We start from the raw sequence: 131,314 nt of genomic DNA, 5'->3' as shown, positions 1-131,314 counted from the left end.
AGCAGAGCAGCAGCTCCCCCAGCTCCCCCAGCTCCCGTACCAGCATGCCCAGTGCTCAGCTCCAGATCCATGTGTTCCTGTGGCCAGACTCAGGAGCCTCTCCCCTGTGCTCTCTCCCTGGCCCCAGCCTCTACCTCTGGCTGTGCCAGCTGGTGAAAGCAGCTGCAACCAAGCTGGTTGAGGGCTGCCCTGCATCTCTCAGGAAGCAGGCTCCAATGCACCCCCTCTTGGCGCTCCCCAAGGTGCTGCGGCCTCCTGGCAAAAGCATTCCCTGGACCCACTAGCCCAGGATCTGAAGTTGAGCTACCAAAACCCAGGGAGCTCAGGGGTGCTCTGGAAGCCATGCAAGTCCCTGGTATGCGCCTCTCTGTCCCTGCTGCTTGCCGGTAGTCAAGGAGCCCTCGCCTTCTATCTCCAATTAAACACCCAAAGACTGGAAGTGGCACTGTGGATCAAGAGTTGGAGGGCTCTCCTTGAACTGAAGAGCTCAGGGACAGTGCCCAGGCCCAGAGATCAAGCCACAGGACCGACAAACAAACAAACAAAAATGGCTGGATTTGAACCACAATCCTCAGATCTCAGCCTCCTGAGTAGCTAGGATTACAGGTGTGCTTTTTATGGTAGTGAACTGGAGATAAGAGTCTCAGGGCCTTTCCTGCTCAGGCTAGCTTCAAACTGGGATCCTTGGATCTCAGCCTCCTGAGTAGCTAGGATTACAGTATGAGTCAACAGAGCCCAGTAAGATGCTGATATTTAAATATGGGTTAAAAATGAAATAGGGGGCTCTAAGCTCCCCCGTCCAGGCCACCCGGAGCCGCCACAGGAGGGCGCCGCCGCAGCCGGCCCGGTGAAGCCGGGGGCCGGAGGGGCTCGGCACCGCCGGGGCAGCAATAAACGAGTAAAACCGCCAAAAAAAAAAAAAAAAAATGAAATAGGGGCTGGGAATGTGTCTTAGTGGTACAGTGCTAGCCTAGCATGCATGAAGCCCTGGGTTTCATTCCTCAATACCACATACACAGAAAAGGCCAGAAGTGATGTTGTGGCTCCATTGGTGGAATGCTAGCCTTGACTGAAAGAAGCTCAGGGGCAGTGCCAGGTCTCTGGGTTCAAGCCCCAGAACTGCTTTAAAGAGAGGGGGGGAAGGAGAAAGGGGGAGAGAAGATGTGAGGTGGGGAGCGAGAGAGAGGGGGAGAGAGAAGGGAAGAAAGAGAGGCAGAGAGAGGGGGAGGAAAGAAAGAAGAAACAGAAAAGAAATTGAAATAGTTCAAGTATGTCTCCTTCGGGTCACCTGACCCCACCTATCAGTTTGACTGACAATCAGGTGGCTTTTTCAGTGGTTTTCTAAGAAAGGACATTTTTAGCCAGCAGGTAGTTTGGCCTGGAGTCAGGCCTGGAGTCACCCCTGGAGGGTGTGGTCCTGGCCCATGTACTCCAGCTGTGGAGTGAGGCTGCCTCCTGGCAGCTGCAATGCTGGATGAGGTGGACAGTGAACCTCCTGTCAGCTCCTGTTGAGGGTGCGGGAACACTCCCAAATCTGGGGATTGGCTCTCAGCCTAGGTCACAGGCCAGCAGCTTGAGACATAAGAGAAATAGGCAGCCTAAGTCAGGCCACCCCAAGAACTAAAAGATGGGGCCTCACCAGGTCTAAGACCACAGCCCTGTGGTCATTCTATGAAATCTTCTCACAGGGAGACCCTTGGAGCCAAGAGTCTCCCTGGTCTTAAGCAGGCCCTCTGGGTAGGCCTAAGCCAGACTTCCACAGCTGAATTCCATGCACAGCAAAGGCAGTGGCAACAGGATTCCAACCTGGGGAGTAGTGATTTTAGCATCAAATTGAAGCCTCTCAACAACTCCTGGTTAGTAGTTTCAGTTGAAAAAACAGAAGGAAGCCAGGTGCCAGTGGCTCACGATTGTAATCCTAGCTACTGAGGAGGCTGAGACCTGAATATAGTGGTTCAAAGCCAGCCTGGGCAAGAAAATCATGAAACGTTTATCTGCAATAAACCACCAGAACACAATTTGGCTCTGTGGGTCAAGTGGTAGAGTACTAGCTTTGAGTGAAGAGCTGAGGGAGAGCACTCAGAGTTCAAGCCCCATGAACAACAACAACAACAGCCAAAAAAAAAAAACTAGAATGCAGGGCTGAGAAGGTGAAGTCGTAGAGCGCTTGCCTTGCATGCATGAGGCCCTGGGTTCGATTCCTCAGCACCACATAAGCAGAAAAAAAAAGCCAGAAGTGGCGCTGTGGCTCAAGTGGTAGAGCACTAGCCTTGAGCTGAAGAGCTGAGGGACAGCGCCGAGGCCTAGAGTTCAGGCCCCACGACTGGACCCAAACAACAACAACAAAAACAAAAAAAACAGAAGGCAAAAACCCACAAAGATTCAGAAAGGTTAAGCAACTTGCCTAAAGTCATGCAGCTGATCATGTGGGAATCATAATTCAAACCTAAGCATGTGGCACTTCCAATCCCAAATGCTTCAGTGAACTGCTCTGCCCCCAAAGTGGGTTGGAGAAAGCCCTGGCACGTGGCGCTCTACAGGCTATGGGACTGTCCCCATGTTATGGGGGACATCTGTCTCATCTGTAATGCTGGGATGGAATTGGAAGAAATCTGCTGAGATTCTCAGATTTCCCTCCTGAGCTCACCACCAAACCATGATGGTAGAACAGAGCAAAAGCCCACCCACTGTTCAGGAGATTTGGGGGTATAAGCATACCTGGGCATTGATGATGTGGGGTCCCTGGCTCTGCAGCATTGTGGCCCTAGGGAAGTCACTCCCAGGTGTGGTGCTCCTGCTTTGCTCATGGCTTGTGTAGCAGGCCTGACACCTGTACACTCAAAGAGCACATGCGTGAAAAAGAGGAAAACAAGACTGACTTCTCCATCACCACTCCATCTCCCTCGAGCTTGGTTAGCAATTGTTAAAATGAAGGGACTGCCTGGTGGCATTGATGGGATTATATTTGAGTGGGAGACACTGGTTTGCAAAGCAAGCTTGAAAAAGGAAAAGCAGCAGAAACTGAGTGCAGGCCTTGGTTTCTCTTAACTAACAGGGAAGCTAAATATTCAAATTTCTTTGTTACTGTACATATATACCATCAGAATATGAAATGTATATATTGTAAAATCCATGTGCACAACTGTGTAATGTAGAAAACAGCTTTCTGTATCCAAGAAATAGGTATCATTGTTGTCAATCAAACCCAAAATCAAGCTGGGCACTTGTGGCTTACACCTGTAATCCAGTTACTCAGGAGGCTAAGATCTGAGGATCACAATTTGAAGCCAGCCCAAGCAGGGAAATCTGTGAGACTCCTCTCTTTCATTGACCACCAAAAAGCAGGAAGTACAGCTTTAGCCTTCAACAAAAAAGCTCAGGGACATTTCCAAGCCCTGAGTTCAAGCACAAGACCACACCGGCACACACACACACACACACACACACACACACACATATACTACACACACACACACAAAATCACCTCCAATAACACCAGCAACAGCCACCACCACCACCACAACTAAGGAAACATTAAGACATCCAGAAAATCAAGTGGACCATTCTTAGCCATTCCCCAAATCCTGAAGCTATTGTGTACAGACAATCCTGGCTGATGGCCCTCCACTGGCCATAGACTCTGGAGACTTGGGAACAGTAGGTCTCAATATGGAGACAGTAGAATAGTAATATTAGTGCCACCTGGGAACCAAGCATGTTGGGAGGCAAATCCTCCAATTCTAGCCCAGGCCTACTGAATCCAGGACTCTGGGGATGGGGCCCAGAGGGTGTGTTTTAATAAGCTCTCCAAGTGATTCTAATGCAGGCTGCAGGGTTGAGATCAGCTGATCTAGAAGAATGAGCCCAAGCGGGTCTATAAAAACCTCCTTCCCAGCAAGCCCTCAGCTCCGCTTTGTACCGGTGGTTCTAGCCAGCCATGCTGTAGGCCAAAACAGGTCTCTAGTGGAAGCTAAAGTTATCTTTGTCTGACAGAGCAGAGGGTCTCTTGGGCTTCTGTCCATGGACTAGAAGGAGTGATTGCACTGGGAAGTAGACCGACCTGGCTGAGTCTGGAGGGGATTCGTGGCTTTTAGGGAAGCCAGGAACAAATGCATGCTGAGGATGAATAGGGACTTTCTCTTCCATAGGGTCTGGGCCTGCTTCTCCAGAAGATGGACTTTGTCTAGGCAGGGAGAAGACAAGTGGCTAGATGAGCCCTTTTGCACTAGGAATGCTCACCCTGGCTTCAGCATGGAGTTCTGGGCACAGGCCTGAAGCCCGGACGGGGTGGTGGGGGACGGTTAATCCTGCCAGTCCTCAGTTAAGCAGCAGCTTGAGAAGAAAGAACTGTGGGTGGGGGTCAAGAAATTTGCAGAGTGTGAGGTAGAGTGTAGGCTCCCACTGGTAAAAGGTGAAAGAAGAGGAGGGAGAAGGAAGTTGGAATTCTAGCAGCTTCTGGTCTGAAGAAAAGTAATGTTGGCTACTGGGTTGGCTGGAAAGGGAGCCAGGGAGGTGCTGCTACCACTGGTTCTGTTCAGATCTGACACCGGGCAATGGGACAAGGGGCTTTCTGAGGCTGCCTGGTCTGCCTGGTGAAATTTAGGGGTTGGGAGTTTGGATGGGAAAAACCATGTTGGCCTCAGTTACTGAAGAGTGGTCCTTTAACCCTGTCTAGCTCCCAGAAGGGCTGAATGCAACCCCAGTTACGGAGGGAATATCATAGGCAGGACCCCGGGAAAGGGCTCTCCTAGCCCATGCTGGGGTACTTTGGGCCTGGAATCAGGAGGTTTTTGCTTTGTTTTCTAAAAGGGCTGGGCTCAAAACCAGAGGTTTTTGCTTTGTTTTCTAAAAGGGCTGGGCTCAAAACCAGAGGCTTCACTCATCAGGAAGTTGGCTGTTAGATGCCAGGAATAACCTTGTTTGCTTCTAAAGCCTTGTGGCCATCCAGCTCTGGTGCTGGAGTCTGACTTGCCTGGTAGCTCAGGGATGTACTCTGAGCCCAAGGCTTGAGTGTGGACAACCGGAGCTGTCTTTGACTCCTATCTTATCTGCCATGTGTGAGCCACTGCCCAGCAATGACAGGAAGAGGGCCAGAACCCAGAACTTGAAGGGTTCCCTGGATAGGGAGCAAGAGGGGGGGAGAATGCACCCAAGCTGGACCTCAGAAGTGGACTAACTGGAGCTAATGACAGGTCTCTTGATACAAGCATGGGCAGGGCCACTTTGGCTTGAGGTCTCTACTGTAGCATGACAGGTTTCTAGCTCTTAGGGGAGACCTTATACTGGCTGTGATCTCAGGGAAGGAAGGCACAAATGGCTTCAGATGTTGGACCAAGGAGAGGGAAGAACCAGAAGGGCCTAACCCTAGCTCAGGTGGAAGATGTTGATGCCTCCCTCTTCAGTGAGGCCGTGGTGTGGAGATGACTGAAAATGGTGACGAGGCTTCTCTCAAACAAGAAACCAAGGGCAGGGAGAATGGGCGAGGCCCCTTTCCCAAGAGGTTTGAGTAAGGCTAGCAGCAAGCTAAGTGTAGGCAGCTGGGTAAATGAAATCAGGTGTTTGCAAAGTGCCTGCTCTCGGTGGGGGTGGAGAGTCCAGGTGGGCTGCCCTGGGGCTTGTGGCTAGGCTGCGCTGCTCCAGGGAGCTAGGGGATTTGTCCCAGTCCACTCTTTTCTCTATGGTCTCAGGAAGTAACATTCCCGGACTGGGGCAACTTCCTGTATGTTTTTGACAGCAAGGAATTGGTAGTTCTCTGGAAAGGGGACGTCTCCAAAGAGCCTGGTGTCCCACTCTCCAAGCGCCTGCTGATGTCAGTCACCTGCTTTCCCTGCTCTGATCTTCTTTTTAGTGAAGTACATGCCAGAGCCAACTAGCTGGGCCTGAGCTGTGCACCCTTGTGCTCTCTACACTCTCAAACTTAGAATATTCCCTTCCGCCATACCTCCGTCTCTTCCCCTCCTCTCATTTCAAGTATCTGGAGATGATTTTATTTTTGGTCAATCCAGATTTCAGTGAAGCTCACTTATTTTTCAGTTGAAACAATTCTGCTTGCAGAGCCTTTACATACCATATTTGAATGGTTTTTCAGGCCTCATTTAGTATTGGCTTATAGCCTTGAGCCCCTTGGCCTATCTTAAATGCTTAACCTCTGGCAGGTGATCTCGTAGCTATTGTGAAGGAGTCTGTTTCACTTTGGATTGAGTTCTTTTCTCATGGAAAGCTTTTGTCTGGTCCAACCACATCTATGAGGAGGGCCAGACCTCAGCCCTTGAAGCATTCAATATCCATCCCCAGGGAACAGAAATAGAGAAGGATGAGTCTTGGGACAGAGCATCCTGAAAACAGGTCAAATGTCTTCTTGTGCAGAATCTGCATTGTTAGCAGGCAGAGGGTCACAGGAGACGAGCATGACGATTATAAGAACTCACTGGTTTTGGATGTGGTGGTAACAGGGATGGTGAAGTGGGTAAAGGAGCCTCCTTGTCAAGGATTGATGTGGGGATTTTTCACCTGTTTTTCCTTGGCTCAGAGATTTCTGAATTCATTATCTTAAAGGAAAAAAAGTCACTGGAGGTAGTGGTTTCTGCCAGTATGAAGCAAGCTAGGGCCTAATCTATTTGGGGAGGAGCAGGAGTTGAATTCGTCTTGGTTCTTTCTCCTCTGCTGTACCAAGCTACCTCCAGCTTGGGCTAGAGACAGCCACCCTCTTGTACCAGGTCAAAGTAGTGCCTTTCCTGGAGGCCTTTTCTTTTCCCTTCAGTTTCTTTGGTTGTATCTCTGGGAGGGGGAGCTTGGCAACTGTGCCAAAAATCTTCAGGGCTGGAACCAGGTCTAATCTTGGACTGAAGAATTTAGTGAGGAAAGTACTGACTTACTGAGCAATGACTTTGCCCTGCTTTGTTGAGTCCCAGTAAATAGAAGCAAATCAAATACTTAGTAATGTGGACGAAAAGTCCTGTTGAAAAGTGCACAAACCTCTGCAGCTGCTCTGTACTGACTTCTAGCTGTGTTCCCAAGAAAGTTTCCTTTGCCTTCATGGCAGGGTCAAAGTTTCCAAACTTTGGTTTTGTTTCCTTCCTGGGACTCTCATCTGAGCTATGATGTTGGTAATCCTAAAAGTCCTTGCTCAATTCCGGACGAAGCCCTTTGGATCCTGCTCCTGACCTTGACTCTTCCCCCTTTCACTCTGAGGATGAGGCGATTTGCCTCTTGCTGAGGTTGATGGCTGGATGTAGGGGCAGAAGGGAAGCTCAGTCTTGAGCTCAGGGAGATGCCAGTTACCTGACCGGGGCCACAGACAGTTTGCGTATTCTATTTGGTGGTCCTGAAGGTAAAGGACACAAGGTTTAAATCCAGGCTCTCATTGCTTTGGTGACCACAGAGCATGGGTTCTGTGTATGCCAGTCTTCATGCTTTTTGAATAATCAGGAGAACAGAATAGAAATGTGTGTCTGGTGACATAGCATGTTAATGAGGAGAAAAGGATCCAGTCCAGATGGAACCAAATCCTCAGGATTGCATATTTCCTAAGGATTTGGGGAATGAGACATCCAAAGATTGGAAAAGGACATCTTAGATCAGCCCACAGCTTACCATTATTAAGCAAAAGGAAGTGCTGAGAGCCCCTGTCTTGGAATCCATTCCAAGCACAACAGATGACTTTTCTCTAGTTTCCTTTGGGACTCCAGTTATGCTGGGGGAAGCCCTGCTCAGACAGCATGCACACACTTTCCTTTGGTTTCCATTCTTGTAGAGAAGAAAAAGTAGTGAATAGTCTTCGGTAAAAATTTTAGTTCAGCACTTACAAAACAAGAAAAGCTAGAGGTTTTTTTATTGTTTGAGTCTTCCACCTAGAATCTCTAACTCTGAAAGAGTCAGATGTCAGGTAAATCTAAGATTCTGCTCTCCTCACTAGGACAGATGACTGTTCCTTGGTTATAGAAGCCAGGTTTGCAGTCCACCAGATGAGATTCTTGGCAATGGGTTTTTGGACTCCTTGACTGACTAGACCAGCTGTGGACCATGGGAAGTGAAAAGTATAATGTGTGTCTAAGGCCAGCATGGGCAGGTGAGGCTAGAGATCATTCTGGCAGAAGGATAGCAGGGTTACTGGGGTAACACTGAGGTAACTGGCCATGGAAGATGGAGTTGTTCAGCCTTCTGCAGTCCTTGGTTGGTCTGACCTCGGTTTTCTCTTAGGCTTGCTTTTGGACTTGAGCAAATTTTCTCCATCTCCATTGTGTCCTGGCTTTGATCATTCCATTCATTCCTTCCTGATCTCTTCCCTCTCTCCCCTCCCCACTTCCTCCCCACCCACCATTTCTAGCTCAGTAGCTGTGAGTCTGTTGGTGTCTCACAGCTTTACAACCTTAACATGTAAAGATCATCATGGAGAAGAACTCTGGCTTCATTTCCTTTCCTTGCACAAGGATGATGATATTCTGTCTTCTGGCTGCTTACTTCTTGGAGATAGTTAATGGCACTGAAGTGTATCAACATATGGAGGATGAACAAATACTGGGGTCTTGAATTCTTGGTGGCTCTTGACCACCTAGGCCTACTGAGCTTTGACAAACTATGAAGGTAGTGTCTTGGGTGTCTTGGGCTGAAGGCACCACCCATAATACCAAGTTTACTTGAGAACCTGCTTCTCCTTGGAGAAGCCAGCTGAGCCTTTCCTATTTCCCTTTGTAGAGAGGAAGCCTCCCTAGGGAATGGTATAGGGGCCATTCTCTTGGAATATGCTAATATATATTATATATCTTATATGGACATATATATGAATTGCTCTGATGTCCTAATAGCTAATGTCTGCCTAAGAGCTAATACTCCAGGATGTCAGGAACTTGGGGTACCAGGACATGCTAGAAATCTGAAAGTATCTCTAAGATTCTGGGAGACTACTTTCTTATCTACCAAAATTACTATTGAAGGGGCTAGAAACATAGCTGAACTGACTGACTACACGCCTAGCAAGCAAGAGGCCCTGAGTTCAAACACCAGTACTGCCAAGAAATATTGTTCTGCGCAGTGCATTGGCCAGGTATCCAAACTCTTAATTTTCCTACCAGACATCAAACAAAGGCCAGCCAAAAAGACAACTCTGACTCAAGTTGAATGGCAAAGTTTTAGAAGGAAAACACAAGTGCAGCACAAAAGGTAGGGGTGTGTAGAAAATGGGAATGCTCTAGAGCTCTGCCTTTTGGCCACATTCAGAATTTGGGGATTCCTCTGGGAGGGAAAACCTACCTCAAGGCAGTCCAGGCACCTCTTCTTCACTCTGGGAATGATTATATCTGAGTGTTAAGATGCTGAATCCTGTAGTCAGATGTCCTGAGCAGCTGTGCGGTCTTCCTGTGGGACTAGTCTATTAACATAGTTTCAAGCTCAATTATTCTGGTCCACTGTTATTAAGACACGGAGTTGTTTTCAAAACTCCACCGTTTCCCCTTATATCAACCATTCGTTCTCATGGTATCTAAGTACTAGAGATTTACACATGTCTTCTCTTTTATATTCTGTCTGAGTCTGAAGATCTGACATCTGATTATAATACTGAGTGATTCTCTTTGGAATGATCCTCCTTCTGGCATTCACTACCAATTTTTGGAGAAAGCTAGACATCACCAGTTAGACAGAGTAGGAATGGATGGTGTTCGACTTTTGGTGTTTGAGTTTTGTGAAAAGATATTTGCTTCTTTGGCTAGGAACGTGTCACATACAGTGGTAGCTGCAAGGGACAGGGGCTCTGGTGGCCTTTCTCTGGGTTTCCCTAAGAACTCTCAATACCATTGTCCTGGAGCTTCTATTTAGCAATCTATTATTCCCACTTTCTCTGGGAAAGGTTGTGAAGCCTTATGATTGGATCTCAGGCTTTTAGTGCCTGAAGCATATCTTAGCCTTTCTGGTCCCATCACTGAAGACAGGAGGGCCAGGGTAGGTTGAAGCCAGCTAGTTGTTCTTATGCAGGACAAGGGATCTAGCAATGAGATCTTCAAAGACAGACCCTTGTTAGGGAGGCTGCTAAGCATAGTTCAAGATGACATTCTCCTCCACATTGCCTGAGATAAGCTCCCTCCAGGCCTCAGTGTTCACAGGAGTAAACGCTAGAATATACAGCCATTGGCTTTCTAGCTACTTTTCAGAATTAATGATTATTGCCAGCTTATTCTTTCTCAGGCTAGTGGTTCTAGCAGGTTCTGCATGTGAGCTTCTCTTGGCTGATTCTGTACTTTCCTCAATGTTGAGGTGACCATTTTCTCTAGATCTTAAGTAGAAGTCTAAGAGATAGTTGTTCACCTTTTACCAGTAGGCAGGGAAGGAAATGGTAGCTTCAAACTCCATGCACAAGAGTTAATATCCTTTAAATACCTCCAATAGCAGGAAGACCCTAAACTCTCCAAACTGACCTAGGACCTCTCAGGAATGTGGACTCATTTAAGCATCTGTTATGGAGGCAGACTCCAATAGAGGAACTGAACCCAGCTCCTCAAAATAGAGCTTCTATCGTGATCATGGGATGCTGAGAAATCTGGGACCATGCTAGCTCTTAGTGCCTTGGCCCTCTTCATTCAAAGGGAACTTTGAATGGGTTTTCAATTTTTATTTATGATGTAGATTCTAGACTTCTCAGGTAAAGGAGGGGAAGAACCTGTTCTGAATTGGCTTCCTTTATTCAAAGACTGGGGTTTCCCTTACATCAACCTCTTGAGCACTAGGTGAGGCACCAAGTGAAGGGAGTTAAGCTCCAGTCACTGAGACAACATGGATCTAAAAAGCAGGTGCGTTTATCACTAGGTCTAAGGCCATGCAAGTTGTTGCATGGACTTCTTGATTCAAGGATCTCTAATTGTTATTGCTAGGTGAATTTGGCTATTTCATCAGAAAGGCTTTAATATATATATATATATATATATTTGTATATATATATATTTGTGTGTATGTGTATGTATATATATATTTGTGTGTATGTGTTTGTCGGTGTTGGGGCCTGAACTCTGCACCCGGGCACTGTCCCTCACCTTTTTTAGCTCAAGACTAATGCTCTACCACTTGAGCCAAGTTCCAGTTGTGATTTTTTTCTACTTATGTAGTGCTGAGGAATCAAACCAGGGCCTCATGCATAGGAGGCAGGCACTCTACCGCGGAGCCAGCTTCCCAGCCCCTCTCCTACTATATTTTAACCCTTACTGAGCTTCAGGCATATGCAACCACTATGAAACCTCAAATACCAAATGGCCGATTTGGACAGCATGTGTCCTAGGAAGGTGGGTCTTAGCTCTGTGGAATTGGGCTGAGCCTGGAGGAAAATAAACTTGAAGTCAATGAAGGGGTTCTTGGAAGAGCCTTTATTGGCTATGAGCTACCCTAACAGCTATAGGTTACCCTAGCAGCAGGCTTCAGGACCATGGTGTCATTGACATTGGGGACTGCCAGGGATATTTTGCCTTTCTGGTGTCAGGGGAGGGAAGGATTGGGCAGTAAGAACACTGCTGCCCCACTGGTGTCTGTGGCTTGGCTTGATCAGCTCTGTGGGGCTGAGCACAGCTTGACTAGGTGCTAATCTCACAGGGTTTATTTTGAGGCATTTTAAGAAGTACTGTGGACCAATGTCTGGGAAAGGGGTGGGGACTAGGCAGAGAGATGAGCTGCTGGATTGTAGTTTCCATTAAAGCTTGTCAGATTAATGGAAGGGTTTGGAAACTAACCAGCTCTAAAGCTTTTCAAGTTGGGACAGAAAGACAGGTCAGTCTGGAAGTGAGTGGCTTTTCTTCAGAGGCATTGCCCTGTAGGGCTGGGCTCTGAAATTTCTGGAGGCCAGGAGTAGCACCATTCCTGCAGAGGGATCTGGAAGCCTGTGGTTGCCTGCCTACTACACTTTTGGTCTCTGCCCTGCTATAGTGGAGTGAAGGCTTCAGAAATAGGTGTGCTGTCATGAGATCCTTTACAGATCTTTGGGGCAACTCTTTCTAAGGACATAACACGTCCTTGTTGTGTACATCTGACCTTAGGCTCCTGTCTCCTGTGTATTGGGTGGACTAAGGATTTGCACTTCTAAGCCTGATATGCCACAGATCAAGTTCAATAAGTACTGCATCCAAGTTCAAGCTCACTAAGTACAGCTCCAAGTTGAAGTTGGTGCCTAGCTATTCCCACTGTACCTCTCTCCACTAGAATGCAGACTTGTATCTTGTAGGTGAGAAATAACCACCATGAACCAGTGGGCAGACTGATATATACTGTGCCTGTCATTGTACAATTCATTGGCATATCCTTCCTCACTGTTCTAAACTCATCAATCCCCTTCCAATATTGCTGTTATTTTCCTACTGTGGAGATTCTACTTGTCTAGGAACCTTCTTTCATATTGCTGAAAAATCTATCATTGGTCTAATTCTGACCTGAATTTTAGACAATAAGAATAAATTGATGCTCCTCATTGTCTCTGGTCTTCCAACTTGATTTTTAATTAATTTAATTAATTAATTTAATTAATTAATACTGTAATTCCTTCACTGTGAAGACTATTCTAGAAACTTCAAACATAAGCAAAGCAGAATATTTTGGTTTTGAAGTTTCTGGTTTGTGGAGGTCCACTGTTCCGGAAATAAAGCTAACTTTCAAACTTAGTAGGGGGAAGGTCAGATTCTGTTCAAAATGCTCTGGGTTTTAGAAGCCTTTTTTAACACTATCAGGGACAATGGGAATGTCTCTGGCAGGAAGGCAAAAAATTGGATGACTTGGAGATAAGAAAAGGAGAGAGGTAGACAGGGACAGAGAGGAGAGCAGTCAGCCCAGTGTTACTCTCATCTTCAGAGATGGATGATAGCTTGATGTTAGTTGGTCTGAGGATGGGGCCCAGCAAGTGTGTTTTAATAAGCTCTCCCAGTGATTCTAATGCAGGCTGCAGTATTGAGAACAGCTGATCTAGAAGAATGAGCCCAAGCGCAGTACAGAATGGTATAAGACTATAGGCATTCACACAGAGTGAGACCAAAGGAGGATATTTTTAGGAGATGAACGCAAAGGTGCAATGCCTACGTAGTCTGATCATACAAAATAATTATTTATTAACATGAACTCCAGGTAATAGCAACAAGAAACAAAACAGATGCATTAAACGTTTTGAGAAAACCTGAGAGTGGTTTTGGCCCCTAATGATCAGCAGAGGATATCATCTGGATTCTTCTTAGATATTCATAACAGAGGCCAGGAAAAACTTGGGAGCATATTTCATTTGCTACCATGTCCTAGTATTAAATGAGCAGACAGAAGCTTGTCTAATTTTCAGAAATGTCCTATGTATGTGTGTATTTACATATATACATTTGTAGGTATTTGTGTCTTTCTATAATGTGTATATATACATATGTAAGTATTTTTAGGTCTAGATTCTGCAAATTGGAAAGCATGCAATATATCTCAACTGAATACAATGAATTTAAAAGCCAGTATAAATGGCAAAACAAATTTGAGGCTCATACATTCTCGACCCATGACTCAGGTTCAAAGTGAGTAGTTTTTATGTAATGATGCAGCCTATGGAACACTGTGTTCACCTTGGTCAGCTAAGCACACAGCAGATGTCTTGGAGGCAGCAATTCTGCAACAATGACCATACCTGCAGCTGCTTAACTGACTTGACTGTCAAGGGACACTTGAATGCTACCAGAGGAACTTATACAGTGAGTCAGTATTAGCTTGTCTTGCTCATGGTCATCGGAGTGTTTTTAGTAGTCTTTAGTAAGAGTGGTTGCAACTCTGAGGCCTGTTCACAAAGAATGATGTCAGACATTAAATTAAAAAAAGTAAAACCATAGCTACTGCAATTCCAGTAAGATGACAATCGTAGGGGAAGAGATGTACATAAATGGTTCTTTGGAGCCCCAGGAAGATGCTGGTCCTGGACCCTCAAGTATTCTCACTTTGGTCACAAGCTAGACTGAATTCTAGCTCTTCTCCCATGGTGATATGCCACATGCTAAGCAGTAGACCAGGACATGAAGTGCGTACATGTCATCTTTTGCATTTACAATAAAACTGGAAGTGTTGATGACAATAGATTAGCAAGAATAATGCCAAACACACACACAATGCTTACTCTCCTTGGAGTTTGTCTTCTACTCACATCTTAAATGTTTTGCCAGTATCTTAACTAGTTTGCCAACTATTCCAGTCTTAAATATTATCAGACATCAATGAGCCATCTTGAAACTTCCAGCTAGTTGATTTGACTTTGAAGTCGAGTTGTAAAGCACATTAGTAGGATAGGCACCCCCTGGGAGATGCTCCTCTGTCTGTAGTGGAGCTAGCTATGTGACTATGTTAAAACTGGTTAGAGTAACAAGGACTGATTTATGAAAACATGCTTGCCCTATCTCTAATCTTAAGTGAGAGACTGTTCCTGAGCTGTTCCTAGAAGGGAATTTTTCAAGGATGGAAATGAAAAGGAAGCTTCTAGTAGTAAATCATGGATGATGACTAGCTATAGGTCCCCTCTTGAACCTGGTCTTGGTTCACCTTTCAGAGGAGCTGTTAAGAGTAGTTATGATAACTAGTCCATGGGACTGAACAAGTGCAGTTAGAGTTGTCTATTTTAACCCCTCCTATATTCCAGCTCACAAAGCAGTGCTCCCTATTGAGGCCCTGAAAGTCTTGAGCCCAGACCTCATGCATCGGCTGCCCACCAGTGTGCCCATGTCAGCAGGGAAACAAAGAACTACTGGGAGGTTTATTGAGGGTTGGTTCTTCAGTTTTGGACAACTTGTCTTTTTTTCATGGTGCCTTGTGTCTTAAACTTTCAGGTCTTGTAACCTGAAGGTATTAAGGGAACATTTTGTCCCCCAAGGAAGGGATTGGAACTAAGCACATGTTCCCTTTCTGGGGACTCCCTGGGACTGTCCAGGCAGTCAAAGTGTGCATTAACATTGCTATTGCCAGTGTGGACAGCACCCACACTTAAATGGACAAGCCAGTGTCTAAGAACTGCTTGTTTCAGATCATTAACTGAAGATGGTAGCCATATTTCTTCATTTCCCCTTCAAGGCTAGCACCACAGCCTATGATACTTAAGAGGCAGAGCAGACAAGGCTGCCCTTGCTTTGTAAGTCTCCTATTCCTGCTTCTGAGGTTAAGCCATTGGGGGTGAAGCAGATATCAAAGCTGCATTAGCTTCTTTGTGAGCCTTGCTGTCTCAGATGCTGCTGTATTTTGCTGTCCTTTTGGAAGAGTGCAATGGCACGAAATCTGCAGAATCATGTTAGATATGTTTAAATATTTGCAAGATATAAAAGAAAATTCCTGTTTTTCTTATGCTAGATATAATGGAGTTCTTCCCATCCAAATACCCTTGAGGCTATTATCTGTTGAATAGTTGTGGGGATGATGTTTTCTTATAGAATAATTGTAGAATCTGGCACTAGATAGCTGGTGTGAAAGAAATTGTGGCAGTGTTTGCCTGTTTGTTCTGGCAACTAGAGCATAGCAGAACTGTCTGCCTGTTCTCTGAGGAACTAACTATATGGAGAGACTGACAAATAAGATCAGAAGCTAGCCTGAAGTGTATTCTTCAGGTATTTGCATTCCAAGAATCCTTTTTCCTATTTCGGCTTTATGCCTAGATTATTTTGTATTTTTCTTCAGCCCTACCATCCCGTTAGGAGTTGAGAGTTCTGTGGGGAAATACATAGTCATTACAATGAGTGGAACATTATGCTTCTGGAAGGTTACTGGAGAAGAATAGATGAAGGTGTGTGTGGGTTGAGTAGGGCTAAGTATATGTTCAGAAGCCTTTTGGTGTAGGTGACTAGAAATGGAGCCTGGGGAAATAAATAGGTTTAAGGCTTGGTACAGCAATGACAGTAATAAGAAAGTAAAGTAGGCAACAATCCTCAGTGTGATGTCTGTGCTCAGCTACTTGAGGAAGGAAAAGCTACGGGAATTCCAATCAGAGATCCATGCGAAAGGCACCAATTTGGTCCTGAGAACTTGGTCTGTCACCTCTGGGACACTGAGTATGAATACCTGCAGGTGACAGGACAGTTGAACCTAGAGTTAGGACTAAAATCAGGAAGCTTAAGATGGAAATCCAGGCCTGGGAATGTGGCTCAGTAGTAGAGTGCTTGCCTTGCATGCATGAAGCCCTGGGTTTGATTCCTCATCACCACATAAGCAGAAAAACCCGAAGTGGTGCTGTTTCTCAACTGGTACACTGCTAGCTTTAAGCTGCAGAGCAGAGGAAGAGCAGAGGGAAAGCATTGAGGCCCTAAGTTCAGGGCCAACATCGCTCCCAACCCCCCTAAAAAAGATGGAAATCTAACAGGGCGGATGGTTAGCTAAGCAACCTGAGACAATGCCAATGTCCCCTCTGGGAGTGTGCTGAGGACACCCAAATGTTTGGTGGAAGCAAAGGGCCCTTGAGAGTCTGGGGATTGGTGGTAACAGTCAAGGGAGAGTTCACGCTCTGCCTCTGTTGAAAGTTTAGTATAAAATGAGCACTTCACTTCCACTTTAAAATGGGAAACTTGGTGACTTCATCGGTTCCAATGGTGGTAAAAGGAGCTTGATTAAAGGAATGGGCTGGGGAAGGGGTGGAAGGGATTAAATCTGACAATGTAATGCTGCTTTTATGTGGGAAGGTGGATACTTGCTAGTCTCCCAACCTTCTCCTAAGTTTCCTCACTATATAGAGAGAAACCTAAACCTCTGGGCCCGATGAAATATCCCAGCTTCCTGGGACCGGTGGGACTCAAACCCCCAATCTGCAAAGAGTCACCAGCACTCACCAGCCACCTGGCATCGGTCTCCAGCTCTGAGATTCAGAGAACAGCCCCATTTGCTTTTCATGGGAGAATTTTATAGGAAGGGTTTCACCTAGGTGATGTTTGCTAAAGCATCAAGCAAGCAAGGTTACAGAGCAAAACATAGCCTTTGAGTCACAAGAACATAGGCAACACATAATCTTCACTTGGTCAGCATGATCAATGCTATCAATTTATTGACTCTTGATTACAAAAAACAAACAATATCCTTGGATTACAGAAATCAAAATACAATCTCGGGTGGCGATAGTCTATTGAACAGAAATTATTGTTATTATAAGGTCCGGACTAATACAGTAAGTCAGTACAGCCGATGACAAGCCTCAAGGTTGTCAGTGGCCATCAGCAGAGTTGGTAATCAACTGCAAAGCTGCCTGGCTTGGAAGCTTGAGAGACGGAGAGATGTTCTTTGACTTTGTAGCAAGGATGTTAAGGGGCTATGGCTGACAGCTGGCTATCGCCTTAGCCTGGGGGTTTCTTTACCAAGAGGTTTTCCCCTTGATCAATAATTTTGTTCTGTTTTGATCTCACATGTTTGTTCTCATGGATATCCTTTCTTTACTGTCTCGGGGAGACAGTAAATTTCCTGCAGCAGGAGGGACTGAGGCCAGACAATAGAAGGAAATTTCTGCCAGTGATTAGTAACTCATATGCCTTGAATTTTTAGTGGGGATTGTCACACCAGGTAGTTGGGTTCCCTTGTGTGAGATTCTCAAACAAGAGACCACTACTTGTTTCAGGCAGGAAAGAGTTAATTTTTTTTTCTTCCAAAAGGAAATAGTCATTAAATTATACAAATTTACAAATCAGGGCTGGGAAATTTGCTCCTTGGTAGAGCGCTTGCCTTGCAAGTATAAGGCCCTGGGATCAATTCCCAGCACCACATATTCAAAAAGAAAAAAGCCAGAAGTAGCGCTGTGGCTCAAGTGGAAGAGCGTTAGCTTGAGCTGAAGAGTTGAGGGACAGTGCCCAGGCCCAGAGTTCAGGCCCCACGAACTGACCATAAAAAAAAATGTACAAGTCAAAATACAAAACAAGTGGAGAGGTTTAGGAGCAGTGTTTACAGGCAGGTGTCCTGGCTAAGGAAGGCTCTGGATGGAAGAGCAGCACTGGGTGAGGCAGGGTGGCTCCAACTTCAGAACTTGAGGCTGAAGCCTGGCCCCACGGCGGAGGCCCCCTGGTTGGTGGTGGTGAGGTGGAAGCCTGTCTCCATCACCTCCTCCTTCTCACCCAGCCTGTTGAAGCCTAGACCACCGCTGGGGGGCTGGGGGCTGGTGCCACACTTCACCCTCTGCTGCTGCTGCTCACTCTTGGCAGGCCAGGTGGGGAACATGGAAGGGTATATAGAGAGGGGGTTCTCATGGAAATACTCATGCTTGAGGCCATCTTCTGCTGTCATCCGTCTCCCAGGGAAATAGGTCAGGAACTTGTTCATGAGATCAAAGCCTTGGTCTGAGAGCAGAATCCCGAAGCGCTTCCGGAGGTGGTTGTAGGGTTGTTGGCTGAAGGTCATCTTCTTGACCACCGGGAGCTCATTGTAGCCAGGCCAGATTTTCTCACTTGGAGTCCCCAGATCCTTGAATATCTTGTGGATCTGATCCATCTCTGACTTCCCAGGGAACAGGGGCTTATGTGTCAGCAGCTCTGCGAAGATGCAGCCCACCAACCACATGTCCACGGGTGTGGAGTACTCCTTGGCGCCCAGCAGCAACTCGGGGCTCGGTACCAGAGGGTCACCACGACGGGGGGTGTAGGCCTTCAGGGGCATCCCGTACTCTCGAGCCAGCCCAAAGTCAGCGATCTTGAGGATGCCTTCGTGGCTCAGCAGCAGGTTGGAGGTCTTGAGGTCCCGGTGCAGAATCCAGTTGTCATGCAGGTGATTCACCCCCTGCAGCAGCTGAAGCATCAGCGTCTTCACTTCCCCTGGCAGAAAGGGCTGCTGCATGGTCTGCATGAGGCTCTTGAGGTCATGCTCCACGTAGTTCATCACTATGTAGATCTGGTCCATGTGGCTGCCCACCACCACCTCCCGGATGGTGACAATGTTGGGGTGCTGGGCCTTGAGGAGGGTGTTGATTTCTCTCAGGGATGTGATTGGGAACCCTTCTCTCCCCTCCACTTTCCACCATTTCAGAGCCACAATGGCGTCTGTCTTCTTTTCCCTGGCTCTGTACACGACCCCGTAGGTGCCTTCCTGAATCCTGTTCAGGCACTGGAACTCCTCCACGCTGCAGCAGCCCTGCAGTGCTGGCAAGTATTTGGGCAGTTCCTGCTTGGGCTCAGTGGGCGACAGGGCTGGGGAGTCAGGAGAGTAGTCCCCTGCGGTGGACATGCTGCTCTGCGGGGTCCCCTCGCCCACTTCCTCCTCCTCTTCTTCACTGTCCCTGGAATCTCCGTCAGATCGCGACTCTGGAACAGCCAAGATGAGGTCTTCGTGGCCGGGCTCTTCACCCTCACTCAGTTCTTCCTCATTTTCTAGGTCTGCAGACTGCTCTGAGGCCTCCTCCCAGTGGCTCCGTGGATCTTCCGAGCCCGAGCCTGATTCCACTGTGACCTGGCAGAGCTGCTTTTGCTCTCCCTGTCACTGACACTGTCCTGTCGGTTAGACAGCAGATCTCTTGCCTCGGTTTTCTCTCCTTTGACTGGCTTCGGTCTGGCTCCCAGTGCAAAGCTCTCGCTGGGCGGCCACACCGGGCTGCGACTGCAGGGAGTGGCCCTGCCCTTGTCGCTGTAGGCCTCCCTGGTCCTCCAGTGGTGTGCCAAGCCCTCCCTGCGGGCCTCAGGCTCCTGGCGCCATCCCTGTCCCTTCTGGTCCCGCGTCTCCTTCTGGTGCTTGCTCCTCCTGCGCTCCCATCCTCGCTTCCCTTTGACCTGCTCCAGGCGGTCCCCCTCTCTCCAGGGACATTCTCTTGCCAGTTTCCTCCTTTTCTGTCTTAGCCATTCGAGGTGGTCTTGCTCCTGCTCTTCTCGGTGTCGCTTCCAACATCCGTGCTTGCTTTCTCCTTTCACTCAAGCATGCTGCCCCCCTTCCGCTGAGTGGCTGCCATGTCTGTGCTTCTCTTCTCTTGTGTCTTCGCTGCGATGGGCCTTTGCTCGCCGAGACATCTGCTGTGAGGGATGGATGGCCAGAGGCTCCGCGCTTCCTCTCCCCTGTCTTCCATTGAGTCCTCTCTTCTGTAGGGCGAGTTCCTGGTTGTGATCTCCGTTCGGGGATATCTCTGCTCCCCTTGTTCAGCAGAGTCCTGCTTGGAATCCCTGTCATCAGAACATTTTAAGCGTTCCATCTCTGCTTTCTCCTCTTGTTTTCTCGTTCTCTTCTTTTCTTGGAGAATTTCTTCTAAAGTTTTCACTCTCCACGAGTCCTGTCCACCACTCATTTGAATTAAAACCGCCGTGGTGTACTTCTTCTGAAAGAGATTATTCAGGAGAAAGACCAGTTTACTGGCCTGCCAGAGATGGAGATGGGCAGAGAATGAAGGTTTAGGACTGGGGAGAGGGATTATATAGGGAAGGGCAAGGAGGAGGTGTGGCCACAGCAATGCAGAAATGACCACAGAACCTAGGGAGCCTCTCAGTGTTGGAAGGAGGGGAGACTGAGCACATGAGGGTGTGGCTGGGCAGCTGAAGACAAGACAAGGAGGGTTGAGGGCGTGGCTGGTCGAATGAGGGTGTGGCTGGGAGGATCAGGGCCAGGTTGGGAGGCTTGTGGGGGCCATCAGATGAGGGCATGGCTGGACCACTGAGGAGATTTTGGGTCAGGCTGTGGTGGGGTCTTTTTGAGGAAGAGAAGCTAAGGGCAGGGTAGGGACTGTTTTCCTGGGCAGATCTATCATTCCTGCCTTGTTACAGTTCTGAAGGGCACCCATGCTGCCTAATTGTGCTGATTTCTCAAGGCGGAGACCAGTAGTAATAGTTCCTAGGTTGTGACTAGGCTTATGCATCTAAGGAAAGTGGTCTTGGGAGGCAGGGGCTGAACATTAAGAACAAAGCCATTAAAGAAGTTATTAGAGGCCACACAAAGGTCACACAGAAGGGCAACTATCCATTCCCACTAGAAATGAATAAAATGACTTGGAGATGACAAAAGAAATGGAAAGGATTACAGAAGAGGGCAGTCAGCTCGGTGTTAATCTCATCTTCAGGGATGGAAGTCAGCTTTACCTTAGTAGGCCTGAGAGGAGCAGGTGTACCTTGTAGTCAGTGTCAGTCTAGGAGGAACCGGAGCATAAGCCTTTTTCACACTTGACAGATGAAACCACTGTGGCTGTCCACTGAGCTACACTGGGGTGGGAGTGGTCAGCAGGACCTGGTGAGACCATGTCCAGCTAGCATGTAAATCAGATGCATTAAGGGTTTTGAGAAAGACTTGCTCCCCAGAAAAAACTGTGGGAGAAGGGAAAAGGCCTTGATGAGACTGGGGGAGGCACTTGTCAGCTTGTTGGCATAGCATATGTCTAAGAAGAATTAGGACAGGAAGATAATCCATTTTGAGAAAAAAAATGTTTGAGTTATCTATGACCAGGAGAGCTGATCCTTCCCTCTGGTCTCTATGTTAGGCTTCTCTGATTCCCAACCTTGTGTAGCTAGTGGGAATCATCAGAAAACTGTATACCTGAGATCTCCATACCTTCAGAAGCTCTTCTCAATTGAAGCCAATCAAGAATGCTCCACTTTTCATGTACTCTTGAGTATTTTTAGAAACGGAAATAGAAATTTATGTATGAAGTATGAAGATACTGTGATGTGAAGAAGACATGGGAATAGAGAACAGATGGCTTGTTAACACTGTGAGGAGAATGGAAGGATGTGTTTTGTCCAGGCAGGAGCACTTGAACTGACATGACACAGGTGATAGATGAGCCAGCACAGCTATCATAAAGGTAGGATATGATCTTCCTTTAAGATCTCCCCCCCCCTTGGAATTGGGGGTGGAAAATGCCAGTTGAACTACATTCCTGGCCATGTTTTGAACTCGTGACCCTTCTTTCTCAGCCTCATGAGTTCCTGATATTGAAGGAATGCACCACCTTTTAGTAAAAGATCCATGACAAGTGGATAATTGGCTTTTCTGTTTCCTCAACATTGTTTTGTGTATAGGCGTAGTGATGGCAGTTCTACAGCTGCCTTAGAAAAACTGGGGATCTCTGAAAAAAAAACATATGCAGACATGAGAAGTTCTCGCCTGCTTGCCTTCCCCTGCTGTCTGTTGGCTATAAATACCAAATGGGTGCTAAGGATGGGAGAAAATTAAGATGGACCCAATTCTAATGCTGCTGGATCCATGAAGCCCTGTGATCCATCTTCTTGAAGCTGTGAACCCATGTGTTGACTTGCTATTCCTGAGCATTTCCTGTTTCTGAACAGTTATTATTTGGTTACCAGAGAGAAAACCCTGGATCTTATTATTGGAGGTAGACTTGACAGTTAGAATTCTCCCTTGAGCTAATCCTGATTTAAGCCCAACTAGTATTGGCTTGACCTTGACCTGAGGGTTGTCTTGGCCTTCAGTTGATCAGGGGAGGATAGGATCTTCTGGATTCTTCTTTGACCTTTCATAAGGGACCTCAGAAAAAGATATGAGAGGAGGTCTCAGTGGTATTGAGAGGATGTTTCAGTGGCTATCATGTTCTAGTGTTCAATGAGAGAGAATTAGTTCTAATTTTTAGAAATATTTCATGCATAAGTATCTGGCTTTATGGGTAATGTGTGTATACATGTATATATATGTATATGTATTTTAAAGACTACATTCTACAAATTGAAAATCATGCAATATATCTCACTTAATGTATTTATAAGCCATGATAACTGGCAAAAATATTTAGGCTTATAGTTTTGCCACACACGGTATAGTTTCAGTGACTAGGTTTTACATAATGATACAGCCTATGAAACACTGTATTTACCTTGGTCACCTATGCATACAGCAGATGTCTTGGAGACAGCAATTCTGTAACAATGATCATTCCTGTGAATGCTTTTGTGACTTCAAAGGATACTTGAGTGCTAATACAAGAACCTGCAGAGTGAGTTAGTCTTACCTTGTCTGGGTCATCTGGGAGTGTCATTAGGAGCCATTAATAAGAGTACTTGCAACACTGAAACCACTTCAGACATTTTAAAAAGTCAAAAATATAACTTCTGCAATGCCAGTAAGATGATGATCCTAAGGAAAGGGATGCAGCAAAGTGGTTCTTCTCATCCTCAGGAAGATGCTGGTCCTCCCAAGACTGCAAGTCTTCTCACTTTAGTCACAGGCTAGACTGTTGTGGTATACCGTGTTCTAAGCAGTAGACCAGGACCTGAAATGCTTACCTGTCTCCCTTTGGATCTATAACAAAACTGGAGGACCAAGAAATCAAAGCCCCAATGTGGAAGGAAGGTGGCTGATCTCTGAACCATAGAAGGGAATGATTGTATTCTGTGAGGTGAGAGTAACCTCTCAGCCACTGAGGTTGGTCTTTCAAATTGCTAGTGTTGATAACAATAGGTTATATTAGCAAGAATGATGTCAAACACACAATGCTTATCCTCCTTGGAGTTTGTCTTCTAAGCCAATTACTCAAATCTTAAATATTATCAACTGTAAATGTGTAATTTTGAAAACTCCAGAGACTTGATTTGACTTTAAAGTTGAATTGCAAATCACATTAATAGGGTATGCATGACCTGGGAGACAATCCCCTGTCTCAATCCTAAATCTAGCCAGTATGTGACTGTTAATACTCAGTAGCAAGCACTGAGAGATGAATACATATACTTGCCCTATTTCTCATTTTAAACTGGAATCCATCCCCTGAACAGCCCCTGGAAGGGAATTTTCCAAGGATGGAAATGAAAGGAAACTTATTCTGCTAAAGCATGGATGATGACAAGCGTCTATTGAGGAACCTGGTCTTGGTTCCTGTTTCAGAGGAGCATTAAGGTGTAGCTATTTTAATTAGTCCTCGGGACAGAATGGGTAAGTGCAGTTTGAGAGTTCTCTATTGAACCTCTCCTACATTGCAGCTCACAAAGCAGTGCTCCCTCTTGAGGCCCTTGAAATCTCAGTCCCAGAGACCATGCCACCTGCTGCTCACCTGTGTGCCATGGCAGCAGATAAACAAGTCACCAGTAGGAGGTTTCTTGAAGGTTGTTTTTTCCATGCTGACTTGTGCCTTTAACTTTCAAGTTCTTGAAACATGTGTTAAAGGAACTTCTTTTCTAGTAGTGACGGGGTTAAAACTGAACACATGTTCCCTTTCTAGTGACTCCCTGGGACTCTCAGGCAGCCACAAGTGTGCATTAGCTAATGCACAAGTATGCGTTAATATTGTGGTATGGACAGAACCCACACATAAACTGGAAACCTGGCATGTGGGGAATGCATGTTTCAGACCATTAATTGAAACTAGGTAGATCATATTTCTTTGTTTCCCACTGAAGACTGGTACCCCAGCCAGTGGTGCTTAGTGGAAGCAGAGCAAACAAGACTGCCCTTGTCTTTGTATGTCCCCAATTCCTGCCCATGTGGGCAATAGCATTTTGGAGTGAAGCAGACATCAAAGCTGCACTAGTTTCTTTGTGACCCTAACTGTCTCCGATGATAATTGAGAATTTTTCAGACACATACTCTTTGTTTACAATATTATTACTATTATTATCATTATCTTTAAGTAGTTATAGAAAGAAGTTTCCATTCTACAAAACAGTATATGAATATAAGGTGCATAGACATACTCTTGAATTTCTTTTCCTCCCACTATGTTGTCTTGGTCTAGGTAGGAATGGCTTGGCCATTAGGAAGTTGAGTTGGTTGTTGCTTAGATATCTGCCTTTAACACCTGGATGTTCAGTTTGAATCCCTGCAAAGGCTCTGTCCACGTCTTGTGGAACAAACAGCAGAGGCATTGGTGTCTGTACAATGGATGGCCTCTGAACCATCCAGCCTGTCCGGAGGATGTGAATTGATTGTTGTGCCCAGGTCACAGGACCCCCACCAAGAAGACCACCGAGAGTCAGACTTTACAGCGGTACTAAAGTTTTATTTAGTCAGGCTGCAGCTCAGGCCTCGTCCTGCACACCGACACAGCACAGCCTAGGAGGAGAGCCCCAAACTAAAGATTTTCAGGGCTTATGAAGGCCACACAACCAACCAGGTGTTTGGATTACCACCACGTATTTCTCTGCTAGACAGAATTTGCTGATCTTAGGTTTAAACAAGCAAAAAGTGGTCACTGCCTCAAGTACTTTAAGCCTTCATTGATCTCATGGGTCTACCTGACCTGCTGAGAAGCTGAGCTGCTGAAGATGTTGATGTACATGATTGGCTGAAAGTCCATTGTTCCCTTCAGGTTCTGTTATGGCAGGTGTTGTTCATGAGGACAGAAAAATTCTAAGTTTCCTGTGGGCAGAAGATGCAAGAATTATTTTCCAAGTACAGGTCTTGCCTATTTTGTGTATATCATGAATTCCTTTGGATTCTTTGCTGGAGGCTCCCAGTACATGTTCCTGGGAGGTAGTGGCCAGAATGGGGTAGAGTCTTCCAGAAGCTTGAGCAAGAGCAGGTATGAGGTGATTCTCAAGAGCCCTCCCCCTGTGTTTTTCTTCTGGCCTCATGCAGCATCTTCCTCTGATTCTTGTTCTTAATGAAAAGGCAGGTAACGTCATCTTGCTATGGACATTTTCTCTTATGGTTGGTCATGCAGCTTAGCCCCTTGTTCCTTGCTGGGTCTTGGTTGCTGGAGTTTTTTCTTCTAGGACCCCTCTCTTATCATGAAATTGCTATTGTCCTTGGTATTGGCATGGAATGGTATGGCCTGGGGTGGGGCTGTCAGCTGTTGGCCTCAGCATCAGTCTCCTTCCAGGGAGGGTTTTTGCCTGCCTGGGACAGTTTGAGCTCTGTCCCTGGAGTGGTCTCTGTCTACTGTTTGCATAGTAAATATGGGAATTGTCTATCATATGTGGGCTCAGAGTTAGTTCAGGACCCATACTTCCCCTGTGGGCAGGTGTTCTTCACCTGAAAGCTTCATGACCATGAGATAGTAATGGTCCTTCTCTCTCCTCCTTGGACTTCATTCTTTCCTAAAAATGCTTAGCTTCATTTTGAAGAGGAAATGGCCTTTAACCTTCACTCAGACGAGGATAGCTTTGAGTAAGACCCACTTCTGCCAACTCCTGGGTAGCCAAAGTTCTCTCTGGAATGAAAATATTTTTGTAGCCTCTGCAAGACAAGACTCCTGAGGAGCCTGCATGTTCTGGGTCATTGGCCAGGCCCATGCCCACTCTTCAGGGTTCTGGTGTTTGGTAATATATATCAAGTATACAAACTGTGGTCTTGCTGAATGAGTGAGCATGTTTGCTCCACATTGTCTATGGCCTGGAGTTTCTCTTGCTTCAGTGTCTAGTCTACTTTCCTTATGCATCATCCTTCAGGCTTCCCTTTGACTATGAAATCACCATGAATATGGGCCTTGGGTTTCCAGGCCACCTGTTTCTCTCTTCTATGAGGGATGGTGTCTGTGGGCAGGTGTTTTTCTAGCCTATATTTCAAAGGGTGGAGTCCTTCCCACCCTTTACCTTGAGTTTTATTTATTGGTCTCTGCCCCCATCCTTTCAGTCTAGGTGGTAGGTCCAATCCCTGATTGATTTGAATTACAACTTGGAATGGACTAATAAGTTTATATCCCTTTAGGGGCCTATAGTCACTTTCAGATATGACAGATAATCTGATTCCCTCCATCTAGCTGTTGGCTTCATTAGTCAATTTGGTCTCCACAGTCTGGGTCCAGAATACTTAGAGAAGATGATGTAAACAGCTGCTCACGTCTTGCTCACATCTTGCTTTATTCAGGCTTAATCCTGGATCTGGTTGTTAGATGGGTTATGTCCATTGGCCAGGTATATCTCTCAAAAACTTTATACACCTACATCAGAGACTTGGTGGAATAGGAATTGGAAGAATTTTCTGGTGTCTGTGATTACTATTCATGATTAGAAAGGTGATCTGGAAAGCTAGCTGGCTATGCCCCAGTCATGCTAGGTGATGTTGGGACTTGGCTCTGGAAGTGTCCCCTCTGAGGCTGGTGGTCATCTGGGAAACACAGGGTGAGCCTGTAGGGCCCCTGCTGAAAGCTAGGACCTCCATTCTGGTTACCTAGGGATCGTAGACAGTGTCAGTGTAGTCCCAATCAGCTGGATTTGATGACTTGCCAGGCTTTCTTAGTCCAGCTTCTTGGGACCTAGTGTAACTACTTTTCTCAATTACTGCTTTTTCTTATGTATTATTATACCCAGATGCTTTAACAGATCATGGTAAATCTCATTGATCTCGGGCCTTGAGTTGATTCCCTGTAAAACTTTAAGAGTGTTTCCTGCTGTGTGGCCTGTTACTGGTATCTTCAACCTTGCCCAGGTATTTCTCTTAACAGTTTTGGAGGCAGCTACCATAATAGAAGTAGAGTCATGAAGTTTGTAAGCTCCTTGCTATACTTAGGGCCCAATACCTTTTCAGTGAAGTATCCTCTGCCTTTAATCTGATGCCCCTGACCTCTGGAAATGAGCTTTTGGTAATAGCTGTGTTTCCACACATAGAAATTGTACAAGGACATCTGAGATTTGTGAGTGCTATTCTTAGGTTTGATTCCTGAGATTCTAATCAAGGGTTTGCTGCCTGACACCATGGTACCAGTTTTTGCAAGGAGTAACTGACAAAGGGACAGTAGAAACTCAAATCTGTCTGTGTAGTTGGCAGGTAGTGAAGGAATTGAAATGCCCTGGGATTAAGTGTGAGCAGCATCTGGTTGTAACTGGGAGTCTCCAGTCTGTTCTGGTCCTTCTCCAAGTCTGATGGATCCCATTTCCTTATAGGGTGGTAAAGCACTGTTCTCATGTTGCAGGTAAGACTTGCCACATTCTTTGGTTCTCCCAGGCTCTCAAGTTGCCAGTTCATGGGTCTATTTCTATTTTTATTGGAATGTACAGGCATGTTGTAGGTTCTTGGCTAATAATGGGGCCTAGGCTCGTCTGGAGGCTGAATATCCAGTGTGAAGGTCCTTCAAGGTCTCTGGACCCATTTTATAGGTGGGTTCCCCTTCCTACCCTATGAATAATTCAGAATCCCTTAGACTTGTGTTCTTTATCCTTGTACTTCTGATGGTTGTCCAGGATTAGATGGCCAGCCTTGTAGATAGCTGGCAACTCTCCTCACCTGGGGGAAAGGAAGATTCATAGAGCAGTCCTGGAGTCAGATACTGTCATGGAGGCCTCCCAGCAGAGAGGCTTAAAATGGAATGGATTAAAGTATTCATTGAAATGAACTCAGTGGCATACTGATGCAAAATGATGAAGCCTAGTTGGATGTTATTGCTGTTAAAATGTTTCCTTGAATTACTACTCTGGTCTTAGATTGTAAGACGTTCTTCAAACCTTTTCACTGACATACATGCATACCTATGGGGAAGAGTCTGATACTTACATGCATAGTATCATATATGAATGCTATCATCTCAAATACTTTACAGTTCTTTGTGTAAGAACACTGGAAATCTCCTCCTAGATTTTTGAAATATTCAATATATAATCTCTCTCCTGGGCATCAAACACTAGAATTTATCCATTCTATTGAGCTGGTACTTTTTGGCCACTCTTCCTTATCCTATCTTCCCAGCCTCTGACTACTATTCTCCCAAGGTGAGATGCTTCAACATTGAGACCATAGATTATTGTTCTGTACCTCAGCACTGCACTGTTCCAGGTTCATGCATATTGCCATAAATGATAGCATTTGATTATGCTTGAGTAGTATTCCACTGTGTAGGCAAACTATATTTATCCATTTATCTTAGGGTGAATCTATATCTTGTGAGTTATTCAAATTTCTTTGAGTAATGCTGCAGTAACACAGCAGTGCAGACAGGACTTTGATCTCTGCTATATAACCAGTAGTGGATCCCATGGTAATTGTGTCTTTAAATTTATTATTTTTTGCCTGACCTTGGGAAGTCCTCCAGGCAGTCCTGGGGACTCTCCCTGAGCTGCTTCTGCTCAAAGCTAGCACTCTACCACTTTGCACCACAGTACCACTTCTGGCTTTTTCTGTTTATGTGATACTGAGGAATGGAACCCAGGCTTTCATGCATGCTAGGCAAACACTTTACCATTAAACTGCGTTCCTAGCTCATGTCTATGAATTTTAAACATACTACCATACAGTTTTCCATAAGGGTTGTACTACTGTACCAATAGTATATAATGTTCTTCAAAACTTTAAACTTAAGCAGACTTCTAATTGGAGAGGGGTGATATCTATTGAGGCTTTGTGAGTTATATAATCCTAATTAGCAATATTTTTCATAGGCCTGGTAGGTATTTTGCAGATTTCTTGCACTATCTATTCAGGTCTTTTTTCACTTGCAATTGTATATTCTCTTGATACTGAATTTATAATTTCTGCATATTATGCCCTCATCAGCTTGTTTACACATGTCTTCTTCCACTCTCTAGGTTTCTTAGGCTGTTTCTTTTGCCTTGCATAAAAGTTTTAATTTGAGGTAGCCCCATTCATTTGTTTTTTCTCTGGAGATCTTACTTTTCAAAATCCTTGCTCAGACCTATGATATACAATATTCCCTGAGGTCTAATTCAGAAAATTCAAAATGCTCCTAAATGTTCACACAATGCCAGAAATGGAAAATTCTACTTGACCATAGGTGACAGGTTGTAGTCAAAACCAAGGCATACCAACTGTACAAATGAGTTCAGGTGTGTGTAAGGTACACATACACAAAATATAGCAATTTCATGTTTACCTCTTTAAATTTGGTCATTTCCAATACATCCCCATGATCTGTCATCCAAAACATTTCTGACCAAGGCATTTGGAGAAGGAGTCTCATTGTTTTGAGTCCAATGTTTGGATTTTGCTTTGAAGTCTTATATTTTGAGTTGATTTCGTGTATGAGTTAGAGGTCTAGCTTCCAAGAATGACTATCGAGTTTTCCCAGCCTGATTTATTGATGAGGACCTTCTCTCTGTTGTGTTGTTTGGGCTTCTGAAAATCAGTTGCCTAAAAATACTGGTTTGTTTCTGGTCTCTGTCCTGTTCTGCTGTTCTTATCCCAGCACCATGCTGTTTGGGTTCCAATAGCTTGGTAGTATATTCTGAGGTCAAACATAGCTCTAGCTTTATACTTTTTCCTCAAGATTGCTCTGGTCATGGTGAAGCCCTCTCTGGGTCTATTAGATTATACGTGATCAAAATGACCTCAATTTAACTTGAATTACTTCTGTAAATACACAGCCTTTAAAGACATCTCCTTGGGTAAAGTTGGTTAGGATTCAAAAGGTTTTTGAGGGAGATTTCCACCCTTGAAATGACAATATTCTTCATCTTAAGCTCACTGTGAGCTTAACATAAGTAACTCAGACATGCATTCACAAGTATCTCAAGATTATTGAGTTTCTTCCATTCTAGCAAATACCCACACTAAAGGTCAATGAACTGCTCTTGAGTGTAGTTTGGATATGTGGCAGGAAATTTTCATGCTTTCTCTTTTACAGGCAAGTGGGCTTTCTTCCTGTGATTGCTCAGGACAATCATGTCCCAGAATCTTCTGGTGATATCCACAATCTTTGGAGTAGATGACTATTAGGGCATTATGGGTGTTTGTAAGTTTTAGGGACTATTTAATCTGCCAGCTATTCATCAGCTAAAAGATTGATAGCCAAAGATTTTCCTCCCATTCTGTGTGTTGCCTCTTGAGTGTGACAATTGTCTCTCTGTGTGTGTCAGATTTCCCCTAGCAGTTTCAGGTCTTCACCATAAGATCTGTGATCTATTTTGAATAGCTTGTCAGGGTGAGAAGAGAGGGCTCTACCTTCAGTCTTCTACATGTTGCTATCCAGCTTTCCCAGCACCACTGCTTTTTAAAAATATTGTCAAGGTGATGTATAGAAGGGTTACAGTTACATAAGTAAGGCAATAAGTACATTTCTTGTTGAACTTCTTACCCCTTCCGTCGCTTTTCTCCTACTCTCCCTATCTCCCCAATCCCCCTCAAGTTGCATCTTGTCTTGTGTATGTCACTGTTGCATTGGTTCCCCCTTGTCCTTTGTCTCGTGACTCTGTTGTTCACTTCTCTTTCCAATTCAAATAAACATATACACAATCCAGGGTACCAAAATCAAATACAGTGACAACAGGGGATGGATATACCATCGGGGGAAGAACAGACAAGAGAAACAAGAAATCACATAGTACATTAAAAACAACAAAGAAAAACCTCTGTGTCCATATCTTGGAGTTCATTTCCCTTAGCATCATCTTATATGGTGGTATGTGCATAGCTTTTGAGCTATTCTGCTCATCTGATAAGATTACCCTAGACATATACTAATTATTGCCAATAAGGGAAACTATGGACCTGTGATTCTTTGGGTCTGGATTACTTCATTTATAATATCAAGATGTGGTCATAATTAGCTTAACTTTTTAATGCTTTGTTTACATTTTCATAATTGGAATTGGCCTGTGACTTGCCTATCCAGAACTTTCCATTGCATTCAATCATTCTGTCTCAAAGTGGCAAAGTACAGTTAAGGTTAAATTTTCTGCAATGTGTGGAAACAACCAAGCTTGGAAAGAAGGGTTTGTTTTCTTATCCCTCATGCAGACCCTGTGCAAATTATTACCAGTCATGGTGGGCTTCCTGTCAGAGAGGTGGTGTAACCAAATCTGGCCATGGAGCACCTCATCCACCACTCCTATCCCTTTGGAGACTGTTCTGACAATACATGTCTTTTCAAGCATCTCTGGTGTGGGAGACAAGCACACTTTTCCTATAGAACAGCAGAGTCTGTGGCACTGTGGCTCAAGTGGTAAAGCATTAGCCTTGAGCTGAAGAGCTGAGGGACAGGACCCAGGCCCAGAGTTCAAGCCCCATGACTGACCACATTAAAAATAACAGAGGAGGCTATACAGGGACCATTTCTAAGAGTTTCATGTCTATCAAGCCTTTGGCTTTAGTGAAATAACACATAGTGCACTTCTCTAGAGTCTTCTTTGCTTTTAGCTTTTCTCTTTGATCAGAGCAGTATACTGCCATTAAAGAAAGCAAAGTCATTCATCAATGACTTCATGGTTTCATCTCTGGAGATGGCTACAGAGACAATTTGGTACTTGTTCTAGTTCCCTCCATGTGGGAAATGAGCTCAGATTGCATATGCTGTCTTCTAACCTCTTTCCTTCGCTCTGTCTGCTCACATTGGTGAGTGTTGGTACTTTAGCTTTTGCCCTATTGACCCCAAGTATTTTTCTGGTTGAAAAATTCACAACTTAGTGGCATGTCTTGTATCTGGTTAGATCTAGTCTTAGAGTAGATGGAGAGTCTTATTTCATCTTTTAGAGATGCCTTGTTTTCTAGGATAGTTTGGCTTCCACTTCTTAATAAGCCTTTATTCTTAATATCTAGGAGCATCTAAATGATAGACCTATTCTAGCCATAAGAATCTATCATGTTCATAATGTTCCATGTGAAATAATAGCAGATGATACCATTAGTGCTGCTATTTCCACAATATTTGACTGGCAAAAGTCTGTTTCCTTTTCTCCTGATTAGGCAAGAAATTCAAAGTTCCCAATGGGAGGCCAAGGCCAAGTTTTAGGAAAGACAGGAGACCAGCAAGAACAAGTGTTTTTCCAGAAGCTTCAGTTTTAGACGTTTTCTGTTTCCATTATCAAAAATTGGGAGGGGGGAGGTTAGAAAGCCAACGTTCTCTGTGGGCATTAGCTAGTAAATGGTAGTTTAAGACTATCTCTGGAGATCGACAGTGCTTGCTGTCTACATTTGGATGCAGAGTCTCTTAGAGGGGAAGAAGGAAGAGCTAGCTCCTAGTTGTGACTCTTCTTTTTGTCTTCAACACCTCCTGAGTGAGCAGAAGCCACTTCACTTGGTGATACCCAAGTACAATGGGTGACTTTGATCAGATTGTATGTTTGCTCTCAGAGGCCTGCTCATGGGGCCCTGATTGATGCCCAGTAGCTCCCCTTCATTAAAGAGTTCTTCTATCTACTTATATTTCTATTGTAGTCTGAAGCACAGTCTTCTGGCGGAGAGGGCTACTTAGACTAGATGGAGCTCACATCTGACTGCTATGTAGCAGGTCTCCACTGACAGGGCTTCAGCAATGGACATGGCAGGAATGGAGAGGTAGGCCTTCTTACATGATGAGGCTCAGAGTATAGCAAACTTAATGGTCAGATGGGACTTAGAGGCCTAGTTCTTGGGAGATAATGTCTCAGGATCTTCTTGTAGCTTCGCAAACCTATACAACATCAGCCTGGAGAATCTCTGAGACTATTCTGACACTAGCTTTAAGCTCTGAGGTGGGGGAGAGAACCTATACCTTGGAGGTGTAAAGAGACAGAACTTCCTGCTGGATGAGGCAGGCTCAGCACCCTGAAATCCTTAACCCTGACATTATTGACTTACCTGTGTCCTAAGGAAGAACTTGCCTCTGATCAATATACAACATTGCTGGCCCCAAAGGTAGTATTTGAGGTGAAAGGAAAAGCAACCATCATGATAGACTACCTTAGCCGTTTGGCATGGCCCATGGGGGCTGTTCCCCAAGGGGCCTGGCCAAATGCTTTTCATGGGTAACATGCAGTGATTGTGAACAGGAGTCCTACTACTCAGTGACACTGTCTGTGCCTTCTCTCTTTGGTCTAGAATTCTAAAAGGAAACCCTTGACTACTCAGCTATTGAGAATTGTCTTCGTTAGAAAGCATGCATCATTAAGAATCAGTGATCTGGTAGAGCTGCTTCTAGCCTTGGTTTAGCCAGATAGGCTTTTATATTTATTCAAGAACTGTCTAGAAGATGAGAAAAGTCAACCAGAGTTGATGCCCTCTTGAATTAGTGTCTGTGTTGGCCTTATCAGAGACAAAGGTGTTGATCACTCTTCTGACTTGTCATTAGACTCCTGCTTGGCCTACATAGGTGGCTCAGAATCCTACCTGCTCCATGGACAATATCTGGGATTCTATTGTTGGAGAGTGAGGCTAGATGCAGGGGTACAAAAATCGTGGTTGCTGTTTGTCATGTGGCCCAAGGGACAGCAGCTTCCAGGAGAGCAGGAAGATGGGGTGCATGTGTCAGCATCACTAAAGGGCCTGGTTGATCCTGGACAAAGGCAGCTTGGAGATTAGGATGCCAGTGTTTGGACAGTGTCAGGAATGAGGCGAGAACCCAAGTCCAGCTCCAGCAGTGTGTGCCCGTGGCCTGCCAGAACTCTTCCTTACAATCTGTCTTATAGCTCAAGTGGAGACAAAAACAGGAGGCAGCATGCAGTGTCTAGTCTTCCTTTTACCTAGGTGCCCTGCCATGCTGTGTATCTGTATATGGGGACTTAATCTTGGTCCCCTGATCTGCTTTGGGCTTTTATTCCATGGAATTTTTTGATAGTCCCAAATTTCCTGGCTATTGTACTCATTCACCTGAGTTTTTAATGTGTGTTTATGGGCTGTCTTTCTGTAATTTCTTTCCCTACATCTGATGTGATCTTCTGTTTCAGGATACGTCATTATCCAATTCACTGAACTGGCTGAAGTAGCTTTAGCCATCTTAGGACAGAAATGGCCTGGGACTACTGAGATACTGGGACCACTTCTTATCCAGCCACAATTCGGTGTGTTGTCTAGTGATGTTTTCAGGGAGAGCTTGGATCACTACCATCATTGCCATCATCTTCTTGGCTACTCAGATACTCTTTCTATTCCTCCTCCTGAGCATTGTTTTTCCTGTTTTTAATATATTAAAAAGCAACATTGTACAAATGCTGTGACTAGTAGGAAACAGATCCACAATTTTCAGTGAATAATTTTTTTCCGTCGTGTGGCTTGAACTCTGGGCTTGGGCGCTGTTCGTGCTATCTTCAGCTCAAGGCGAGAGCTCTACCGCTTGAGGCACAGCACCACTTCCAGTTTTCTAGTGGTTTATTGGAGATAAGAATCTCAGAGTTTCCTGCCCGGGCTGGCTTTGAACCATGATCCTCAGATCTCAGCCTCCTGAGTAGCTAGGATTACAGGCGTGAGCCAGCCTCGACTGGCTTTATTGAATTTTTATAAACAATTCTGCAGTGAAACAAATGTTTTTCACAAGACTTAAAACTTTTTAAATCAGAAATGTTGACTTGCCAATAACAGCACACACACCCAAGAGCAACCTGTATGAGCTGTATAATAAACTGTGTCCTTACCCTCCGGCCTTGAGCACACTGAAAATTTACAATTTCTCAAGTCTGAGAGGAAACACATAAAAGCTTCTATGAATCTTTTTTCCCAAAAGGAGTATTTTTAGTAAAATACTATTGACTATGCATTGATATTTTTTCTCTATGGTCCCTTTGGAGGAATCTGTCAGAGACAAAGACTGGTGTAGAATCTCAGGGACCCTGTAGATTATGTGACCCTCCAAGACTAATTCCAGCCAAGCTCTTCTGCCACTTTGTGCTTCCCTATGGAGATTCCACTGGAGATTGTTCTAGTCCCTTCATTGCTGACCAAATGCTGGTGTCACACTGGGAAGGAGAGGCAAACAGCCCCCACCCACTGCCAATATTTGTAGCTCTTCTCATAACCATGGGTGCTGTCCAGAGGCTTGCCATGCCCGATGGGGCCTCCACATCGTTCTTCAGACTCTCTCCATCAAGAAGGTCCATGAAGCCATCATCCTCATCAAACAAGCTGGCTGTCACAGGTGACTGGAGTGTGAAAAGAGGAACAAAATTCCCTGGCTCACATCTCTTTCATGTGATGAAAGCATCCGAGCTGGGGCTGAGTGCTGCCTCTGTGAGAAGTCATCTTTACCCTCGTCTAGTCCATGGGCCTACAGGCAACCATGAGATGCAGGTGTTATGAGCTTCTTAAACTCAAATGCTTCTTTTTCCTTGTTTTCATCCTGGTCAATGAGCTGAAAGATATCATGTTCCAGAGAATCGGAATGGCTCCTATTCCAAGCTGGGCTATACCCCAAAATCTTCTAAGGCAAGGAATCTATCCTCATAATTTATCCTCTTGGTGAGATTTTCAAGGTGTTCTTTTCTGTGCAAGGGTCCAGGAGAATCCAGACAGAAACCTGCATCAGTGGATTTAGAAGAGCCCGTTCCCTGAAGACTGCTGTTGTTTTACATCTCCAGTGTCTGCTCACACTCACTGCTCAACCCTGGCAACTGATCCATCCTGACGGTCAGCTTGGTGACAGGGGCCATTTCCCCCAGCAGCAGACATGTCCAACAAGGCCTGGGCCAAGAACTAAGGCACGGGTTGAGGAGGGTTGCAGGCAAAAAGCTGCCTTCCCCCAATCCTCCGGATTACAGAGCTGAACCCTCCACTCTCAACCCCATGCAATTTTTTGATATTCCCTATTTCCAGGCTATTGCACTCATGACCTGGGTGTGTGTTTTTCTTTTTTAGAAAAACAAGATTTGTATTTTATTGTCAAAAACTTTACACAGACAAATACTTCTTTGTGCAGACAAAGCAGTGTTAAAGTATTCACCATCATTTAAGGAAATAAACCACTTAAACAGAACAATGTCTGCACTTATATCTGTATAAAAATAAGATACATTTTTACAGAATTCACACTCCAGTTCTTATAGCAATAAACAATACACAACTATAATAAAGTACAGTCGATCCTGACCATGGTTTGCTATGAGATACTGCTAGGGCATTTTCGTGTGTGAAAGAATTTCCACATAGCTCTTCTCGAAAGAAAATGTCCTCTGTGTTTCTAGAGACCTAGATTGAAGAACCCACATGCTAATCACTTGGGATTGAGTGCACACCCCCTAGCCGCAGGATGACGCACGGGTCGGCGTCTGTGTCTGCCGTGGCCCAAGCGGCTGCTGCCGTGGTGCTTGCCCTTGTGGACCCCTCGAAGGAGCAGACCATTGCCCAGGTCCCTGTGCTGGACCCTCTCGTGTCTGTGCTGCTTAGCAGCGTGGGAATGATCGCGGGGCTTGCTCTAAATCAAGAACAGGACTTTTTTCCTCTATGGCCACATCTGTTTGAGGGTCGTCTCTGGTGCACTGGCCTCCAGGTGAGGAGAGGCGTGGTTGTGGTGGCCCAATGGCCCTCCCTGTGGCTGAGGGACCTGCTGGGGGACCTCGAGCTGTGTGTCCCAGGCCAGCTCCGCCTGTTGCTGCAATGTCTTCTGGGAGTGTGTGATCTAGACCCGTGACCCCGTTCATGACCTCGACGGATCCACACGTCTGCTCTTGCTGTCTTGTTGCTTCTCTTGCAGTCTTTTCTTACACCATGGTAAGAGCTTTAGGAAGCCTGCTGTCTGTCTTCAGGTTCCTTTTATTAAGTTCAAGCTCCAGGGTTTATTCATTCTAGAAGATTTCATGTTCTTGCTGACTAATTTCATCCTGGGTTAGGTGTTTGTACCCTTCCCTACTGACAGCAAGTCCAACTAAATTGTGTGATGGGGTATTTTGGACAGAAGGGTCTTCCTTGATACATAAGAAAGTGTTGCTGACTGCTGTGACTGGGGACAAGACAATAATGGGAAACCAGGCCACAGAACTGAGGTCTTGGGGAGCCAGGTGACTGAAGGGGATTCCTGCTACCAAGTCCTAGTGTGCCCTAAGAAGAGTTTTATTGAGTTCAGTTCAGTGGGAGGGGCAACTACAGATCAGTGCACACATGAGGGTATCAATCTATCTTGTGGTTATAAACATTAATGAGGTATAATTTGTAAACATAGAAATAATTGACTCCTTTATCATTAGGGAGCAAAAGGGAATAATAAAACATTCCTTCCATAAAACAGACATCCACCTTATCCCCAAGGCCTTAAACTCATCGTGTTCAAGCAGCTCCCCACTCACTTGGGGTAATAACTTTTACCTCTGTCAGCCTCAGCTGTTTGGCCTTACTCAGGCTCAGCTCTGAGCATTCCGAGGGCACTTTGAGCTGGCATTCCAAGCTCTTGAACCCTTTCAGGTTCACAGCTCAGCATCAGAGGCCCTCATGGTATTAACAGACAATTGAAGCCATATGTTGGAAGAACTGGCAAATTCCGACTCAGAGGCCCAATGTACAGTGACATTTTCAGGTTCCTCTTTGACCATCTTCACACTAAGGGATGCCAGAGACTTCTCTTTGGCTTTTACTTCTCTATCTAGGTGACGACAGCTTGAAGGCCCAGGAGAAGCCACCCAAGGTAGACAGAGCTGGGGTCCCATCCAGATTCAGTCCCTTTGCTTTCAACTTGGCTTCCTAAAAGGCCACTCTTCTCTACTTCCCTTTCTAGAAATTCAGTTAGGCTATTTCCTGGTGTATAGCCAAAGCATCTCTATGCATATTTCTTAAATTTCCTATTCTGTAGTGCCAAAAATAAAGAAGAAACCTGTGGGGAGGAGTAGGCAGTTGAATCTGGAGCACCCTAGTCGCCAGGTAGATGCACACACACGATACGGTCTCTGGTTGGGAGTGAACAAAAACATTGGTCACAGACTATCGTTCATGTAATTCCATCAGGGACTACCTAGGCAGTCTGAATGAGGGTTTGATCACGTTCACACTGTAAGACTTGTAAATACATAGCAATGATCGTCTGGGATGCTTGACATGCACAGATCGCCGGCTCCTTCAGCACCCTCTGCTCTGCCCTGATAACTTGCATTTGCTGTTAATGTTGCTCTGGGCAAGGACCAGAGGGCTTGGAGTCCTTTGTTTTCTTTACTGGTGGAGGTGGTGGAATACACTTATCACATCTCTTATCCTCCTGGGAGCTTTTGCAACTTTTGATGCAAGCTAGCCTTGAAGGACCATAGCAAGGAGGTGTCTTCCTAAAGGGCTCTGGGTTGTCACTTTGTCTTTGTCTAGTAGGACAGACAAATGGTCTAAAATGAAGTCATTCTAAGTCATGGACTTAGAAGTAGCAACATTATGATTTATGATGAGACTGAGCTGGGGAATATACAAGTGGAGCACTTGGAGTGAAAACATGGTAGCCTTGAATACTCAAAGTCCTGGCCATGAGAGACTCAGGTAGTTGAACAATATGGCTGCCCTCAGATGGACCTGACCCTTTCCCTAGCATCTCTACTGCTGACTGAAAGGTCTCACAGATGAAGTGCTCTGGAGGCAAGGATCCATGGGTGGGATCCATGACTTGAATGGAACTAAGGTAGGACCTATGACTTAAATGTCTTTAAAAGGCTGAACTGATAGTGCTGCAACAGTGACCCTGATAAACTTCGTGAACCTAGGAGGCAGCCAGCCATCCAAAGGCCAATTGCTGGCATTCGACTGCTGTGATAGGATGGAGCCACTTGCCTTTAAAAGATTCTTCCTTGGATTTTTACCCTTCTTTGACAGATAGTTATTTTTTATAACACTCAGGGCTTTCAATGTAACACTTGGTGTCACTGATTCCCCATCAGTTCTGATTGTGATGGAGAAAGTGCCTTCTTTGCACTGGTGAATCCACAGGCTGGTGCCCATGGAACCTTCTGGCATGCAGAGCATCCCAGAAGCAGCTGGCCTTGTAGAACCCTGGAAAGGCTTCCAAAGCCTCCATCATGGCACCATGGGACATTCTGCTGTGGGAGACTGTGGTACTGTCCCTGGGTGAAGCATGTGTCCTGAGCATTCATATCAGGCAATTGCATTTCCCTCTACCAGGCTGTTCAAGCTCAGACACTGCAGGAGGACAATGAACATGGCATCTCCCATGGCAACACCAGAGGCCCCACCAAACAAATGACGCCCATCCCTGTGATTGCAGCTTTGCTGGTTCAGAGCTATACCACGAAGAATGCTTCTCTCTTCTTGATATAGAAGCAGTCTATGGTCTTCTGTAGCTGCAACTTTGTATAGGCAGAGGGAGCTTACAGTAATGTCTGGGTGATGTCAAAGTACATGAGATCTCTCAACAAAGCAAGATGACACTGAGGAAATGTAGAAATACAGCCTGGGGGAGAGGGGGTAAACTTCCCTCTGACTTCCCCTCCCTCAGCCCTGCAAGTAGACCTCCAAATGCTGGACACCCTGTGTTGAGAATGTTCTACCCTCTACATGCCCAATGAGCTGGAATTGTAGAGAAGAAAACATAACCCATGGCCTTCTTTTTGTTGCAATGAAAAGTCTTAAATAATCTATATTTCTCCTCCTTGTGAATAGTGTTTACCTAAACTTCTGAAGGATGCATTATGCATTCCATTAGTGTGCATCATAACAGAATTGGGATGGAGATTTAAAAAAAAAAAAAGGATCAGAAGACACATGGGATTGGATCAACCTGTCAGGAATCAGGGAATGGTTGGATCTAAGCAACTGCAATGTCATGCCTTCTCAAGTGGTGCTTGGTAGTGAGGACAGTGGACTGTGAGTAGACATCCAGTGTTTTCCTTTTAGTTGTAGACCTTAAGCATGTGTGTAGGTGTTCACCTTTCCCTGTCAATGGGAGCCTTGTCTACAAGGAGTCAATATCTTTAAATCTGATTTTCATAACTGATCTCAGGCTCAGGCTGGGACTAGAAGAGGACAGGAGTAGGATCATTGAGCAGTTCTTGACCTTGACTTTTCTGAGCAAACTTTTTTCTGTAACCCTGAAGGCTTATAAAGGGCTATGGGCTATTAAACTCCTTTCTCTTAAAGCACATGCAGCCTGTTTCTAATAGGGCCAGGGGTGAAACATTTAATACACGCTGAAAGCATGTTCTCTGGCCTTGATTAAGCCACCCTCTTATTCTCTAGATGTGCTGGACACCACCTGTCTCCTTAAGCCTGTGTGTCCCCGAACTCTCTCTGTAAAACCTGGCTTACCTAGTTAACCTTCATACCTACACATGGGCATGTGTATGCACTGATGTGCTTGTGTGTTCATGGCCATACCTTCCCTTACTTGGTCTGTCACACCTGACTATGCTCAGGAGTTGTCACTGGGATCAGCTCCCAGGCTCTCTTTCACTGTTGACACAGAGATGAGCCACCAGGAGTTAGCACTGCTGTCCTCGGTCCTCTGTCTTGTTACATCACTAGACCACCTTTGCCCCTCTCACTTCCATGTGGAAATGACTGGTTCTTAGCTCTTCAAATGTGTAGGTGAGGAGTGGTCTAGTCAGGTCCTCCTCCCCCCTCCCCAGACCAAATCTTTGGTCAAAGCCCTGTTGCTACCATGGGAACCACTAAGGGCATCAAGTCACCCAATTTAAAGTGGAACAGAGGTTCTCATTCTAAGCTATACTTTCAACTTCTTGTTCAGCCCCTGCCTCCTAAGACTTCTCTCCATAGATGAATATGCACATTCACAACCTAGGAACTGTTACTGCTGCCCTGTAGCAGTCTGGATGACATCTCAGTCTTCAATCCCTAAAAATGACCCTCTTGCGTCAGCAGGAAGTAGCCAGAGAATCAGTGGCTCTTCACAACTGTCAAAAGGCGAGAATGTTAGGTATGTCCCCTTTCCCCCTCGTCTCCTGCTTTCCTTCTCTTCTCTCCTGCAAAGTACAGCCCTACAGCCTTTCCCCAATCACCTGAGGGAAACCAGTAATCAGTCACCTCTAAGTGTCAATCCCCTGAGTTGGCAAAGACCCCTTGACTCTGAGGCCACTTCCTTATCCTTTGAGGTCACTCACTTATCCACCCTGGTCATGCCTCCTCTGGCCAGAGAGTGCCATAGGCTCTGAGATCATTTCTGCATCCCCTGTGGCCACATCCCCTCCTGGCTCTCCCCTATTAATCCCTCTCCCCTGCCCTAAACTTTCACTCTCTGCACTGTGGTTTCCAGCTCAGGCTGGCTGGCAGTGTGCTCTCCCTCTTGCTCTTGCTTTTGTGTAAATCAACTCTTGCCAAAGAAGATGGCACTCACCAGCTTTTTACCCGCACCTACTCAGCTATCCCAGGACCAACTTGAAGCTGAAGAGAAGGCAAGATCTCACAGTTCCTGGCAGACCTGCCTGGCCTCCTCACGCAGAGGACCTCCCCCGTATGGGTGCCGAAAAGGTTGGAATCCTCGCTCGCTAGAAGATTTTGGAGATGGAGGTGCTTTTCCAGAGATCCATGTGGCCCAGTATCCACTGGATATGGGAGGACAACAAACCAGGTCAAATGCGCTGGCCATTCAGGTCGATCCTGAAGGAAGAATTCGGTACAATGCAGTGGCTGGACAAGGTCAGTCAAAAGACAAGGTCATTTACAGCAAATCTACTGACCTGGTGCCACAGGAGGGGATGAATGCCGGTGATCCAGACCCACAGAGACCCAGTGAAGAAGCTATTCAAGAGATCACAGCAAAGACAAGGGTAGCCTTAGAGAAGTGTGTGCAGCAGAAGGTTGCCTCAGCCATGCCAGTTCGGGCAGCTGATCAACTGGCTCCTGCTCAGTATCTGCGATACACACCATCTCAGCAAGGAGTGGCATTGAACTCTGGAGCTACACAGAGGCTCATTCGCATGGTAGAGATGCAGACAGATCCAATGGAGCCTCCGAGGTTCCGGATCAACCAGAAGATTCCCTGGGGACCAGCTTCTCCTCCTGCACCTGTCATGCACTCTCCAAGCCAAAAGATGACTGCCAAGGAGCAACAAGAGTGGAAGATTCCTCCTTGCATCTCCAACTGGAAAAATGCAAAGGGTTATACAATTCCCTTAGACAAGCGACTGGCCGCCGATGCAAGAGGACTTCAGATGGTACACATCAATGAGAACTTTGCCAAACTCGCCGAAGCTCTCTACATTGCCAATCGGAAGGCTCGGGAGGCTGTGGAAACGCGGGCCCAAGTGGAGAGAAAAAGGGCTCAGAAAGCAAAAGAGAAGCATGAAGAGAAACTTAGAGTGATGGCCCAAAAAGCCAGGAAGAGGAGAGCTGGGATCAAAACCCATGTGGACAGAGAAGATGGGGAGGCCCGTGGGAGGGAGGAGATCCGGCATGAGAGGCAAAAAGAGACAGCATGACCGGAATCTTTCCAGGGCAGCTGCTGAGAAGAGATGGAAACTGCAGAGGAAGGAACATTGAGATATCACTGAAGTCATCACTGAAGTTCTTGGTTCCCCAATCCTTGTACCTCAAATGAAGCTCTGTATGACCAAAGGCTCTTCAACCAGTCTAAGGGTGTGGACAGTGGATTTTCAGGTAGAGAAGATGAAATTTACAATATTTATAATCACTCCTGGAGTAGTAGTAAAGCCATCGCCCATAATGTCTATTGTCCCAGTGAGAATCTGCACAAGAACAAGTCTAGTGATGACCTAGAAAAGCCAAAATAAAGACCAACAGGTTTCTACCTGACTGTTTTCCAGTTCAGACTACTGGCAGAGAGGACCAGAATGACCAGTTAAGTTTGAGAAAGATCATTTTGGTAAGGACACGTTTCTTTAAGAAGCACAGTAGCTCTAAAAGACCCTCAGATAGCAGCCTACCCAGGGAACATGAGCATGTAGGCCACAAGAGGGCCTGGGTACTGTCCCTGAGCTTGTTTTGCTCAAGGCCAGTGCCTTGATAATTAGCAAAAGGCTACAAGAGACATCCTGGAAGTAGAAAGGGAGGAGATGGCGGACAGGTGAGTCAGGGAAGAAGGGAAGACAAGATAGCACTCATTATGGGGATGAGGGCGGGGATGGGAAGGCATGGAAAGGGGAAACAAAGGAGGAGGCAACAATGCTTGATAAGAAATGTACTCATTACCTTGCCTATGTAATTGTAACCATTCTGTACGGTATTTTCACAATTTTAAAAAATCCTGGAGGGGATGTGGACAGAAGGGAACCTTACTGCATTGTTGGTGGGAGTGTAAACTTGTTCAGCTACTTTGGAAAGTAGTATAGAGGTTCCTCAAAAGACTCCACAGAGAGCTCCCCTATGACCCAGCAATCCCAATTTTGGGCATTTACCCAAATGATCACAGACAAGACCATACTAAAACTACCAGCACAACTATGTTTATTGCAGCATTATTCACCATAGCTAAGATATGGAACCAATCCAGATGCCCCTCAGTAGATGAATGGATCAAGAAAATGTGATATTTATACACAATGGAATTCTATGCCTCCATCAGAAAGAATGACATTGCCCCATTTGTTAGGAAATGGAAAGACTTGGAAAAAATTATATTAAGTGAAGTAAGCCAGGCCCAAAGAAACATAGGTCCCATGGTTTCCCTTATTCTCAATAACTAGTATATGTCTGAGACAAGCAGAAAAGGTTAGATAAATTGATGTTAGGTGAAATGAACCCTAAGAGAAGTATTCAAATGTTTTTTTCTTTCTTGAAGTTGTTTCTAACATATTTATAAGATGATTTCTTTGTTGCTTTGTATGTCCCTCCCCCACAGTATAACCCCTGCTTTCACTGTATTTGATGTTGGTATAATTTGTGGAGGGGAAGGGAAAAAACAAATTGTTTAAATAGGGATACAGGTGGACCCATTGCAACAATGAGATGTACAAGTCGTTATGTTGAAAACGAACTTCACAACTTTGGCTGGGTTGCGGGGGATGCTATGAGGGGGTGGGGTGGGGAGATGGGAAGGGATAGGAAAGGGAAACAAAGGAAGAGGCAACAATGCTTGATAAGAAATGTACTCATTATCTTGCCCATGTAATTGTAACTCCTCTATATGGTATTTTCACAATTAAAAAAAAAAAACAAAACAGAAAAATAAAAAAAAAAGAAATAAAGAAAGCAGGCATTCCTGAGCAGGTGCTTGTCAAATCCTCCTGGGGGACTCCCTAGGGATGATGCACAAAGCACCAGGATCATCCAGATTATGCCCAGTGAGTCTTTACCCCCAGCCTGTCCACCACTGTCAGAGAACAGAACATTCTGTGTCACTGTCCCCTGCAGTCCACTGAGCACCCAGACATTCTGCGGACATAGGCAGAAAAGGCAGGCAGTCAATGTCTTGAAGGTGACCTGCATTCAGCCTGAGATGGGGGTGCACAGGTGGCAATGCCAGCACTTGAGAGACAACATCCTATTTCATCTCTGCAGTCACCCTCCAAGGCCACCACTATCGTCACCTCTTTTCTCTCAGGACACCGATGCTCCAAAAGGCAACTGGCCCAAGATCCCAGACTAAGCAAGTCAGAGGCAGCAGGCACCACCTGGGACCTGAGCAGGTGCAGGGTGGGTAAGGAGGGGGTTGTGACTTTCTCCTTACACCCAGTTGTCTTGTCTTCTTTTCCTTCCTCCCTTCTTTCCTCCCTCCCTCACTTCCTCCCTCTCTTTCTTTCTTTCTTTGTTTCTTTCCTTTCTTTATTTGTTACTTTCCTTTCTTTCTTTCTTTCTTTCCTTTCTTTCTTTCTTTCTTTCTTTCTTTCTTTCTTTCTTTCTTTCCTTCTTTCCTTCTTTCTTTCTTTCTTTCTTTCTTTCTTTCTTTCTTTCTTTCTTTCTTTCTTTCTTTCTTTCTTTCTTTCTTTCTTTCTTTCTTTCTTTCTTGTTTTCTAGTACTGGGGCTTAAACACAGGGCCTTGGTGCTGATCTTCAGCTTCTTTGCTCAAGGCTGATACTCTACCACAGTCTACTTTTGTCTTTTTGCTGGTTAATCAGAGATAAGACTCTCACGGGATTTCCTGCTCAGGCTGGCATCAAACCAAAATACTCAGATTTCAGCCTCTTGAACAGCGAGGATGACAGGTGTAAGCCCATCAGTTCTTTGTCTATTTGCTTACTATGAGCATGTGTTCCTTCTACAATGAAAAGGAAACAGCATTTGGAAACCTTTCTGGATTGCTAGCCTAGGACCTCATTTGTATTCTGTATTGACCTCTACTAGGGCAATACAGTATGCCGGTAGGTAAGTATTAGAGGGCTCCGCCATGGTGTTCCCTGCCAGGGAAGGCCAGAACAGCACAGGAAGCCTTCCAGAATGGGACCCATCCAAGGACCAACCTGTCCTATAAACAAATGCAATGGGCTAAGCTCATGCCTTGTCTCACTTCTGCTCTCCCTTTTTCTCCTTCCTCCTGAGCTGTGTCACAGCAGGTAAAGGGAATCTGGCTAGAGGCCTCTTGAATTGGGGAAACATCTTTGGGTTTAAAAGTGCATGTATCTGGGGTGACATTGTCCAAAAAGAAATGTTCTTTACTCCCCTTATGTAACTGTAACCCCTCTGTACTTCACCTTTACAATAACAATGATATAAAGAAAAAATAAAGGGCATATTTCTGTGACTGTCACTGGTATGTCTAGGCAAATAACTGCCACCTGTCCTGGTCATAGGAATACCTTGCACCAATATTCTCACTCAGGGGCTGGTCCCATTCCCCCACCCCCACTCTGCAGAGAAGCACATGATGGTGGTAGAAAATCAAGCTCAGATGGACAGAGCCAGCATCTCTGGGGACTCTCCAATCAGCAAGCCTGTGATGTTTGTTTGTCAACAGGATCTTTCCTTTCCTTCCTGCCTCCCTGCCTCCCTTCCTCTCTCCCTCCCTCCCTCCCTCCCTTCCCTCCTTCCTTCCTTCTTCTTCCCTCCTTCCTTCCTTCTTCCTTCATTCCTTCCTTCCTTGCTTGCTTTGTTCTTCCTTCCTTGTGTTCTATCTTTCTTGGGCTACTACTTCTTCACCTCAAATTTATGATTCTCCTGTCTTAGCCTGCCTGAATGGTGAGAATAAAGACCTGTGCCACCATGCCTGGTTCATCAGATTTTCTTTTCTTTGTTTCCTTCTTTTTTCTTTTTTTTTATTTTGGTGGTACTGTGGTTTTTAAGTCATCGCCCTGAGCACCTGTTTTAATTTCACAAATAGGTTGCTCTTGAGGCTTTTTTTGTAATGGGGCTTGAAATAAGGGCCTGGGTGCTGTCCCTGGGCTTCTGCACTCAAGGCTACTGCTCTATCCTTTCCAGCCACAGCACCACTTCTAGTTTTCTGGTGGTTCGTTGGAGATAAGAATCTCATGGATTTTCCTTCCCAGGCTGGCTTCAGATCTCAGCTTCCTGAGTAGTTTAGATTACAGGTCTTACAAAATATCCATTCTATTGCTTCTGCCTTCTGATGCTAGGATTATAACAGTGCACAACCACACCTGGCAAGCACAAGGCTCTTGAGATTCTCCCATGGTTGAAGGTGACAGTGGCATGATCCTCTCTATTGCTGAGTGGCCTACCAGAGGATGAATGTGCCAGCCTTTGTTTATTCCTTTCCCTGTTGAGCACACTTGGGTTGTTTTAAAATGTGGTTGTGTCAACATCAGCACATAGGCTCGGGGTGGACATGTGTTCATTCCACTTGGAATGAGGATGCAGCTCCATGAATAAGTGTATATTTAGCTGCACATTGTTTTCCAAAGTGGCTAAGCCAAGTGTGTCCCTGGTGATGTCTGAGTTTTTCATTGCACATGGTGCCTGGAGGCCTTTTCTCTAGATGTTCCAAAGGTGTGCAGCAATGGCGTCTCCTGGTGATATTAATGATCATTTCCTCAGTGACCCACAGCAAGGGTGTCTCCAGTAATCCCCATACACATCCTCCCAGGTGACCTGCCCCATACCCACCCATCCCTACCTGGTGCTGGGCTAGTGATGGACGGTGAGCAGTGGGTCTGTGGCTCTGGGCAATGGAGCTTTCTCAGACCTCCTGTTCCTCATCTCTGACAGAAGCCTGTCTTCCATCTGGGCCAGTCCTGTGTGACTGCTTCCAGCTCTTCCCTTTCTAGCCTGGTCCATCCAAACCCTTGGGCAGCTGGAACAGGTTTTTATATCTACAGAGTCAACCAAGCACAGTTTGGAAATATTTGGGGAAAAGACTTGCATCAGACACTTTTCTGCTGGTTCTTTTTTTCCCTAAACACACAGCATGATCTTTATTTACATTTACTTTCTATCAGGTATTATGAATAAACTAGTGATGATTTAAAGTATCTGGGAGAATGTGATAAGTTCTATGCAAAACTACAAACTTTCGAATTCTTCCTTCATGTTCTGGTACTGGGATTTAAACTCAAGGCACTTTTGCTCAGCTTGCTCACTCATGGATGATACTTTACAACTTGAGCCATACCTCTAGTCTAACATTTTGCTGAGGGACTCTCCCTCCCTTGGACTTTCCTGCCCAGGCTGGCATTGAACCTCGGATTACAAGTATGAGCCACCAGCCTTTTGCCCACACCATTTTATAGAAAGGACTGAAGTAGTCTCGGATTCTGGTAGCCAAAGCGGTCCTGGAGCCAATCCCCTTTGGCCACCAGAGGGCAGACTTTGCTTGTTGTTACTGTGGGAATAACAATTTTCAATTTTCCACTTTGTAAGTAGAACCAGGAACCTATATTTGTTTTTTGGGTTGATTTTTTTTTTTTGTCATTGTTCCAGTCCTGGGGCTTGAACTCAAGGCCTTGGTACTGTCCCTGAGCTTCTTTTTGCTCAAAGCTAGTGCTCTACCACTGAGTCACAGCTCCATTTCTACCTTTTTCTGAGTAGTTTACTAGAGATAAGAGTCTCACAAACTCTCCTGCGCAGGCTGGCTTTGAGCCTCAATTCTCAGATCTCAGCCTCCTGAGTAGCTAGAATAACAGCCATAAGTCACCAGTGCCCAGCTACCTAGCTGGTTTAAATTTTTTCTTCTGCCTTCTCCTGCCATCCATTTAGAAATTAACACATCTCTCAGAATCAACAGGATTGCTTGATGGCTTGTTCTTATGGTTGCATCCTACTTTCTGATGGCAACCTTTGTTCCTGTTGTCTATAAAATATCCAGAATTTGGTGACTTAAAACAACAACAACCAGGCTGGGAGTTGGCTCAGTGGTAGAGTGCTTGCTTTGCATGCATGAGGCCCTGGGTTCAATTCCTCAGCACCACATATGCAGGAAAAACAAAATTGGAAGTGGTGCTGTGGCTCAAGTGGTAGGGTGCTAGCCTTGAGCTGAAGAGCTGAGGTACAACACCCAGGCCCATAGTTCAGCCCCCACGACCAAAAAAAACAAAACAAAACAAAACAAAGAAACAAACATATTTAAACAGTCTATGTAGTCCAGGCTGGCTTCAAACTCTCAATCTTGTGCTGGGAAGGTGACTCAGTCCAAGAGTGTTTGCCTTGCATGCATGAGGCCCTGGGTTCGATTCCTAGCACCACATAAGCAGAAAAAGCTGGAAGTGGTGCTATGGCTTAAGTGGTAGAGCGCTAGCCTTGAGCTGAAGAGCTGAGGGACAGTGCCTAGTCCCAGAGTTCAGGCCCCACAACCGACCAAAAAACAAAAACAAAACTCTCAATCTTCCTACCTCAGTCTCACAAGCAAGCACTACCACAGCTTAAAACAAAAATCGTTCTTCCTCATGTTTCCATGGGTTGACTGGTCTCCCTTGGGATCTACCATGGGGTGGAATTCAGGTGCCTGCTGGGGCTGGGTTAGCAGGCCTTGGGAGTGGTGAGCAGAAGCATTGTTGGTCAGACCTCCTTAATCCAGTCAACCAGGCACAGGGAAAGGATCTGTCAGATGTGACATTTCAAGAAACAAGCCTGAGAAGTGCTTACAATGAAGACCTGTGATGGAATTAACATGGTCAACATTGCCAACAGTACTTCATATGTCTTATCTCTAGTTGGGCAGTTGTTCCTTCTGATCTGCCTCTCTACCACTTGGTGAAAGCACTATGACATTTTCCTAGTAGCTTCTAAATAAATGCACATGTACCTTAGGACAATCCCTGGCAGTCCCTTCCTAGGTGTCAAACCAAGTACAAAAAAAAGCATGTGTCCATCCAAATTCTGTTAAGTGGTTGTTCCTAACAACTTTAGATGTCATAGCCCAAATGTCCATCCACAGAGAACTGGTTAAAAAACAAACAAGCATACAGGCACTAAGTAATACTATCAAACGATTGCACTTCAAAACAGGGAACTAACATATAGGCATCATGGAGTCGAACCTCTGAATCCTGTGGGTGAGTTGCTACAGGTGTTTTCATCCACATAAACATCTAGGAACTGCCGTGGGTGGAGGAGAGGCTGGGAGGAGAGGGGGCAGGAACAGAGGAGGGAGGGAAGACTTCGGGGCTGCTGGGTACCCTCCTAGTCATCTCCAGCGGGCTGAGGGTTCCACGGGAAACTTTTATCAAAGAGTGTGCTTTCAATAGGTGCAAATTCACGTCTGTGCTAGTGGATTTGGTTTAAAGAAAAGGTGGGGTGGCTTTGCACTTTGTGGCTAGTTGGCAAATGACCATAGCGGGCTCTGGAGGGGTGGGGGGCGGCGCACCTCTGTCCGCTCAGTGCTTGCTGGACTGCACAGCAGCAACAGCACCGCAAAGGGCTGATCCGGCGCCAGGCTCCATCTGCCTGCGGTTAATCATTACCCGGTGCGGAGGGAGCGCGGCTCCGCCCCGGGGCGGCCTCCCGAGCGCCCGGCCCCGCGCGCTCGTCTCCGCCGCCACCTGCTGCCTGCGTGCGTGGACATGGTGAGCGGCCGCCTGCGGGGCGCGAGCGCCTGGGCCCGGGGAGCGCGGGGTGCGGTGGAGGGGGGCAGGTGGGGATCCCCGGGAACCCCCTGAGGAGCACAGTTTGGGGGGGCCGGGCTTGCAGAGTCGGAGTCTCCGGCCGCTGGCTCTTGGAGAAGCTGGGCCCCGGAAAGGGGCGGTGGCGAACCCAGCGGGGCGGGCTGGCCTCCCAGGCCTGACTGCCAGGCTTCCGCCGCCCGGGAGGGTGGATGGGTGCGTCCTCGACGTGCCGGCTTGCTGCCTCTCCAGCCTGCACTTCGGGGTGTGGAGTTTGGAGAGACTTGGGGCTCTGTGCACACTTGGGACACATCCTGTGCCTAGTCTGCACCCCTCTGCGGGGCCCGTGGTGGCTCAAGATCGCTGCCCCCAGATTGGAGGTATTCAGGGCCTTTGCACTGCTTGTGCAGGAACCCCGAGACCCCCAGCTTTACCAATAAGCCCCTTTCTGGCCTTCTAGGCTAAAGCGGTGAGGACTTCAAGGTTATCTGGGTGGCTGCTGTGGCTTGGGGAAGGGCCCTAAGGTCTCAATGAGGCGTGCTTGTGTAATCAGTAACCCCCTCTGCACCCTTGACTGGAAGCTGACCTGATTTACTAAGCAAACAGGCACTTCCCCCTCTGACCCTAGAGCTCAGAGGTTGTCAGTCAGCTGTGAGATTTGGAGGCTCTAGAAAACTCCAAAGAGAAAGCTCCCTCCTTTCAAGCCATCTGATGCCTTGGCTGAAGTCTGGTTGCCCTGGATACAAAGCCTTATCAACCCAGGAAAGGACTAGCTCTGGAAAGGAGACCTGCTATTGAGCCTTGGATGATGCGTATCTCTGCTGTCTACTCAGCAGCCCTCCACAGCCAGGGCAGGAGAGGGACCACAGCACCGGGAGGAGAGAGGGAAAGGTTTCCAAGAGCACATACATCTGTCACACCCAGTGCTAACCTGAGTGCCCATCCCAGGCCTCCTCGCTCCAGGAAGCACTTATAACATGCAAGTGATATTTACTTGATAGTGCCCCAGTGGCCCCTCCTAATATGAGAGGTAGAGGTTCTCACCCTTCACCCATGAAAGCAGGAGATGTGGATGCCGTTTGAATGGTAAATAGCAAAACCCAGCCCTAAGCCTGACCTGCAGTCCAGCTCAGACTGTGTGGGCTGCTTACAAAAGCTCAGCTCCCTCCCTCAGACACAGGAAACTGATTTGCAGTTTGACATTCTGTCTGGGATGGGTGGATGGGGATGTGTGTCTATGTTTAGAAGCCTGGAGTCCTAGGGTCTCTTAAACTCTGAGACTGGGTGCCATTTGCTTCTGTGTCTCCTTTGCAGTCCACTTGTAGCCTGAATCTGGTGACGTGGGGGCTTCCTTGAGCACTTTCCGCACAGTAGGCAGATAGGATGGGCCACTGGGTATGCTGCCAGCCACCTCTAGACCAGCTACCCTCACGTTGGGACTGAGTACTGTGGCCTCCCTTCCTAAGCTGTGGCAGGAGAGAGAAAATCTGAGCCTGGTAGCTAGGGAACCAGAGGCTGCATGGGGGTTTGATCAGGTACCTGTGGAGGTATGCCTGTGCTATCAACTGCAGGGTGGCTAACAGTGTCCTAAAGTCCTGCTGTGAATGCCCCAGGGCTGGAGATGCACAGATCATACTTTGAGAAGCTGCCTGTGCTGTCAGAGTTTAGAGATGGAGGGAGGAACAGTATGTACAGTGTATTCCCCTCTAGGCCCATTTCTTCTACAGTACAACTGAAAGCTCTGGGTCAGTGAATGGGAGTAGACAGGACAAAGATGATAGGAAAAGGCCAGTGAGTCTTCCTGACAGGTCATCATAGAAAGCTGGATCTGGGATGGATTTGTTTTAGGCCCTCTTACCATAACAGAGCTTGCCTGGGGAGTCAGCCTGCTGGGGGTGGAGTGGGAGGGTGCTAGTATTTCTCTATCCTGGTGATTGGTATTTGGGGAGGGAGGTCTTTCCCTAGGGGAAGTGTAACACCCAAGATCTGCAGCCTCACAGTCCACTACCACCTGGGCAGGTGAGCGCCACCCTAAAGATCTCTAGATTTGTCAATGCTCCCTGTACTGTGTGAAGACCTGTTGAGGGGTCACCATGGTCAGAGCAGCTGGAAGGGGCTGATGAAATTCCCCCAAAGGTCAGGTCAGGAGTGATCTCCTTTGCTAGCCTGGACCTAATTCCCTATAAAAAGGAATGCCCTTGGGCCTCTGTTTTGCCCTCTAGGCTGGCAAAGCACACAGGCTAAGTGCTGAGGAGCGGGATCAGCTGCTGCCAAACCTGAGGGCTGTGGGGTGGAATGAGCTGGAAGGAAGAGATGCTATCTTCAAGCAGTTCCATTTCAAAGACTTCAACAGGGTATGTGAGCTAAGCCTGGGGCCACACTCCAGGCTTGTTCCTCCCTTCCTGGGAAAAGAAAATGGCTGGGGGGAGAGGGGGGTAGGGGCCGGGGAATCATTTCCCAAACCTGGCCAGGGCCATTCTCTGAGAAGTGCAGAGTAGGTAGATGGGCCCTCCCTACCGAGAACTTAGAGAAGATAAGTCAGATAGCAAATGGGTGTACCTCTGAAGGCATTTTGATCGATAGCCAAATGACTGGCCAAAACTAACTCTCTGGTGCATCTGGTGTTGTTAGCCATCCTAGCAGGAAGACCTTTTTCTGCTTCAGAGACAGCCTCTAACTCTTGCCTCAGAACCGGGTGACAACTCAGGATGTCACTCAGGAAATGACTTGAGCTCAAGGGTCCTTTGTAGGAAGCTAGGCCTTAACTGGCCATAAAAAGGTGCCAGGAGTCTTTCTCTCAGAACACTTAAAAGGGTCTCTCTTTCCTGAGATAGGCTTTTGGCTTCATGACAAGAGTGGCCCTTCAGGCTGAGAAGTTGGACCACCATCCTGAATGGTTTAACGTGTACAACAAGGTGAGTGGTCCTGTGTCCATACTGTGTTCTGCCCTGTCTGATTCTGAAAATCACAACTGATTGTGAAGGCTCTCCCTTGGACTTTGGCCCAGGCCTCTCCACCCATAGGTTGACTGTCCCCTCAATCCGTTCATCTCCTTCCTAAAACCAACATAAACATCTCTGGAAATAGTCAGTCTCTTTACAAATTAAGAAAATGCAAATTGGAACACTGAGATACTTGTGTTTGGAGCAGATCTTGATTAGACAAAAGCCCACAATACCTACGCGTATCTAACCGATCAGATTGTCTACTTAATGAATTGAAACCATCATTAAATGGCTGCCACCCACCAAGAGCTTTCTGCTGTACTCTGTTTTATAAAAACCATTAAAAAGAGGTAGGTGCAAGGGGTTTATGCCTGTAATCCTAGCCACTCAAGAAACTGAGATCTAAAGATTGCAGTTCAAAGCCAGCCTGGGCAGGAAAGTCTGTGAGACTCTTATCTCTAATTATAACCAGCAAAAATCTGGAAGTGGATTTGTGACTCGTGGCACCAGCCTTAAGTGAAAAAGCACACCCAGGACTTGCTAGTACCTATACAAAAAACAACAACAAAATGCATTAAAGAAGAAGAGGCTATTTGTAAGTGGGTAGTGTTTAGGAATCTGTGACAGGTGTGGGTCTTGCCTTTAGCACTGAGGTTGCCTTTGACACCTATGTATTAAGGTTTTAATCTCAGTAGCTGACATCATTATTTTTGGAAAACATCTAAGGGAGATGTAACGGATGAATTTTGCATTGTTGTTACAGGGAAGTAGTCCCTAAGAAGGACAGTATTGGCTGGCTACCTCCCCCAGGATGGAGCAGTGACCAGCTACTATCCCCCAAAGCAATTTTTAGTGACTGGCTGCTGTTGTCAGAGGAAATGGCAGTGACTAGCTACTGTTCCCTGAGTAGACTGAGACAGCTGGAGGCTCTGTCTTCAGAGAAGTCAGTGGGTTGCAGGCGCTGAACTTCTGGTTTTGTTTCAGGTCCACATCACCTTGAGCACCCATGAGTGTGCAGGCCTTTCAGAAAGGGACATAAACCTGGCCAGCTTCATCGAACAAGTAGCAGTGTCCATGACATAGACATGGCTCCCCTCTGCAGGCCTCAAGGGAACAGGATGATTCAACAAGGCAGCCCGTGTTCCCCAATGCTTGCTACAGTCAGAACGGCCAGGCTGACCCTGCTGCCTCTGTTTAGGAGTGTCCTTGGCTGCCAAAAGATGCCAGCATTACTGCCAGCCCCAGGAATCGAGACGTTTTCCCACCCTCCCCCTCTCTCCATCCTTGGAGCTCTGTTACTCTATGCTAATTCAACAAGCTCTTCCTTTGCTTGCAATTTCCCAGAAACAGTAGTGGTGTCCTTTCTGGGTTATGTCCTATTATCCGGCTAGTTCATTTCCATGACTGAGGGTGAAATAAAGTCCCCTTGCAGAAGCCAGGATCCTAACAAACCCCCTCCTGTGTGACAGAAATGCCTGTGCTTTCCTGCTTCCAATAAAACTACTGTATCACTTCATCTCTGGCTCTAGAATCTTCTTTCATTTCCACAGGTCAACCCAAATTTGGCAGTAGCCATTAGTTTGGTTTTCAGGTTGTTTCTTCTTGCAGTTATGAGTATTAGACTTGCTAGGTGAGTGCTGTACCCTGAGATGTACCCTAAACCAATGGGCATTGAATGGAAAGTGCTTACTGTGTGTAAGCTGTATTCAGGGCACTGAAAAAAGGGGCAGAACACCCACCTTCAGGCTCATCATCATGTAGGGCAATCAAACTGGAAAACCACTGACTCGTTAGGATTGACCAGGGCAATACCAGCTGTCATGATAACAAACGAACCAGGAGCCGGGCGCCGACGGCTCACACCTGTAACCCTAGCTACTTAGGAGGCTGAGAACTGAGGATCTCAGTTCAAAGCCACCTAGGCAGGTAAGTCCATGAGGCTCTTATCTCCAATTGATCACCTTAAAACCAGAAGTGGCACTGTGGCTCCAGTGCTAGAGTGCAAACCTTGAGCAAAAAAGATCCCAGGAATACAGCCCAGGCCCCAAGTTCAAGCCTGAGGACCAAGAAAGAAAAAAATGAACCAACAAGACATAAGAAAGTAATGGTGACAAGAGTGCATCTGAGACCCCAGGGTTCCTGAGACACAGCCAGGAGGCATGGAAGCACAGGGAAAGTCCATAGGGATCTATGTGTAGAAAGGAAGGCAGCCAGGGTCATATTTTCTTCCTACTTTAATGGCTGAATTTTACTGTCAGCATGGAAATCCCAAACATGATTCTGGGTTCTATGTGCGAGGGTATTTCTAGATGAGGCCCACGTTTGAATCAGTCCCTAGTAAGGCATACCACTTTCCCTAATATGGGTACGGGTCTCAGTCAGTTGAAGCCCTTGGTAGAGCAAAAGGACTAATCTTCCTTCAAATAGCAGAGAACTGCTGTCTACCTTGAGCTGGGTCATTCATCTTTGCTCCTAGACTCAAACAGGAACATCCAGACTTGCTGCAGGCCTTTGGACTGACAAGTCAGCTCTTCCAGGGCTCCAGCCTCTATAGACATAGGAGTTCATTCCTTTGGAAGTCTCCTTCCTTCTGTGTAAGTTGGTTGCTTCCCTGGAGAACTCTGACTGATGCACTGGCTCTAGTGTCAGAAGGGGCGATTTCTAATCCACGTGGCTCCCTGTTCTCAGATTGTCAGTGGAAGTCTCTATAGAGAGAAGACATCACAGTCCACGACACAGGCCATCTACCACCCAAGCAGCTAGACACTGTTATCAAGGTCAGGCCCCCAGCCGGGAGCAGAATATACCTAGGATGTACCAGGATGGGAGAAGGGTGTTTAGTGCGGTCTCTCACACACGTGCACAGCACACAAGCACCACGTCACTTGTGTCAGGCAGGCAGTCTTCTCCCAGCAGTCCTCACTAATGACACAAGATGTGGCCCGCTGCTTGGGCACTGTGTGGGCAGGTATCTAGCAATGAATATCACAACCGGGTTGGCCTGAGTCCAAATGGAAGCAACCTATTGTCAAACGGGTTAGCTGGACCCCTCCTAGGCATCTGCTAATCCAATCAGCAATACCCCACAGGCAACTCCATTGCAAAGCTTAACAGACATCACAACTTGGACATTGCCTCCTCTGTGCCATTTCTGACAAGGTTTCTAAGTGTGTCCTGATGAGCTGACTTGAGAGTTAAGGACAGCCACCATGGAGTTATGGGCTCTGCTGTCACATAACTTCCTCAAAACAATACCCTCAACTAACAACAAAAAGATACAGGCAGCTCTTTGGAAACAATTTTATTCAAAAGCTAATCTGAGGGCTGGGAAGATGGCTCGTGGTAGAGCGCTTGCCTTGCATGCCTGAGGCCCTGGGTTTGATTCCTCAGTACCACATAAGCAAAAAGAAAAAAGCCGGAAGTGGCAGTGTGGCTCAAGTGGTAGAGTGCTAGCCTTGAGCTGAAGAGCTGAGGGACAGTGCCCAGGCCCAGAGTTCAGGCCCACGAACGGAACCAAAAAAAAAAAAAAAAAAAGCTAATCTGAATAGCTGACATTTATAAGGGAGGATTTATGACAAGGACAAACACACAAGTGAAAACAAGGAAGGGCATTAAAATTCCAAGTCAGGAAAAGGCTGAGAAAGCCTGATTGCTGTGGCTGTCACACTAGGTCATTGCTCCTGTCACTATTGCATCTAGCCGAATCCCAGAGAAGGCAAAGAAGTGCACAGCTGCTAGGGAAGCCACCAGTATCCTCATCACTGTGTGAGGTAGGCCCCTCCTGATGCAAGCACACCCCAGCCTCTCAGGCTGTGCAGGTGCTCAGGGAAGCAGGCTATTTGGTGATAACTACAGCAAAGACAGCATTCCTTGCCTTCATTCTGGCAGTTGGAACACTCTGAGAGCCAGAACAAAAACCACTACCTACATGACAGCCTGCTGATCTGGACTTCCACAAATAGGTCTGTTCTCACTCCTGGTATAGAGAAAGAATAATTAGCTCCCTATTAAAGCATGGGTTACTGCTGTCTTAGTGGTAGTTTCAGGGGCACACACAATTTCGCCAGTAGGGGGAGATCTCATGCCAGCAGTCCATCCAAAAGCCACCAGTTTGCGATCTCATGTGTGCCCAACACATAAGAAAACAAAGAAATACACCATCCTTTTGAGGAACCTCCATGCTACTTTCCAAGTTTACACTCCCACCAACAGTGTAGTAAGGTTCCCTTTTGGCCACATCCCCTCCAGCATGTTACTAGATTGCTTGATTATAACCATTCTAACTGGGGTGAGGTAGAATCTCAAGTTGTTTTGATTTGCATTTCTTTTATAGCCAGAGATGTTGAACATTTCTTCATGTGTCTATTGGACATTCTTATTTCCTCTTCAGAGAAGTCTTTGTCTTTAGCCCACTTATTAATAAGAATTTTGTTTTGCAAATCAAAAGGTTGGACAAATGGGATTGCATAAAGTTGCAGAGCTTCTGCAGGGCAAATGACATAGCTAGCAAGATCAATAGAAAGCCCACGGATTGGGAGAAGATCTTTACTAGCCATACAACGGACAAGGGTCTCATATCTAAAATATACTTGGAACTCAAAAAATTAAACCCCCCAACAACCAATCCTCAAAGAAACAACTGCCCAATAAATAAGTGGGCGAAAGACTTAAAGAGAAACTTCTCTGAAGAAGAAAGAAGGATGGCCAATAGACACATGAAGAAATGTTTAACATCCCTAGCCATAAAAGAAATGCAAATCAAAACAACATTGAGATATCACCTCACCCCAGTTAGAACGGCAAAAATCAAGAACTCTAACAACAACAGATGCTGGAGGGGATGTGGACAGAAAGGAACCTTACTTCATTGTTGGTGGGAATGTAAACTTGTTCAACCACTTTGGAAAGCAGTATGGAGGTTCCTCAAAAGACTTCACATAGAACTCCCCTATGACCCAGCAATCCCACTTTTGGGCATTTACCCAAATGACCACAAACAAGGCCACACTAAAGCTACCAGCACAACGTTTATTGCAGCATTACTTACCATAGCTAAGATATGGAACCAACCCAGATGCCCCTCAGTAGATGAATGGATCAAGAAAATGTGGTATATATACACAATGGAATTCTATGCCTCCATCAGAAAGAATGACATTGCCCCATTTGTTAGGAAATGGAAAGGCTTGGAAAAAATATTAAGTGAAGTAAGCCAGGCCCAGAGAAACATAGGTCCCATGGTTTCCCTTATTTGCAATATATCTAGTAGATGTATGAGTCAAGCGGAAAAGGTCAGATAATGTGATGTCAGGAAAATGAACCCTTAGATATGTATTTTAATGTTTTTTTTCTTTCATGTATGTGTTTCTAATGCATTTATAAGATTATCTCTTTGTTGCTTTGTATGTCCCTCCCCCACAGTTTAACCCCTGCTTTCACTATATTTGATGTCAGTATAACTTGTGGAGGAGATGGGGAAAAACCAGTTGTTTAAGGATACAGGTGGACCTGTTGCAACAATGAGAAGTACAAGTTGTCATGTCCAAAACTAGCTTTACAACGTCGGTGGGGGGGGGGGGGGAAGGGGGGGAGGAGAAGGATTGGGATTGGGGGGGAGGGGGGAGGCTGGGAAGTGATGTGAAGGGTAAACCAAAGGAGGAGGCTGCAATGCTTGGTAAGAAATATACGCATTATCCTGCCCATGTAATTGTAACCCCTCTGTACAGTATGTTCACAAATAAAATAAAATTAAAAAAAAATTTTGTTTTGGTGGTGGTAGTAGTGTCGTGGGGATTGAACTCTGGGCCTGGACACTGTCCCTCAGCTCTTCAGCTCAAGGCAAGTGCTCTTCCACTTGAGCCACAGTGCCACTTCCAGTTTTCTGGTGGTTTATTGGACTTTACTACCCAGGCTGGCTTTGAACCGCTATCCTCAGAATTCAGCCTCCTGAGTAGGTAGGATTACAGGTATGAACCACAAGCGCCCCACAAGGCAGTTTTCTTTGAAGATTTGTTGTTGGGGGATTTAATGTTTTGAGTTCTAAATATATTTTGGATATGAGGCCCTTGTCCGTTGTATGGCTAGTGAAGATCTCCTCCCAATCTGTGGGCTATTGATCTTGCTAGTTATGACTTTTGCCATGCAGAAGCTCTGCAATTTCATGCAATCCCATTTGTTCAACCTTTCTTTGATTTGTTGTGTTTCTGGGTCTTTATTTTAAAGAAAATTTCAGCCTGTGCCAAAGAGCCCTAGAGTTTCTCCTATTCCTTCCTGTAATGTTTTTAGGGTGTCTGCTTTGACTGAGGTCTTTGATCCATTTGGAGTTGATTCTGGTGCAGGGTGATATATAAGGATCGAACTTTAATGTTCTACAAGTGTTTAGCTAATTTTGCCAGCACCATTTACTGAAGAGGCTTTCTTCCATCCTATTTTATTTTGGCTCCCTTATCAAAGACTAGGTGGCCATAGGTCTGCAGGTTAATTTCTGAGTCTTCAATTCCATTGGTCCTCAGGTCTGTTCTTGTGCCAGACCCAGCAATCCTACTTCTGGGCATTTACACAAATGACCACAAACAAGGCTATACTAAATTAGCTACCAGCACAACTATGTTTATCACAGCATTATTCACCATAGCTAAGATGTCCTGCAGTAGATGAGTGGATCAAGAAAATGTGGTACATATACACAATGGAATTCTATGCTTAGATTACAAAGAATGACATTGCCCCATTTGTTTTTGTTGTTTTTTTTTTTTTTGGGTCCAGTCGTGGGGCCTGAACTCTGGGCCTGGGCCCTGTCCCTCAGCTCTTCAGCTCAAGGCTAGTGCTCTACCACTTGAGCCACAGCGCCACTTCTGGCTTTTTTTCTTTTTGCTTATGTGGTGCTGGGGAATCGAACCCAGGGCCTCAGGCATGCAAGGCAAGCGCTCTACCACTGAGCCACCTTTCCAGCCCAACATTGTCCCATTTGTAAGGAAATGGAAGGACTTGGAAAAAAATCATATTAACTGAAGTAAGCCAGACCCAAAGAAACATAGGCCCCATGGTTTCCCTTATTGGCAATAATTAGTATATGTCTAGGATAATCTTATCAGATAAGCAGAAAAGCTCAAAAGCTATGTACATATGACCATATAAGATGATGCTAAGTGAAACAAACTCCAAGATATGGTTCCAAGAGGTTTTTCTTTTGTTGTTCTCAATGTACTAGGTGATTTCATTTTTCTTTTGTGTTTCCCCCTCTATGGTTTATCCTCTGTTCTCACTGCATTTGATTTTGGTACACTAAGTATTGTATAAATTTGTATCTGAATTAGGGAAGGAAAGGGGAACAAAAAAAATGGTGAGATAAAGGGAACCAATGCAACAGTGATACTCACAAGACACCATGTTGGAAATGATCTTTATAACTTGGGGGGAGGGTCAATTGGGGAAGGAAAGTGGGAGAAAACTGAGGGGGTAACAAGTTCAACAAGAAATGTACTCACTACCTTACTTATGTAACCAAAACCCCTATGTACATCACCTCGACAATAAAATTTAAATCAAAAAAATTAAAGAAATGCACCATCTGCAGTGGTTACAATTTGGGACATTTAATTATTTAATTGCTTCTTAAGAAATTATTGCCGTAATTAGAAATGGGCATAGGGAAGAGGTTAGAGAAGACAAAACAGATTAAAAAGAGGCAAGTACCATTTTCCAAGTATAAAACTGGTAATATTAAAAGTGACATGGTAGTACATTCACAGGACTACTATTTCGCTTTTCTGTTCTGTCTGGGGATGGTACGCAGGGTCTGGCACATGCCAGGCAACCACTCCACCAATGAGCCATCCCGCAGGAACTACTTCCTTCTAATGCAATAAAAAGACAGTATAACCTTTTACAGACTTTGCAGAAGCCAATGTGACTTCTCCTAACATGATATCACAAAGTTACTCTACTCACTTCTGCCACAGACTAGGTTTATGTGCACACATAAAATCACATATACAAAATGAAGAGCTCATAAAAGTGTTAAGTCAAACTAAGGCTCTGAATCACAATTAAAAGTGGCTATGGTAGGTCCCTTTGAAAAATACCCTCATGCCCCTACCGCTCCCTAACCCCCCCACCCACACCAATGCTGTGACAGCATAAAGGAAGCAAGTGGCTCAGGTCTGGTCCCAGGGAATCTGAAGGATCCGTAACTCTCTAGGTTAGCTGCTGATAAGCCACAGCGGTGCCTTGTGGGGTGGCTCTGGGTCCCTGGGCCTCCTCCAACATGATGCACTAGAGACTGGAGACAGCTGCCACACAGCTCTGACCACAGCTACTCTCTTGAGGCTCCCTCCTTCAAGGAAGCATGTAGCTACAGATTTCAGCTACTCCCTGACACCTGTACACAAGAACAGCCACCACTCCTGAACCCTACAGTGTACCGTAAGGCAAACAGGAGATAAGCACGCACACGCACACGCGCGCGCGCACACACACACACACACACACACACACACACACACACACACACACACACACACACACACACACACACACACACACACACACACACCATACAAAGCCATGGTCAGCTAGTCACAGTTCCTGGTGAGAAGTGCAATGCTAAAGAAAGACTGCTTCTAACAGATGTGCCAGAAGGAAAGACTGGTGTGGAACTCCCCTTGCCTGCATTCCTAGTGAGCACTCCTAGAAAACAGAAGCCAGGAGAGGATGAGCATTCAGGAGCCCTGGGAAGGGGAAGGGAACTCAGCAAAGTTCCTCCTGACTAGCCCTAAGTTCTCTTCTACCCAAACAGAAGCCTCAAGACTGGCCCATCCCCTATGGGTCAGAAACAGCTCACTGCTGAGGAAAAAGGCACATAGTATGATGTCATGAGAACAGGATAGTGACTCTACTTAGATCAAGGCCCCCAAAACAGAAAGAGTAGGAAGTGGACCCAAGGGTTTGGGCCTGTCCTGTACCATCCTGAGCAACTGTCTTACAAATCAATCCCAGGCTGTGGGATGGCCAGGTCCTCCTACAGCTGTCTGCCACCATATTCTTGTAGCCCAAAAAGGTTATCCCATTCCACAGTGCTCCATCAGCCAGGGCAGAAAAAGGAACCGTACCTGAGGTAATTGTCATAGTACCTCTGGAAGCTGAATAAAGGGTAAAGGCAGGAAGAGTACACTATTGGGGAGAAAAAAAATCTCTCCTATACCCTCCTCACTTTCACCTAAGATAAGTCAAGGCAACTTATGGAGATGCTTCAAGCCTGTCCTGCAAGCAAACATACTCTCATTACATGATGGCTTAAGGCAATAGGAGAGGGAGGCCCACCACCCACACACATGAGCCTGGGAGCTCAGCTATGCTGTTATTCAGGAAGGCACAGCAAAGACTCTGACTCTCTCACCACCATCCAGGAGAGGACCCAGCTGTGCATGACCACTGCCACTACTCATCCAGCAAATCCTTAATTCTCTGGAAACCACATTCCTTTCCCATTCCACAACAAGAACAACAAAGCAATGGGCATATCTGCCAACAAGCATCTACAAAGATGGTGGCAACCAAGGTGAAGCAGGGCCTGAAGTACTCCCAGCCATGCCATGGGAGACGGAGCCATGTGCTCAGTTGCTCATCCTGCACCACAGGCACCAACCACTTAGCCAACCTGGGTCCTGGAAAAATGAAACAAGTGGCAATGAAAGAGATTCTAAGAGACAACCGACTTACTCATAAACAGAGGGCTAAAATGGCCTCCTTCTCAGGACACATTTAATACCCACCTGGAGAAACAATAGTTACAAAAATGCCTCCCATCTGGCCACCAAACCATCTGCCTGAGGTAGCAAAGATCCCCATATGCTATCTCCTGGCTTTCCCAAGGGATCAGGACGAGTCAGAATGGCCATTAAATAGAGATGAAAGCTAGAGAAGTTAGAAAAAGAAATGGCTCAAATAATTCCTAGGGCAATGTTTATATAACAAGGGCAAATTCATTATACTATGAAGAATCCTTCTGGGTCTTCCAATTGAAAACCCACAAAGTTAACAAAAGAGGAACCCAAATCCTGAGGCTGAAACTGTTACATGATCAATCTCGTGCCCTGTGGAGCAGGACCAGATGTCAAAGTTGTGTGTGGCCTGTTGCATATCCCAAGAACCTTCTGAAGACCATAAGCCCCTTGGGACCAAAAAGGGCCCAAGCTCAGCGTGGTTTTGGAGAGCCATTCATCTGGTTGCTCTGAGTTATAGTGTCCGTACTGTACAGGCTATCCAAGTAGATTGAGGAGAGTTCTGCCACCAACTTCCTGTCAACAACTGCCTGGGCCATCCCATAGATGGCACCCTGTGAATCCAAACAAAATGAGTCATTAGTGAGGATGCTGTGGATAGGACCCCTTCTCCCACCAGTGTTAGCTTCACACCTGTAAACCACAACCCCTGTCCTGCCCATTTCCTGCATCCTTTCATCAAAAAACAGCTAGCATGATTTTTACAGGTACTTCCTAGATAAAAGCACTATTCTATGGGATTTACTCTGTGTGTGTGTGTGTGTGTGTGTGTGTGTGTGTAAATCTAGAGAAAAACTCCTTACTGCCTTTCCTGTGTCAAAATTTTCTTTGCAAATAAATGGACAAAACCACCTCCTGCTACATATATACATATATGTATGTGAGTATGTGTATGTCTCTGTATATATATGTATGTGTATGTGTGTATGTATGTGTGTGTGTGTGTATATATATATATATATATATATATCTGAGAAAAAATGCTTATTGACTTTCCTGTATGAAAATTCTTTGCAAATTGACAAAATCAGCTTCTGCTTTTGTAAAACCATTTCTAATTAACAAGGTACACCTCATCTTAGATGACAGACAACCCTGGGAAAGCCAATATTATCAACAACAATTAACTTCTATGCCAGAACCCAATTTCTATGGGAAATTTCTCCAGGAGTTCTTACCATTCCTGTGGTCTTGGCTTTAGGGTTCTTCATGATTTGAGTGACAGATTCCCGGATGTCTTTTAGGAACTGGATTGCTACTCGTTTCTGGGTATGCACTAACGTGATGCAGAAATGAATGCTGCAGGGGAAGAAACAGAGACATCATTCTAAAAGCAAGCAGACCTGGAAATGGGAGTTTGCTGGCTGCCTCTTCACATTATTTCTATTGTTCCCTATCCTGGCCATCGATGTTCTCAAATACTTTGGTTGTCAAGTCTGAGTGGTTGAGGGTTTCTCAGCATAGTCAAGAAATATCCTCTGTTCTGCCTGCCCCAACTGTCAAGCATGATTCCTTCAGCCATGACCTCTGAGACTTTTTTTTAGTGCAAGTACTGGGGCTTATCTGCCTGGACTAACTTCAAACCATGATCCTCAGCCATTACATCTTTTTTTTTTTTTGGTCGGTCGTGGGGCTTGAACTCTGGGCCTGGGCGCTGTCCCTCAGCTCTTCAGCTCAAGGTGAGCGTGCTACCACTTGAGCTACAGCGCCACTTCAAACCATGATCCTCAGATCTCAGCTAGAATTATAGGCATGAGCCACTAGCACCTGGCTTTATGAGACACTTTTACTTTTGAGGACCTGCTTTCGTAGGAAAAGGACCATATGGCTGGGGTCTCAAAGAACTGAATGAAGAAACTGTAAATCCCTGGAGGGATGAAAGGGTGTAGAAAATTGTGAAGAGAAAAAGAGTCTAAATGGAGCTGGTAATGGCAGCAACCTTTGAAGAGTAAGCTGTACATAAAGGACACAGGACAGACCTGTTTGGTCTGAGGGGAGGATTTCATGGCATCATGGAAGATTAGGTTAGAAAAGCATAGTGAAAAACACAGAAGCATGTCTGAGTGATCAGACACCTCCAACAGAATTTTAGCAAAACATTGCTCAGGTAGCATGTATCTTACATGCACAACTTCATGACTGTGTACATGAAGAATGAGAGTATGAGGTTGAGGAGAGAGGGAAGCCCACATGACCAACTACTTGCCTCAAGATGCTAGCACCCCATTCTACCAGCCTAAGGCTAGGGTCTTTCTTGTTCCTTATGTCTAATAACACCAGGTGGCATGACGGCAATCCTACACATCATATTGCTGCTCATAGAAGTGCTACTGAAGTGCTAGAGCCGAGCAGCTGAACTGTGTGTGTCGGATCTTCTCACTCCTCAAATCGCCAAATGATGGGGAGCAAATGGGGAGGACAAGAGTCTTACTCATGCATACCTGGGGGGGAACTGCAACTGGTTCAGGTTCCACCCCTTAGCAGTCATCAAGTTAGACAGTCGGTAGATATCAAAGTCCCGGGAGCCCAGTGCAATGACTGACAGTTGGGGATTCCCGAAAACAAAGATGCCTTTGATATTTTCTAGCCTGAAAACAAACATAAAGGAAATTCAGCCACACAGATTCCTCTGACCATATCTTTTAATCACCTAGTCTTCCCTGTAACACAATCTGACCTTCTGGGGCTTAACCTTCTCATCTTCTACACTAAAGAGAGACAGGCTGGGATCAGTGGAACTTAGAGATCACAGTCACACACAGAACCTTAGAACCCATGGCCAAAACTCATCAAGACCTAATGAATCAGAACCACTGGCTCACATATCTCTACATCCCTCCCAAGTTATAGCAGAGAAAAAAAGCCCCTCTCCTCCCCCCAGCACTCACTCCTGCACTGCTGCCCTCAGCCCTGGTCCTTCAGAAGGTGATCAATAGACTAGGGCTGGATGCACAGTTAAGCACACACCCTGAACTGACTAGCAGAAAAAGCAAGAGACAAGACAGGATCCCGTTCTCCACACATACTCTGACTTGAGGAAGCGAGTGGTTTTGATGATCTGTTTGGTAGCTTCAACATAGCCGTTCTCACCGAAGTACATCAAGGCAGCCCAACAGGCTGCAACAATGCCACCAGGTCGAGAGCCTGCAATGGTTGGGGAAGCGTAGATGCCACCCTGCCAATCTGTGCCAACGAAGAACTGGTAGCTCCTATACTTCTTGTCACTGTACAACAGCACTGATGAGCCTTTGGGGGCATAGCCATACTGAGGGGAGAAGTACATGGGTGAGAACGTAGCTCTGCCTGGAAGACCCAGTCACCCTCCCTTCATGTGTGCACACATGTACACACATACACATACCCAAATATGACAGAGTCTCCAAGATGCTTCCCACTCAGCGAAAAGTTCAAACTACAGTGTTGAGGGGGAGAAGGAAACTGAGGAACAAAGCTCAGACCCTCTGTGTTGGGGCTGGGAATCTGATGTCAGGGAAGAGCAGTCTGTGCAGTGAATGGAATTCTGCCCAGTGTGTGGCTCTCCTTGTTTAAAATCTTTCTCTGAGGTGATGGGTTAGGGTAGAAATAAGGACAGATTTCTACTGCAAGCCAAGAGGAATGGGAACCAAATCACATGGAACAACTAAAATCATAATCTGGCTTACATCCCATCTTTTTTGGCTTAATATTGCTCTGTGTGTGTGTGTGTGTGCACACGCGTGCGTGCGTGAGTGCGTGTGTGTGTGTATGTGTGTGTGTGTGTGTGTGTGTGTGTGTGTGTGTGTGTGTGTGTGTGTGTGTGTGTGTGTGAGGAAAGAGTAGTGGTGCCTGAACTGTGGGCCTGGATGCTGTCCCTTAGCTCTTGAGCTCAAGGCTAGCACTCTATCACTTGAGCCACAGTGCCACTTCCATCTTTTTCTTCTTACGTGGTACTCAGTAATCAAACCTAGGGCTTCATGCATGCAAGGCAAGCACTCTACCACTGAGCCACCTTCCCAGCCCCTGCACTTTCTTTTAAGAACAAAATGGTACTAGAATCTAGAGTTGACCCAGAAATCAACACTGTGTAGCAAATGTGGACTCCTAGGTAACTCTTGCTGAGCTAACAACATGGAGCTAATCTGCTCCCAGACCCATACAGAACTAGATGGTTAAGGAAAAGGGCACTAAAGCTGATTGGGAAGGACAGATTCTGTTTACAAGTTTATTGTAAATAACTTCAGATTTTGAAGAGCAATCTTCACTATGTTCTAGTTCAGAACAGTTATGAAAATATAATCTGAACCAGGTACATAGTCTGAGCCCACTGACACTTTTTCCATCTCTGAATATTTGCAAGAATTGCCAAATGACCCAAACTTCACCTCACAACATCAAGGGTTGTGAACACAGGCATTTCAAACTTTGTAAGCCAACCATTCTAAGTGTATGGGGGTCCTCTTCCCAAGGAAAAGGACCTATATCACCTATATCCTGTTATCTGAATGCCTTGCCTACTATAAACTAAGACCCTGATTTAATTTTATACTTGTCAATTTATTTTGTGGTTAATAATCAAAATAAACACCCACAAGCATTTAATTTTATCTCCTCCTTAGCTCACCTTATGGGTATCAGCTGAAATGCTGGTCACACCTTTCACCCGGAAGTCAAATGGTTTGTCCAGTGGGTATCCTGCTTTCTCCATAAAGACAATGAGGAAGCCCCCCAGACAAGCATCCACGTGAAGGGGTATTTTGTATTTGACAGCCAGCTAGTTCCAAAAAACAAAGGTAAGAGAATATAACTTTTGCAGAACATGGGTTGCACAGGTATGCTATAAACACAAGGCTATTCTGCATGTTCTCTCCCCCCCACCCCACCCCATGTAAGAACTTATTTCTGACATCTGACATTCCTAAACAAGTTTATCTTTCAGTAGTATTTAGCCTTCAAAACAACCCAATTGGAATGTGACATCTACTTTATAGTTAAACATGTGCCATCTCAAGCTCCCAGCACCACTAAGCAGGAAATGAATAGAGCTGTGACTTGGGGAAAGTCCTCCTTTGCTACTTAAGATGAAGCGTGTGGAATGCTGGTGGGCATATATGCGGATTCTTCCTGATGAGAATATAAAAGTGAACACACTCCAGAATTCTCTTTCACAAGCAGGCCTGCCCCAAGCAGATGCCAGTAACTTCAGAAGCTCCAAACAGAGCTACAGGGCTTACTCTAACTATTCTGTGGTCAAATCTAAAATCAAACTGCCTCTAAGGGCTGCCTATGTGGCTAAAGTGGTAGAGCCTAGCAGGTGTGAAACCTGGAGAGTTCAAACCCCAGAACTGCCAAACAAACAAAAACTACTACTATTTGCCAACTGCTGTGCCATTCGATTCTATTTTAAAATTTCAGTCTGTTGCAGCCTAGCTCTCTCATCACCTTGGCCACTTCGCAGACAGGGTCTATCACACCATGAGGAAACTGTGGGGTGGAGCAGACGAGCATAGCAGTGTTCCTGGAGATGGCTCTTCTCATCGCCTAGGGATTTAAAATTGAAGGGAAAGTGAGAGTCCACGTCAGAGATGTTCTCTTTTCTGCCACAAGAGGAAATGTGGGTCACTGACACAGTCTGGTCCACTAGTAGCTGCTAGTGGCCTGTCCATCACATACCTGGAAGACACCTCCCGCTGTAGGGCAGGAGGTCAGGACACAGACATTGTGCATAGGAGCATGAGGGAAAACTGGCTGGGAGCACAATGCAACACTGTGGAGCTAAGATCCAAAAATCCAAATGTTAAGTCCCCGCCCCACAAGCTACTAACAAACTCTAACCCAGTAAGGACTCACTCTCATTTATGCACTGCACTAACATAATAGCTTCAGCAAATATGGTTCTGATGGTATTCTAAAAAGTGCTTTTCTAAAGTATGAGGCATAAAAACAATTACTATTAAGATGACAATGAGTCCTGGGACAAGTTCATCCATTTGCATTTTATAAAATCTAAAGAAGTGCACTCATCAGCACAGCCACTGACAACTTTTTTACTGCTCCAGCTGTTACATACTTTTTTGGGGGGTGGGGGGAGGCTGTTTGCAACCAGAGAGGCAGTCAGTATAGCAAAGGACTCACTCGTATATCCACCTCCATCATCTTGTTCAGTGGAACCCGTACAATCTTCATCCCAAAGTAACAGGCTGCTTTGTCAAATGCAGCATGGGCACTTTGGGGAGCCACACTAGATGATGAGAGGAGAATAATGAAACACAGACAAAACAGGATTCAAGTGAGGACACATTAGCTAATCAAAATCACTAGGAGGAAAGTTCTGATTATTTTCCCTCAAACATATATCGTTTATATATTGTTTTCTAAGTATAAAGAAAAAGAGGTTAACTAAGTTTTCATAGAAACCTTCTCTTGCTATTTAGGAAGTTGTTGGAAACAAGAGAGAACTTAAAAAGTAATTCTAGATGGAGAGGATCCAAGGTATGAATTGAGACTGACAGGACAAAGTCCAGGACCAGCAGGTTCAGATCACGGTGAAGGGTTAGCTGCCAGTGTACTTCAATAAGAAGCAAGCTTCGTGACCCATGCTCTAGCAGACCTGTGAAGTTGCTTGATAGGGATGGGAGAGCAGAAGTCAAGCACAATCAGGCCAGTGGATCCTTCCAAGTCAAAGACCACAACCCTACACAAAACTGAAATCCCCATTTTCCTACATGTTCAAATTAGAATTGTAAACAGTGTTGAAAGAGAAACAGTCACAGGTACATATTTGCTTTCTGACCTCCCTCAGTTACTCCACTCTACAATTACTCTATTCTCTTAAAGGGAGAAATCACTCTATCATGAATGAATACCAAACATCAAAAACTTACCTAGGATGCAAATGGCAGCCTGGTATGTTCTCGTAAGGTAAATATGAGCCATATATATTTTTGAGATCATGAACTACCTTAGTGACTGAGACTGGCAGTAAAAAAGATTAACCCAAGGGGCTAGGAATGTGGCTTAGTGGTAGAGTGCTTGACTTGCATTCATGAAGCCCTGGGTTTGATTCCCTAGTACCACATAAACAGAAAAAGCCAGAAGTGGCACTGTGGCTCAAGTGAGAGTGCTAGCCTTGAGCAAAACAAACTTAGGGACAGTGCCCAAGGCTCTGAGTTCAAGCCGCAGGAGTGGAAAAAGAAATAACAAAAAAAAAAAGATTAGCCCAAAATGTATAGGATAAGTACAATGTACAGGAAACAATCTAATGAAAAAAAAATTAACCAAACAATATAAACATACAAAGGTGGTAAAGTAAGGAGACTGGGTCTATGTTTCCCCTAGATAATTAGCTCTTGATTTCCCCTGTTAGTTCCCTAGATGGTTTAGTTTTCTATTAGGTTCATCTGGTTCACGTTGCTCATACATAACACTTCACACACTTTGCGTGGTTTGGGTCTATATAAGCTTAGTGCTAGCTGCATTCTGGGCTGCTGGTCTTTGAGAAAAGAGTCCACCAGCAGTCCTCCGGCTTTCCAATAAAGACTCACAATTGGGCCTCTTAAATGGTGGCTTCTCTGTTTCTCATGACTGAGTTTCCTTCTAACAGTGGCAACATGAGTAAATCTCAAAAACAGCATTAAAGTATTTTCTCCCAGAAACAGTTCTCAGACAGCATTCCCTAGGAAGCACCTGAGGTAACCTACGACATTTAAGAAATGTATACTCAAGTAAAGTAAGTGAACAGTTTTCCTTAGGCTCCAGATAAAAGCACAGGATTTAAAGTTGTGGCTCCTAAGTGGGTCCCCTCTGGAAGGAGGATCCCAAATGATTGTGGTATAGTCACTATATGTAAAGGGTCAGGCAAGGTCTGTAATAGTAACTGACTGAAGGATCCATTCAAAATTCTGCTAGATGTGAAAGGGTAAGGCAGAGGGACAAGGCAGAGAAAAGAGGACTGGAGGGCAAAGGAAGAGAAGCAGCACAAAAACAGATTCATGGGCTATTTCATACAGCAGTACTCCAAACGAACAATATCAGAAAGGGAAACAGCTGCATTTACATACATTTCTGGAGTCTTGATCCCCTTCTCTAAGGCCAGGTCCCGATAAGCTTTGCAGGCTATCAGGATGCTTTCTGTTCCCCCAGAGGTAACCTACAATAAGAAGAGACGCAGATTTGAGCATGTTCTGCCACTTTGACCTTGACAATCTTTGATGAGGAAACAGATTAGGAGGTTGACTACACGCAGCAGAGCAGCTTCTGCTTTCTCTCTCAGAAGAAAACTTGACTTTGTTGCTAAGCCCAATTTTGGTTCAGAATGATAACTACTAAATAAGAATGAGTGGGTGCTTGGCACTGTCTACAAATACCTACATTTGCCCACATACAACCCAATCACAATCCACTTATATTTCTTCATTGAATCATTTCTTTTCAGATAGGATAGGGCATTTTGTAACACTCAAAATACCAGAATTACAATTTCCTCCCCAGTGTTGATCATCAAACCCAAGGCCTATGCATACTAAAGTACAGGTTTACCACTTAGGCACTAGCCCTAGTCTAGGATTATTAACTATAATTATTTGAGGTTGGGGGGGGGGGGGACATTCAGGGCTTTGTGCTTGCTAGGCAGGTAGGTGCTCTACCACTTGAGCCATACCTATTTTTCAAATAAGTCTCACATTAATGCTCAGGCAGTAGCTGTGATGATAGGCAAGTACTACCACACTCATCTTTCTGTTGGTTAAGATGGAGTCTTACAAAAATGTTGATGGCCTAGAACTTTTATTTCCTGATCTCCACCTTATAAGCTGCTAGAATTAAAGCATGAGCCACCTCATCCAGCCTTCATTTTATTTATTTTTTTTTTTAGGGGGGGGGTCTGGTTGTGGGGCCTGAACTCTGGGCCTGGGCGCTGTCCCTCAGCTATTTAGCTCAAGGCTAGCGCTCTACCACTTGAGCCACAGCGCCACTTCTGGCTTTTTTCTTTTTGCTTATGTGGTGCTGAGGAATCGAACCCAAGGCCTCATGCATGCAAGGCAAGCACTCTACCACTGAGCCACCTTCCCAGCCCCAGCCTTCATTTTAATTCAGATTTCTACGACTGAACTGGGTAAGGTGGCTATGACCATAGATGTATGCCTATAGTACCATCTACTGGGAACACTGAGGTAGGAAGAGCACATAGACCAGGAAGTTGGGTATACCATAGACAACATAGTAAGACCCCTATCTCAAAAAAAATTTTAACTCAATAGTGCTGAAAAATGTCCAATTGTAAAGTTACCATTCTAGTCAATTATGCAATACATTAGAAGATCAGAGACACTGGCTTTCCAAAGTGAACTAACTGCTAGGGCTTTTTTGTTTGTTTGTTTGTTTGTTTGTTTGTATTGCCAGTTCTGGAGCTTGAACTCAGAGAGGCTCAAGGACAATGCCCAAGCCCTGTGCTCAAGGCTAGCACTCTACCATTTGAACCACAGCACCATTTCCAGCTTTTTCTGTTTATGTGGTACTGAGGAATTGGAAGCCAGGGCTTCATGCATGCTAGGCCAGCACTCTACCGCTAAGCCACCTTCCCAGCCCTAACTTGTAGTTTTAGTAAGTTTGAAAGATAGAAAAAAAGTGGAAGTTCCTACTTAGAAGTTTGTTTCCTTACGTACTTAAAACTGAAAGAAAAATCCTAATGTTTTAAGTGAAGCTGAAGTTTTCCTAAAGCTAGGTCCAGCCCTTCTAATGGACTGCTTGAATTCTACTAGAGCTGAAACAAGAAGGTACAGAGGTCTTTTCCTAATTTCCTAACTTGATAACAGACTTAGGCAGGTCAGAGGCCAATCTGTTCCTGACAATATTCCTTATACTTAACCTAGCATTTGATATCTAACAGAGTTTCAATCAACATTCCTTTGTTTTGTTTCTTGAGACAGAGACTTGAAATATGTAGCTCCAGGTTGGCCTCAAACTCAAGATGTTCTTGCTTCTGCCTCTGCAATGCTAAGGTTACAGGCAAGCAACACTTCTTTTTTAGAAAAGGTCTTCCTATGTAGCCCAGGCTAGCCTAGAACTTATTATGTAGTTAGGATACTTTTGAACTTGTGATGCCTTGTCTCAGTTTCTCTAGTTTAAGGAGTACAGGTATGTAATCAGGCTTCAATCAGCAGTTTTTTTATTTCAGGTTTGTTTGGGGGGGGGGGGGGGTTGTTTTTATTTTTTTCCAACTGTGGTGCCTGAACTCAGGGTCTGGGTACTGTCTCTGAGCTTTTTCACTCAAGGCTAGAACACTACCATTTTGAGCCACAGCACCACTTCCAGTTTTTTGGTGGTTAATTGCTGATAAGACACTCACACACTTTCCTGCCTGAGCTGGCTTTTAACCACGAATCTCAGATTTTAGCCTCCTGTAGCTAGGATTACAGGCATGAGCCACTGACGCCAAATTAAACCAACATTTCTCAAAGCCTAACTTGACTCTCAATAAGCTGTGACCCATACAGGCATATCCTAGCTAACTGACTAGCTTTTGGTAATACCTGAGAATAAATAATTCCAAAACAAACAAAAAGCTATAGCACTGAGCTTTATTACCATCTGTGAAGTGAACTTTTTTTTTTTTTTGGGTCCGGTCATGGGGCCTGAACTCTGGGCCTGGGCGCTGTGCCTCAGCTCTTCAGCTCAAGGCTAGCACTCTACCACTTGAGCCACAGCGCCACTTCCAGCTTTTTTCTTTTTTGCTTATGTGGTGCTGAGGAATCGAACCCAGGACCTCATGCATGCAAGGCAAGCACTCTACCACTGAGCCACCTTCCCAGCCCTGTGAAGTGAACTTTCTATGTTCTAGTTTTTTGTGTAGCTTAATATGAGATGGACTGGGAAAGAGTGATTACTAAGCTTTTCTAATATCCACATATAGGACAAAAATAGCGTTGGATACAGAATCCCAGTGGTCAAGAACTGTATGGAAGCTTAGCTCAAGAAAGTCATTTTTTTGCCCATGTAATTGTAACCCCTCTGTACAGTATTTTCACAATAAAAGAGTCATTTTTTTTAACATAGGTAGGCTTGATGAAACGTGACCATGCTAGGATGGGACCCTTGTTTGTGGATCTCTACATTTCTATGTTGGTGAAGACTAAGTACTTATAGCTAAGATCAGCTCTACAAGTCATGAGTATGTCTTGTGTCCTAGCACAAAACCACAGGGTGTCACATGAGAAGCTGTCTTCATCTTCACAAGATAGTTGTTAAGACAATTAGGGAAGACATAGAAAAGTCAAATCTCTAGCATACCACTTTCTTACTAATGGCAGGTAATAACCTAAACAAAATATTCCCCACCAAGGGGTTTCCTTATCTTCTGACCAGTGACTGTGTTACTAGGGAGAAATGAGCAACTTGGGAGAAAGAATAGGCTTGACTCTATATATCAGAATTACTTCAGGGGTACAGTGTAGATTAGTTCAGTAGTTGAAGCTTTAAGTATGTAATTACTTTCTTCCAACTGGGCAAAGAGAACTTTTAATAGACTCTCAGAACAGATCTAGAAATTTTAACACAGAGCAAAGCTTTAGAGGAGCCCTGCCTCCAACCAAACAGGGACAGAGAAATCACCCAACCATCTGGATAGAGCCACCTCAGGATGCATCAAGGTGAAGAAAATGGCAATTACATAAATGTGGAAAGAGGGGATAGGGGTGTGTGCTCTTTAGAAAGTAAAGCCCAACTCAGAAGGAAATAAGCTGAGGGACAGAAGGCATTTCTTTGTAACTGTCCTTCATTCTAGGAAGAAAACTACAAATCATCCTTCAAGAAAACAAAGAGTTCAGATTGGACAACAAAGCAACAAAATGAGACCAAAGACCAATGAAAGAAAAGTAGCAAATGGCACTAATATAGAACTAATCAATCATGGCAGGAATACCAAGAAGCATAACAAACATGGCTAAGAATGGAGCCTTGACTTGAGGGGGAAAAAAAGTCTGAGATAAATTTAGAGGACCCAGATTAGAAAAAGCCCAAGCCTGAAAGATCAGTGGTACTCCTCATGCAGAGAGCTGTGTTCGTCTGGCCAGAGATGACTGGGATGGCTGCACACTCATAAAATCATATTAGCATCTGCATAACATAGAAAAGATGTGGGAATGAGAAGGCTCAGAAAGACCTTCATGTGGGGGGAAAACAAACAAAAAGCTCTATAATGGAACTGCTAGATCCAACTATATATATATATATATATATATATATATATAAATGTTGCAGCAACCCTTCCAAGTGAAATAACTTAAAAGCTTGCCAAAACATTAAACTGTTGTTAGCCACCACTGAACTGAAACAAAGAAATATACCAAACACTAAAACAGAGAAAAACCCAGAATCCAGATAAAGTATCTGCCAAAGCTAGATGTTTCCCTCAGGGGGTACCAAGCCTGAAGATGCTTGAACCAAAACAAGGTATAGTGAGGGCCTACTCAAAGTCAGAGTCTAATAAGGGATGGCAAAAACTACCACACTTTTCCATGTGCAAGAAATAAACCTCATAAACACAAAAGAAGGTTTCTTTTCTGAACGCAACACTCAGAAGAAGAAAATCTCTCAAAAATATGCAAAATGTTAGTACATAATGTGAGTGTGATATCTGAATTCACAGGGCCTCCATGGTACAACATAGCAAGGGAAGATGGGCTTCAACTAGTTCCAGTGTGGTAGCAATTTCCCGTACTTCACAGCAACTGGAAAAAGTAATTAAAAAAAAAAAAAGTGCTTTGAAAGAACGTAACTTCAGTCTAGCCTCAAAGAATTCCTGTAAGTTACCAAGAAAAGGAGTGGCTCATATTGCAATAAATAAATAAATAAACAGCACAAGTGTAAGGAAATCCACCCAGAGTGAAAAACAACAGAATCAAGATCAAGACAGGTAAGGCTCATGGACCTTGGAATTATCAAACACTGAATATAAAGTATGTGTAATATATTTAATAAATGAATATAAACCAAAGAAAGGGATTGTAACCAACCAACTTAAAAGAATTTTTAAAGTGAGTTCTCAAGAATAAGAAGCAAAGCCGGGTGTCAATGGCTCATGCCTGTAATCCTAGCTACTCAGGAGGCTGAAATCTGAGGATCACGGTTCAAAGCCAGCCCAAGCAGGAAAGTCCGTGAGACTCTTATCTCCCATAAAACACTAGAAAACCGGAAGTGGCACTGTGGCTCAAGCAGTAGAGTGCTCATCGTGAGATGAAGAGCTGAGGGATAGCGCACAAGCCCAGAGTTCAAGCCCCACAACCAACAAAAAAAAAAAAAAAAAAAGAATAAAAAGCATACCATATGAAATTTTAAAGCTTAATGGAAAAACCAGAATAGATGAAATTGAAAAGAGAGAACTCATAAAACCATCTACATATCATCCAGCTGAGATGCTCCAAGTAAAAGGCAATCTTTCATCTAAGCCATGCCTGCCCCAGCATCTGCTGCTGAAGAATACCTGTGCTTCTACCAGTCATAGTTTTCATGTTATCCATTTTCTCTGGCTGCTGTCAAATACAATAATGTGTGTTGGCTCTTATGAAGTACCTCTGAGCCTCTCTTTTCTACTTGTTTCTCTCTGGATTATTGTTAGGTGCCTTGTGTGGGGTTTTTTTTTTTTGGGGGGGGGGGAGGGTGGAGGGAGGAAGGTGTAGATGACAAGAAGTCGTCTGTTTTGTTCCCTAAGTATAACTTTGAAATCATATAAATATTTTACAGAGTTCTAACTCAACCAGAGCTCCTTAGAAAAAGGGTGATTCTAGATCTGGAGTAAGATAATCCTGAATATTTTGTCAAAAAGAAAGAAAAGTTTTCAAAGACTATTTCGACAGCTGAGTTGTTAAAAAGTACCTTGGAGCCAAAATGGAGACAATCCTAGTGGCCAAAAATGAAATACTTTGAACATCATGCAGACTGATCACTGCAATGGCCTCAAGCACACGGTGCCTATGATTTTCTCTATGCTGGACATGTATGTGAATTATTTCCAGTTCTGGCACTCATAAATTAATTGCTAATATAAGCACCCATGTACATACATCCTGATGCACACATTTTTTTTTTCTATAGCTTATCTGGAGTAGCCAAATTTCTAGGTCACAATTTACTAGGTATCTTCAATTTAGTAGGTAAGGCCAAATTGTTTTGTGGCTATTTGATCTGTGACCTCTTAAAGTTTATAAAGACACTAATGACAAAAACAAAAACAAAAACGTGCACTATCACCATCTCTGTCCATGAGTTACCATATTTAGAGAGTAATTCATTGCCAGATTAGTGATGGTTCAGTTTCTCAAAATTTTGGAATTTTGTTTTGAAAATAAATGCCAGACATACTACTATTGTTAGGTACCGAATACTTGATTATGTTGATTTTCATGGTGAAATGTACTAGTAAAATTAAAAAAAATTCTTGCTGTTAAAAAACCTAAAATAACATTTTTGTCTTCTAATGGGTCCCCCATCATTAAATATGCAGACTTTATTATGATTGCAAAGTATAAGACAGGGTCTCTAGGCTACCATACTCAGCACATTGAGTCAAATCTAAAGCTCAGTTTGTTCTAGAGGAGGCAATATGACATAGTAATGACAAACCTAAGCAGAAGTTCGTCTATCATGGGTTAGGAAAACTAACCATGTCTACTTGAAAGAGCAGAGAACACCAACTCCTCATGTATGTCCAAGACAGAATGATACCAACTAAATCAGTCAGTTTATAGCAAAATAATCAACTTCTGGCTCAGGAAGAGTGAAAAGACATTAGAAAGACTGCTAGGTGGGTCGACAGAACTATAAACATAGAGGTTGTTGAATAGGGGTGTAGGTGAGAAAGAATGACAGGGGGAGCAAGAGAAGTGGAAAGACAGAGCAAAATGCTGACATTGCTGGTGTTCTCTATACCATCCCAGCATCTTTATGGAGATTTAAGTATTATAAAGAAGTAAAGGGAAAAAAATGTCTAGAAGAATATACACCAAAATGCTCATGTTCTAGATTACAAAATTTCAAGTAACATTTTAAACTGTACTTTATCTCGATCTTTCTACAATAACACATCAATTACTTGTAATAAAATAGTTTTAATGGTCTTCAATTTAAGGTTTAAAAATGTACCATCATTTGATGGCACCCACAAATACTTACACACCCACAGCAATCTGGGCCCCCATTGAACAGGGAGCAGCTCATCCTCACAATTTCTGCTTCTAGCTTACGTAGTCCTGGGAAGACATCTGGATGCAGTGGGTTACTCCATGCAAAATTTCCATAAGCCTGTAAAAAAATGCAAGGAGATGCAAGGTAAGAGTATTACCTTGCACAGAATAAAGCGTCATGCACTAAAAGTCTCTAGGTATTAAGCCCAATGCTAGGAATTAGAAAGAGAAGATACTATTTCTCTCAGAATTAGAAAGAGAAGAAGATTATTTCTCTCAACTTAAAGATTAAGCCGGGTGCCAATGGCTTTCACCTGTAATCCTAGACCTGAGGAATGTGGTTCGAAGCCAGCCAAGGCAGGAAAGTCTGTGAAACTTATCTCCAAATGATCGCAGAAAAAGCCAGAAGTGGCACTGTGGATCCCATGGTAGAGTGCTAGCCTTGAACAAAAAGGAGCTCAGAGACAGCGCCTAGGCCCAGAATTCAAGCCCCAGGACTGGCACAAAAAAATTTTTTAAAAAGATTAAAATATAGTGGAGGGCTGGGAAGGTGGCTCAGTGGTAGAGCGCTTGCCTTGCATGCTCAAGGCCCTGGGTTCGATTCCTCAGCACAACATAAGAAAAAAGAAAAAAGCCAGAAGTGGTGCTGTGGCTCAAGTAGTAGAGCACTAACCTTGAGCTGAAGAGCTGAGGGACAGCGCCCAAGCCCAGAGTTCAGGCCCCACGACCGGACCCCCCCGCCAAAAAAAAAACACAAAAATATAGTGGAAGAGACAACATCAAATCTTATAATGTAGCAAGGTAAGTATAAATGTAGTTAAAGGTGGACTATAAAGGTGGACCAACGGACCAGTGTGAAGTCACCGTTTTGCCTATCATTCCTAATTAGATGTGTACACAGTGCTAAGGGACACAAAGAAGAAATAGCTAACACCCTGAGTACTTCGGAGGTGTCTGTTTAGTGGAACCTTGAGAAATGAGTTCAAATTTATCATCTAGAACAGGAGGACCAACAAGACTGAGCATAAGCATTTATTTAAAAATGGCAGAACACTCATTCACAAGGGGAGGTGCAGGAATAGTTAAAATAAGATAGGAGAAAAGTAGCTCATGAAGGAACTCATATGCAAGCACATGAGAACATGATTAATATAGATCATGTAAACTTGTGAAAGACTTCAAGAATAACCAAATTTAGCCAAGCAGAACCACTAATACTTAGTAAGGTACATACAATTTTATAATTATAGACATAAAGGCTTTAAGAATCAAGAGTCAAGTCGTTATGTCAAAAATGAACTTTACAACCTTGTGGGGGGGGGGAGAATTGAGGGGGGGTGGGAGGATGGGAAGGGATGTGAAGGGGAAACAAAGGAGGAGGTGACAATGCTTGATAAGAAATGTATTCATTGTCTTGCCCATGTAATTGTAACCCCTCTGTACAGTATTTTCACAATAAGAAATATTAAAATTTAAAAAAACAATAAAACAAAAAAAAAAGAATCAAGAGTCAATTCCTGATATTATAGGATGATCAGGGTTTTTTTTTTTTAAATTTAACTAGAAATAAAAAACAGCTAAAGACCATTCTAAGGTCCCCCAAGAATAATTAACACATAAGAGAAACCACTGCTTACCTTGAGCTGTGTGATTTGAGGCTCTCCCCTGAATCTCCTTATCAAACAAAATTGTCCTAGCATCAAAAATCTCAAATGACAAGATACCCCTTTATAGGAGACTGCCTTCTACATGGGCCTTGTAAAGCCAACAAGCATAAATTTTGCTTTTATACTGAGAAAGCATTTTTAAATACTATTATGTATATTTACTATATATGCACAAGAGAAATCTTCTAAACCTGTTTTATATCAACAATAAGCTTTCCTGAAGTTAAAAAAATTACAGAGGGAAGGAAGAAAGAGTGCAAGTAAACTGGCACAGAGCTCAAGCATCCACCAGCATGGCACTCACCTGCACCAGCAGCTCTGTGAGCTTCTGCTCCCCACTGTACACTGTTCCCGAGGCTCTCCCTTCTTGCCAGAGGACATCTGCAGAGAAAGTCAAGGTCACTTGGCCAACAAGTGGGTAACTCTAAGACAGTTAAGTTCTAATAAAGAAGATAAACCCTCTGGACACAGAAATTGCATAGAAATCCAATATCATTCTTAGTATTAGAAAGAAAATTATTTCAATAAAGCTCTAGAGGCAAAATAAAGACAAAAGATTATGAACTAGTGTCAACCACAGCATGAAAAGTTCAACAGCATTAATAGTGTAACAAAGATAAAAGCTCACTTAATAAAAACTATGTAGCTCAAGCAGCAGAGTACCTGCCTAGCAAACACAAAGCCCTGAGTCCAAACTCCAATATTGCCCCCAAAACCCAGTATTTTAATATGATCTTAAACATGCATATGTTTGTGTTCATAAGAGCAGTAATAACTAACATTCATTGAATACCTACTATATACCAGATATTATACATTCCCATGTATGATCTCAATCACTATAATCATTCTTCTGATGAAGCAGAAGTTACAGAAAGTAAATATTCTTCCTAAGATCATAATTTAAGTGGCAAAACCATGCTGTGATTGCATAGGTTATGATTGCATAGGTTATGCTCTTCAACAGTAAGCTATCTGGTATACTTCTCATATGAGCTCATGCTCCTATGTGCATATACTATACAAATACTACTAACCTTTTGAGATAAATGGTAATTAGATAGGTAGGTAAATAGGTGGGTGGGTGGGTAGGTAGACAAATGTAGGCATAGTTACTGATGTATACAAATGTATCTATCTAGATATATGTCATCTGTCTTCCTCTGTTTATGATGGAATGTGATTTTTTATTTTGTGGCTTCATAAAAATTTTACAATATTGACATCTATAATTTACTGTATTATGTACTTTTTAAAATACAAATTTATCTGTTTTATTCATATTGACAAAAGGAAATGGAACCAAGTTCTACTGTCTGAGATCTACTTTCTCTATAGATGAAAGATAAATCAAAAAGTAATTTTTACAGTATGAGATTCAGTCTTTGAAACAGGAACAGGACATCCTGAACACAGTAAGCACCAGGGGTGAATTACTCTTAACCTATGGGAAACACAGAATGATAACAAGGAAAGAGAGTGCCTATGCCAAGCATCTTACCCATGGAGCTGTATTCCTTGAGTTTCTCCAGAACTGCAGGTGCACTCAAACCCTGGGAGGGCAGAGCTTTCACATACTCTTTGTCCACTTTCAAGAATGACATGTTCTTGCTGATATCCTCCTTGGCCTTATTCAACTTTTCTTGGATCTTGAAAGTTATAAAAAAAAAATTCTCATTTTGATTTTTTTGATTATTTGTTTTGCCCATCCTGAAGCTTGAACTCTGGGCCTGGACACTGTCCCTGAGCTTCTTTTACTCAAGGTTAGCAATCTACCACTTGAACCACAGTGCCACTTCTGCCTTTTTTTGAATAATTTAGTGGAGGGAAGAGTCTCATGGACTTTCCTGCCTAGGCTGGCTTCAAACCACAATCCTCATATCTCAGCCCCTTGAAAAGCTAGAATTATACGTGTGAGCCACCAGCACCTGGCTCCTTTTGATTATTTTAACAAGAAGATGAACCTGAAGTACAGGAGTGCAGAAAACCCAGGTATAAAATGTTCTAGTGAACTATGACATCTTTCTTAAAGAGATGTGACAGTTATCAGAGATGCACTCCGTTTCCTCATGCCCCTTTCCTGACATGGTTTTAGCTGGTTTGCATTTTCTGCTTTAAGTGCTGATCTGAGTGGAGTATTTGGCCCCTGGTATTGCCTAAGCAGCAGTTGTAGTGAGCCAAAGAGACAAAAGGTAGAGTCATGAAACCAGCCAAGCCACAGTAAAAGGGATCCTGGTCAATGTGCAAGCAATGAGCAACTTCAACCGACATTCAAGGAGGTCCCATAAAACTCCTTCTGGACAAGCAGAGATGTTAAAAAAGCCAGGGTGACTATACTGACCAGGTACTGTCTGACCCTGAAATACAAGGGGGAGCTAAGGTCCTTTCTGCTACATATGTTATTAGTTACAATTATTTTTTTTTTCTATCTTCCTAGCCACAGCTTCTGAGTGTTCATCCTGTCTCTTTCTCTCTCTGATTCAACAGGTATTTACATTCTAACATTCTCACTCTCTCAACACGGTATTTGCTAAATAATTGCTGAAGGCAAGGCCACAGATACAGGGTAAACAAACTTAGGTAGTGAGATGCATGATGAAAACCCCCCCCTTGGCTCATGAAGCTTATTTTATTTTATTTTATTTTTGGGGGGAGGTCCGGTCGTGGGGCCTGAACTCTGGGCCTGGGCGCTGTCCCTCAGCTCTTCAGCTCAAGGCTAGCGCTCTACCACTTGAGCCACAGCGCCACTTCCGGCTTTTTTCTTTTTTCTTATGTGGTGCTGAGGAATCAAACCCAGGACCTCATGGATGCAAGGCAAGCGCTCTACCACTGAGCCACCTTCCCAGCCCCTCATGAAGCTTATTTTAGCATGAGAAACAGAGAGAAAGTCAGGTAAGCGAAAATGCTAAGATACAATGAGAATATGTAGACCGAATTGTAGAGCTGAAATTATAAAAAGCTTGAGTGGAAAGTGTAGGGAGAAAGGCTATATGTCATAATTAGTGTATGGCAAGATGCTGTGGCTTCATCAATGTATTTGGTAATGTCTGATGCTCAAGATCTTATTCCAAACAATGTATGATTAGAATACACCAGAATCTTCTTAGACATGGCCTTCAATGAGACCAGAGGAAAGCTACTCCCGGAAAGCTCACCACCCTTGCTTTTCCATGCTGAGTTATGTTGAGGTATGCTATGGACATGGGTATATTAATTGTAAATTAAAAATTCTGTGCATACACTGAGTTATTCTAAATTTTAAAAAATTAAAATGAAAAGTTTACCAAAAAGGACAGCAAGTACTTTTTCACCCCCCAATTCTTACCTCTACATTACCCAATTTTAATTTCTTAATAGTACTTATTTCAGTGATGTCCTTTTTTTTTTTTTTTTGCCGGTTGTGGAGCCTGAACTCTGGGCCTGGGCACTGCTCCTCAGCTCTTCAGCTCAAGGCGAGCACTCTACCACTTGAGCCAGAGCGCCACTTCCTAGTACTTACTTCAAAACGATATTTATATGCATTTGTTTACTTGTTTACTTTCTGTCACTTCTACTATCAATTCCACAGGAGAAAGAATATGGTACTGTTCACCACTTTCTCTTCAACACTCAGAAAAGTACCTGACATCAAGCAAGTACTCAAGAAATATGTTCACTAAGCAATTGAGATGTGAGTTTATATATATACAGACAGAAACACACACACCCAGAAAATACCATTCTGTCTGTAAAGATTATCCGATCTCCATTTTTCAAAAGCAGATTCTTAGGTTTAAAGGATTTCCAATTCTATTATCTTACAAATTTTATCTCAAAAAACCTTAAAACTGAAGGAAAAAAGTGAGGTGGACAAGATGAGGGAAAATGCAGGGAAGACTCAGGAAGGTCCCAATTTCCTTTGTCATAGTTTGTCCTCCATATTATCTCCCTTCACCCCAGGAAACTGAAGGCAACAGTAAAAGAATACTTAAACAAGTAAAGTTGAGGGACAGGGCAGAACACTGGGGCAGATAGGGCACTTCCTGAGCCTGGCAAGGAGCCTGCTTGGCATATCTCCACCTGAGATATATAAAAAAAAAAAGAAAACCACAGAAGAGAGATAATCTGAGTATGACAGAGGGCAGAGAGGACACTATGGCAAAACAGGCACAAAGAGCAAGCTCTAATCAGGAACCAAAGCTGCCTGCCTGCTGTGTTTGTGACTGTTTTTCCTGTAGCACAGCCAGGCTCACTCTTTAACCTGTCCACTTCTCACACAATATATGCAGTATAAATATTCGCTTTACAGAAACTTTACCAATCCCTTATTCCCTAAGTGCCCCACTCCACCAAGTAGAGACAACATAATTGTCTCCAAACACTGCCAACATACATTCTTCCCCTTAAAACTATTAGGTATAACAAATAGAAAGAGGCATGGCTCTACGAGTGAAAAGACCTTTGAAGATCCCACCTACCTTGCGACCAATAATCGGCATCTTCCTGATGACTTTAAAGAATTTCTTTTTAAACCTTGACCATAAACCTATGAGAAATAAGTTTCTATTAGTCCTATGAACTTCCAAGAATGTGACCTGATCATCAATAGTGAACAGAGTAAATTATATACTCAAACACTGCTAAGAAAATCAATTTTTTTAAATCAGTCTTGCTTGGATTTTTTTTTTTTTTTTTTTTTTTTTTGTCAGTCGTGGGGCTTGAATTCTGGGCCTGGGCATGGTCCCTGTGCTCTTCAGCTCATGGCAATGGCAAGAGCTCTCCCTCTTGAGCCACAGCACTACTTCCTGTTTTCTGGTAGTTAATTGGAAATGAGAGTCTCCCTGACTTTCCTGCCCGGGCTGGCTTGAACCTTAATACTCAGATCTCAGAGTAGCTAGGATTACAGGCGTGAGCCAACTGCACCCAGCTTTTTATTTTGTTTTATTTTGTTTTGCTACTCCTGGGGCTTGAACTCAGGGCCTGTGCACTGACCCTGAGCTTCTTTTGCTCAAGGCTAGCACTCTATCACTTGAGCCACAGCACCACTTCTGTTTTTTTCTGTTTATGTGGTACTGAGGAATCGAACCCAGGGCTTCATGCATGCTAGGCATGCATTCCCAGCCAAGAACATCTATTTTTAAGTGTTTTCACCATGGGAAAAAAAGGATATCTAAGTTAATGAATATGCCACTTAGTCTGATTTAGCCAGTCCATATCATACACATCCTTCAAACATCGTGTTGTACATCATAAATATAACCTTTGTCAGTTAAAATTTTTTAATTTAAAATAACAAGTACAAGTGTAAAAACAGTTCATGACTTTTCATAATTCACAAATTCCTCTCACAGACCCAATACTCATGTAACCCATGATTATTGTGATTACTATGCCCATTCAATTATGGGGAAACAGGCTAAGAGAGATTAGGGTGCTGCCCAACACACCCACAGACATCTAGAGTTTATCCTCCCCAACACATCAAGCTAACTGCTGCTGATACACTGTAGACAACCTCACAGTTAAAACCAGAACCCAACCGTTCAGGAGCAAGCCATGAGCTGATGATCACAGAGTGCAAGCAACTAAGGAAGGCAGTGCCCCCGACTGCTACCAGCTCTACCTCTAGCTCCCATATCTAGCTCAACCACTTCTCCTCCACTTTCCATATTCTGTTCCAGAACTACCCTCCCCCCTCAGGAAGGGATTCAGAGGTTAAAGCTAAATTTAATACTAGTCCAGATTTCAGCCTCCAGTAAAATATACTAAGCACTACAGGATTGTGTTCAGTAGCTCACAGCATAGTTCTACTTGAGTAAGATGCTGGAAGAAAAAGGTGAGTTTATCAAAATTGTCACTAATCTTTGGAGAAAAGATATCCTTAATTATGTCTGGAATTCAATTCAGAAATTATTTTGTGTGTATATGTGAAGCAAAAGGAAATTGTTAATATTCAACAACTTTTGTTGTGGGGGGAGGGTGTCTGCACTTAGGATCTCCAACTTGTTAGGCTCATATGCTACTACTGGAGCTCCAGACCTGACTTTTGCTGCTGTTGTTTTGAGAAAGGATCTCAAAACTGGCAGTTAGTCCTCTAGCTCTCACACAAATTACCCCTCAAGCCAGCTAGAATTACAGGTGTGAGTCACCATTACCACCCAGTATTCAACAGTTTTTTACCTTTAGAAGCTATACTCATAAGTCAGGCACCAGTGGCTCATATCTATAATCCTAGCTACTCAGGAGGCTGAGAACTGAAAACTGAGGTTTAGATCCAGCCTAGGCAGACAAATCAAGAGATTTTAATCTCCAAATAACCAGCAAAAAGCCAGAAATAAAAAAAAGCCAAGTGGTAGAGTGACAAAATCAAGAGTACAAGGACCTGAGTTCAAGCCCCAGCACTAGCAACAAAAAAGGAAAATAAAAACAAAAAGTATCCTACACTCATGTTCAAAGTGATTCAGACTGACACAAATATAAATAGATAAACAGTATCACTTAGTAAGAAGATCATTTGGCAAACATGTATTCTTATTACTAAACAATACATATTATTAAAAACAAACCAACTAGGCTGGGAATATGGCTTAGTGGTAGAGTGCTTGCCTAGCATTCATGAAACCCTGGGTTCCATTCCTCAGTACTACATAAACAGAAAAAGCCAGAAGTGGTGCTGTGGTTCAAGTGGTAGAGTACTAGCCTTCAGCAAAAGAAGCTCAGGGGCAGTGCCCCCGGCCCTGAGTTCAAGCCCAAGACTGGCAAAAAAAAAAAAAAAATGACTTATGGTTCATCCCAAATAGTTTTATATGGTACATCTCATTAGTATCCTGCTGCTAATAGTTTTCTCCTGGAAAGCCAGGGTCAACAGATAAGTAAGCACCAGGACCTAAGACGGCCACACTTCAGCTAGCAGTTAGCAAAACAAATGACACAGTGAGCTGTGAGAGTAAAGACAGAAGGAAATTCCTGAGCCAAAAAATGTGAGAAATTTTACTAATCCACTTCAGTAATTCCACAATATGTACATATTCCAAAACATCAGGTTGTATACAATAAGTACAAATTTTATTTGCCAATTAAGTAAAAATTTTAAGACACAAATACTTAAAAGTAATACTAATCATAACAAATGAATAAAATCTCAACAGCTCTAACTTGAATGATTTGGTTTCATAAATTTATCATAGTATACAGAATGGCTGTTTCTAGGGGTCTGGAAAGAAAGGGGAGTGAGAATGTTTTTTTTTTCCTTCTCTGCCTTTACTGTTGTTAGTTTGAGGCAGGGTCTCACTATGTTGCTCAGGCTGGCTTTGAACTTTTGGACTTCCTACCTCAGCCTCCAGAGTGCTGAGATTAAAGTATACATATATAATGATGCCTGGCTCAGATTTTTTTGTCGTCTCAAACTGAAACTGCGTCATTAAACAAAAACTTCTAGGATGAATGGTAGTGCTGATTGTACAACAATGGGAATTTACTTAATGCCACTGAACTGTATACTTAACAATGGTTAAAACTAGGACTGGAGGCATAGGTCAAGTGGCAGTGGTGTAATACAGGTTGAGCAAGTGCAAGTGCAAGGCCCAGAGTTCTAATGACAAATGTTTAAATCCTTTGTAATGTTACTGCCTTCTCATACCAAGGAAGTTAGGCCTGACCCACTAGTAAAAGTGGGGAAGGAGTATAGAGTAGAGTTACAGAATACTCACCCCCAACTTCCACTAATGGATTTAGGTATAATTAAACAAAACTTAAGCAAACACAGCCTGTGGGGGCAAAATAATTCAAGGCCACATTCCCCCCAGGTCTCCAGGTGAGGAGGAGATAAGGAGCAAGAGAAGGGCTTAGGCCTCCGGAATTGTGCTAGATTTACAAGCAGATCATTAAGAGACTTGTCAGATGTACTCCCTGAGAATGGTCTCCTCCTTCCCATGTCTATCTTGCTCCTGACTCACTACCATTGTCCCTTGACTCCAAAGGACAGGGACCCTGTCCTATTTATGCAAATATCCCCAGGGCCTAGTACATGTTTGCACACAGCAGGCACACAAACAGTGCGGAGTGAGTGCTGGTCCAATATCGCCTAATCATTACTGAAAAGGATGGCCCAAAACGAAAGCAATGAATTTCTGCTCCATAAACAACTATTACATTCTAGAGAGGACACTGGTCCTGATGAGGCTTTATACATACTAAGACATCTGTAGACCCTAACAATGACTAATTTGGGGAGCTTTTATAAAAGCTGCAAATATGCAAAAGAAAATCACTGTAAACAATCATTACACATGAGCCCTATTATAATTTCACCTACATGAAGACAAAATTCCAATTGCCATTTAAACTAAGTTTTAAAACAGAACCCAACAAAAGGCAAGAAATTAGACCCATCAGTCATGAGATCCAAGACCAAGAGACATTTACTCTACTATACTTTCACAGAAGAGACAGTGTACTTACTCTCTGGCTGGAAAACAAACTCATACACCCAGACTACCAACAGGGTCCATGCAACACTCCATGCAATTAGCTGCCAGGGCTCATATTTGGTGCAATGTCCATTGACATAATTCTTGGCTTTGGTGGAGTATGCTTCCAAAATCTCGAAGTAAGGCTCAAAGGCCTTCTAGAAACACAGGAGAAAAAGAACAGAAACATTACAGGCAGAGAGAAAAACAAAGGTCTAGTTTGTTCTTCAATTCACACTTTCAAAGGCAAGGCCATTTCACAATATGGTCCACCTCAGCATTAATCTTATCAAAGCCCCATACCAGTTGCTCCCATATAATACTACCACCTATAACCTATGAGGACTTTGACATGCTTTTTTATCTTCTGCTTATTTTGTAAAATAGAGGGATACACTTGATCGTGTCAGCCCTAAAGCTTTTATGTGACTGTCAATTTACTCTGGCAGTCCTCAAGATGAATCTCTATAAAAACATATACAGGCCCATCATACACAAATGAAGTATGAATGCCATTTCTCTTCTTCATTTGAATCTTCCATTCTCTAAAACAGCCATCTGCAGACCAGTCATATATAAGTAGTGAATATTTCAGATTATGCAAACCAAACATTATGTTACAGCTACTCACCTCTCCTGCAAAATAGTCATAAAAATACTTACACTGTGCAAATGAAATACGGCTACATTCCTACATAATTTATGCTCACTGAAATCAGAAGTTCATATAGTTCTTCCATGTCACAAAGTATCCATTTTTTGACATTTTTTTAAATCTAGAAATCAGCTAACTGCCAGTGGCTCTCACTTATAATCCTCTCTGGTGAGATCCAGAGGCTCGATCACATCTGAAGCCAGCTCAAGCAGAAAAGCCCACAAGACTCCATCTTAAAGAAGCAAAAAAGCCCTGCTCTAGTGGCTCAAACCTGTAATCCTAGCCACTCAGGAGGCTGAGATCTGAGGATCACAGTTCAAAAACAGCCTGGGCAGAAAATGTCCTCATAAGACTCTTATCTCTAATTAATCACTCAAAAACCAGAACTGGAGATGTGGCTCAAAGTGGCAGAGTACTAGCCTTGGGTAAAAGAGGGATAGCGCCCAGTCCCTAAATTCAAACCCCACAACCACCACCACTACCACCACTACCAACAACAACAAAAAAAACTCAGCAAAAAGTGGGGCTGAAGATGTGGTTCATGTGATAGAATACCAGCCAAACAAGCAAGCTGAGCAAATATGAAGTTCTGAATTCAAACACCAGAAACACCAAATTAATATAATAATAATAATAATATAGAAAGCATTATTTCTTAAGCTATACAAAAAAAAAGCAGAGGATTCATTTAGCCCCCAGGCTGAAGTTTGAACAATCCTTACTCTAAGAATCAACTTAACTACAAAAGTCAGGGGCATTATTTGTCATTATTGCATACCTCTCAATACCTGACACAAACAAGATAAGGAACCAGTAAAATTACAAAAACTCATCTCTCCCTTTAAAGTCTCAAGTAGTCACTTGTGATAAGCTTTATATGGAGCAGAGCTTATCACAATGTCTTATAGTCTACTCATCTACTTCTTATCTCTCTGACTACACAGTAAGGTCCTTCTATTTACCACCCCCATAGCACTGTGCAAAACTAGTTTCATCTGAGAGCTTGTTATTCAATTCACCTTTCCAACATTTTTAAGACACTAAGTTGGGAAGCACTCAGGTAAATGTCACAGGTCCATGTCCTTGCTGAGTGTGTCTGTACACATATACGCAGGTGCATCATACACAAATGACTAATCAGAACTCTTCAGGGAAAGACTATAGGAGGAGGCCAGTACATACTAAAAGAGAACTGAGGGAGGCTCTAAAATTTAAGCTAAAGAGAAAAAGAAAAAAGGTATCTAGGCAGGAGAGTTAAAAGAAACAAAAAGCATACCAGATGACAAAACAACAACTGCAAATGCAAACAGAGATGGGAATGTGCAAAGTTCCCTGTGCTAAGAATAAAGCTACATGGGGGCAGGACCATTTTTTTCCTTATCCAATGCTAAGTCCAAATCACATAGCAGAGTGCCTGAACAAAATTTATACTGAACACAAAGCTGGGCAGTGGTTGACAGTGCCTGAGTAAATGAGGAAACAAGTCAGAGAACTTAGCCTGCAAAAAGGATACTAGGTACATAGTAAAAATGGGCTTGATAGGAATGAGGGAGTGGCTCAAGTGGTAGTGTGCCTGCCTAGTAAGTGTAATGTACTGAGTTCAAACCCTAGCACTGCCAAAAAGGGGGGGGGAGGGGAGGAAGAAAGGGAAGAGTTGAGAATGTAACTCAGTGGTAGAGTGCTTGCCCACAAGCATACAGCCCTGAGTTCAATCCAAAGAACCACACAAAAAATAAAGTGAAATGTAGGGGAAAACAAACTATGAAGTATAAATGTGGTAGAACTTTTTGTACAACAACTTATTGGCATTTACCAATATTGTAAATGAATGTTCATTTTGACACAGAAATGCTAATTGTCAGCCCCTACAGATGTGCACAGAGACATATCAAGGAAATTCATCCCGATATTCTTTGTAATATAGCAAAACAAAATTTAAAAAAATGTCCACCCATAGGAGAAAGGCTAAACTCTAAATACACAGTATTTTATGTACCCCACACTGTGAACCACTAAAAAGAGAGAGGACAGACTATATTTTACATGAAACATTTTCCATAACAAAACTGAACAAAAGGAAGCAAACCGCACAATAAAAAAGACATAGATAACTGAGCTTTTTTTTTTCCTTAAAGATAATTTCGTACTAGATGGTAACAGGAGTGCAGATTATAGAACAAAATTTTGGTTGCAAGGTTGGCTAGAAAGTCCAGGGAGAAACACTCTAGAGATTTTAAAGAATAATATGGATTTCAAAGATATTTGTGGAGGCAAACAGAATTTGATAACTTATTAGACATGAAGTTAACATAATACAGATAATTCCACATTTTCAAGCTCAAGTTCAAAAAACTAGTAATGATGGTACCATTAACTATGGTAATACTAGAAGCCGAGAAAAAATAACATGGTTTGAATTGTGATGTCTTAGATATCCATCTGTACCGCAGTAGTAGGAATGTAAAAACTTAGGAGGAAGACAGGTGCTAAGCAAATGCATTTTGAATCTTTCATGGACTGAATGCTTATATTCCTCTAAAACTTCTATGGTGAAATCTATCACCTAAGCTTATGCTATTAGAAAGTGGAACCTCTGGGAAGTGATCAGCCCATGAGGGCTGAAAATGCAGACCTCATGGAAAGGATAGTGCTTTAAAAGACACCTCTGTTTAGTAGGAATAATTTCTTTTGTTTGGCATTTTGTTATAATGGCCCAAATGGACAACAACAATACCCATAGTAATTAGACTGTGGTAAAACAAAATTAACACAAGGGAAGTACTGGATCCCATGAGGGCTGTCCATGGAAACTGCCTATCAGCAGCACCTCTGCCACCAGCAAAGTTCTTTGAGACCATTCCCGAGAGCCCATTGTTGCCATCAACAACTTCAATTTTGCAAAGCAGTGGCAGTTCCAATGGAAACCTGGCCAAGACCAGAGATCTCTGTCATCATCAAAGGTATGCCATGACTTCCATTAGCTAAAAAGTCACCTTGTGTTACAGCTGTGGTCAGACTCTAAAATTAAGCAGTGTGGTGTGCATGCATGGAAAGAATCATCACTCCAATCAGCTTTCCTTCTGCAGACATTAATTTCAAATTAAACATTAGAAAGTAACAATGTCAAAAGATGTCTGAAGACATCAGCAACTCTTCAAAGCATTGACTGAAAAATAACAGAACCAGTATTAAAGTCAGCCAAGGACTAGAAAATGCAAACCAATTTTTAAAGGCCTTTAGAATAATATATGAAGACATTCTTCATTAACATTATAAAAATTAAATTAAGCAAGCATACATGTTTTTGTTATTGGTTTGATTCTTAATACAAGCCCTGGGATTCAAACAAATACTTTTAAGAAGATATATAGATTAGATATCTGTAAGTTTTCTAAGTCCAGAGGCAGAATAATATGTTTAATGTAGTTGGGTGGGCCTTGACAATCTTATTGAGTCAGCATCTAAGTGATCACAGAAATTTCATCTGCTGGCATCATTCTAAGTCCCTCTAGGTTACCACAAATAACCTAGGCTCAGTCCCCAATGAAAAAGCACCTCACCACATCAACACTCATTGTGCTCATTGGGCTCTGGGTGATACAGCTTTCTCCTTGGAAAAAAAGGGATGAGGCATTTTTGGGGGGCCTTGACAACAGCACAAACCCCAGAATGGGCCCTGATGCAATTCTCAGCCCCTGGGAAGCATAGAATCTAGCTGCTGAGGAGAACCTTAAGTATCTAGTGCAACATTCTCACTTTGTAAGCAGAAGCCAAAGGGAAAAAGGTGTGCCTAAGCTCATTCATATAGGCTTGTGAGAGAGCAGAGCTCAGGAATCTAAGCCTCCTGACTTGGTTTTTTCTCAAAACTCCAGTCCCTTTCTTCCTCTCACATTCTTCATTTCTAACACAACTGCAAGATTTAACCCCCAACAGTTTTCCCAGAAGAGTAGAAGTCTAAATTTTAAAGCAGGAATCGCAGGGAATGGGGGAGAGATTGATGAAAAACAGTTTTACCCAGTACTTAGAAGATTCTTAAAATCATTTAAAGACCCAGCAGCACTATCCTTACTCTATTTCTGTCCTAAAAATACAAAAACCAAAGACTGTGGTTTTCTTTCATAAAGTACACCAGTACACAAACACTATTGTCTTTGGTGACTCAAATAGCATTAGTGTTATCAGCAAAAACAGATCACAAGCCCAAAGGAAAAACTCCCTTGGGTCATTAAAGAAGAAGTGACAATTGAGCAACAAAGCCAAACAGCTATTCCAAGCAACCAGTAGTGATTATGACAAAAATGTTTGAAGCAACAGATTCATCATTTCTTAGGAGATCAAGAGCAAACCACACACTTCCTCTAAAATTCTACTATGTTGGTCAAGATGCCCAGAATCTGAGAGTTGGTCTCAAGAAGTTTAATGATCAACAGGTTCCCTTCCAAATGTACCTGGTCAAAGTCAGAGCTGTCTGTCACTAAGTACTATTCCACACGCACTTCCAGGTTTACCTGCTCAGCATCTAGCACTGGAGCACTAGGGCAATGCACTTTTCTACCACTAAGATAGTAAACCACCTGGCCTCAGAAAGGAGACAAAATGCCTTGTTTCAAATCATCAGAAGTGCACTCATGGAAAATCAAAGCCTTTAAATGCAGAAAAGCTGATGGGACAAAACCACTAACAGCTTGTTTATATCAAGACAAGGCATCAAATAAGGACAGATGCCAATTCCTTTAACAATTCCAAGTACTTGTAAAATACATCAACAGGTACTGGAGGGCTCTTAAACTAGGAGAAAAGAATAAAATGCATAAAACTGAGTTTAGTAAGCAGAATTGCTATGAGCTGTAGAGGTTAACAGTAACTACAGGGTTTGCAGGTAAATACACTATCTAGCCAAGTGGGCAAGAAAAAAGAGAAAACATATTCAAGCATGACCCTGGTGTCTAAATAAACTGCACCATGAGTTCCCAAAGTCCCCCCAAATAAACAGCTAAATGGCTTTCTGTGCAGGCACAGAGAAGCTATCTTTCAAAGCTCAAAAGAAAGGCATTATCCTTTAAAGACAGGAATAGAGTTCCTTAGATAACAAGCAAGATCTATTGAAAAAGTCACCCATTCCTCCCAAAGGCAAGTCTATTCCTCTGAGCAATTGGAGAAGTGAGCTAAGCTTTTCCCTTTACACTCTTACCTTACTATTAGTATTATATATCTTTCAGAGTTAAAGAAACCTAACAAATTTTTAACTTCTTATAGAAATGCTTTCCCTATAATAGTCCTGCTATCACAGACAGCAGATAGCTAAGACATAGATAGGTACTGAAAACACATAAAACCTAAGTTGCTGAGACTACTTCCCTCAAGATTTCTGACACAGAATTCTGTTCAAAAGATCAAACAGTGGCCCATCCAAGTTCTCTGATAGACTTCAATGACACCAACACCTTTGGAAAGTCTGTCTTTCAAATTGAGACATCAGCAAATGACTTTTAAAAATTGAAATAAGCAAAGGAGGAATTTAATCATTGGAAGAGTTTTGGATGTTTTGATAACATGAAAGGCAAGTGTGGGCTACCTGATGCTGACCAGAAGCTAACTCTTATAAAGAGATTTTAACGTTGTAGATAATTGATGGAAATGCAAACAAGTTTTCATTTGTAAACAAGCCAATTCTGCAAGATTGAGTAACAGTTCAGCTGATTCCTTCCTCAGTGAGGAAGAGCCTAGTTTTGCTGCCATTTTGCATTTATTTCAATAGTCCTTACATAAAAATCCTTCTGTGGACTTCTTTTGAAAACATAATTATCTGCCTAAGTAAATTCAAATCTTTAGCACCATCATTTTATATCTATCTAGGAATCATATTTTCACTTTATTAAAACTATTTTTTAACAAAAGCTAGAAATTACAAAGACAACCCCTAAATTCCCACCAGAAAATGCTCATGAACAAAAAATTTTGAAAATGAATCACAAAGAGTTCAGGACATATTCTCCAGTCAATAACCCCTTCTCCACTGAATTACAGAGGTAGCCTTAGTATGTAAAAAGGTCATATTATATGGAAACACAATTGACTACAGGAACTACTTAAATTCTTCTAGGAAAGCTCTGCAATTACAGAGTGCAAAGATCCACACTACAAAAGGATGCCTGTTGAAAATGTTACAATGAGAAGGGGAAAAAAACAAGAGACCACATAATTTCATATGAAATTATTAAACACTTGCATGAAAGCACAAAAATCTATAGGCAGAAAAGAAACTGGTAGTCTCATGGGACTGAGGAACCAGGGGGAAATAGGGAAGTGACTGCTGAGTACAGCACAGTGGTGCAAGCTTGTAATCCCAATCCTTAAGAGGTAGAAAGGAGGACTAGGAGTTTGATGCCCGCCATACACAGCAATTTTCAGGCCAGCCTTGGCCTACACAGAGATCCTGCCTCAAAAAAATTTTTTTGATTGTGGTAATGGCCAACACAGCTCTGTAAATATACAAAAATTCACTCAGTTACACATTTCCAAAAGCATGATGGCCTAGCAATCCCATCTGTGGTCACCAGATGTTTTCTCAGTTAAAGCTAACCATCTAAGATTCTTTGGATTCATTGGCAATCTCTCTCTCTCTCTCTCTCTCTCTCTCTCTCTCTCTCTCTCTCTCTCTCTCTCGCTCAGAAAAAAAGGTCTGCCTTTTTAAGTTCTAAAAAAATGGGCCAAAGACAGACACTGTAATTTCAGAAATACAATGTAAAATTCTGAACACATAAAAGCAACCATAAGTGTCTAGGTAACTTAGAAATTTACAGATTATATTATAAACTAGACACAACAGGTATTAAGCTATGGGATTTTTTTAGAAGAGTTTATAAACAGAATTACTAGCTGCTAAAAGGATGAAACTCTGTAAAACTACATTTGCACTGGCAATTCCTGAGTATAGGAAAGTGAGAGGGACAGTGACCTCTGAATCCTCCCTCCAGGCAAGCTGGCTGCTCTGCACAATGGCAGTTGTGTGGTCACAGAAAGTCACCACTGAGAATAAAAAGCTTTGGCTCTACCTCAAGCCCTCACCTACAGGCTGTGATTATTAGCACATTACTGAACTTCTACGTGACTGGATTTTGCTTGATTGTAAAAATAAAGAGTTCAAAAGAAAAAAAAGGTTGTTGTGAATACTAAATGAGAAAATGACTGCAGATAATAAAACACTTATTAAGTACTGGATGAATCTGAAATCACTGATGATAAATATTCCCCTTTATTCTTCATAAGCAGCAAGAGAAAGCAATCTTAACAGAGTCCAAGCCAAGTCATAAAGAAGCTGGGAAAAGCCTTAACTAGCTGACACCAGTGTTTATGTTGTATTTTCTTGCAGATAGATGGTGGTAATAAAATACTTCTTAGTAATGAGCTCCCTTCAGTTTGGTAAGAAGTATGCAAAGACAACTCTTAACCTTTATCAATCTACCAAATCAATCAGAAGGTTTCAAGTGCCCTCTTACCTACCAAAAAACAAGACTAAACCAGTTACCTGCTATGTTTGTGGATCATAAACTTGTATGTTTCAGTCACCCAAACAAACTGCTGTTGACTACTACACGGTCATGACTCCTAAGAGAGCATGGGAAAATGCATTTAGAAAGGGCTGGCTAAGGGCTGGGAGATGTGGCTCAGCAGTGGAGCACTCACCTAGCCTGAGATCCTTTGTTCAAACCCCTGCCCAGAAAAGGAAAAGATATAGATGGATATATATTTATGGAAATAATAAACTTTCCCATTTTAAACCCACCTACTGACATACAGTTTACAATAGTAAATTTGTTTCAGAAAGTTTCTAGGGAATATGTTTCTCTAATACTGGATGTAAAATGTAAATATACTACAAGTGTCACTAAGATTATAAAATATCCCAGAGAGATAATGACTATGAATGGTGTTTCACAACTCTAAATTCACTCAACAGGGCCTAATAATATCAGTAAGAACTAAGGTTGATAAAGATCTATTGTACTCATAGACTGACATGTTGAATTGACACCCTTCTGCACAACTATTTAAAGGTATTTAAAAATAAATTAAGTAGAAACTGTGATGTTTCAAAAAAAATAATCAAGGGTACTTTATTCCCATCAAATATTTACTAATATTTATAGACTAGATAAACAAGAATATGCTAGGCATTGCTCTCTGGAAGAACTACAGAAAAGAAAGGGCCATTTCACACTTACAAAGTACCTATACTACTTCACAAGGAGTCCTCAATGCTCTCTTCAATGTGGTATGTAAACATCAAAAAATATTAATAATAATGCAACATTTGTTGCTCAAAGCAAAATCCAAAAGTTATATATTAAGACAACCATAGGGCTGGGAAGGTGGCTCAGTGGTAAAGTGACTGCCTTGCATACATGAAGCCCTGGGTTCGATTCCTCAGCACCACATAAACAGAAAAGCCAAAAGTGGCACTGTGGCTAAAGTGGTAGAGCACTAGCCTTGAGCTGAAGAGCTGAGGGACAGCACCCAGACCCATAGTTCAGGCCCCACAACTGACAAAAAAAAAAAAAAAGAAAGAAAGAAAGAAAGCAAACCATAGCAGGGCACTGGTGGCTCATGCCTGTAATCCTAACTACTCAGAAGGCTGAGATCTGAGGATCACAGTTCAAAGCCAGCCCAGGCAAGAATGTCCATGAGACTCTTTATCTCCAATGGCCACCAGAAAATCCGAAGTGGCGCTGTGGCTAAGGTGGTGGAAGGCTTGCTTTGAGCTGAAGAGCTGAGGGACAGCGCCCAGGCCCAGATTTCAAAATAAAAAATAAAATAAACAAAAAATATAACAAAAAATAATAAAAAAATAATAAAAAATAAAATAAAATATAAAAATAAAATAAAAAGAAAACCATGGTTGGGCACCAGTAGCTCACCCTGTAATAGTAGTTACACAGAGGCTGAGATTCAGAAGATCACAGTTCAAAGCCAGCAAAAAGCCAGAAATGAAGCTATAGTTCAGGTGGTAGAATACCAGCCTTGAGCAAAAATAGCACTCAGGCCCCAAGTTCAAGCCCTATAACTGGTGCGTGCGTGCATGCACGCGCACACACACACACACACACACACACACACACACACACACACACACACACACACACACACACACACACACACACACACACACACACACACACACACACACACACACACACACACACACACCCTACTACTTTAGGTTTCTCTGTTACATAAAGTTAAATCTAATCCTATCTGATACTGTGATTTGGAAATACAAGAAACTTTCTAACTGCCATCCAATAGAAGGAAGTACCTCCCTAAGAAAGGATTCAGGACTCAATTTTGCCAGGGCACTGTGCAAAGAGTTCCTATCAGCAAGAAAGTTGGGACTTCAGGCTTCTAAAAGCCCTTCAGGAAAGCAATTAAGATTCTCAGGCTACTTCTGGGACAGAGCAGCTCTGGGCTTGCCAGAGTTCTGGCAACAAAGACTCTGCCTGTGAATCTATGCTTCTGGTATAACCTTTTCTGTAAGAATTCCTTCTTATCCATTTTCAAGATTCTGTTCAGGCACCAACTTCTCATTTATGCCTTTAAAAACTAACTTGTACTCAACTTCAACATGCTAGGCATTCTCCCTTTCTCTTCTACATTCCCCATCCAACTTTTTCCAACTCTGCCATGTGCCTCATGAGGCTGACCTGTATGAATTAAATCTACGCTGCTTTCCAGGTGGGTTGGACAGATGCTTTGCTCCAGTAAGAAATGAGAGGATGGGAAATCAGTCTAATTTGCTTCCAGTGGGCTCACTGCTCCCAGTGGCTACTTCTTCCCCACCCCACCTTTAGCTAAACTTTCAAGGTTCCAAACAGTATTCCCTTCCTGGCCCTCTCAAGCCTGGGTGATAAAGGCTTGCTGGCTGATGGATGGATGGCAGGACATTCCTTCAGCTTTCTTCAGGCCTGCCCAGCCTTGGACAGGCCCTTGATACTCTGTCACACTGCTGGAGAGTGCCAGATGACTGACACAGCCTTCCCTACTCCTTCCCAGATGGCTCCTATCTCCCCCTCATCCCACAGCAGGATTTTTCTCAGTAATTGGGCTCTGGTATGTTTACACACACACTCACTACAAATCAATTCCCTATGGGAAAGTCTTAACCCCAAGCTGCCTCTCAACTCTGTGTGCAAACTGTATGTAATATTAGATTGAACAAAGAAAGTCTAATTAAGAAAGCAAATGTTACTAAAAATTCCTGACACACAGATTGCAAGCTAAATCAGATAATGGGGGTTGGGGTTTCATCTATTTATAACTCCACTTCTCTTTAGCAAAAAAGGCTGGATAAACTTAGCTTCAATTCATTTATACCATGCTCACTCTCTAATGGCCACTCAAATGTGAACAAACATGTCCCAAAGAATTTTCCCTTTGCCTTAATCTTACAAACAAGAGACTAGGCTCAAATTATAGAAATGAGCTTTCAATGTTCATCTTTCAGTTTATTGCTTAAATACCACTTAGGATTCAGAAAGAAAGCATTCTTGACTTGGAAAGATTAGTTTTAGCTAAAATCCCAAACTAAGTGAAGTTTACTGTTTTCAAAACATGGAAAGAGTACTGAAAAAAAACGTTGAAAAGTATTTCTTAAGAATTTTGCACTAGGGCCGGGAAGGTGGCTCAGTGGTAAAGCATTTGCCTTACATGCATGAGGCCCTGGGTTCGATTCCTCAGCACCACACAAGCAGAAAAAAGCCGGAAGTGGCGCTGTAGTTCAAATATTAGAGCACTAGCCTTGAGCAGGCCCAGAGTTCAGGCCCACGACCAGACCCAAAAAAAAAAAAAAAAAAGAATTTTGCACTATTTTTCTTTTTGTCTTGTTCACTTATCTCTGAGGAGACAAGAGAGCATGGAAATAGAGGTACAGAGGGAGAACAAATGCAGTAGTGGTACTCAGTAGACACTATGTTGAAAATGAACTATGCAACTTGTGAATAGATAGAGACAGGTGGGAAAAACAAGAGAGCAAAGGAAAGGGGGGACATTATGGAAAAAGAAATACACTCATTAGCTATCTTATGTAATTGTAACTCTTCTGCTTTTGTTTTATTATAAAGATGACGTACCATTTTAAGCCAGGCGCAGATGATCAAGGTTCAAAGCCAACCCAGGCAAGAAAAATTCATGCGATTCTTATCTTTCACCAACCACTCAAAAACTCTAAGTGGCTCAAATTGGGAGAGGCCTAGCCTTGAGCAAAAGAGCTCAGGAACAGCACTTAGGCCCAGAATTCAAGCCCTATGGCCAACAAAAAAGAACTTTGCACTGCTACTAATGGAAGAACCCAAAGGTGTAACCTCTCTGAACATTTCAAAGCCTATTAAAAATGAACTCCGGGGAAACGGAAGCATAGGTTTTTGTTGTTGTTGTTGTTGTTATTGGTGGTGGTGGAATTTGCGTTTTGTTTTGTTTTCCTTTGGAGGGCCAAAGGGGAGCACAGAAAGGAAGGAAAGGTAAACAAATGCAAGCATGCTATTCAGAATACTTTATGTTGAAAATGACCTCTGTAACTGTGGGCAGGGATGGGAGGGAAAAATTGGGGGGAAAGCAAAGGAAGGAATGATGTTGTCCAAAAAAGAAATGTACTTATTACCTGGTTTATGAAATGGTAACTCCTCTGTACAACCCCTTCATAATAATAAAATTATATTTTTTAGACAAAGAATTGTGCACTGCTACATAGATTGTGGTGTATATTCTCCAAGATACATTTGCAGAGTAGCAAGACTTGATCTGTAGGCAAAATAACCCTAAGTAACACTAGAAGAGACCCATTAAACACTGACTCATTCCCACAGACACTGGAATGAAGAACCCTCACTGATACTCTTTATCTTTGTTAAAGACCTTAGAGTAGGGTTTCTCAATCTCAGCAGGACTGATATTCTAAGCCAGATCACTGTTGGCTGTGGAGGACTGTGTACATTACTGGATCTTTAATTGCATCCCTGGCCTCTACAAATAGATACTCGTAGCATTTCTCAGGTGTGTCAACCAAAAATGTCTCCAGAGATTTTTTACAAGTCCTTGGAGAACAACATTGCCCTTGGTCAAGAACAACTGCCCTAAACAAACAATTATCCTCAAAGGCCCAATACTAACTGTGATTCACCTATGAACACTAGCCAACTCATTTATCTACCATCTTCAAATGGGAAAAGTACCTTTTCCATCTTGAAAAAATTACAAGTGTTTGGCAACTTGCACTGAGAACACAGATGAAAAGAATGGCTGCCAAGGTCAGAAAAGCTGCCACACAATTGCCTGGTTTGAATACCCCCTGGAAGCATCACAAGCCTCATCAGTAGATGAACACACTCATGCATGAGTTTCCCTAAGACACAGGTAGAAATATTAGAGGCCATGACATGTCACATAAGCACAAACCACCCAAATTAAACAAGGACAAAACTCAGGAAACAGCCCAAGTTCCTTGGACTCAATGGAAGCTGTTATGAGTGGGCTCCCGGTTATCTTCACACTCATTTGTGGTAGTATCCACACAAGTGGTTTTCATCCCTATCAGACACAGTGCTTTAAAAACAAACAAACAAAAAAACATAAAAACCACAAATGTTTTCTAATGTCCTTCAAAGATTGTAACACTGTATCTATAGACACAAATGATTAAATTTCAATATAAAGTCCTAGTTTCATGTAAAAGAAAACAGACAAGATTTTATAACAAAACACACAATTTCAGACAAGACTACTATAATGAAGTATCTTCTCCGAACCCAAAGCTCACATTTCCAAATTGATCTAGGGCAGAACAATTCCACCCCTTCTGTCTATCCAAACCCTCTCCTTATTAGTCACAATAGTCAGCAACTTCTGACCCCCTACTAGGAATGGAATCCAAAGGCTGTGTCACAAAGTAGATGGGGGAAGGGATCTGAAGTCAGACCACTTCAAGTAGATGGGGGAAGGGATCTGAAGTCACACCACTTCAAGATAACCGCTCCACTTAACTGCAACGGTAGTCACGAAAGTCACTATAAACCTAGTTTTCCATCTATTAATAGAGGATGCCAACATACTTTTCGAGAGTTCGTTATTTGTTTGGGGATTTATTTTTATTTATTTATTTATTTTTGCCAGTCCTTGGGCTTGAACTCAGGGTCTGGGCACTGTCCCTGAGCTTCTTTTGCTCAAGGCTAGAGCTCTACTATTTGAGCCACAACACTACTTCTGGCTTTTTCTGTTTATGTAGTACTGAGGAATCCAAACCAGGACTTCATGCATGCTAAGCAAGCCCTCTACCACTAACCCACCTTCCCAGCCCCAGAGCTTTTACAAAAGTTAAATGAGAGGGCTGGGATGGTGGCTCAGTGGTAGAGGGCTTGCCTTGCATGTACAAGGCCCTGGGTTTGATTCCTCAGCAGCACATAAGCAGAAAAAAGCCAGAAGTGGCGCTGTGGCTTAAGTGGTAGGGTGCTAGCCTTGAACTGAAGAACTAGGGACAGCGAGCACCCAGGCCCAGAGTTCAGGCCCACAACCAGGAAAAAAAAAAAAAAAGATAAGTGAGAATGTAGAGAAGCTACTGATGCACTTACAGTGCATATACTTGATAAATTTTACCTATAGAAGTTGTATTATTATTCTTGAATCCCGTTTCCTAACTTTTGCTCATCTTATTCTAATAGAAAGGATGGGTGACTGAATATCTATTTATCAGAGACAGTTTTTCATTCATTTATGACCTTTCATCCCAGTTGGAGAGCCAATCTGCCTTATATGTCATAAAGAGTAGATAACCTGGAGCTCAGATTATGGTAGTTTCATGTACAACTGATACCCAGCCATGGTCACTGTCTCTACATAATTTAGGCCCATACAGCCCATTAGCCAAGAAAAGATGACAACTCTTCCAGTAAAAGTACTACATGCAACCTGTATGTTGTCTCAGAAAATGACTGTTGAAGGCCGCTCATATCTAGGTGAATTAATTCCTTAGAGCAACAAACACCACCCCTAAACATCCTAGTGAGAAAGTTGACAAAGTATAGCAACAGCTAGAGACATATTTTAAAATAAACTTATTCCAAATAAGTATTCTGAATAAATATAATCATAGCCATACTTAAAGTAAGTTCATGGGTCCCCAAAGAAATAAGCACAACTCTGTACGTGGAGAAATATCCTACCTATAAATAGAAATGGAAGCTGTAATTTACATAAACACCAATCTATAAGAAGAAAACTAGAAACTGCCAATTGTTACAAGCCATCCTACGTTAACCCTCCAAGATGTTAACAGCTTCTGCTGAGATTACTAAGGGACTGCTGAGGGTTGAGCAATGGAGGGATGGGAGGACTTGATTCCTTTGCTTATTTATAGTTTCCAATGTTTCTAACAGTGCTCTTATAAATAAAAATTTTTATTATCTACTGAAAATTTCATGAGATTTGGGGCAAGAATTTATTTTAGGTGAACTCTTCCTTAGACTCTGAAGGATAAACCAAGTATCCCTATCTCTTACACATGGCCTAAGATTACTCTTGCTCCTCTCCTTAAACCAGAAAGGCTCACAACTTAGCTGCTTTCTTCTTCTTCTTTTTTGGTCAGTTGTGGGCCTGGGTGCTATGCCTGAGCTTTTCAGCTCAAGGTGAGCACTCTACCACTTCAGCCACAGAGCCACTTCCTTAACTAACTTCCTTCTTCTTCATCCTCCTGCAGACCTCACAGGTTTGCCACTATAAGAAGGCAGCATGAGGTACAAGAAAATCTCACCACTAGTTTTGGCTAATTTCTGAGGGACAGACAACACTGTGTAGTGAGATATTGTTCCTAAATCACTGACACTGCATAAGGGCAAATCCACCTCAGAGGAGTGACTTACTAAATAAAAACTAAACCCAGAAATTTTTTATGTTGCTATTTGAAACCTATAGGCTCCCCTATATTTTCACACCAAAAGCTTATGTGGAATAATATGTGTGCCAAGAATAAAAAACCATTCTGACAGGCATCCATTTGGATAGTTAGCTAGGGGGGAAAATACACCATGATGTCAAGAGCCAACTGGGCAGTGGCTCAGGCTTGTAATCCTAACCGCCCAGGAGGTGAATAGGGAAGATGTCAACTTGAGACCTGTCTGGGCAAAAAGTTCATGAGAACCTTCCTCACCCAATTAAAAAAAAAAAAAAAAAAAGGTAGGCCAGTCACAAGAGGCTTACCCCCTGTCATACTAAGGTACTTAGAGGTGGAGGAAGATAGTGTATCTAGGGCAGCCATGGCAGTAAAGCTTCTCAACAAAGAGAAAGTGGGCACAGTAGTACACAGCTATTATCCCAACTTTGGAGTGGGGAGAAAAAAATAGGATTGTCAAAGTTCTAGCACATGCCAGAGCAGAAAGACCCTATCTTGATTTTTTTTTAAATTAAATTTTTTAAAAGGCTGGAGGCATGGCTCATGAAGTCCTGAGTTCAAACCTCAGAACTGTCAAAGATGAAGAAGAGGAGAGAAAAATTGACCTCCACCGAAGTAGGGAGCAACAGAACTTAAACTCAGACTATCTGAAGCCTTTATTAAAAAGGTCCTATATTCAGAGCACTACAAAAAGATACACTATTTGTCTTCCAAAGAATCCTGACTGTAGTCTAAAAACTAGTGTACTCAAAACTAATACATGGCAGACCCTGATAAAAAGTAATACTAGTTTAAAACTGTTCTAATAGTATAAGAGAGGAGAGTCACCTGCAATAATCTTTTTTTTTTTTTTTGTCGGTCGTGGGGCTTGAACTCTGGGCCTGGGCGCTGTCCCTCAGCTCTTCAGCTCAAGGCAAGCGCTCTACCACTTGAGCTACAGCGCCACTTCCGGTTTTCTGGTGGTTTATTGGAGATAAGAGTCTCACGGTCTCTCTTGCCCATGCTGGCTTTGAACCGCGATCCTCAGATCTCAGCCTCCTGAGTAGCTAGGATTACAGGCGTGAGCCACCAGCGCCCGGCTTGCAATAATCTTGAGAGAAAAAAAAAGGTTTAAGAATTATTTGTATGGGGGGGGAGGGGTAGAGAGATCCTGGGGCTTGAACTCAACACCTGCACTCTGTCCCTGAGCTTTTTTGCTCAAGGCTATCATTCTACTACTTGAGCCACAGCTCTACTTCCAGCTTCTTAGGGGCTGATTAGAGATAAGAGTCTTCCAGACTTTCCTGGCTACGCTGTGATCCTCAGATTTCAGCCTCTTGAGTAGCTAGGATTACAAGCTTGAGACATTGATGCCAGGCTTTGATTCCAGAATTTTTAAGTTCTACCCATAATGGATTCCTATACTTAATCCAGCCATTTATTCATCCTGGTCTTCATCCCCAAGTAAAAGGTGGCAGAAATGCTCAGCCACCAAAAGCAAACCTCATAAGGTAAAACTCACCATCAGAGCCTTTGGGCTAAAAAATACAAGTTAAGGAACAAGGGCCTTCTTAAGAGGCTGGGACTCACCAACATCACAAGGTCTGTGGCTGGCATCTTCCTCTCCCGAAGTCCCAGCCCTGAGCCCCTCCTTCAGCAGTGCCTGTAAAAGGGGAACAGGTCTGTTTACTTGTAGAGCTTTATGGAGTCTCCCCAGCCCGCCTCGATTTCCAAAGCAGCCAAGTCCAGGTTCTCTCTCCCTCCTGGAAGATCCACACTCCACCCACCCAAAATGAGAAATCCAGAGTCCTGCTGCTACTGGCAGCCAGAGGATACTAACCCGGACCCAGACTCCCACAAAGCCCGAACCTGGGTCCCCCCCAGGCCGGGCATCTCACACCGAGGGCGAAGGGAAAGGGTCCCCAGAGTCCAGCCGAGCACCTGCGTGCCTAGCGCCCCAGCGCACCCCACTTCACCCCGCCACGAGCGCGGGGCTCCCGGGGAGCTCGGTGCACCACGGCCTCCCACCGCCCACACCCGGAGCTCCAGCCCACCAGGCCTCGACCACCCAGCCGCCTCACCCAGCCGGCCCGGCCCGGCCCTCCCCGCCAGAGCCCGCGGCCGCACCTCCACCTCCTCGGGGCAGCCGCCGCCGGCCAGCTCCTCCCTCCCAGAAAACTCACCTCCCGCGTTGCTTCCCCTAGCGCCACTGACCCCGACTGCCTAGCGCAGGCTCCGCCCACCGCCGCTGAGATTGAAGGCGGGACCCGAGGCCCCGCCCCGTCCTCCCGGAAATGGCCCCAGAACCACCTCCCTCCTGGCGTGCATTGGCCCCCCCCCACCGCAGAGGACGTCACGACGCCGGCGGCAGACACGCCCTTTCTCCCTCCACCCCCGCAGAACGTGTGCGCCGCCTACTGGCGAGCTCGGAGCTTTGTGTTCCACCTGGGAAGGTCTCTGGTGGCTTGAGAAGGGCCCTCTGCCTGTCCCTGAGGGTTACCTGCTTCTTCTCCAGCCTACCCTTGTTGAAAGCTGACTTTCTGGATGCAGTGGATGACTCTGAGCCCCTAGAGAGTTTTCCCACAGAAAAACTGACCCCACCAAGCTACTGGACCTAGGGTGTCCAGAAGAGGCCTGTGAGAGTTTCATGGGTCTCTTCCCTGGGTTAGAGACCTGACTTGTCCCCAAGGTTGATGGAACCTGAAGAAAACTACATGCACAGTTGTTCAATGGAAATAACATCCCCGAACTTGTCTCCCAAAAGAAAAGAATGACTATGGGTTCTTATTTTCAGGAGCGATATTGGGAATCAACTAATATTTAAGTCAAAAGGGTCCATCAGGGTCACAAAGGTCACCATCCATTTCCAGCTAAAAAGCAAAACTCCACTCTCAACTAGGTTACCACTGATTGAGGTTGTTAGGATACTTATTTAGGTGAAACAGAAGGCAGTATCTTTGCATCCATGACTTGCTTACAGTATGCTTTTTTCATAGATTACAAGAAGTCTAGATGCACTCTCAGTATCTAAATAGGAATTAGGTACCAACGAGTTACCCAGTTCCATATCCACTTGTGAAATATTGCTAGGACGCCCAAATAAGAGCCTTATCATCACTACCATCATGTTTTTCTGGTGCTTTTAGGATGAAATTCCTTGTTATCAACACCTGCCCTCCTTTGCATTGTTTCCCAGACAAGTGAGTGCCAAAGAAAAAAGGCCCCCAAGAAAATCAGCCAGGGTATCATTGGCCTTCCTCGTCCTTATTTTACCAGAAATTACAGATATCTATACCCTCCAGATCCCCCTGAATTCAACACTAACACCCCATATGCTTTCCTTCTCAATCAGTAAACAAACAGCAATGTCCAGGGGCCTCCTACCAATGCCTGCTCATCAGGAAATACATAACAACATCCCTCCCTTTTCACCTCCCATCCCCTCCCACGTTTTATTTCTTCTTCTGATTACAGGAAACCCCTCCCAGTCTCCTTAGCTTCCACTTCCTATTGTTTGATCTAGAATTTATGTACCCAGACTGGCAGAATGAGAACTGATTCCTTTCTGACACCAGCAGCCAACCTAATTCTTCCAGAAGCACAAACTGTAGCAATCATTGATTGGTCATGACTCCCTTAGGTAGATTTAGGTATACACACTTCATACCAGTAAATCTGGCTCTGATTAAAATGGACATTGCCCATGACCAAGTTAATGAAGCCCCACACTTCACACATAGGCACAAACTCCCACTCTAAAAAGTGGGTATGCCCTTCCCATGCCTCCACTCCTGTCCTTGACATCCTTTGCTATGCTGGAGTCCTTCTTTGGTGGCTCACCTCAGGTCTGGATGGCAGGTAGATCTGAGGAGGTTTGAAGCCTGAGTACTGTACTAGAAACAGTTGGCCCACAAGAGAATCCCTCGCAGGAAACCAATGAACAGTTCACAGAATACCAGAGCAGCTGCAGGAAACCAGCAAACTGCTCCAGCTCCAGTCTGGGTGGATCACAACAGAACTGTCCATCAATGGGGAAAGAGGCATAGGGAATATCCACAGCAGAAAGCAAATGCCCAGAAATTGCCACCCAGCAAGGAGTACCAAGACCCGAGTCTCTGTGATCTGATGGCTTGAGTGAGATCCTTGGCCTTCCCAGATACATGTCCCAGGTGCCAATTTCCCAAGTCACTGTGATCAGCCCTCAGAAAACTATAAAGTCTTCCCAAGGAAATACTTCCCAAAGAGACTCTCATCTTGGACTATTCAGCCAACCCGGAAAAACATCAAAAACAGAGGATGACTTTACCAAAAATCAAACCAACACAAGCTTCCTTTGGCAGAAGGAAACCAGCAGGAACCGCAGAACAGCTTTGAAGGCAAGTAGACAGTCTCTACTCAAACACCATTGTCTTTGACTCATTTTCATCCAGATGTAATGCTTGTTTGGGTGGTACTGGGGATTGAACTCAAGCACTCTGTCACTTAAGCCACACCTCCAGCCCCAGATTTTCACTTTTTTGCATGTTGAAATAATTAAAATGACTTGAATATAAAGCTGGCACTCAGATTAAACCATGTGTTGCAGCCTGCAGGACATCTTGGACAGCTTGGCTTTTAGGTTTCATTCACAGCCCTCTGTCCAGCTCTTCCTTTACCAATATACAAGGTTTTTCCCCCCTCCACTGCCAACCAACCCAGCAGGTAGGAGGGGGTGGGTGATGCCTTCAGAGATTCATGATTCTTTAAGATCAAAGGGGAAACATGACATTTCAACCATATCCAAGCTGTGCATCCTGTGAGGTTAACAGCTAAACGAAGTCAAATAGGGCAGTGTTTGTGGAATGCACAGAAGGTAACAGCCTCATACTCCTGATTCCTAGTGCTTGGTTGCTTCTTCTGTTCTTTTGTTTTCTTTTGAAGGTAGTTAATTTTCCTCATTTCTATCATCTTCAATTTCAACTTACTGGATTTTGCAAGCCAAAGGCAAGGCGATTTTTGAGTTTGTTTTTGTGCTAGGAGAGGGGCTTGAACTCAAGGCCCAGGCTGATGCACTACCACTTGAGACACATCTCCATTTCCCACTTTTTGTGGGTTAATTAGAAATAAGAGTCTATTGGATTTGTCCACCGGGGCTGGCTTCAAAACTGGACTATCAGATCTCAGCATCCTGAGTAGCTAGGATTACAGGCAGAGCCACTGACAACTGGCAGCAAGTTATTCTAACTGCATGAGTTGGCCTTCTGGTTGCAAAATGGGGGTTAATAATATTTCTCTTATTACTATTGTGACAACTGTACCCACGTTTATGTACATGTTTGACCTGCCCCACAACTGGGCATGTTCAAACAAAGCCCCAGTCAGAACTTTGTGATGTTAAGACCAATGTAGCTTGACACATTGGTCAAGACCTAATTCTAACACATTGAATTGTCCTTCTAGGAAACCCTACCTCTCTAGGACTCCCCAGTCTTTCCTGAAAGCCACCAGATTTCTGTATGTCTGCTGATCTTATTGCTTATAGATTCTGAGTCGCAAACCCACCAGACCCAACACCCTTGTTTATAACAGCTTGGTGTTTGGGGAAGGGGGTTGTTTTACTTTTGTTTTGGTGATAGTTGAGGTTGAAATCAGGACTTCATGATTGTTAGGCTGGCGCTCTAGTGCTGAGCCATGCCCCCAGCCCTGTTTTGTGGTGATTATTTTTAGGATCAAGTATACTTTCTGCTCAGCTAGCCACAGTCGCTGGAATCACAGATGCACATTACCACATCCAGCTTTTCTCAGTGGACATAAAGTGCTTACCTGGAACCAAGATCCTCCCAATCTCAGCTTCCCAAGTACCTAGGGTTGCAGGTATCAGCCCTGAAACCAAATTATTGGATAGAGGAGAAATTTTCTTTTTTTTTCTTCTTTCTTTTTTTTTTTGGGGGGGGGGGGAGGGGTCCAGTCATGGGGTCTGAACTCTGGGCCTGGGCGCTGTCCCTCAGCTCTTCAGCTCAAGGCTAGCACTCTACTACTTGAGCCACAGCACCACTTCCAGCTTTTTTTTCCTGCTTATGTGGTGCTGAGGATTTGAACCCAGGGCCCCATGCATGCAAGGTGAGCACTCTACCACTGAGCCACCTTCCCAGCCCGAGAAATTTTCTTTCCATCTTCCAGGAGTTCAATAATTTGTCTAAAAATATGTGAACTGACAGTAGACAGATTAATGGAAGAGAATCATATGGATTTATTCTCTGCCTATGCTTGGAAGCCCCACAAAAGATGAGACTTGAAGACAGAGTTGAAGCTTATATAGCATCCTGAGCTACAGAAAGGACTAGGAGCTAAAGGTTCTGGCAGGGTGAAAGGGCAGCAGGTATGAGAAGGAAAGGAATGATTGGTAAATATCTTGTTATGGAGAAAAAAAAGCAAGCTGCAGAATTTCCTCAAAAGGAAAGTGCTAACTGTCATGAAGTCTGCTAGGACCACACACCTCTCCTGCAACATAGATAATCTTCCCTGGTTGACCAGATTGCTGGCTGAAGAGAGCGATACAGGACAACTAAGTTCCTTGTTGGATGGTCTATCTTTAAAAGAATTCTAAAGAGCCTTTCCCTATGCCTCAGAGCAGAAAGAGGGGCAAGAGACTGGAGAGAAGTTCAGAGAAACCTTAGTTCTTTATCTCAGAGCCCACACTCAGCATGCCAAAGCAACAAGGACTCAATTAGAATTGTCCCATAACTATGCACCATCACCGTGAGTGGCAGAGCTACAGGTGCAGATCTGTCAAGGAGCTTGGCTTGACTGAGAGTAGGCACAGAAACCTGAAATAAGCCAGGACCCTCCTCCCCACTTTACAGGGTATATCCCAGCGATAAGGAAAACCAGCCACTATAAAAACCAGCTTGACCAGAACAAGATTGAACTTTAGCTTCTATAATCATGCTTGCTTTCTGCATCATTTCCTGCATACCCTATAATTTCTGAGAAACTGTCACATATCTGCAATTTTCTGAAATTGTAACTTTGGGGGGAAGACTGAAACACACAGCAACCAAAATTTCTGTGTTTTACTCCTAAACCTATATCTTCCCTTTGCAAAACAAGTTATTCTGGGAAACTTGACCCCCATGTACATCCCTCTCCAGACCTAAACCTGCTTACAAATACTCTGTAAGCCCTGTACTCAGGGCTCAGACTTTGTGGCTAGCCTAATAAACCTGAATTATTTCCACTTCTCCTGGTGTTTTTCTTGGTTTCTCAATGGTCTGTTCATTTTCCATCACATTTCAAGACAGAGGTATTGTCTTGGTGACAAAGTCTGCAAGCAGTCATCCTCCATAGGGAATGTGATTTTCCAGAACTATAGGTTAAGAGCTGACAGAGCTTTAAACACAATGACCATGACAACTACGTGTAACAATACTCCTTACTGCAGGAAGAGCATACAATAAAACCTAAACTAACAAAAAGAAGAACCACTTCTCAGATTGTTGCCTAAAGAGACATGTTCTGGCAGGATGGAAGACATTAGGTCTTGGGACAATTCTACATTGTGAGGGGCTGCATGCCATCACTGAATGCTGGAAATTCTTTATCCCAGGTGCTGGTGGCTTATACCTGTAATCCTAGCTACTCAGATGGCTGAGATCTGAGGATCACAGTTAGAAGCCAGCCTGAGCAGGAAAGTCTGTGAGATACTTGTCTCCAGTTAACCACCAAAAAGCCAGAAGTAGAACTGTGGCTCAAGTGATAGAGTGCTAGCCTTGAGCAATAAAGCAAAGGGAAAGTCCCTAGAGGTCCAGTCCCAGTCCCAGCACACAATAAAGTAATAACAAATAATAATAACATCATGATGATCATGATGATGATGATGATTCCACCTCTCTGTCTCCATTTTCCAGGAAGGGCTGACTGTCACCCAGTTATTTGATTGAGTAGGTATCTGTCCTGGTTTGCTGTGGGGATAAGCATTGTTGCTGGAATGCCCTGGGATGCCAGGCCTACTTGTTGACACAGATGGGACCTAATAAAGAGGCTCAGGGAAACCTAAATCCTAGGTAAACAGAGGACCTGTGGGGTAATTACAAACCTGGGCACAGTCTCTCCTTGCCTCACCCTGTAGAACCGGTTTCCAGATTGACTCAGAGGAGCTGGACTTGGAAAGGCTGGGCAGACAGCATCTCTATCTCCAGTGCAGAGATCACTGCCTTTCATCCTTTCATATCTTTAAAAACTAAAAAAAGAATTTTGCCAAGTAGGTTTTTGAAAGTCTAAAGGCACAGTTCTGTGCATTGACCCAGGCAGAGCGATCAATCAAGGACAGCCTGAGCCAAGAGCATAGGACAGCAAATTAGCCCAGCAGAGGATCCAGGAAGAGGTCCAGTTCAGCCAACTGCACACACTCCAGCCAATGAGACAGGAAGAGGCAAGAGGAAGGAAGGGCCTTCTCCGAAGCTGCAGGTGTGCAGGGTAGGTGTGGCAGATGCACGTGCCTTCTAGGCCTAGGAAACACATGTGATCTGCCTCTACCTGGGAATCTAGGTCTCTGGCTCAATTCATTTGCTCACTCAAGGCTAGGTTACAATATCCTGGGTGTGCAATGAATCACTGAGCAAAACAAAAATCTTAGCCCTTGTTCAACAAAGCAAACATAATAAATAAGCAAACTATAGAGCAAGTTAGAAAGTGCTAGGACTAGGAAAAGAAGAAAGCCAAGCCAAGTACAGGGAGTAAAGAGGGTAGGTCACAGGTCATGGGCGCTGAAATTTTAAACAGAATGATAGGAGACACTCAATATTTCTCTCTCTCCCTTTCTCTCTCTCCTTCTCCCTCCCTTCCTCCTCCCCCCCCCCCCCCTTATAATACTCCTGCTTTATCCTTCCAAGTACTGGCATTACTGCTGTAACCATACCTAGCTTGAATTTTTCCAAGACCAATACCCCGTAAGTTGTCTCCATTTTATTTTTACTTCCTCAGTTTTCAGAGATGCTGGGGATCAAATCCAGGGCCTCACAAATGCTCAGCAAGTACTCTACCACTGAGCTATGTTCCCCAGCCCTGTCTCAATTTAAAATGTATGTTGTCCTGGGGGCTTGCTAGGGTCAAGGGCTAGTCTCACTGTTTTCGCTAGTCCTACTTTGGGCTCTTTACCTTAAGCAATGGGAATGGTTTGGGTACTCCAAAACAGAACCCAGGTAAAAGGCTTGTTCCTGCTCTATGAACACTCTTCAAATGTTACCAGCAATGCCTCTTCAACTTATGGTAGAGGGGATTTCCTTTTTCCCATATTCCCTAGATGTTTTTTATTGTTTCATTTTGTTGAGGCAGGGCCTCACTCTGTGGCATAGACTGGCCTCACACTCTCCCAACTGCTGGATTACAGGCATGTACCTCTACACGTGGCTTGAACTTCTGTTTTCTCATGGCAGGCACAGAAGGGTTTCCCTCAGCCTCACTGCTTTCTCAAGCACCAGGTCTCATCTCCTCTAAGTGCTGGAAGCAGATTGAACATGCAGGCCACACTTCATTCTTAGCAACAGGAAATGGCAAACCAGTACTATTTCTGGATGAAAGAAACTTTTGTAGGTCTGTGTTGTTTCTTGTTGCAATCTGCAACAAGATTTATCTTGTGACCATGATGGAATGGCTAGAATCACATCTGTTTGTTAACTGCATCTTTCCCCTTAAAATGTGGAAGGAGGGGGAAGGGTACTCTATAAATGTGGTCAGGAGATCTTAATTGTCATAGAGGGGAATATGACCAAGGGAACTTCCAGAACTTTGGAAAGCAAACTGTTTTGAAGGGGATTCTGTTGTTGTTGCTTTTTTTCTGGAGAAATTTTGTTGTTGTTGTTGTTGTTGTTGTGTGTTGTTGTTTATAGTACTAGGGATTGAACACAGGACCAGTGCATGCTAGGCAAGTATTCTCCCATTGAGCTCTAGCTCAAAAACCCATGAAAGGGTTTTTTGTTTGTTTGTGCCAGTCCTGAACTCAGGGCCTGGGCACTGTTTCTGAGCTTTTGTAATGGAGCTAGTGCTCTACCACTTAAGTCACAGTTCCACTTCCAGCTTTTTGGAGATTAGAGTCTTGTGGACTTTCCTTCCCAGGCTGGCTTTGAACTGTGATTGTCAAATTTATGCCTCCTGAGTAGCTAGGATTACAGACTTGACCCACCAGAGCCGAGCAGATTTTGTTTTTAATTGCAATATACCACTTGTACAGACAAATTCACAAGTCAAAGTAGAGCTAGATGAGTATCAAAGCAAATACCATTGCTCAGCACAACCCAGATCAAGAAACAGAGTATTTGATGACTAATGCCTATAATTCCAGCTTCCAGAAACAAAATTAGAGAGGACTGAAGTTCAAGGCTAGCCTATGCAAAAAGTTCTTAAGACATCTCAAAAACTAGCTGGCCATGGTAGCACACACCTGTCATCCCAGTTATACGGGAAGCATAAATTGGAAGGTCAGAGTCCAGATCAACCCAATAGTTGACACCAGACCCTACCTAAACAACAACTAAGGCAACGGAGTCTGGGTCTATGTCTCAAGTGGTAGAGTACCTGTCTACCAAGTGTGAGGCTAGGTTCAAACTCAAGTCTCACCAACCAACCAAGAAACAAAAATGGAATACCACCAGTGAAATTACTTTTAAATAAGCACAAGTGAAGCAGATGAGGTAGCAACTTTCCTGTCTGAGACCTCAGGGTCCACAAGTAGGATATAGCTTGATGATCTTCAGCCAAAGAGCCACAGCAGATTAAGGTCATTTGCATCAAGGGGCCAAAGTACCAACATTGTAATACTCTGCTCAATATGAAGAATGGCTGGAAGAGAGGACAACAGACTCTAATGTGATTATCCACCACCTCAGCCAAGAGTGGAGAGTGGGGAATCACATACATAACTCAGAGCAAAGGAACTCCATCTAATATGTTACATGCATTTAACTTGTTGCAGAACTAGGGAGCATCTCCCTTTACCATCAGGTTCTTTTTTACTTCATGGTGTCCCATTAAATCTTAACATTTGTTACTACCAATAGGGATGGCTATTTCTGCTGATGCTGTGTCAATCTAAGTGTCATGGGCTCAATTCAAATGTTGAACTCCCCAAGTCCCAGTTCTGCAGACCTTATTGGAAATAAGGTCACTGAAGGTTACTGGAGTAGGATGGGCTGTTTCTCAAACAACAGATGTCCTTACATAAAGGGGAAATTTGGACAGACTTAGAAACGGAGAAAGCCACAAGCAAATAGAGAGAGAGATGGTCACGGTGTGTGTGTGTGTGTGTGTGTGAGAGAGAGAGAGAGAGAGATGATGATGATGATGATTGACTTTCAAAGTTATCATTATCATCACCACCATCAAAGGACACTAAGTCACCAGCAAGCCACCAATAGCTAGGGAGTGACATGGAAGATGTTGTTCCTCAGCCCTCACAGAGAACCTCCCTTGTGAACATCTTGATCTCAGTCTTCTATTCTCCTGAGCTGCCAATCAGTTTCTGTTGTTTATGCTTTGTGGTATTTCATTGCAACAGACTAGTTGGCAAACATCTAGATTTCCAAACTGGCCTGTGTCTGAATACCTCCCCCATAGGTGATATGCTGGAAAGTTGATCTGTGATACTATGATGTTGGGAGGTAGGAACAAAGGTACTTAGGTCAGGATGCCCTGCCATATGAACAAATTAATAATGCTGTTTTTAAGCTGTACCCTCTCTTGTCCTCTCTACAGTAGGAAAGAGCAAGAAAGGCCTCAAAAGATAGTAGTCCCTCAGTCTTTGACCTCTCTGCTTCCATAAGCCAATAGACTTCCGGTCATTATGAGTTACCCAGACTGTGGGATTCTGTTAAAGCAGCACAAAAAGGACCAAGACTTAGCTTAAATCTCCGTAGGCTGGCAGAGGAGATGGGGAAAGCCTGTCACTCTGAGCATCAGTAGTAAGTTGAGATGTGGTTAGGAGGCATACAGAACCCAGCCTAGTGGCAACATGAAGCAGCCTGAAGGCTATTGAGTAGATCTGCTACTTTCAACTATTGGATGAAAACCAACAGCTGCTGCTCAGACAGATGTCGCAGGGGTCTCTGGAAAAATCTAGTCTTTCAGACATATTTCAAATGTCTGGTCTTTCTACTCTGTCTGCCACCCATTTCATCAAGTATTTCAAATGTTTAAATCATCTCCACTGACTACCCATTCAAACATCTCACTTAGCATCTCTATGTGGTGTACCACCTTACAACCAATTAATCATTCCCTTTGAAGATTCTCCCAAGTCTCCACAATACACAAGTCATATCAGTGCTTGAAAACAAATCGTTTGCAGCTAGTAGGTCTGCTGCTGGCCCTATATGACCCCCCTCAGGGAAGACTTTCAGAAGTTCTGGTTTAAAAGGAAGTTCCTGTGGGAATTGCCTAATATTATCACAAGATGCAATCACACAGTCATAAATAAATACAAGCCAAAACCCCAGACTTTTTGGCAGATTCAGTTACACTAGCAAGGGTCAGCAGATTTTGTCTGAGCTTCACCCTATGCTCTCTTGCCTGGTGTGTTTTCCATTAAGTGCTAAGCCATAGCAAAAATCATCTGTCAGTGGTTTACAAATCTGCCTATGAATTTGATCATATCTGGAGAAGACAAAGGGAAAGACGCTACACAAAGCTCAGCTCACTGAATGTTCTGCCCAAGCTTGGCAGCCAAGGCCCTTATGATCAGCCTCTGCCTCTCTCTATCCTCTTCTACCCCATGTCCACCTCATCCTGAGACTTCAGCCATACTTGAATATGTCATACAATTTATCATCCCATCAAAGAAATGTTGATACTGATGACAGGTTATTAATTGTTCTGGGATAGCAAGACATAAAGTAGGCTACACCTAAGACTTCCATCACTAACCATATGGAACTACTTAAGAGTTACCCCAAACCTGCCATGGGCTATTCCCTTCTTGGTCTTCTTGGAACAAATACTACAGTGTAGGCTTAGACTTAAACTTATCACTGTCTTAGTTTCTCTGGCTCCCATAGATCAGTAACCACTAGATCAGCGATCATATTTTTTTCATCTTTAATTCTCTAATCTATTCCATGTTATAGATGCTCAGCAACTGTATGTCTATGAATTATTTTTAATTATGCTGGAGGAGAGAAAGGTATGAGAACAAACTTCAAATATCAAAAGGATTGTCATAGTAAAGATAACTTCATTTTGATGTGTATGGCCATAAAGTTTAGGATGGAATATTAATTAGTCCAATATATTTCAGCTCAATGTGAAGAACTTTCTTTCCCATGGCTGATGCTCTACCACTTCAGCTGCACCTCCAGTTCATCAATGTAAAGAACTTTCTAGCCAACAGAACGACATAGAAAATGAAATACATGCAAGTGGCACTGTGGCTCAAAGTGGTAGAGCACTCACCTTGAACAAAAGAGCTCAAGGCTAGCACCCAGGCCCTGAGTTCAAGCCCTACAACAAAGAGAAAGAAAGAGGAAAGAAGGAAGGAAGGAAGGAAGGAAGGAAGGAAGGAAGGAAGGAAGGAAGGATGGAAGGAAGGAAGGAAGGATGGAAGGAAGGAAGGAAGGAAGGAAGGAAGAGACAGAGGGAGGGAGGGAAGAAGGGAGAGAGGGAGAGAGGGAAGGAGGGAGGGAAGAAGGGAGAGAGGGAGGAAGGGAAGGAGGAAGAGAAAGAGAGAGAAGGGAAGAGAGGAAAGAGAAGAGAAGCAAAATGAAGAAAGAAAGGAAAGAAAGAAAGAAAAGAAAAGAAAGGAAGAAAATGAACAGACAGCCTTGAATTGCACAGAGCTTCTTGTCACTAAGGGATGATTAATTGACAAATACTAGCCAACATTTGGTAATAGTGAGACAAGGATCCAAGCATGCAGTTAATGAATAGTCTAGATTAATATCCCTTTATGATCAACTCTTTTATTTATTCCATTCATTCAACAAACACTGGATGTCAAGGACTACAGAGAGTTTTATCAATTAGCACAAAATGAACATACTAGGTAACCACTACACAAATCAATACCTTATTTTGAATTGTCTTTAAGTAGTTGTACAAAGGAGTTGCCATTTAACAAAGCAGTTTATGAATACAATATATCTTGATCAATGTCACCCTTTTCAACATTTTCACTCATCCCTCCCTTTATCCACTCCTTTCCTTGTTCTTTTTAATTTTGTAGGATATACATTGGATTCTTGACTGTGTTCTCCGCTTTTTTTTCTTCATTTGTCTACCACTTTTCTCTTGACCCTACCCCACCCCTTTTGAGGACCAGCCTCCTGGTTTTATTTTGCTGAATTTGACTTTGTCTTTGTAAAGAATTACATTATCAGAGGTCTCTCTCAAATCTACTATAATTCAGTTAATACATTTCTAAACACTTGCATACCACCCAACATAATTACTTACAAGTTCATTAGCTAAATCTAGCTTCCACATCTAAAAGAAACATGTATCCTTTGCCCACAAATCAACGTCTTCTGCTTGTAACAAACAAGACAATGTGGTCTTTGAACTCTTAGAGCTTATGGACTTGTGAGAATTCCTGGGTAGGAAGAGAGAGTGTGAGGGGAGAAAGTCATTTGAGTTGAAAAAGAATGCATACAGGAAGATTGTATGGTTACTGAACTTGGACTTCTCAAGTGTTCCAAGGCCTGATCTTCCAGTTCAGTGGCCTTCCTGAGTACTGGCTTAGACCAGTCTACACCTGTCAGTCCCAGAGCTGTAGGTGCTGCTCAGATGACAGATAACTAGGCAACTTCGGTCATTCCAGGTGCTAACGCATGTGGGCATTTAGCCACACTGCTTTCTTTCCTCCCCACTGCTTTCTTCACTACTCACACAATCATCAGAGTCAACAAAAGCACAGACCATGCATGGTTAAGAATATCCCAAGAGTCTGGCCAAAGACTCAGCCCTCAAAGCAGCCAGGTTTTACCAAGGCATCAATAGTACTGGCCACAGTCCAGTACAAGCAGAGACGATATAGCAGCTAGGCAGGGAACATGGTACCAAGACTTTTTTATTCACTAATAGGAAATAACATCAAAACACAGCAGCTTTTTGTGAAAAGCAAGGTGGATTTTGACACCAATAATAAACAAATACCATGCATCAAGTTGTAGCAGTAAGCCAGGCCTTGTACTCAGAGACTGTATAAACACTGTCTTATTTAGCCATCAAATATCCCTGTAAGATTAACAGAATTAATTCCTGTTCTCCTATTCCTATGATTCCTATTTTACAGACAAGAAAACTGAGGCCTAGAAATTATCAAAGTTTATCTACAGTCACAGAAGGCCTAATGAGTCTGGAGCCTGTGCTTGTGGCCTCTGTTCTGTGAAACATTTGATGGAAGTTCAACAAGAGCCCAATAAAGCATGGCAAGTTGAAGTACACCCAAAAAACCAGGTGCGAGAGCAGAATAAAAATATGAGCTCCAAAGCTAGGTAAAGTACGAAGAAAAACAACAAACTAGAGAAAACTATTACTCCTATTACAAATAAAAGGATAAACTTGATAACATATAAATGTAGATATCCATATAAAATGGTTCAAATGAACCAACAGAAAAAAAATAGGCAAAGATGTTAACCAAGACCACAAAAATACATAAAAATTATATTTCACACTCATTAAAGAATGCATCTCAATCATGGATGACTAGGACCTTCAACCCAGAATTCTAAACCTCAGTAAAAATACTTTACAGAAACAAAGGAAAATCAAGATAGTCTCAGATGAAGGAAGAGGAAGAGACTTTGACATTAGCAGACTACTCTAAAAGCAGAAATAGAAAAAGTTCTCTAAATGCCAAGGAAACAATGGTAGAAGAAAGCTTGGAATATCAGGAAAGAAGGAAGAACTGAGTAAGTAAAATTATGGGTAAGAACTGAATTATAGTGCTGCTGGATATAGCTCTCGATGTATGTGAATATAAAATATTTCAGACAATCACACTGTAAACAAGGATAAAAAGGTACATAAAGAGAAGTGAGCATCTACACTTCATTTGAACTGTGGAAATAGGAGATAACAGTAATAAGCATATAGAGAGCAACTACCAAATACCTATACAAAGAGATACACTCAAAGAATATATAATTCAAATAATAATTTAAAAATAAGAGGTCTCAGAAATTCACAGGAAACGGTATAAAACAAAATCATGCAATGGTAGAGTGGTTTAAAAGGCCTGATACAACTATATACTGCTGTTATGGTTCAAATATAGAGTGTCAGCCAGGCACCAGTGGCTTATACCTGTAATCTTAGCTATAGGAGGCTGAGATCTGAGGATCTTGGTTCAAGGCCAGATCAGGTGGTAAAGCCCATGAAACTCTTATCTACAATTAATCACCCAAAAGCTTCAAGTGGAACTGTGGTTCAACTGGTAGCGAACTAACCTGGAGGATAAAAGCTCAGAGATAGTGCCCAGGCCCTGTGTTCAAGCCCCAGGACTAGAACCCCAAAACATAGAGTATACTTCCAAAAGGCTCCTGTGTGATACTATTGAGAAGTGATCAGTCATGGATGAGATGATCAATCATGAATGATCAATCATGAGATTAGCAATGACTTAATCCTTTGAGTTATATTGAATGACCTATTAGAAGGAGGGGACCGGTTGGTGGAAGCAGATCCCTGGGGGTATGCTTTGGAAGGATATACCTTGCCCTTGGCCCCTCCTTATTGCTGTTTCCTGGCAACCATAAGGTGAGAATCTTTCTCTGCCACTCCCTACTTTATCCAGCACTTAGAATAGCTCTTGGTGTCCAGTGTTTGTTGAGTGAATGAATGAATGAGTCAATCATAGAATCCCAGACTATTCATCAACTACATGCTTGGATCCTTGCCAAGTGTTTCCTAAATGATCACCCCTAGTGATAAGCAGCTCTATTCCTTCCACCATGATGCTTTGCCTTACCACATACATGGGCAAAAAACTAATATAACTATGTCCTAAAACCCCTTTAACCTCAAATATATTCATACATAAAATTTGAAAGGAAAAGAATGGGCAAAGCTAAATCATACAAACATTAATTAAAAGAAAAAAGGAGTGTCTATATTTATATCAGGTAAAGTAAAATCCAGAGCAAAGAAAATTAGCAGAGGCAGAGGGGATATCGTACACTGTTCAAAGTGCTAGTCCATGAGAAGAAATATCAGTACACACCAGAGAACAGAGTCATAAAGTATGGGGAAAAGTTAAAATGAAAAGAAATAAATATATTCACGATTACAGTTGGAAGCTCCAAATCTCTCAAAAATCAAGAAGACCCTACCAGAAAATCGGCAACAATATATAAGAATTCAAGGACATCATCAACTAACAGGATGTAGTGAACATGTATAGGGAATATTATCCCAGAGCTGCAGAATACACATTCCTTCCAAGGGCCTACAGAATCTAGGACAATACAGATCAGTTTCTGGTCTATTAAACAAACCAACAAACTATAAAGAATTTAAATAAGGCGGACGTCAGTGGCTCACATCTGTAATCCTAGCTGCTCAGGAAGCTGAAATCTGAGGATCCAAGTTCAAAGCCAGCCGGGGCAGGAAAGGCCTTGAGACTCTTATCTCCAATAAACCACTCAGAAAACAGGAAGTGACACTGTGGTTCAAGTGGTAGAGCATTTGCCTTGAGCTGAAGAGCTAAGGAATAGGACCCAGGCCCAGAGTTCAAGCCCCACAACCAACCAAAAAAAAAAAAATACAGAGTATGTTCTTCAAACACAGTGGAATCAAACTAGAAATCAATAGCAGAATGATAACCAGGGAAGATGCAGACATTTGGGAACTAAATTATAGCTTTCTAAATAATCTATCAGTCAAAAAGAAAGCTTCAAGGGAAATGAGGGAAATAAACTGAACAGAATGGGATGACGATGTAGCATATTGAGACTTGAGACACTACAAAATAGTGCTACAAGGGAAATTTAGACTACAAAATGCATATCTATCAGCACAGAAGAAAAGTCTCAACCATGAATCTAAACACTTGCATCAAAAACCTAGATAAAAGAAAAACAAGAAACAGAAATCTCAGAGCAAGCATAAGAAAGAAACAACATAGATCAGAATAGAAATATATGAAACACAAAATAGAAAAACAATAGAAAAAACGCAACAAAAAACTGATTCCTTGAAATCTATAAAATCAATCATTCAGACTGATGAGAAAATTCAGACATGACAAATGAGCAATAAAGGAACAAAATAAGGAATATCATGACTATACAGACATCAAGAGCACAATAAGGGAGCATTACAAACAACCCTGCACAAATAAACTTGACAATTCAGGAGGAACAGACTACCTCCTTAAACTTACACAAATGATTATAATTCACTGAACACGAAGTAGACTATTAGAATAGTAGTATAACTACTAAGAGATTGAACTTATAAGCTAGGCACTGGTGGCTCATGCTTGTAATTCTAGCTACTCAGGAGGTTGAGACCTGAGCAGGAAAACCCATCTGGAGCAGGACAGTTCATAACCCCCTTATCTCCAAATCAACCATCAAAATGCCAGAAGTGGAGCTGTGGCTCAAGTGCTAGCCTTCAGCACAGAAGCCCAGGGACAGTGCCCAGGCCAAGAGTTCAAGCCCTGAGCGGGGGAAGGGGAAGTCCCACAGTTTCCCAGCTCCTCTCCAAACCAGCTGCAATCTACATGCAGACCCTCTGTTCAACTCTAAATACAAAGCAAGCATTAAAAGCATCACAGGGGGAGGGCCAGAGTGGGATTTCCTCCCAGCTGTGTCAGCTCACATGATGGGAAAGCCCCCCCCCCCCCCCCCCAGAGAGCTGAAAGCCATCAGGAGGGGCTGGTCATGGGGAAGAAAGCCTTCTCTTCTTTCAAACACAATACGATTCATCTCAGCCATCACCAGGCTAAGCAGCAGTGGGCAAGAGAAGGTTTCACAATAGTTTCTAAGTCACATTAGTCATGCACAGACAGGCCCAGGAATTGTCTGAACTCAGACAGGGAAAATCCTGAGTGAAGGGATAGACAAGTATCTGGAGCAAGGCCAAGATGTAAGGCCATCCCCATGGGATGCCACAGTGGTATTTGACTTGCCACTGTAGTTAGGAGGGGCAGAACTTTAGAAGGGCTTGAGACTGTCCCTAGCTTCCCATTGTCCTATTTTCCTTTTCTTGTTTCCCAGGGGTTAGTCACTGAGTCTAGAGGCATTAGAGCACTTATAGGAAGCCAGGGTGCTGAGAAGTAAGACCCTAAAAGACCCACCCCATCAGTTTTGAATTCCAGGAACCCCATTCCCAGGACAGCATGAAAATCATTTGAAAGCTTCTGGGGGGGGAGCGGTGCATGCACATATACATGTGTGTGCAAGTATGTGCACATGCACCCTTCAGTTCAGGGCCTAAAACTCAGGGCCTTGGCACTGTCCCTGAGCTACTTTTGCTTGAGGCTGGTGCTCTGCTACTTGAGCTACAACTTTCAGCTTATTTGGTAGTTAATTGGAGATGAGTATCACAGACTTTCCTGCTCAGACTGGCTTCAAACCCTGATCCTCAGAGCTCAGCCTTCTGAGTAGCTAGGATTACAGACATGAGCCACTGGTGCTCAGCTTGCAAACCTTCTTGTAGCTTGCAGACCTTGTGTACGGCCCTCACGGTCTCTGAGCTCATCACAGACTCAACGCCCAAGCCCCAGACCCAAGGATGATCTCATTTGTAAAGATTCACATCAAGTTTTAGAGAAATATGGTGAATTGAATTCCCCAAAGTAGTTCTGGACTAAGGACTCACCCTACTATATAATCCTATCCAGGTACCACTAACGATGGAGAGGATCACCAGTATGTTTTCCTTTTGCTTCTCCCTTTTCCTTTTCCTTTTCATTTCTTTCTTTCTTTTGTATTTTCTTTCTTTCCTTTTTTTTTTTTTTTGTCCACTATGGGGCTTGAACTCAGGGCCTGGATCCTGTCCCTGAGCTCTTTTTGCTCAAGGCTAGCACTCTACCACTTTGAGCTATAGCACTACTTCTGGGTTTTGAGGGGTTAATTGGAGATGAGAGTCACCACACAGGGACTTTTCTGCCTAGGCTGGCTTTGAACTGAAACCCTCAGATTTCAGCCTCCTGGGTAGCTAGGATTACAGGCGTGAGCCACCAGCACCTGGCTTTTGTTGTTGTTGTTGTTGTTCTGGAAGTATGAACTTAGAACCCAGCATTCTCCTGCTGGGCCATCTTGTCCACTCTGTTGTGTACTGGTTATTTTTGAGAAAAAGTCTTTCTTCCTGTCCAGGTACATGCCTGGGCTACACCTGATTATTTTAGGCTTCGTGTAGTAGCTGGGATGACTATCACATGCAGCGTCTATTGAAATGGAATCTCATAGACTTTTCCTCTTGGGATTATCCCTGGAATCACAATTCTGTCCTCAGAGTCCAGAGTAGCTAGTATTACAGGCATGAACCTGACTTGTTCTAAATATTTTACTATAAACTCACTCAAATTTTAAGAAAGAATAAATGAGAGTATCATTTCTGTTTCAGAGACATGGAGATTCAGAGAAATTTGAGTTAATAGTCTGAGACCGCCCGGCTAAGAAATAGTAGAAAAATCTTTGAACAGAGGGTTCTTAGTACTATTCTGCATCTTGGCAGTACAAGCAGCTTACCCAAGGTAACACATCTAGGAGGTATCAATTTGATTGGGATTCCTGAGTAGGTGAAAATGCAGGATCTTCCTACCAAAGTGAGGCTAGAAGGACATTCTGGATCTTGTTTCCTCTAAGAGATAACCCTGTGAACCCTTCAGAAACAGAAAGTACAGTGCCAGACTCCTCCATGGAAACATCTGGCTGACTTGGGTTAACAAAGATAGATGCAGGGGATAGCTCCACTGGCATTCTTCATCAGCTTTTCTCTCTCTGCCTGCTGGTGGCTGGCAGAAGCAGATGTTCAACCTTTTCTCCCTTGGTCCTTATTGGAAGTGCTGCATGGGGATGATGGAGCTTGGAAGAACAGGAAGAGATCCTTGTTGATCTGTCTGCCCTCCTGGGGGAACAAGAGGAACTGAGTAGTGGGGGATGAGAGAGAGGGGTGCTTAGGAGCAGTTCTGGAGTTGTAGGGAAGGGGTAGCCTAGCAACAACAGACCCTGTGCAGTCACAAAGCGACTGGCTTGCCCACAGTTATTCTGAGCCTTCCCCTTGGCTCGTTCTTACTGTGCTGTCCTGTTCAGGAAGCTGGGACTTCTTCCCATATGCTGTTGTGGACATCTTCCTTGGTGAGTCCAGGGGCCTTCTGGGGGTGACAAATGGACACCGAAGCCAGACTCTTAGCGGGAAAGGGCCCTGTGGGTCAGTGGTAGAAAAAAAGACCTATGGCTGGATTGGTAGCTGCCTACAGACCTCTTGTTCTTGGCTTCTGGGGACCAGGAACAGAGAGAGGGAAGAGAAGAAGCAGACTGCAATGGTCTCAACCTGCCTCACTCTATAAAAAGCATGTCCAAGCCTGGTACAGTGGCTCATAACTGTAATCCCAGCTCTTCAGAAGACGGAGACTGGGAGTACCATAGTTCAAGTCCCAGAAGGAAACCGTTAACATGATTGCTTCTCAACAAATAAACGAGATGTGGTGCTATTTCTGTTATCCCAGGCACATGAAAGATGTTAATAGGAGAATTTTGATACAAGCCAGTCTGGTCAAAAAAACATTAAGGCCCTATTTGAAATATAACTAAAGCAAAAGGGTTGGTAGCATGGATCAAATGACAAAGTGTCTATCTTACAAATGTGAAGACCTGAGTTCAAACCCTAGTTCCACTAAAAAAATAAAAACAGTTTCTTAGGTCCCTGCTATTATAGTTCATGACTCAGAAGCAGCTTATTGAAGCAGATTAACGAATCACATCTAACATTCACAAAATGGCAACAAAAATTAGCATGAATGTTAGGGGTATCACATGCAATACAGGTGAATACTGCTTTAGAAATTTGTTTCCATTGCACAACACATGCCCAAGTACACATATGGAAACTGGGTCCTAATAGAACCATGAATTTCCTATAGACATTATAATCAGAGTATATCCTAAAGAGTGCTTTTTCCTGTAGGTAGGTGGATTCCAGGCTTTCAAATGCCCAGTCAAGAGAGTGGCATCTAAGAACTTGAGAGCCCAGCCCCTGCCATTGAGGATGCTCCCCTGAAGTTTCCTGAAAAGGAATCTCAACTCATTGTTACAGAAAAGACCAGGAGTCTGTGAGTCTGGGCTCTGGTCCCTTGATGTGTACTTGTCCCCAGCAAATTGCTCTCCTTCCTGATCACAGACAAGGCCAACCTATGACACCCTAACCTGATGAAGACGCATTGAGGGATTTCTGGGGTCCCTTGGAGACTGGATGACTGAGAACATTCTTGGTTATTTTGTTGTTGTTTGGTTTTACATGTTTGTGTGTGTGTGTGTGTGTGTGTGTGTGTGTATACTGGTCTTGAGCCTTGAATTTTGGACCTGGGTGCTGTCCCTGAGCTTTTTAGCTTTGCTAAAAAGCTAGTGCTTTTCAGGCTAGTGTTCTACCACTTGAGCCACAGCTCCATTTCTAACTTGCTTTCTTCCTTTTCTTTCTTCCTTTCTATCCTTCCTTCCTTCCTTCCTTCCTTTTTCTTTCCTTTTGGTAGTTAATTGGAGATAGAGTGTCATGGACTTTTCTGTTTGGGCTGGCTTTGAACCTAAATCATCAGATCGCAGTTTCCTGAGTAGCTAGACTGTTGGCGTAAGCAACTGGTACCTGGTGTATTCTTGGTTTTGACACCTTCAATCATTCATGGTTTAATTTAATTAGTTTATTTAAAACTGTAATGAACCCTAGTAAGTACACTACCCACACCAAGAGCTAGAATAGCCTCTCCCATACCTCCTATGTGCTCTTCTGCTCCCCCTCTATCCAGAAATATCCACCTTCTCTTGGAATTTTTCATGTCCTTGTTTTTTGTCACTGCGATTGTTTTTGATCTTATGTTTGTGTTGGTTTGCTTGCCTTGGAACTTTTTAAGAAGTAGTTCATACTAGGTGACCTTCTGCAACATGCTTTCTTTGGCCCAGAATTATATTGAGGAGAGACATCCACATTAGGCATTATTTAGTCTCAGAACAACAAAATGTCCCACTCTGCATATAACATATCTTAGGTGAACATTCTGTCACTGGAAATGTGAGGTATCATCAGGTTTCTGCTATTTTGGACAAAGTGGACAAAGGCATCCTTACCCATGACCCCCACCCCTTCTGTACATCTACAAGACTTTCTCTTATATCTGGGACAGAAGTTTCTGGGTGATATAGCATCCAAGGTTCATTTTTAATATTGTCTTTTTTCTCTCCTTAGAAGTGTCTGCTTCTACCACCCATCCATAAGAGTTCTTGTTACTCATCACGAACACTAGCATCATGTGTGCTGGTCTTCATCCTGTTAGTCACTCTACAATGCCTACAGAGACAAAGACTCTTGACCATTCACTGATGAGGTAAGGCCCAAGTCCCACTTACTGACCTGCTGGAGGCCGGGGTGGGAGACAAAGGTGGCCTTGAAAGAAAGCAGTAGGCTTAAGAAGGCAGCCTTTCCTCACCTGACCTGAAGATCTGAGTTCAAATGCTAGCTCATCATCCAGGGCCCCATGGCTTCTCAGGCTGTTAGCACAGGCTGTGGGCTGGGCCCCTCTCTGGGTATGGAGGGATAAGAAATGGGAGGGGAGGTTAGGAGGAGCCTGGAGCACAGGCTGGGTTGGGGGGAGTTTCAGGTAAATGCCTGTTAGTTGGGGACAGAAGAGGTAGCTAACGGCCACTTTCAGAGAAGATTTGCTTTGTTTCTTTAAGTCCCAGATTCCCTAAAGGCAAACGCAGAATGGAACAGGAAGCTCAGGGGCCTGATCAGCGAAGTTCTCACAGGGCCCAGGGGCAGTACAACTTGCCTAACATATCCAGAATCTACCTATCCTCCTCCAGAGGGAGTCCCTCCAACCAGGGCCGCCAGGAGAAGGGAGTGCAGACAGCCACCAGGCAGGTGGTTGCATCAGACCCCCAGTGGCCCACGTTTGGATCCATACTGGCTTGACCTCCTCCACCTCTTCTTCTGGGGGCAAAGGCACAGCAACCTCAGGGTGCAGGGAACCTGAGACAACTGGTCTCCAGGGAAGCTCAGCGAGAGAAAGCTTGACGCTTCCTGAAACAAGCGTGGCAGCCCACAGCTTTGCGTCCCAGGGCGGGACCTTCTGGGAAAAGGATTTGCCTGGCTTGATCTGGCCTGAGCTCCAGCTCTGACCCTTGGGCTTTGAGGGCACAGGGGGGGAGGGTGATAGCCCGCAGCTGGCTTCTTAGGGTTGCCAAAGTTTGGCTTAGGGAGAAGCCCCTACTGGGGCCAGCCTTGTGCCCTTAGAGGGTGCATATAAGGGCCTTTGCTCTATCTTAGATATGTAGAGGACTAGGTGGGTCTGAGGCTTCTCTTTCTGGTTTTAGATTTGATCCCTGGGAGAAAACACAGGTCTTGGGAGAATCCGTCTGAGCTCTCACACATGGATCCTAGCTCTCTGCCAAGGCATCTCAGGAAGACAGAGGCTCTCTAGGACTGGATTGCACCAATGGGAAAGGAGTTGGGGAGCTGAGCCTTGGGTGTCACTGGTTGGAATTTGAAATCCAGAATGATGGATTTCAGTATCTGGGAATGGGCTCTAGGATAAAGAATTAAGCTTGAGTCTGGGTGGGCATCGCTGTCAGAAAAGACTCCATCTGCCTTTCTTTAAATCCTCTCCTTCAGTCCAAAGGCCGAACTGAAGCCCGAGAGGAAATCGGGGCATGGACCACGGAGCCACGGGGATGGTGGGGCACAGAAAGAAAAAGTAAGCCCAGGCATTGTGGATTTGGAGATGATCCGGGATACACTGAAGTCCCCCAAGCCCCAGGCACCTGGCACCCACCGCTTCGGCCACCTCAGCCACAATTCTTTCTTCTCCCGGCACCATCCTCACCCTCAACGTGTGACCCACATCCAAGGTAGGGCCAGGACTACAAGGTCCAGTTGGGGGTGATGGGAGGGGTGGGAGGTCCATAGGGGGTGTCACCAACTGGCTTCAAGATCCAAGGAGTGTGTACTCCAGCCTATTTCCAGGTAGGGCTCAGAGAACATGGGGCCTGACTAGGGTCCCAAGGCTGCCAAGTGACTATACTAAGATTGACTTGGGGGACAGAAGGAAAGCACAGGCTCCAAGGGTAATCAGGGTACCTTAAAGGATTTCCTTCTCTGCCTGATTCTCCTACTTTATAAATTATATAAAGGATTAATAGTCCCAGAGTGCTGCTCTGCCTTCTGAGTCAAGCCATGCCCCTGAGCCATTGATCCACTTAATGCAGCAGGTGCTTATGGAGAGTGAACAATTGCTGAGGGGCTGGAGGTCACATCCAGCAGGCAAGGGTGTGATAGGCCAGGTGTCTAGGTTACAGAGGGAGAATGACTGGCATTTCAGACAATGATCATACAAGACCTGGCCAGTAATGTGATGTCTGAACAAGGGTAGAAACCATGTAGATACCAGGGGCAAGGATGTTCTAGGCAGAGGATCTGCAAATAGAAAGGCCTGGATGTGTTGAAGGGACACCAAAGGAGCTCATGATGGCTGGAGCAGAGTGACAAAAGGGAGACAGGATTTGATGTCAGATCAGGCCCCTGGTGTCACCATTATGCCACCTCAGCAAGTCATTGAAAAGTTGAGACTACAGAAGTGATAAATTATGATAAATTTGAACATGATCACCCTGGCCTCTGTCTTGCTGGTGGCTGTTATTGAAACAGTGGAAGAGCCCATGGTCCTAGTCCAGAGTCACACTGAACATAAAGCCCAGGGGACCTGGTGACTGATTGGAAGCGGATCATGGTGGCACAGAGATGTCATGGCTCATTCTGAGTCACTAGAGAACCACAGTGCCCTGACTGAGATGAGGAAGCTACCAATGGCCAACACGGAGAGGAAGGAGCCAGAGAGCCAGTCCTGGGAGTGGGAGAGGTGGAATGCAAGCTAGTCCTAAGATGATAGGAGGAGGGACAGACATGACAGGTATTTGAGGAAAGATGGATGCTTCTGGGCAGATCATGGAGACATAAGAAGAATTTGGGGGCTGTGCCCTGGGTCCCCTGGATTAAAAGCCTGAGAGGATTGAAAGAAATCAGCAGGGGAGACAAAGAGAGACCAGTAAGCTAGGAGAGCCAACAGAGTGAGAGTCATGGAACAAAAAGGACTGTTTTCAGGAAGGAGACAGCAGACATGTTGAGTTCCTAATGAGATGAATTTTGAATGACTACACCAAAATTGCCTATACTCTGGGTGAAAGGGGGTCTTCACGTGGGAACTGCTTCTACCACCTCCAGGATGACAGACAGTAGAAAGTTCTGTCCAGAGTGTCCAGTTCAGTCTCTCCTCCTGTGACTCTAGCCAGGCCCCTCTCATCTTGGACCCTTTAAGCCATCAGCCACTGCATGCTTACACCTGCCCTCTCATAGGATGCCAGAAGGACCTGAAGACTAAGGTTCTAAGGCGCTATAGAGGAGACTAGGGTTTTGTCTCATCTCTGCTCAACTTACTGCTGACCCGGAGCAGTCTTTTTCCCACTCATCCTCAGTGCCTGTGGACAAGGTGGTTGCTGCTCTAGGAGTTTGTAGAAGCCTCTTCAGCTCCAGTGATCCATGGGCTGCTGCTTCCTAGAACAAAAGGACCCAGAGTTCTCCCTGCCTACCCTGCCTCCTTTTCTGGGATTCACTACTTCTCTGCCTTACAGACTCTGCTCCTCCACAGATCTCACCGGGAAACCTGTCTGCTTCGTCAAGGACGATTTCTCTCTGGTTCCCTTGTCTCGGTCTGCACTCTTATCCAGCTATCTGATGGGGATGCCCGCATTCCCTGCCCCCATTGGAGACCCACAGTCCAATCGGAATCCCCAGCTTTCTACTGGTAGGTACTGGGACCAACACCTTTCTATAGGGCTCACACCGGTCACCAAGGGCTGCATGTGAGATACCTGAGGGAAAAAGTACCATGTCTTACATTGTGGGCCCCTAGGCTGTCCCAGGGCAGCTTCATCTCTGTATTACTTCCTACCTTGTCCCCAGGTTCTAGCACTTAGAAAAGTGCCCTTGCTTGGATTCAAGCAGATTTTTGGCAAGCCACATGACTGACAGCTACACAGGAATACAGTTGTAATAGTGACTTGCACCTGCCCGTCAGACCATGAGCCATGATGCTGGGTGGCTAATAGAGGCCTCTGCCCTGGGAAGTCCTGCCTCTCTGCTACTGGGGTATGGGAGAGTCAAGCTAGTGAGGGGAAGCCAGTATAGGGCAGAAAGTTTTGGCTGGCTGGCTGGCTGCGGAATGACTGGGGGAGTCGGGAACGGTCTTACAAGCAGACTCCTTATCTCTTGAATCGCAATCCTGGCCCCAGGTGCCTAAGGGGAAGTGATCAAACCACATCCAACTAGACACAAGCCCAGT

The 131,314-nt window shown here is 43.9% G+C and overlaps 3 protein-coding genes and 4 pseudogenes across 5 annotated transcripts in view; 3 read left to right on the top strand and 4 right to left on the bottom strand.

The window, feature by feature from the left end:
- Positions 1–17,955: 17,955 nt before the first annotated feature.
- Positions 17,956–20,197, bottom strand: LOC122122319 (annotated as a pseudogene).
- A 6,624-nt stretch (positions 20,198–26,821) lies between these two features.
- LOC122122227 lies at positions 26,822–36,087 on the bottom strand (annotated as a pseudogene).
- Positions 36,088–36,628: 541 nt separating this feature from the next.
- LOC122122226 lies at positions 36,629–39,549 on the bottom strand (annotated as a pseudogene).
- A 2,126-nt stretch (positions 39,550–41,675) lies between these two features.
- On the top strand, positions 41,676–44,896 carry LOC122122225 (annotated as a pseudogene).
- Positions 44,897–50,137: 5,241 nt separating this feature from the next.
- Positions 50,138–54,699, top strand: Pcbd1 (pterin-4 alpha-carbinolamine dehydratase 1). Its single transcript, XM_042696374.1, has 4 exons — positions 50,138–50,202; positions 52,461–52,592; positions 53,073–53,153; positions 54,168–54,699. Exons 1-4 carry the CDS (start codon positions 50,200–50,202, stop codon positions 54,264–54,266), a joined length of 315 nt encoding a protein of 104 aa, XP_042552308.1. The 5' UTR covers positions 50,138–50,199; the 3' UTR covers positions 54,267–54,699.
- A 6,063-nt stretch (positions 54,700–60,762) lies between these two features.
- Sgpl1 (sphingosine-1-phosphate lyase 1) lies at positions 60,763–106,036 on the bottom strand. 3 transcript variants are annotated; one of them, XM_042696388.1, is made up of 15 exons: positions 105,981–106,036; positions 105,388–105,460; positions 88,224–88,389; positions 84,242–84,309; positions 81,286–81,433; positions 80,089–80,165; positions 78,107–78,235; positions 71,002–71,090; positions 69,077–69,182; positions 68,384–68,482; positions 67,566–67,715; positions 65,992–66,230; positions 65,407–65,553; positions 64,144–64,264; positions 60,763–63,519 (listed from the first exon to the last, which is right to left on the bottom strand). In XM_042696388.1, exons 2-15 carry the CDS (start codon positions 105,412–105,414, stop codon positions 63,379–63,381), a joined length of 1,707 nt encoding a protein of 568 aa, XP_042552322.1. In that variant the 5' UTR covers positions 105,415–105,460; positions 105,981–106,036; the 3' UTR covers positions 60,763–63,378. The 3 variants fall into 3 exon arrangements, with proteins under 3 accessions (XP_042552322.1, XP_042552323.1, XP_042552324.1); XM_042696389.1 differs by lacking the exon at positions 105,981–106,036 and adding an exon at positions 105,925–105,946; XM_042696390.1 differs by lacking the exon at positions 105,981–106,036 and adding an exon at positions 105,879–105,897.
- A 21,229-nt stretch (positions 106,037–127,265) lies between these two features.
- The window catches only part of Tbata (thymus, brain and testes associated), a 12,008-nt gene continuing 7,959 nt past the window's right edge, over positions 127,266–131,314 (top strand). The window contains exons 1-3 of the mRNA XM_042696304.1: positions 127,266–127,306; positions 128,593–128,828; positions 130,622–130,777. Coding sequence (XP_042552238.1) covers positions 127,266–127,306; positions 128,593–128,828; positions 130,622–130,777 — 433 coding nt within the window. The remainder of the gene's footprint in view (positions 127,307–128,592; positions 128,829–130,621; positions 130,778–131,314) is intronic.

Source organism: Dipodomys spectabilis, unplaced genomic scaffold (genome assembly GCF_019054845.1).
Source record: "Dipodomys spectabilis isolate Male_0828 unplaced genomic scaffold, ASM1905484v1 ptg000207l, whole genome shotgun sequence".
In the NCBI taxonomy this organism is placed as follows: domain Eukaryota; kingdom Metazoa; phylum Chordata; class Mammalia; order Rodentia; family Heteromyidae; genus Dipodomys; species Dipodomys spectabilis.
This window is presented reverse-complemented; position numbering and strand designations above follow the sequence as displayed.

Bases quoted from the DNA above. Each gene is read 5' to 3' on its own strand.
- Pcbd1 (XM_042696374.1), top strand. The intron at 52,593-53,072 runs GTATGTGAGCTA...TTCCTGAGATAG, and splicing joins ATTTCAAAGACTTCAACAGG to GCTTTTGGCTTCATGACAAG. The intron at 53,154-54,167 runs GTGAGTGGTCCT...GTTTTGTTTCAG, and splicing joins GGTTTAACGTGTACAACAAG to GTCCACATCACCTTGAGCAC.
- Sgpl1 (XM_042696388.1), bottom strand. From the start codon at position 105,414: ATGCCAGCCACAGACCTTGTGATGTTG. The intron at 80,166-81,285 runs GTAAGATGCTTG...CTTTCTCTGCAG, and splicing joins CAAGGAATACAGCTCCATGG to ATGTCCTCTGGCAAGAAGGG. The intron at 68,483-69,076 runs GTGAGTCCTTTG...TTAAATCCCTAG, and splicing joins TGATGGAGGTGGATATACGA to GCGATGAGAAGAGCCATCTC.